We start from the raw sequence: 144,179 nt of genomic DNA, 5'->3' as shown, positions 1-144,179 counted from the left end.
GAGATTCGCTGGAATGGCATCCGTGAATGTCATTTATAAACGTTACTAGGCAAACAGTAGTGGGAACACCCACTAGCGACTTCACCGCCAGCCACTGGCGACCTGCAGCGATAAAGTCGCTGGCAGTGTGTACGCACCTTAACTATTCAGATCTTTATTGTAAAGCGTTTAAACATTGTTTTTTATGCTTATTCAATGAACTATAAACTGTTAAATGCACCTGTGGAACAGTCGTTAAGACACTAACAGCTTACAGACGGTAGGCATTTAAGGTCAAGTTTATAAAAACTTAGGACACTAATGAGACCTTTCTACTGACACTGAAAAACACAAAAAGAAAGATGCCCAGGGTCCCTGCTCATCTGCGTGAACGTGAATTGGGCATGCTGCATAGAGGCATGAGGACTGCAGATGTGGCCAGGGCAATAAATTGCAATGTCCGTACTGTGAGACACCTAAGACAGCACTACAGGGAGACAGGAAGGACAGCTGATCGTCCTCACAGTGGCAGACTACGTGTAACAACACCTGCACAGTATCGGTACATCCGATTATCACACCTGCAGGACAGGTACAGGATTGCAACAACAACTGCCTGAGTTACACCGGGAATGCACAATCCCTCCATCAGTGGTCAGACTTTTCCACAATAGGCTAAGAGAGGCTGGACTTGTAGGCCTGTTGTAAGGGAGGTCCTTAACAGAGATCACTGGCAACAACGTCGCCTGTGGGCACAAACCCACCTTCACTGGACCAGACAGGACTGACAAAAAGTGCTCTTCACTGATGAGCCGTGGTTTTGTCTCACCAGGGGTGATGGTCGGACTCCCGTTTATCGTCGAAGGAATGAGCATTACATCAAGGCCTGTTCTCTGGAGCGGGATTGATTTGGAGGTGGAGGGTCCATCAATGTCTGGGGCGGTGTGTCACAGCATCATCGTACTGAGCTTGTTGTCAATGCAGTGCGTTACAGGGAAGACATCCTACTCCCTCATGTGGTACCCTTCCTGCAGGCTCATTCTGACATGACCCTCCAGCATGACAATGTCACCAGCCATACTGCTCATTCTTTGCATGATTTCCTAGAAGACAGTAATGTCAGTGTTCTGCCATGGCCAGCAAAGAGCCCGGCTCTCGATCCTATTGTGCACGTCTGGGTCCTGTTGGATCGGAGGGTGAGGGCTAGGGCCATTCCCCCCTGAAATGTCTGGGAACTTGCAAGTGCATTATAGCAAGAACTGGCAAATCTGGTGCAATCCATGAGGAGGGTGGGTGGCTTCCTTAGCTCTTAAAATGATTTAGAAGAGAATGATATATCTTACAGAGATACATGACATTTTCATATAAAAAGGCTCTGACAGCATAAAGTCATTCAGTATGGTTTTAAAGGAATAGCTCATCCAACAATTATAATTTACTCTTCATTTACTTTTAAGTGGTCCCTTAAGTGGTCTCAAACTTGTATGACTTTCTTCCATGGAGCACAAATAAAATATTTTAGAGATATGATCTGTTTATCTCCATACATTGCAAGACATAAAGGTGGCAAAAAGGTTATGAGTAAGACTAATAGCTTTTTGATTAGAACAGATAAAAACAAAACAATTTTACTCCTTTTTCAATATAAATCTTGACATAAGCAGTCTCCTAACCCTAGATTTCATCCTCAGGTCTCCAAGATTTCAAGTTTGATTACACTTCAGGGCACCATCTAGCATTCTGGCATGAATTAAGCACTATGAATGGTTACTGAGCTTGAAATCATGATTGGCTAGGAGATTACTGATGTCAAGCTAGATAGCGAAAAAGGGGTTACACAGTTTGGTCTGTTCTCACACAAAACTGATTGGATCGCTTCAGAAGACAGTCATATGTATTACCTTAATGCTGCCTTTATTTGGTCACCATTCACCTACATTGTGTGAACAAACAGATGTCATATTTCCATTAAAATATCTTTATTTGAATTCTGTGGAAGAAAGTCATGGGAGTTTGAGATGACATAAGGGTGAGGAAATGATGAGAGAATTACTAAAGATTATAATTTTTGGGTGAACTATTCCTGTAATTCAATGCATGATAGTGAGTATACTACTATAGTCTAAATTGAATATTTCCAATTAAAACACTAAGCAGAATAAAATAACTTGTCTTAAGATAAATGTTTTTGTGAAGCACCTAATGTGCCTAAGACTTTTGACCAGCACTGAATAAAAATACTGTATAGCTCTGCTCAAAGTTTAAATACTCCTTGTAGAATCTTCAAGTTTTTCTTTAAAATTGGCAAAAACAAAAATGTTTTTTTTTTATTCAGTACTGTACAACATGTACACTCTATTAGAAAATAATAATTAATTATTTTAAAAACTTTGTTATTATTATTTGCCTCTTTAAGCATAAATGATCATTTGTAAACTTTTGTAATAGTTGAGTATGAGCCCCTCAGTTGTCGTGAGTGACAAAGTTGGATCAACCACTATAGTTGAGAGATCAAATTAGAAGTGCTATGCACAAACTTCACAAAAGGCTAGTCATTGAAGGAGGACACATGATATTAAAAACCAAGGGCTTGCAAACTTTTTAAAAGGATCATTTGTAAATGTATTTGTGAAATGTATGTACTTAGCTCTGGATTTGTAAAATGTATTTACATATCTGTAATATCAAATAGCTACATTAATGCATTACTAAAAAAAGCTACTTTTATGCATCATTAAAAAACATCTTTACATCAAATTATGTAAATTTACAAGCAGAACTATATTTATTATTAAGATGAATTTACCTTGTAGGTTCTTAAATTTTTCCCACTTTTTGACAGGGGTTACCACACCAAGCAACCCCATCTCTTTCAGTACAGTTCTTTAGTGCATGTAATGTAATGATTTAAATATTACTAATTACACATATCAAATGAAACTGAACTCTACTCATTTCTGAGGAAAAGTAATCTACAAACTCACTCCCATCCAAGCTGAGCTTCGTTCCTGCGCCCAGAGAAGAGACGCCCATTGGCCATCCTGCTCATTATGAGACACGTTACGTCTTCATCCATCCCTAAAACAATACATTATTTTCTAAGGCATATGTGAATACAGTAGTTACATGTGATAAATAATATATGTGAACAATCCAACAACTTATCATTTGCTGCATGAAATCTCGACTGTAGAAATTACCCTTGATAGTTTCGAGTCAAAAATTGAATTTAAGCTGAGTAAGTGGCCGATCATAAATTAACCCATTAATATGTATAATTTTACTTGGTTATATCTTGCTACAGATTTATTTGCATTAATAAAATATGTTACTTACATTTGTAAAAGTTGCAACCTCCGGTGTTTGCGTCCACCATTTGCAATTTTATTTTGCACTCTGCCGCCGTCTCCGCGTTGGATTTTGGGAAATAGGGGTCGGAGAGTGTACATTGTGTGTACCCTCGAAATCAGATTGCATTGTGGGTAAGAATGAGTGAACAAATGTAGTGAACGAGATGTAGGGAATGAATTAGGACACCACTACAAAATGGCCGACACCTGAAACTGTGCACTATTTAGTGGATAGGGGGTTGTTTCGGACACAGCTACAGGCTGCACACTCACACATGACCTTCGTCATCACTGACAAATGAATGAATACAGTTGCAGGTTTTGTTTGAATGATTTGTAAGTATATATCCACTTTATTGAGCGTTGTTTTTGTTCTCTGTCTTCTAAAGCATTCCGTTACTGCTTTATTTCATGACAAAGCGTTTCAAACGATTCAGCCTTCACGTTAGACAAATTCATAGAGAAGAACTGACTCAAGAGTGATTTTACGCATCGGGCATTCCTCCCATTTAGGAGCCCTGTGCTTGTGTCTATGACCATGTTCACAATGGCATACTATTCATACTTCTCTCACAGTTTTTGCCAAACACAGATATAACAGAAACAGTGAGCGTAGTATGGTAGTAAGGCATTCAGGACACGGAGAGGGCCACAACATGTTATAGGAACGCACAGGGTGCATTTTGTTTGACGCAAATTGGACACATGCTGAAATTGGCTTGGTAGATCGGCGCCCCTGAAGCGATGGCACCCTAGGTGACCTGCCTATGTTGCCTAATGGGTTGACTGGCCCTGCAAGCATCACTATTGCTAATGTTCAAACTTACAGTTAGGGATTTGAACATGGCTTTAAGTATTAAACTTGGTATGTTACTCGTTTTTTGCTACATGCATAAATGTTACCTCAAATTTTGTGGCTTATTGAGGAGGGGAGTGCAATTAAAAATTATATAAAAAAAATCTAGTTTGAACTTAACATGCAGTTTTAATTTCATAAGATTTGGTACAATAGCCAAATATATCCATCTGATGCATTTTTACATAAAACCAACAATAGTACTCAAACCAACCTACAAAAAAAAAAAAAGAAAAGTGCAGGAATGTGGACACATTAGTCTAGAGTCCAGGGGGAGGTAGTATATTGAAATATATGTGTGTGTCTCAGGGTTGTCTCCCGCCTCCCCGCTCATCTTCGTCTCCATGTCAGGACATCCCGCTGGTATCTGGGCTGTGTAAGCGCACAGAGACTCAGAGTGCAGACAGTGAGTCTTGGCTGGAGCTCAGCTCAGAGGACGACCCCATCCTCAGAATATTGGAGTTCAAAGGAGATGACAGTGAGTGACTGCTGAAATAAGAAGCTTTATCCCTATGAGTGCTCTTATACTGTATATAAGAAAAATAGTTTTTATACAAGGCAAACATTTTCTCTGTAGTGTAAACGTATATTCTGTAGTTCAGGGCACAGCATTAGAGAGCTTTGGGCCAGTTTATGGAACTGTCGCTTGTCCAATATATCTGTGACATTCTCAGTTGACTTTTTGTTTGTGTACTTTTATTTTGAAATTTCCTGTTTAGTTGCTGTTTTCTAGTCCTTGTCAATTCCTGTTTTCCCTTCTTGTTAATGTGTCCGGTTTTCATTGGTTCATTGTTTTATTACATTGATTCTGTTCTTGTTTGTCATTGGTTTTAGTTAATTGTCTTGTTATCTTGTTTGAAAGTTCTGTTTGTTTATTGGCCTTTGTCACCCATGTCTTGTGCATTTAAATCCTCATGTTTTCCTTTTGTAAGTTGTCAGGTATTGCACTTGTAAACTTGTTGTTCTAGCCTAGCCTAGCCTAGCCTAGCCTAGCCTAGCCTAGCCTAGCCTAGCCTAGCCTAGCCTAGCCTAGCCTAGCCTAGCCTTTGTGTTACCTTGTTGTTTAGCCATAGTTTAGTCTTACCTGTGTACTTGTAACCTTGTTGTCCTGCTATAGTTTAGTCTTGCCTGTGTACATGTGACCTAGTTTTCAAGCCATAGTTTAGTCCAGTTTGTATACATGTACCTTGTAGTGTTGTTCCAGTCCTGTCCAGCCTTAGCCTTAGCCTTTGCCTTAGTTATTTCATGTCGTGTCTTGTTTTGTCATTATTAGTTTGGTCCTTGGTTTCTTGTTTTGTTTTCTTTCACTTTCATAGTTAGGGATACTGTTTCACATTATAAGAATAAACTGCACTTGGGTTCATCTTTACTTTATCATCATTGTTTCTGCCTGTTTTGTCAACACCATTACAATATCTTATGTTAATTAGTCAAATACATCTTTTTATGTCTTGCCAACTTAAACATTTGTTTTTCTGGCATGTATTGAAAATTGCTACTGAATTGTGCTTATTTACAACACTATATAGCTGGCTAACATATCAAGATTGTTAATCTTGGAATCATCAGTCAGAATGGGTACACATAACTAAATCACTGTATTTCATCACTTTCCAGTATGATTGAATTTATAGCTGTTATGGAGTTACAATTATAGCTGTGTAATTTTCAGCTATTGAAAAATAAAACTCCAGTAATTTGTTGTAACTTTGTAAAGAACTTTAGTTTAATGGAAAATTTAAAAAATATTATTTTTAAAATATATAAAAATGTCTCTAATATCAAATGTATAATATTTTGTGGTGGGCAAGTGAAAATATTGTCAGGTTAAGTAAAAATCTGAAATAATGTCCCAACAAGGCCAACTGATTAATAAAACTAATGAAAATCTTCAGAAGTCATTGAAAAGTCATGGAAATCTCAAATTTTTATAATTTTGTTGGGCTCTAAGACATTTCTTCAGGTAGAAATTCCTTTTTGGAGTGCAACCTCTAAAATATTATTATTATTTTGAATCAACTTGAAAAGGCATGCTGCAATTCATAGGTCAAAAGGTGTGTGAATCCTACAAATCTGTTACGTAAAGAGTTTTTTCATATTGTTTAATTAGGCCCACCTTCTGATGAGATGGAGATGCTGTATCTTCACCTCAAACACGCAAGTTTATCTCCCACAGGAGCTCTGCAGCCAATTACCAAACGCGACTTCAGATCCTCTTTCATCAGACGCTGTAAAGACGAGAGCATTAACGACAAGCTGCACCTCATCCGAACTCTTAACAGCACTCTAAAGGTGAGATCAACCCTATAAAGATAATTTAATGCCAAAAAGATTTGCATGTGCAGAGTAAGATTTGTGAAAGTGTAAATAAAATTGCAAGCATAAAGTTGTTTGCATGCGCACAGAACATTATGTAAAGGCGTAAATTAGAGTTCTGCGTGGGATGGATTTTTCAGTCCTGCTCCCTAGAGATTCTGTCCTGCTCCTGCAAAAATATTTAATGTTTTGTCCTGCTCCAGCCCTCAACTTTCAAGTTTTGTTCCACTTCTGCCCACAGGTAGAGGTTCACGTGAATATTGCAGTTATGCTCCCATAATATTCTGTCCCGTTCCGGTGTAAAAAAGAAAAGAGGGGGAAAAAAACAGTTTTGTTAGCACTGTAATATTGAAAAACATATGTTTTACCTTTGGTTGGTTTCAAAGTTTTCTTTAATAAAGCATTAACAGAGGTTTGGATTTGGGAAAGGCGAGCTCTGCGCACTTTGCTAGTTTTAACACTATTAATGTCATAAACTGGTGAGATTTGATACGGTCTGTTCCATGACTGTTCTAGGATGACAATATGTCAAAGAATTCAAAATCCTCAGGCTCTGGAGACATTAAAAGACACTTATGTGCTCAAGCTGATGCCCCACCGGAAGCCTGAGAGATTTGGCCGGAGAAGTGAGGGAAATTCAGCAAGAATTGTTGAACATATTGGCAATACTGACAAAAGTCATTGCTGATTTGGATGATCTTGCTGTAATACATGCAATACAATGCCATGGAGACAAAATTCTCCGAGGTGGTTACAAGAGTGGGGGATGTCGAGAAATGGATAGATTATTTGGAGTCATCGGAGAGGGAATTATCTGCTAATCTGCTAGTGACTAAGGTGGATTTGGAGCAAGTCTGAGAGAAGTTGGAGCACTTGGAGAACCGTAGTCGGCGGAATAACGTCTGAATTGTTGGAATTCCAGAGGCCGAAGAGGGACAAGGTATGGTGAAATTCCTGGACAGGCTCAGAGTCTGGACAGGCTCAGAGTTCAGAGTCTGCTCAAAATAACAGGCTATAAAATGGAACTCGAGCGAGCTCACAGGGTTCCGATTCAAGGAATGCAAGAAACTCTTACATCAACAGAAGGTCGCTTTTGCAATGATGTTCCCGACCAAACTGAGAATAGATCCTAAGGATGGCTGCAAAATATTTACATGTCCCCAGCAAGTGATGTCCTTCATTAAGTCAATGGAGCGAGTAAGTGATTTTATAGTACTCATATTGCTGGCATATGTCACTGACTCACTGAACATTCACTTGATTGTCCAAGGAAACTGAGAGCCTTTTTTTTTCTTTTTGGGCTGGTTCCACCTAGCAGCTGGAGTTTGTTTTGTGAAGTAACACTCCTTTGGGACAGTATGTTTTGTGGAGTATATCTTGCAAGACATTAGAGTGATTGGTTCATTTGTTGCACACATGTAGCAGCAAAATGTGCCAGCTCACTGAACATTAGTTTGGAAAATTAGTGCCTTTTTTTTTTGCTGGTTCCGTCTAGTAGCTGGAGTTTGTTTTGTGGAGTAAGGCGCGGTTAATGCGCAGGTTAATGCGCATGTTTTTTCTGTTTGTTTGGTTCGGGGGAAGTTTGGGGCTTGATTGTTGCACTAATGTTGGAATGTGGTCTTTATCTAGTTTTTCTCATATTTCAAAATGTCAAATGTTAATATGAGCGGATAGTCTCTCTCCACGTGGAATGTGAATGGGTTGAGGCACCCCCAAAAAAGAAGGAAGGTTATTTATCTTCTTAAGCCTAAGAAATATGATAGTGTTTCTTCAAGAAACACACCTTTCCCTGCAGGAAGCTGAAAATTTGGGAAGATATGGGGTGGAAATATTTTCTTTAGTGCTGGCTCAAGTAAGATCATTACACTGGTATGAAAGTGTCTTCAATTTAAATATCTTAAACAGACTAAAGATAAATTAGTAAGAGTCATTATAGTTTAAGCAGAAATTCAGGGGCAAAGTCTTATTTTGGCTAATATTTAAGCACCTAACGTTGATGATCAGGGCTTTTTTTTTTTATCTTGAAGGGATGCTGCAAGCTGCTGGCATCCCTCAAAAATAATATTGGGTGAAGACTTTAATCTTTTGATGGACTTAGTCCTTGATCTTAGCAGCCCTATATGGCACCCCAGAGCTGTCTGCTAAATTGCGCCATTGCACAAATAAGCATGCCGCCAGTGATTGCAGCTCCATGCAATGCCCCAGCTCAAGTGGGCATGATAAAAAAATCACATACAAGCCTGGCACACTGTGTCAGTTCCCGAGTGGGTGATCCAGACAGTTATGTAGGGCTACAGACTTCAGTTTGCCACAAAAACCCCCACGTTTCGGCAGTGTAATTTTCTCACAGACAAACAAGAGCTCTGCTCATTTTCTGGAAGAGGAAATTTCTCCTCTTCTAGAGAAAGGGGCAATTCAGGTAGTTCCCCCAGGCCAATGTCAACAGGGGTTTTATTCCCATTATTTTCTAGTTCCAAAGAAGGGTGGCTCACTGCACCCTATTTTGGATCTCAGGGTGTTAAATGGACATTTGAGAAAATATAATTTCAAGATGTTAACATTCTCTCATTCAATACATCAGAACGATTGGTTCACATCAGTTCCCCACACAGAAAATGGTTCACATCAGTTCCCCACACAGAAAATGTCTTGGTTTTGTCATTTGTTAAGAATTTATGGTCCTGCCGTTCAAGTCTCCCCCGAGCCTGTGCTTATTTTGTCTGTGTGTGGAAGCAGGATTCGCACCGTTATGCTTAGCAGGTCTGAAAATCCTGACATATACACTGGCGGCCAAAGGTTTGGAATAATGTACAGATTTTGATCTTATGGAAAGAAATTGGTACTTTAATTCACCAAAGTGGCATTCAACTGATCACAAAGTATAGTCAGGACATTACTGATGTAAAAAACAGCACCATCACTTTTTGAAAAAAGTAATTTTTGATCTAATCTAGACAGGCCCCATTTCCACCAGCCATCACTCCAACACCTTATCCTTAAGTAATCATGCTAAATTGCTATTTGGCTCGTTAAATGAAGCTTAACTTTGTGTTTGTTTTTGAGTTGCCAAAGTATGCAGTAGACTGGCATGTCTTAAGGTCAATATTAGGCCAAATGGCAAAAAAAAGAAATGGCTTTCTCTAGAAACTTGTCAGTCAATCATTGTTTTGAGGAATGAAGGATATACGATGCTTGAAATTGCTAAATAAACTTAAGAGTTTCATACAAAGGTGTTGTGGGGATGGAGCGTGGTCATGTGTCAGTCTGCCGGAGAGAGAGCGGTGAGGTTTGTCACCTGGGTTGTATCTCTAACACCTGTCTCATTATAGTAATAGTAGAGCGAGACCTGATAAGGCACACCAGCACAGTACTCTCATCTGATAAGTCTCTCATTTGAGAAATAGACGCAACATGTCCTCAGCTGACACCTTTAATGAATTCTACCCACTCAATACCAGTTTCATGTACAACAGTAAAGAGAGGATTTAGGGGTGCGAGCCTTATGGGAAGAATTGCAAAGAAAAAGCAGCTTTTGAAACAGAAAAACAAAAAGAAAAGGTTAGAGTGGGTAAAGAAACACAGACATTGAACAACTGATAATTGGAAAAGAGTGTAATGGATCATAACCCCATTGAGCTTTTGTGGGAGACTGTAAGAAAACAGGACACAAGACAGCCACATATATGGCAAGTGCTACAGGAAGCATTGGGGTGAAACATCACCTGACTACCTGGTCAAACTGACAGCTGGAATGCCAAGGATCTGCAAAGCTGTCATTGCTGCACGTGGATGATTTTTTTATGATAATTCTTTGAAGTTGAAGAAGTTCTGAAAGAAAAATTCATATTGTAATAGTCATTTTTCATTTTATGAATGTCCTGACTATACATTGTGATCAGTTGTATGCCACTTTGGAGAATTGAAGTACCAATTTCTTTCCATAAGAGCAAAATTTGTACATTATACCAAACTTTTGGCCATCAGTGTATAGATGATTAGTTAATCATAGCCAATTCAAGGGAGAAAGTAAACACATCTGTGTTTCAGAATAAATCTGAGCAAGAGAAATTTCACTCATCCCAGAATGTAACTTTTCTGGTAATGGAGCTGAATTCCACTGCGTGCTCATCTCTCAGAAGAGCACATTATATCTCTAATGAATTGTCTTTCGCTGTTCAAAGAGCGTGCTGTATTGCATTTGTCTCTGACCACAGGGCCTTATGTCATCAGCCATCCGCTTTCATGAAATGGATTTTGTCTCTTCGTCTCAGCCCCTACGCGATCTTCCTCGAAACATTACAGTGACCCAAGCTGTTAAATCAGCATTGTGCCACTGGACGACCACAGAATTTTATGTACACGGATGCCTCTAGGGGTCGTCACATTATGAAAAGTCATAATGACAGATGCTTCCCTGACCGAGTGTGGTGCCACCCAGGGAATGGAACGTGGCTGACCAAACTATGGTGGTTCGGCCCATTGTTCTATGTACTTCTCGCAAAAGGACAAGAATGCTCCCCTTGGTGTAGACACACTGCCACACCCATGGCCAAATGTGCTGCTCCCCCACTTTTGATTTTTCCCACTCTAGTCAGATTGAGAAAGCAGAGCTTGGCACCAATTCTCATTGCGCCTAGATCACCCAAAGCACCGTGGCTGGCGGAGATAAATCCTCTCCTTTACATCCAGCCATGCCCTCTCCTATTGCACACGGACCTCTTGTTGCACGGCATCTTTTGGGCTGTATGACTAAACCTCCCACTACACCGTAAACAGTGCATCACCCTGTCCAAGCGCTGCAACTGTGGCATCTTTTCAGGCATGCAACAAACTTCCACTACACTGCAAACAGCGCACACGCTTTCCAATCGCCGCACACGCTTTCCAATCGCCGCAAATGGTCACGTGCCACAACCGCAGCACATCTTTCAGACCATGCGTCTCTGCCTTCATTGCTCTGAAACCCATATTATGCCACTCATAACAAACGAACCACCACCCACCTAGCAACTGACAACAATCTGGTCAGGTCAGGTCTTACATAAACAGCTCACCATAAGCCTGCATCTTCGCATCAATCAATTTCCTAGCCTAGCATACACCCTCACGTCAAATGCCGTGCTCAACCCATTTGTACCGCAGAGTGAGTTTGCTTATATGCAGCATAAACTTTTCACATGAAAGCAAGGGCTCTTCCTGTCAAACGCTGCACTCGAGCATTCTTCCCATTCATCCTACCATCGTACGCCATGCAGGTCACATGTGTAGATCAAGCATAATCATAATTAAACTTTCTAGTCTCAAAAAAACTTTTTGCTGACTCTTTATCGTTTTCCTTCAGTGATCCAGAGCCTTGGCCCTTGAAGCAGACAAGACAACAACCACAGTTCCCCCCTTCAGAACTGAAATTCCTAGAAATCACCCTCCCAGACTTCTCCACACCCCCCAGGACTCTTCAAGCCCTAACCCCAAACCCTACAAACATATCGGACAGCTTTGAAATGCTTCAAAGATTTCCACCTAATTTACAATCTGCCATTTCTAGATTATTCTCTCCTCTCTGTATTAGGGTTGCAACGGTGCACTATTACTATTATCAAAGAAAACAGAAGGGTTATTTTATTTATTTATTTTTTAGCTAACACTTTATTATAATTGAAACTTGAAACCATTTATTTTATTGAAGTATGTGTAAAAAAAAGTATCCCTTTTGAAAATAAATAAATAGAAAAAACAAGAAAGCTAACAGAATTATAATACACAGAATTATAAACATGATAAAAAATTGCATGTAACTATAACATGTAATATAACTAAAGCATTTTTGTTATCATGGCATGTTAAATTAACTACTAAATGAAAAATAACATCAGCTGTGTGAGCTTTTAAAGTAATGTCCTATGATTATTAACAGTTAACATATACTGTAGGTGCACGACAGCACAGCCAGACTGCTCCTGTCTGTACCTTTATCTCAGTGGTTCTCAACTTGTTTTGCTTCAGTACAGATTTTACATCGGAAATCATGTGTCGACCTGCAGTAGATTAAACATAACTTGTATTTAAAGTGTTCTGGGTTGCATTTCCTTTTATGTTGCATAGTTTTGTTCATGGTTTTCCAGTACAAGGACATGCATCAAGTGACATTATTTTTGTTGATGGTATCAACAACAAAATCTCCACCCTTTTAAAAATTGAAGAGCATATTTACTTATATGAGCCCATTATTATTCGTTTGTTACCCAATATTAGATATTTATACACATATTACACAGAAGGAAAGGCTCGTTGTTACCATGGTTAGGTCAGTGTGCTAGTCTTAAATAATGGTCATAATAATTATAAATTAATGTCCATCCATCCATCCATCCATCCATCCATCTTCAACCGCTTATCCGAAGTCGGGTCGCGGGGGCAGCTGCTCCAGCAGGGGGCCCCAAACTTCCCTATCACGAGCCACATTAACCACCTCTGACTGGGGGACCCCGAGGCGTTCCCAGGCCAGTGTGGAGATGTAATCTCTCCACCTAGTCCTGGGTCTTCCCCGAGGCCTCCTCCCAGCTGGACGTGCCTGAAACACCTCCCTAGGGAGGCGGCCAGGGGGCATTCTTACCAGATGCCCAAACCACCTCAACTGACTCCTTTCAACGCAAAGGAGCAGTGGCTCTACTCCGAGCTCCTCACGGATGACTGAGCTCCTCACCCTATCTCTAAGGGAGAAGCCCGCCACCCTTCTGAGGAAGCCCATTTCGGCCGCTTGTACTCGCGACCTAGTTCTTTCGGTCATGACATAACCGAAATACATAAATTAATGTATTTATGAAAAATAAATACTAGCTGAAACACAGCTTGAAACTTTAACTACAACTGACACTGTTGATATAAAATGAGGTCTAATAGATTCTACCTTTAGATTATTTAATATGAAACTATAACATTTTGTATAAATATAACAGTTTCTTTTACTTATGTAAAATCCTGAAACAAATTGGTAAAGGTGATGTGTGTAATTATTAATATTTGTAACTATTTTGGTAAAGGGGCCACATTGGGCTTTAAGTAGTGCATAGGGGGCCACATTGTATTACTTTTGAGATACAATGTTCTGAATTGATTTGGTTTTTGTATCTTTTAAGCCCAGAAATAGTTGTGTACTCAATTTTATGTGTATCTGTGACTAGTGAGACTATTCTGCAATTGCCTAAATTATTGTATTGCTCTACAAAGGTAGATCATTTTCTATCAGGACTTAAAAAACTAAATAAAGGCGGAGATTATAAATTAATTTTGTCATCTCTACTTCCCTGTTAATTTATTATTCCGTTTTAATAAAAATAAATATATATATATTTATAGAACATTTAATGTTTGTCGCAAAGCGGGCGAGTTTACTTTTTTTTACATGTTAAAAGGGTCATGATGCGTGTCTCCTCAATGGATTGACTTTCAGCACACAACTGAATAACCGGCTGCATGACTATGATAAATGATTACTGCAAGAGTTAGATTAACATACAGGTGCAAAGGGACTTCTAAATAATAGAAACTACATATACATATTCGTCTCTGGTTTGCTTTTGCTCGCATGTCAATGATTACCCCTCTGTATGTCAATGATGCCGAGATCTACTTTTATTTTTAATTTAATCACTGAGAAGGTTTACCTGCAAAATTAGTAGCACCAAACATCACAAGCAGCCTCAAGAATGGACACAGAGTAGCCGTATAACACTTTTCTTTGAGCAGAATATTGCATTACAGATCGCTAAGTTTGTTCAAAGGAGAAAGCGAGACGTGCATGGTTGCCAGATTGCACAAAATAAGTATAACGTTAGGCTGAATATTTCCAATTTCCATAAGTATATATCTGAAACTGGGGATGTTGCGTCTCTTATCTGGCAACCCTGCGCATGTTAAACGCTTGTGGAGATGCGTTAGGTCTTAATGCAAGTTAACTGAAATATCCAATGAAAAATACAATAAATTAGCCACGGACCACATTAAACAATGTGGAGGGCCTGATCCAGCCCGCGGGCCATAAATTGCCCATGTCTGTTTTAGCTGTTTGCGAGATTATCATTAAATCTGCGTCGGCAGTCCTAAATAGTCTATCACTTGGGCGGCTGCCGAAATATCTTCAATGGGAGAACCATGGCATTGCTCTTTCCCTGCTGTCTACCCAGTCTGAATAGACCAGTTGAGAAACACTTCTTTAACTCACATACACACACACTCATGTCAGACCCCCTCGCCTCGCTTCTCTCTGACATTTTCTCTGCTGCATGCGTGCGCATAGATATACCGTGAAACCGGTATACCGCTGCAACCCTACTCTGTATCCTCCTTCACCTCACATCCCAAAACCCCCCCCCCAAAACTACGTAGAATCGATCTACTAACTCATTGCTTAAACACACTTTGTCAGGGCTACATTTCTCTAAGCGCCTCAAATTATACTCAAGCCATTCCTTTTGCATTGGCGCCTCAACCATAGAAGCCCACAAAGGCCTGCCCAAACACCAAACACAATGGGACACCGGCCATCCGATGCATATCTCTGCATCATCCGCGTCAACCGTCTTTATACCAGGAAGGCACATCAAGCCCTGATTAACAAGTCACAAGTTCTCATCCGAGGTCAGGGGGATGCTTGCTTCATCCTCGACTTCCCAACAGGCCAGCCCCACCGTTTGGAGGGTCCACCCCGGCCAGTCCGGAAGCCCTCCGTACCACAACGCAGGACGGGCCTACTTAAGGGCTCTCCCGTTCGAACCGCTGCGGGGGTTCTCCCACTCGAATGCTGTGTGAGCTAACCTATGTTTATTTGTATTGTGGTCTCCCCCATTTGTAGCGCAGTGAGGGCCCCTCATTGCCAGGAGGAGAGGCTGAGGTCATCCTGAGTACCTAGGATCCACTCCTATACTCGGGGTGACCTGCCCTATTGGCTAAGATTCACACCTCCACTCGGGCGAGCCTGGCTCCCACAGTGCAATCCACAAGGGCTCTCCCATTCAAACCGCAGCAGGGGTCCTCCCATTCCGAACGCTGTGTGAGCTATTCACATTTATTTCTATTGTGGGCTCTCCCGTTCGAGGATCTGAGGAATGCAGCAAGATACCACATTCGATTGCAGGTTGTGCTCGCCTGCTCAAGCAGAGCAGTGCTCCGTCCCTTGGGATTTGCCCGCTCGCTACATGTGCCCATCCATTGAACACACAAACCCTGGAGGGAGACTTAATATTAGGTCGGGGCAGCTAGGATTCTCGCTTCTATCAAGGGCAACCTGGCCCTAATTCAGGTGTGGCCCCTGCGGTCAGGCATAACGATCCCTTTAGCACATTTCAGCTCTCACAGATCTCATTTCTATGTTGTCGCAACCGCCACTGTCTCTTCAGTACTTCCGCCTAATTTCCATTCTCCACCATCTCCCAGTTTCCAATCCCCGAGCGGACCCTAGTGTGAGGCTAACTCCACTAGAATTCTATCTTCTATTCTATACTTTGGCACCCCTGCCAACCTCCCACAGGGCTCCGCAAGCGCCTTCCCCAAACACATTTCATTGCTCCATGCTCCTTTGTGGGGTGTACAAGAGGAATCATAAAACTTTGTCTAGCCTCAAAAACAAGACAACAGCTCGCTGTCCCATTTTCTGGCATCTTTTGTGGGGTATTTGTGCTCTGGTCAAGCCTTGAGCCTCAAGCCCTTCACCCAGGACAGCGAGCCAAAAAATTTACATTAAACATTACTCTAAGCAGGATTACATTAACTTGTGAACTACTGAACAATATTCTCTATATGTGCACACTTTTGGCCTGGCTAAAGATTCTTTTGGATGTAGTTTAATAAAGCCTGCTAAAGACAAATCACTGGGAGTTTACAAAATTGAACAGGTATGTGAGTCTTTATTATGTTTTAATTTTCATATCTTTCGTTTTGACAGGGTTCGTACAAGATGCTTGAAGTGCCTGAATTTGGCTTTTTAAAATTTAAGCTCTGGAAAACCCTTGAAAATAGAATTTTTTTTACAAAGAGGTGCTTAAAATGTGCTTGAATTATAGAAAATCATTAAATACTTTGGTTAAATAGTTTAATAAATTAAATGTATTTTCATAAAAACACGACAGAAATAATCTGACATACAATGTTCCATATTCCCATTTGTTCTGCTCACCCTTTTAGAATGACTTTCTCACTTACATGAGTTTTGCAAACCCAAGGAGAATGGCTGTTTTTGTGTGGGCTTTATTTTAAAGATAGATAAATAGTTATATAATGTTGTTTCCTAGGATGAGTTCTATAATACCAGCAAATTCCATCCATCCAAATGCCATGCCAATGATAATTAAATGTACGGTGTGACTATTTTCACAAGGTGCAAATAGCACCTGCCCCACAATGGGGCTTTTTGCACTCCAATAGTCTGGTCGAAACACAGAAATAAAAGTCAAACTGTTCCCCCAAGCGTCGCAGTATTAGTGTAGTGCTACTCAACGCTTGGCCCACATGCATGATTTCATCATTAAAAATACTGTATATTTATTTAGCCTTTCTCTCAGTTCGAACCACTCTGGCCATTCTCTGTAGACCTCACTCATAAATAAGGCATTACTGTCCGCAGAACTGCCACTCACTGGATGTTTTTGGCACCATTCTGAGTAAATTCTAGAGCAGGGGTCACCAACCTTTTTGATACTGAGAGCTACTTCATGGGTACTGAGTCATACGAAGGGCTACCAGTTTGATACACTCTTCTGAACTAACAAATTTGCTTAGTTTGCCTTATACATTATTAATAATGTAAAGACTCGCGTGTGATCACGTTAATGATTTCTCACAATAATTACCAACAATGACAAGGTGGGAAACAGATATCAATATTCAGCACTTTATTTCTATTTATCTCAGTAATTGTAAAATGTTCAGATGATCACTTACATTACATTTCTTAGGAAAAATGTCCCATTTTCACTAGCCACTGACAAACCTTTTAAACAAATCATGAACTATGTTGCACCATGTTTCAAAAAGTTATCAATTATGTACATTGTAATGTCTGTAATGTAGTGAAAAATCTTAAATATTTTTAAATAAATCTTGTCACATTTTGAACTAATGACCAAATCTGCTGTATTTTTAATAAAATAATAACTGTTACATGTCATGAACACACATTTTAAATTGAACAATTCTTCAATATTTTAATTAAACTTTGCCATGGCACTGACATGTTGCCACTGACATCTGGTATAATTTTCTTTGTTAGTGGGAAGACTGGCATTGCATACTGTTTACCATTGTATTGTAATCTGGTGTGTAACTTGACACTGCAACTGTGAGTAACTCTTTCAGATGTGCATCAGTGAGGCGTGTTCTGTGTTTGTTCTTGATGAAGTTCATGTCAGAAAATGCTGATTCACATAGATAGATAGAACCAAACAGGCTGGCAACCTTCATAGCTGCTGTACACACACACACCACTGTACTTCTCTGTGTCAACAAGGCACCAAAAGTTTGGTGCAGCCTGGTAGGCTTTGAGGTGGAGGTCATTTTGCAATGTTATGATTTCAATCTCCACCTGTCCAGCATCCAAGTTGAACGTTGTACTTAGTTGCTCAGCAAAGCTTGTTGTGTCCACATTCATGAAAGGATTGGAAATGAATGATACACATGGCTCAAGCTGATCTAGGTCACAAAACCTATTCTCAAACTCTTGCCCAAGTCTGTTTATGACTTCATAGTACTTGTCTGCAACTTTGTCAAATGTATCAGATGCAGAAGCATTGTCTTTCAGCACTGACTGCACAGTGGGAATGTGCAGCACCTTTTTTCTCTGTAGATCCACAGAGAAAATGTTCATTTTGGCTTTAAATGCATTTAAAGCACTTATCATATTAACAACAGTCTTGCCTTTACCTTGCAGCTCGCAGTTTAATTGGTTTAGTTTCCCAGTAATGTCCGTCAAAAATGCAATGTCAAGTGTCCACTCTGTGTCCTCTAGCAGTGAGACGTCTTTGCCTTTGGACTGCATGAACTCTTTGATTTCACCGAAAAGTGAAATCTGCTCCTCTGCTGAGCCATCTGATTTCTGTGTGTAGTAGCAGGTCACCATATTCAGCTGCCATCTCCTCCAATAGCACTTTGAAAATCCTGTGCTGTTTTGCTTTGGAGCGGATATTGTTTATGATTTTCACAACGGGAGTCATCACGTGCCCAGAGCCGATCACTTTGGCACACAATGCCTGCTGGTGAATGATGCAGTGGTAATGCAGAAATTTTGGGAAGTCTGGGTCACCTTTACAATGAGCGATTAAACCTGCATGTCGGCCAATCATAGCAGGAGCCCTATATGTGGTCACCGCTACCAGCTTTTCCAATGGTAACCTTTTCTGCACAAAAAACTCCTTCACTGTGTTATAAATGTCAACTCCCCTCGTAGTTGTCTTTATGGGCAGTAGTGTCAGGAGTTCTTCTCTTGTGGAGAAATCTTCAAACACCATCCGGATAAAAACCATCAGCTGCGCTGTACTACTGCTGTCCACGGACTCGTCGCACTGGATGCTAAACCACCTGCACCTCGCCAGATCCCGGTCCAGCTGATCGACCAAGTTACTGGACAAAGCTCGTCTAGCCATCGTAGATGCCCCCAGTTGGACGTCGGAGAGAGTGGCGATTACATCACTTCCATATTTCTCGTCTTTAAGTACAGTGTTAGCAATTATCATCATTGCTTCTTTGACAACTTCTCCATCTGAAAATGCCTTCTTCTTCTTGATCAGGAAATGCGTAGCTCTAAAAGTAGTTGCTTACCCAAAGCTGTCTTTAGCTCAAGGGCTTTTTCTGCCCATAGTGCGCTTCCCGGTGGGTAGTTAGTAGTTTTTGTGATTTGTAGTAAAGTGTCTCTCCACATTGTGCCGCTTTGCCGTTGCCACAGTCGCTCCGCATATAAGACACACGCAGGTTTCTTTCACAGTCGTAAAAAAGAACTCCCGACTCCCATTCGTTGTGAAAGTGATACGTTTTCTTTCTTTTTTCTGCCAAGTTTTTGGGGTAAGAAACTACGTTCAGCGCCAATCTTCGCTGCGCCCTCTAGCTTAGCCTACTCTCCACGAGCACTGTATTGTCACACGCACAATACTGACCGAACTGGAGTACGTCAGAGTTCACCTAAACTCATCTAAACTTCATGTATAAGAAACATATTTTTAAGATATTTTCATTTTTTAAATCTATATAAATGCAATTGTGATTAAAAAAAAATGAATAGCAACAGAATAAAATAAAATTTTATACGCAGCTGAGTTGTGCTATTTTTAGAACAGGCCTGCGGGCGACTCATGTGGTCTTTGGGGCGACCTGGTGCCCACGGGCACCGTGTTGGTGACCCCTGTTCTAGAGACTGTTGTGTCCCAGGAGATCGGCAGTTACATAAATACTAAAACCAGCCTGTCTGGCACCAACAATCATCCATGTGATGATCTAATCAGCCAGTTGTGTTTCTGCAGTGCATAAAATCATGCAGATACGGGCCAGGAGCTTGAGTTAATGTTCACATCAAACATTAGAATGGGGAAAAAAATTTGATATCAGTGATCTGGAGCGTAGCATGAATGTTGGTGCCAGATGGGCTGGTTTGAGTATTTCTGTAACTCCTGGGATTTTCATTCACAACAGTCTCTAGAATTTATTTATGGTGCCAAAAGCAAAAAACTTCCAGTGAGTGGCAGTTCTGTTGACGAAAATGCCTTGTTGATGCCATTGTCGCTGTTTTGGCATACACAATATTAGTCAGGTGGTTTTTATGTTTTGGCTGATTGGAGTATATATTTGTGGCAGGGCGGAGGACGGGGCCGGGTCTTGATTCTACACACCCGGTCCCTTATCAGGCTAATCAAGCCTCCGAGAGGGATAAAGGCCTATTGCGGATGGTGCGGGAGAGAGAGATCATTTACAGACATGTCCGTCATGTGTGTGTTGTTGTCTTTTATAATATAATATAATTTATGTCGCCAAGTCAGTTCTCTTTCTATCGAACTACTTTACACTGGTGCTGAAACCCGGGAAGGAGGAGGGATACGCCGTAGTAGAGCTCTTGCCACTACCGTCCACCCCAATGGAGCAGCCGCAGCCATTTGCCGGGGGACAAGGAGCCCGGCCGCCTGGAAGCGGAGGAACGGCCACCGACCGCGAGGGGAGAAGGGGCTCCTAACCAACCGCCAGGAGCGGTCAGGGCCACTGCCAGGGGCGGAGAAGTCCCCTACCAGCTGCTGAAACATGGCGGGGTCTGAGACTGCCGACCACGAGTGGGGAGGGGCTCGCTGTCGTCCGCCTGGAGCGGGAGAACCGCTGCTAGGGGCGGGGGAGACCCCTTCTGTTCCCCGAGAACGCGGCAGGGTGTTCCGTCCGCCAGGGGCTGGAGGACTGCCTCCAATCCGCCTCGAGAGGCACGGCTGTCGTCCGTTAGAGGGTGGAGGAGTGGCCAAGGAACAAGCTACGGTGTATCGGAGAACTGGCAAGTTTTTTTTTCATCTCTCTCTCCCCTCTCTCTCTCACTGCCGCTCCGCGTTGGCCTTTTCCCTCTCGTTTAAATTTTACAGTGTTTTTTTGGGGGCTACTACACTGTTACAGGAAGTACCCCCCATTTTTATTCATTTTATTTCTGTTTCCCTCCCCTTGTCCCCTCCCTCATCCAGGTAGACGGGGATGACCTGCTGGCAGACAGGGTGAAAGGCACGCCCCTCCCCAGTATGTCATGCCGGGGGCTCCCCAGCCCGAGAGAACGAGGGAGGAATGTGGCAGGGCGGAGGGCGGGGTCGGGTCGTGATTCTACACACCCGGTCCCTTATCAGGCTAATCAAGCCTCCGAGAGGGATGCAGAGGATGGTGCGGGAGAGAGAGATCGTTTACGGACATATCCATCATGTGTGTGTTGTCTTTTGTTTTGTTTATAATTAAAATATAATTTATATTGCCAAGCCGGTTCTTGTCTCCTCCTTTCCATCGAACTATGTTACAATACTGTATAAGAATTACAATAAAAATTAAGAGTGCGGCCCTCGAGGCTACACATATCCAGCTTTGCAGCCCCTAAACTATACAAAGTTGAGTAGCCCTTGTGTAGTGTGTAAAGATGGTGTGGATGAGTTTTTATCAAGTGGACATCCAGGGTTCGATTCCCCCATTTGTCTCACTTTTTCCCCATCTTGTCTCCACTCTTAATATTTCCTTCAATACTACTGATAGCTGCAAGCGGCAATCATCAAGTTCCAAGCAGATGTGGAGAAATTTCCAAAATAATCAGAATTGATGGAAATTATCCAGTGGATGACAAATACAAAATGGCAATAGATCCTGCCTAAACTAAAAAAAATTTAATTGGGAAAATTTTTATTTGTTATTTGGTTGCTAGGGTAACCCCATCTGGTTGCTAGGCAGTTTCCAAGGTGTTACTCAAAAGGCTCTTTACTACCCTGAGTCAAATGAATGAAACCGGAATTCTCTACGTTATTCTGGTGCAGAGATATGTGAATTTTACTTGGTTGCTTGGGTAAACCCATCTGGTTGCTAGGCAGTTTCAAGGTGACACTCAAAAGGTTCCATGCTATCCTGAATCAAATGATTGAAACCGGAAGTCTCTATGATGTTCTGGTGCAGAGATATGCGATTTGTTACTTGGTTGCTTGGGTAACCCCATCTGGTTGCTAGGTAGTTACCAAGATGATACTAAATAGGCTCCTTACTACCCTGAGTCAAATGAATGAAGCCGGAAGTCTCTATGATGTTCTGTTGCAGAGATATGTGAATTTTTACTTGGTTGCTTGGGTAACCCCATCTGGTTGCTAGGTAGTTACCAAAGTGATACTATAAAGGCTCCTTGCTACCCTGAGTCCAATTAACAAAACCAGAAGGCTCTACGACGTTCTGATCCTGAGATCACCATCTAAGCATTTTGAATGGAAGTCAATAGGGCTTGGTTGCTCTAAATGGTTGCTAGAGCATGGCTAAGTCATTTCCATGATGATACCTGAAGTCTGATAGCTCACCCAAGTAAAACAATCAACTGTCATTTCTCTAGGACATTCTGATCCAAAGATATCACTCTCAGCCAGTTTGAATGGAAGTAAATGGGGTTTGCTTGCTAGGTTGCTCTAAATGGTTGCTAGGGCATGGCTAAAAGTTTCTATGATGATACCTGAAGTCTGATAGCTCACCCAAGTAAAACAATCAACTGTCATTTCTCTAGGACATTCTGATCCAAAGATATCACACTCAGCCATTTTTAACGGAAGTCAATTGGACTGGTTTCTAGGATGCTCTAAATGGTTGTTAGGGCATGGCCAAGTTGTTTCAAAATTAATTGTCTTGTCATAGTAGGAAATATTTGTTTTCATGGGCAAAAGCCTTGCCATAGTATGCCTATGGTGCACTTTTGGGCTGATTTTAATACAGCATTTTACAGTTTTCGGATGCAGCCATGCAGAAATGACACGAGACAGAAATAGGGATAATGGAAAAATAAACACATAATACAATTCCAGACATATGTAAACATATGCCTAAAACAATGTGACAGTTAATCATGTCTGGCAACTTGACAAATATGTTTTCAATATTTTTAGGATATGTAAAAATTAAGGTGATATTTGAATATCTATAATCATTTTGGAAATCACAGATTTATTTGAAAAATAATATTATAAAATTCAGAAGACATTGTCAGTATACGTTTCTTCAAATAAATTTACATCCATTCATATACTCATTAAAGCCTTAGACTTAAAAGGATTTCTTATTCTTTTTTATGGCACCTTGGACAATGGTTCCATAGTTAGAGCCATTTTTTGTTTTTTTATTATTATAGCATCACCAAGAGGCAAATGTGTCACCATCCATCCATCCATCCATCGTCAACCGCTTATCCTGTGTACAGGGTCGCGGGGGGCTGGAGCCTATCCCAGCTAACATTGGGCGAAAGGCGGGGGACACCCTGGACAGGTCGCCAGTCCATCGCAGGCAAATGTGTCACCAAGAGGCAAAAATTGTTTGACCTCAGCATGAGCCCATACATATGTTAACCAAATTTGGTGATAATGCCTCAATCCATTCAAAAGTTATAACCATTTTAGTAAAATGGACAAACCCACTACGAACGTTTTGGCGTACCGTTTGAAGATAAATCTATTTAAAAATTCCTTTGATATCATTTCATATTGGGACTGCTGAATCATTCTGCACTGGTTTGTTTCCGATTGGGCAAACGGCCTAGGACGAGATTTTTTCAAAACAATCCACAATAGCGGGAAAGCAAAGCAAAATTCTGTCAAGGGACAAAACTCTTCGGCATGACACAAGGAATCAGAAACACTTTTTGTTTTGATTCTAGCCCTTACAATTCAAGCTTTATGGCCCAAAATGTGATTTTTATGTTTGTTTGGTTCACAATAGCGCCACCTAGTCTCTGAAGGATGTGTGCACCTTCAGTGCTTGGACCCCTAATAATACATAAACATTAATATAATAGTTTTTGTTGTTGTTGTTTTTGGATATGGTGGGGAGTTGAGAGAAAGGTTTGATGCAGGTAAAATGAACCATGTTTTGGTTAATATAGAAATATTGTAGTATCCATGATTTTTGGCCATTATTTTAATGCAATTAATCATTGTGTTATTACGGTAATATATTGTTTAATTTCGTGGTTTACTATGATTTTACTTCAAAATACCATGGTGATTCTATGGTTACCGTAGTAAAACCATGGGTTAATTTTTGTAAGGGTTAGGTAGCTTCAATTTAACTTTGTGAAACTTCAAATGTTAATTGTTCTTAACTCTCTGTGTATGTTATTTCAGGCTAAGGAGGCCGATCTGCAGGCCATAGAGCAAGTTTTGAGTGAACCCTCTCTGAACGTTTCCAAATACAGACATTGGCGAGATGCTAATGTCCTCTTACTGCAGGAAATCAGTGAGAAACACAAAACAGCTGTGGAGCCACAGGTCCAGAAACAACCCTAGCGCCTGCCTTTGGCTCAAATGCTCCATTCCCTGCCATCTCCATATACACAGATGGCAGCCTGTGAACATGAGGCTGATTACAGAGGTTTAACATGGAGGAAAAACACTCAGAAACCGATTGTGCCTTGTGTGAAGATGTCCAAAGAACTGAATGACATTGACAGGACAGGAGCATGAAATGTCAAGGGCTGGTTTCAGAAACACAGATAGTTTTACACTGAAATATATAACTACTGAACAGTTTTTTTTTTTCTTCAGATGTGTACCATTTCTGTGAGTTTGTAGATATGCTGTAATGCATAAATCTCATAAATGAGATTTAGTTTGATCAATGAATTTGATCACTGTGGACTAAGATTGGAATGATGTGTTTTATAGTTTAACTTATTTTAAACAGTCTAAATGTTAATTTCACCAAATTGTGGATTTTAGACAGGACAAACATTGTAATGTTTACACACCTCATGTTCAGCCCTTGCGTTACCCAATCACACCATTCTGCACACACACACACAAACGCGCACATCTGTGTTCAATCCCTCCATTCTAAAGCTTGTTTATATTTGATCTTAATAGGAGTGTAAAAGCCTTCTGTTTATATATTGTATATATTGTGTTTATAACATGAAGAGTCACTTAAGATGTACATATGTAAGCATTTTTCTACATTTCTAATTTTTCTAATTATTTCTTAATACTTAATAAATAATTTCTTTCAAAAATTGACAAATTTGTCTACTTGTGTATTTGAATAATTGTTAGATTGCAGTGGCCCCAAAACGTATTGTGACACTTCTGGTAGTCAAATGTTGGTGGAACATGTTCATTAATGTGATGAACGACACACTATGGTTACTACAGTGGGTACGGAAAGTATTCAGACCCCCTTAAATTTTTCACTCTTTGTTATATTGCAGCCATTTGCTAAAATCATTTAAGTTCATTTTTTTCCTCATTATTGTACACACAGCACCCCATATTGACAGAAAAACACAGAATTGTTGACATTTTTGCACATTTATTAAAAAAGAAAAACTGAAATATCACATGGTCCTAAGTATTCAGACCCTTTGTTCAGTATTTAGTAGAAGCACCCTTTTGATCTAATACAGTCTTTTTGGGAACCATGAGTCTTTTTGGGAAAGATGCAACAAGTTTTTCACATCTGGATTTGGGTATCCTCTGCCATTCCTCCTTGCAGATCCTCTCCAGTTCTGTCAGGTTGGATGGTAAACGTTGGTGGACAGCCATTTTCAGGTCTCTCCAGAGATGCTCAACTGGGTTTAAGTCAGGGCTCTGGCTGGGCCATTCAAGAACAGTCACGGAGTTGTTGTGAAGCCACTCCTTCATTATTTTAGCGGTGTGCCTAGGGTCATTGTCTTGTTGGAAGGTGAACCTTCGGCCCAGTCTGAGGTCCAGAGCACTCTGGAGAAGGTTTTCGTCCAGGATATCCCTGTACTTGGCCGCATTCATCTTTCCCTCGATTGCAACCAGTCGTCCTGTCCCTGCAGCTGAAAAACACCCCCACAGCATGATGCTGCCACCACCATGCTTCACTGTTGAGACTGTATTGGACAGGTGATGAGCAGTGCCTGGTTTTCTCCACTCATACCGCTTAGAATTAAGGCCAAAAAGTTCTATCTTGGTCTCATCAGACCAGAGAATCTTATTTATCACCATCTTGGAATCCTTCAGGTGTTTTTTAGCAAACTCCATGAGGGCTTTCACGTGTCTTGCACTGAGGAGAGGCTTCCGTCGGGCCACTCTGCCATAAAGCCCCGACTGGTGGATGGCTGCATGGTTGACTTACTACAACTTTCTCCCATCTCCCGACTGCATCTCTGGAGCTCAGCCACAGTGATCTTTGGGTTCTTCTTTACCTCTCTCACCAAGGCTCTTCTCCCCCGATAGCTCAGTTTGGCCAGACGGCCAGCTCTAGGAAGGGTTCTGGTCGTCCCAAACGTCTTCCATTTAAGGATTATGGAGGCCACTGTGCTCTTATGAACCTTAAGGGCAGCAGACATTTTTTGTAACCTTGGCCAGATCTGTGCCTTGCCACAATTCTGTCTCTGAGCTCTTCAGGCAGTTCCTTTGACCTCATGATTCTCATTTGCTCTGACATGCACTGTGAGCTGTAAGGTCTTATATAGACAGGTGTGTGGCTTTCCTAATCAAGTCCAATCAGTATAATCAAACACAGCTGGACTCAATTGAAGGTGTAGAACCATCTCAAGGATGATCAGAAGAAATGGACAGCACCTGAGTTAAATATATGAGTGTCACAGCAAAGGGTCTGAATACTTAGGACCATGTGATATTTCAGTTTTTCTTTTTTAATAAATGTGCAAAAATGTCAACAATTCTGTGTTTTTCTGTCAATATGGGGTGCTGTGTGTACAATAATGAGGAAAAAAAATTAACTTAAATGATTTTAGCAAATGGCTGCAATATAACTAAGAGTGAAAAATTTAAGGGGGTCTGAATACTTTCCGTACCCACTGTATGTTAAGACACCTGTGTCAACTTGAGGAGAACTTCGGTGTTCTTTTTTACTTCATACAAAAAAAACAAAAAAAAAACCACCTTGAAACCAGTGCTTATAATGCATTGCATAAAAGTCTGTTAGTTCTGGGAAGAGCTCTAACATTGCTTTTTGCACGTTTTGTAATCTATGAGAATAATCTTGAGATTGAGTAGGCCTACCATTTAGATAACTGTGGCCAGTGTTACCTTGACGTTTGACATATAACTTTGTCATATTTTTCCCCATCAACTGTCAGTTTTCCATGAAACAAGACTGGAATGACAGGACTGTTAAATCTAAAGGGGGTCGCACACCGAACGAGAAGCGCCACGCCGCGCCACGTCTAGAACAACTCACAGGTATCGCACACCGGACGCGCACATTCTATTCGCGCGAGCTCAATTTTGAATCAACTCCTGGTAGAAGTCTAGAAGAGCTGCACGATGGGTGAGATTTAACTTGATGTATTATTTATTTTTTATGTTAATTTAATAGCTGATGTTTGATCGTTAATCGAGTAAAAGTGTCTATCACGTTGTTAAGTCTGTTATTTTGTTGTAACGTTATCCGTTGTCTTGGCAACTATGTTACATACAATAGTATTTATTTAGCTAGCGTTTAGCTAACCCGAGTGACAACGTTAACCAAACAAGTTATTTGATATATTCTTTTTTATTATATACGTAACTGACGATATGTTATTTCTTTGTAACATAATGTTATAATGGCAGTTACGTACAAGTTACGTATCAAGCTCTGGTGCTATTTATTTAGGGGTTACTCCTCTCTGTCAAAAGCAACGTTTTTCTTTCAGTGAATGATGAATGTACTATATTTTAGTTTAATAATATTTAATAAAAAAGAGTGTATGGTTAGTATGGTAGAGTATTGAAAAATGGCACAACAGGGGAAAATGAAAGATTTAAAAGGGCTATGTTTGTTATATATTTTTTCCAATATGACTTTATTCAAGCTGTTAAATTAGGAATGTTAAACTAAATGTATATTGCAGCACAGGGTGAAGTCAGTATGTATATTAACGACGATTTGAGACAAATAAATGTACATTTAATATACAACTATGTAAATGGCGCTCTGTGGCGCGGCAGGGTTTTGAATGAGGTCCTGAGCCGTAGCTGGGCGCCGCGGACAGACGCCGAATGGCGCCGCCGGTGTGTGTACACTCATAAAGAATAATGTGTTAGAATTTTAAAGACATGGCGCTGCGCGTTCGGTGTGCGACCCCCTTAAGGCAACTTTAAATTTTTTTTTTAAAAAACAGTTTTGCAGTCCATAACACTAAGCTGCTGTCCTCTATCATGCCATCAGTGAGGGATGAGTAAATTCATGTTTATACAAAACTCTTCTATTTTCATTAACAGGGAGTTTGAGAAAAGACCAACATAGATCATAATCAGCCATCTGCTGCCAGCTTTTGTACCCCAGTCCAAAGAGTGTTAATCCGGCTGCTGTCTGGTACTCCCTCATACCCACACTGATTTGCGTGACAATAGAAGAGACTGGATATGTTCAGTCAACTGCAGACCTCACCATCGATTTTGATGTCTAATTTGATAGCTCACAAGTTTTAACGTCATTTCACATATTCCTAGCATGATCCTTATGTTTCTTGCTAACAGAGCGCAACAGTCGGTTTCAGAAGTAAACATCTCTTTCTTTTTTCCATAGAGAAATTGAATTTTATGATCACATAAAAACTTTTCCAGAACAGACCTAAAGTATGCTTCTTTAGAAGTCACTATTCAGTGTGATTTCAACTTCCATTTTTTTGTTTTGAATAGCCACATTTTCTGTTAAGTCAATAGGCTGATTTGAGATGACAAATTCCTTGAAAGTAGACAAGAGTAGGTGGCTGCAGTCAGGGTTGGAGTGAAATAAGTTTCAAGTCAAGTCGTACAGTTCTCACTTCTCCTAGTGGATCAGCCACCTATGAGATCAACGGCAGATATCTCGTGATCCAAAAATGTGCTTTGTTGCTGATAAGTGTATATAATTTAAATTGTTGCTTTTAAATGAAAATAAATTAGAACAAAAACAAGATTACCTTCTTAGAAAAAAAATAGCACTGATGCAAAAAATGCATATCATATCACAATTGAATGTCTTAGTGGACATATTTCTGGGGAATATGTGGACGCTAACGGCAGCCCTATAATAAGAAAACTGATAAATACACAAAATGACATGTGCTTCAATGTAACCGGAGTGATTCATAAGGGTACATTAGGGCTGCACGATAATGGGTAAAATGATAATCACAATTATTTTGCTAAAAATTGTAATCACGATTTTTAATCATGATTATTCTGCCCTTTGAAGTTTTATTAATTGTATTTGTTTTATTGCAGGGCTGTTCAGTTTGGGGGGAAAAAATACTGTTGCCACAGCTTTGATTTGTTTTTTTTTTTCTGAAATAAACAATAAAATTACATTAAAAAGCAGCTCTCATGTTGAATAAGGTTTTAAAACTACACAGAAGTACATAATTTTTTTGACCAAAATTAAGTCTTGATTTGCCCATACTTTTCTTCCAATTTAAAAGGTTTTTACTCTCAAGTTCTCTCTTTTATTATTATTATTATTATTAATATTATTATTGCAATAAACAGTAGTACTATATTTCTGTAATAATTTAGCAGGTGGCAATGCTAAGCTGTCTGAAGCTTTCACTTTGATGTAAAAAATAAATAAATAATTGAAGTGTGTGTGTTGTTTCTTTTGACAACAGTTTTGGGAGGCTCTGATGCTCCATCAAAACATGGTGAAATGCTCTTATCTCCTCTTCGACCCACAAAACCCTGGTGCCATGTGTTTACTTAAGATTTTTTAGACACTTGTAATGGCCAAACATACCTGAAATTATGCAAATGTCAATGTGCAACACGTTAGCGACGTGCACGAACCGATCCGAACTCCGAGCACAGCTGCTGGTGTTTAATATATAATGAGAGCATGAGATGAAATTCATCACTATTGAGCACAGAACAACTCTAAAACCGCTGTAACACTGCACTGCAACCAATGTTTATTCAGCTGAGTTTCTGCGTAATGGCTGAACAGACAGAGTTGTTTAATGACTCGTCTCAGAACAGATAGATGGCACACACCACATGCTCGTCAAGCAGGTCTGCTGCTATCTGTTCAGCCCTTGGACCGACCTAGCATTCCTACGGGCAGAAGTTCCCCTAGGCCAGGTCTCCAGGCACGTTGTGTTATGATGTACTCCACCAAGAATGGCTGGGGCGCCACATGCAATGGGCACACAGCCGCTGGTCCTTGGACTGGCCCACGACTGTGTTGGCACATCAACTGCCTCAAGTTGCTGGCAGTATTGCTTGCCCTGCAGACGCTCTTGCCGTTGATCCAAGCACGTGTTGTTCCAGATGGACAGCACAGCTTCGATTGAATAAATCAGCCACCAAGAGAGCCTACACTCTTGTCGAATGTCGCAACTTGCCTGCAGTCTCCTACTCTGGAGTCACCAGCGACTCAATTCATTACAGGCCATTCATATGCCAGGCCACCTCAACAGCACAGCGGACGCGCTGTTGCGGCAGGTCACACTCAAGGGAAAGGGGAGACTCCACCCTCAGGTGGTCCAGCTGAGTCAACTCGATAAAGCACAGGTGGACCTGTTCGCTTCCCGGGAATCCTAGCAGTGGGAATCTGGGCAGTGGGAATCCTCCCACATGAATTCCCCTGAGGAAGGACCTTCTTTCTCAGAGACGGTGCACCATCTGGCACCTGCGTCCAGGCCTCTGGAATCTCCACGTCTGGCCCTTGGACAGGACTTAGAAGACTTAAGTGGCCTACCACCTGCAGTGGTAGACACAATCAATCAGGCCAGGGCTCCCTCCACGAGGTGCCTGTATGACCTAAAGTGGCGCCTGTTCGCTAAATGGTGTTCTTCCTGACGCGATAAATCTTCCTTAGGCAGAGGCAAGGGGAACGTCTCGGTTACTGTCATAAACTCCGTTCCCTGATGGAGGGAACGAGAAGATGTGTCCCTCCTGCTACAACACCGAACTACCCGCTGAATCGGCTGGGACCTTGTCTCGGCTCCTCAGTGCGAAACCTGAATGAGTGTATGCATTCCAGCTCCTTAACCCTCAGAGCCCGACGGTATCGTCCACGACGTCACACGGCACCTCTGATAAATATTTATATAATTTGATGAAAGTTTTATCGATTTTCTTACCGTTTTTTCCAGCAGAAAGCTAACGAGCTAGCCATCACGGGGGTGTCTTTGGTGTCTTTGTAGCCTTTACAGAAGGTTTTCTATCCAGCCCGGAACTTGTGCCTCTTTTCGGAGTTTTTCAGCAATAAATCCAAACACTTACATCCAAGATTTATCCACTTGATGTCCATAATTTATCAATTCTCCATCATTTTTGCCGCTAGCTCGATGCTAGCTGCCATTTTGGATATCACATGATGCTTTGCATGAGGTTGTTGACCAATGACAGGCTGATCCGTCTTCCACGTTGGTGTGCGTCATTACGCATGAACCAAGCTCTGATATTGTGGAGAGAGAAACGCACGGCAAAGTAGTTTTGAGGAGAGAGAGAAAGAGACTCGCGGCAAAGTAGTTTTGAGGAGAGAGAGAAAGAGACTCGCGGCAAAGTAGTTTTGAGGAGAGAGAGAGAGACGCACGGCAAAGCAGTTTTGAGGAGAGAGAGAGAGAGAGAGAGAGAGAGAGAGAGAGAGACGCGCGTGAGGCAAAAAACGCCTGGACTTTTTTTGGAAAAATGTAAATAGTTTTGGTTCTGTAGAAGTTACGATGTTTATTCCTGTGCTCCAGGACTCCAAAGACATGAACAAACTGTTTTCCAGAGGAAATTTGCTTAGCTTTTATTTATTTGTGTGTGATTTCAATAAATATTTGAGTGATTCAATTTCCGTTTTATTTTTTCATTTGTCTTTATGGTCCCATAACTTATTTTACATTCAGGTGACATCAATGCAACACAAATATGCTGAAAGTCCAATTTGTCTTGAAAAAAAAGAGGTGTGTCAATTGTCTGTGCACAACAGGGTTGATGTTTTACAAGCTTTTTTAGTAAATAAAACCAGACGGAAAATGAATTGTAAAAATGCCCTTAGGTCTTAAAGGGTTAAATGGAATTTATCATATGTCAGGGGGAACCGGATGAAAATTCCACTCAGCAATTTTCATTGGCCTTTTCTCAAAGATCAGAGATGTCTGGGGCTCCCAGGAGCGACTTCTAGTGTCACTTCATAGACACAATGTCTGGTTTTCTATATCAGGGAACGGAAGTTACGACAGTAACCGAGAAAATTTTAATCCTAACTCCACATACAGTCTCCGAATGCAGCATGTTCCAGCTTTCTGATGCAAGCCTGGTATCAAACTGAAGCATTTAAGAAAAATATCTGCGGCTCTGTATGTCAGCGTGTGCTCAAAGCTGAAAAAGTGATTGGTCAGTGGCAAACTTCTGAAGAGAACATGATTGGTCAGGAGAGGTGAAAATAGACTTCAAAAGCACTTGTGATTTGACCTATCATCTGTAGACACAGCCTATTATAAAAATTAGCAAAAATTTGAAACTTTACCTGGCTGAAAATTTCTGTTTGTTAATTCACTAATATTGCAGACAATTATGCTTAATTAACTGTAAGAGGCAGAAATCGTTATCGCGATTAAAATACAATTAACTGTGCAGCCCTAGCGTTTGCGTAGCTGCAGCTTCTGCCAGCAATTTATCGTAAGAGACTCTTGTCATACAGTGGAGCATGCTAGGGTGGACAAAGGCCTCACGGCTCAGGGCAACAGCAAAACCTTTAGGACCTGGAATGAAGTTAATGTCAAACTTGTATGGCGCCAGTTTAGCAACCCATATGTGCTCGCAAGCATCCAGTTTTGCTTTATACATTATATACATTAATAGGATATTGTCCATCCATACAATATATTCCTGATCCCTGAACCAGTGATGGAACTTGTCACAAATAGCCCATTTTATGACAAAGAACTTTAACCTATGCGCAGGATACCTCGTACCTGTAGTGTATTTTACCACCCTAATATGTAGGGTAATTTGCACGCATGCTAAATTTAGGAGGGAATTTAGGGTCTCGAAATATGTGAGCTATGAACTAACACGCAGGTGTACCCTTGCACACGGCGCCCCAACCCAATTTGGAAGCGTCGGTTGTGACCAGAACACGTCGGGACACCTGCTGCAAGGGTACACCTGCCCTTAGAAAGCAGAGGTCTGTCCAGGGTTTGAAGGTTTAGCGGCAGGCAGAAGTAACTTTTACGTTGTGCGTGCCGCGGCACCATGCTCGCCTCGGGACTCGAGTCCGGAGCCAGTGCTGAAGTGGTCTCATATGCATCAACCCCAGCGGTGCGGCCGCCGCGGAGGATGCCATAGGCCCCAGGAGCTGTTGGAAACGTTTTAGCGGGACCACGGCGCCTGGCTTGAAGGAAGCGAGGCATTTCAGCACTGACTGAGCACGCTCGTTGGAGAGACGTGCTGTCATTGAGACTGAGTCTAACTCCAGACCGAGAAAAGAGATGCTCTGGACCGGGTTTGCGACAGGACAGGATGCTTTTTTTGCTTGAAAATAGCCTTCGTCTGTTTCTTCACCACTGAGGACTGCTGGGCGAAGTCGTCAAGTGATGTCGCTGAATGGACGGAGCTGGGAGACGGGGGCGTTTGAGAAAGCGTGCTTTGTCTGCCTCCCATACTGCCTGTCCATCGTTGCGTTTCTGGACCACGGAGTGGCCATCGCCTGTTCGAGTGCAGTTCCTGCAGCACGTCAAGAACAGGACTACCCAAGTGCAGATTTTGAAGTGCCCTGGCCCGGTGGACTTGCAGGAGGGGGCCATGGCATGCAGGGGGGAGCGGTCTGGGACCGTTCTACCACCGAGGGTAGCAAGAGCGGAGGAGCGAGGAAGCTGGGCTTGCTCAGCTCGTCATGCATGTCCGGGAAGGAATCCAGGGGGGGCACGGCTGTGAGCGGCGCACATGCCCGCGGAACCAATTAAGCCCGGGGAAGCATAGCGGACCTTCTTGCGTCAGGCTCAGACTGGGCGGAGACCCGAAGGTGGCGGCCCAGGCGAGTTATCCGCATCCGACGCCACTGTTACGCTCTCCGATGCAGCAGTGATGTCATCATCCAATGCTGGGGAGCTCCAGGGACCGGACGGTAGGCCGTTAAGCGGACCACACTAATCCCGAGCTCGAGGGAAGCAGGCAAGCGTGCCGGGGAGGTGGGAGGTTTTCGGGGGGATTTACCCGGCGAAAGCGTCCCGTTATTTTCCCCAGATCGTTCTCCTGCCTCAATCCCATAGGAAGGAGGCGAGGTGCGGGTGGCGGCTGAGATGGCTCTCTCTCACTACAAGAGAAAGCAGAGATCGCAACGCTGCCGCGGCTATGTTCTCACACTGAAAACATAACCCATTGGAGAGAATGCTCATCCCGAGCTCGGACAGAAACAAGCAAGCGGGCCGGGGAGGCGGGGGTTTCGAGGGGTTCACCTGGCTAAACGGAGCCCGTCATTGTCCCCAGATCGTTTTCATCGCCACGCGCCTGCCTCAATCCCGTGGGAAGGAGGCGAGGCGCGGGGGGCGGCTGATGCGGCTTTCTCTCACTACAAGAGAAAGCCTACGACCGCAATGCTGTCATGGCTATGTTCTCGCACTGAAAACATAGATCATTCATAAAAATGCTGCCTGCGTGTGATCGCAACCCAGGAATGCAAGGCAGTTTTTATGACCATCAGAGGTGGGGAGACATCAACCACATCCAGACACTACACAGGGGCGGAAATATCGTCTTTAAAAAGACGCGTCCTGAGAAGGACGTTCAACGCCGCTGTGTTTTGCTCTTTAGAGCGAAATTACTCTTTTAGAATAACTCTTTCGAGTTGTCTGTACTGTGAGGTGAATATCGGCGCTCAAGAGAGACCCCTAGTGTCGCTTCTCTGACACAACGTGGAGAGAGCGACAGAAGGGGAACTTCATATTTTGATGTCTGCAAATCCATAATATTGTCTTCTGGTGTTATGATTGTTCATTGTAAAAGATACAACCATGCTTTATTTCCCTGATCGTTTATGTATGTATACATCTGCAATAAAAAAAAAAAAAAAATCTATAGCTGACTCTTCACATATATCTAGAGACTTGCGTGACATAAGAATGAAGTCGATATCCACGCATCAAATGACTATGTTTCATTTAGAGTAGTGGTGCTTATTGATGTTTTAGGAGAGCTGTATGCTGGTATGAATGTTGTAGCACATCCTGGATTGTTAAACTCTCTGCAAAACGTTTCCCTGCATATTCAAAATCTGTGTGAGTCAAAGGGTGCTAAGGTGACATCCATCTACTTCCGATAAGTACTATTGAGCTCTCAAACAATGATGCACTGGAGCTACGCAAGGACTGCCTCCCTCATTTCCATGTTGCACACAGAAAAGTACAAATAAATAAATATATATGGGAATATATAAATATAGAAATAAATATATGTGGGAATAAATAAATATAAAAAATAAATTAACACATAAATAAAAAAATATGCAAAATAAATGAATAAATAATTAAAAGCTAAAAAGAATAAAAATAAAGTTAAAAATAAATATAGAAAATAATAAAGGAATAAAGTCATACAATCATAAATTCAGGAATACATTTAATTAAAAACTAATTATATTTGTTTTATCAAGAGATTTATTCCTTTATTTATTTTTTTATTATTACATTTATTAATTTATTATTTATGCAGGTTTGGGCCTCCATATTAGTCACGTTCGACAACCATTATAAATTGGATAAATGACAAATAACTAGATTATTTGTCTTAATAAATTCTCCACCATTGAAAACATAATACAATGTCTAATTCTATCAGCTCACAATTTCCACTGTAAGGAATTAGCCTTAATAAGTGAATTATGATTAATTCACTTATTGGAGTGATATTATTCCATGGCTTATTGAGAATAATATCACATGTATTTAGGTACAGCGTTGAAGCGAAATCTTTGAGAAACAGGGATGAGATTATCTGTCAAAATATACCACAGTCAAGTCGTCTTTGAACACAGACAAACTTTATTACTATTCTAAACATAAATCGAATCTAACATATATATACATGAGACAGGTTGGTGAAAAGTGACAGAATGTGAAATAACTGATCAGTACAGTGAAGATGAACTCTATGTAGTCTGTTGACAATACCTTAAGAACCATTTCATCCTTCTTTGAGTCTGCATCGATTTGCTATCGGATTACCCAAATTATTTGATTAATACACCAGCACTTTAAGCACAATATTGAGGTGCACTTGCTGTCTTTGTGGTGTTTCCTTGCGTTCTTGGTGTGGCTTGGTTCTTGGTCGAAAGTTTGTTCCGTCGATGCTTTGATCTCGTTGTGACCGAATTTAATGTCTGTATGAATGATGTTAGCTGTGAAGCGAGGCCTTCTCATGGGTTTGTGAACCGTAGAGAGTGATGAGCTTTCTCGGGACCTCGAGTCCCTTGGATCTCACATGGCGTGTGCAGGCAGAAGAGCGAAGAGCCGAAGAAGAGTGAAGAGAGGCGATGAAGCTGAAGAAGGACCTAATGCTGATAACAGCTTGGATGGCCCTTTTCCTCTTTGGCCCGGATAACACAACAGCTTTGTTTTTCAAAAACGATTTGAAATGTGGACACTTCTGACCAAAAAACAAAACAAAAAACATAGCACCATTGTTCTACTTTCCATCTAAGATGAGACTGAGCCCAAATAAGTTGGCAGAGCTTCTGGACAGTGTTGATATAGGGCTTTTGCTTTGCACAGTATAGTCTTAACTTGCATCTGTGGATGCAGTGGCAAGTGGTGTTGTTGGCAAGTTATCCCAAGCCCATGTTCATGATATCCATTACAGTGGAATTATATTTTTTTAAGTCAGTGAAGTCTGAGGGATCAGAGATCACACACATTCAGAAGTGGTTTTCGTTTTGCCCTTTACGCACTGAGATTGAACCATATACCTTGAATCTATTAACTCTGTGCACTGTAGAGGGTGAAATGCTCAAAATCCGTCCAATTTGTCTTTGGGGAACATTGTTTGTTTTTGATTCATTGATTCTTCTTTGCAGAAATATCTGTTGGCAAATTGATATCTCAAATGATCCTTGCTCTTGAAAGACTAGGCTGTTTTTGGAGGCTCCTTGTATACTATGGCATGATTGTCTCACCTATTTAATATCCTAGTTTTCACATCACCTTGTTATTTTAACTCATCAACTTTTATTTGTCTTAAATTGCCCCTGTCTCAACTTTTTTGGAGCATGTTGCAATCATCTGATTTGAAATTACTGTACATTTTCAAAAACAATGAATTTCATTGTTAAAGTCCAATTCAATAATCTCTCAATAAATTACACATTAACAAAAATTATACACAGTAATGTAAGGACAGGAACGCTGCCCATTGTAAAGAAGTAAAAGTAATTTTAAAATAAATTTACTTGAGTGAAAGTAAAAAGTACCCACTTTTATATGTACTCTAAATGTTTTTTTTTCCTTCAAAAAGTTACTCAAGTAAAAGTAATGGAGTACATGTAGCGCGTTACTACCCACCTTTGCATCCATGCAATGGAAAGACGGCAAAAGTGATGAATAAAATTGAAGATTTAAATAGAACCGCTCCGATGAGCGTCTGAATTGTATTGGTAGATCATGATCAGCTGAGTGTCAGCTGATTGCAAGCTGACTAACATGACCTTCCTGAATTGACGCTAAACTTAATTTCAGTTAGGAACACTTCTGTCAAATGAATACTAACTTGAATACTGTATTAATACTTTATTGATAGTGCATAATTTAAGCATCCAGTGCTGCCATATGCAGAAGCATAAACAAGCTTGTTTTCTTAAGCTTGTTTAAGATTCTGCATATGGCAGCACTGGATGCTTAAATTCTGCACCAGATATGACTAGCTTCAAGCAACACGTGTGTTACTATTACCTGGAAAGGAATCTAAAGGAGTGGTACAGTATGTTCCTGTTATGAATGCTGAAAAACCTACTGCAGCAGAAACATATGCAACCTTATCTTACAGGGGGAAGCATACACCTTATGCTGCAGTGGAGAAATGCACTAGCTTAAAGCAACAGCATATTGCCATAACCTGGGAAGGTTCCTGTTATGAACGCTGAGAAACCATCTGGGGGACACATACACCACATGCTGCTGTAGTGACACACACTAGCTAAAAGCACAGCATGCTGCCATTACCTGAATGTTAATAAAATCGAGCAGCATATTCCTATAATGATGCGTTGGAATTTACTAGGGGAAGCATACACCCGTGCAACAGCAGATATATATATATATATATATATATATATATATATATATATATATATATATATATATATATATATATACACTAGCTTAGCAATGATAAGTTGCTATTACCTGGTAAATAAAAGTCATCTCCTATTACCCGGTATGCTGGACTATTAAAACCCATAACAATCTGACTATTCACTTGATATGTAATAGGAGCTGATTGATGAATGAAAATACATTGAATACATTAAAATTCTTATAGTATGGGCCAAAGCATGTCTTTGATAGCTACTCATCCAATTCTGTTCCTTTTAGCAGCATGTGCAATACTATATTCATTTAAAAAAATACAGAAGCAAGCAATCTGTGATTGCAGCTGTAACAGAATACTGTATTACACTTAGAAGGTTAATGTGGCAACTGCAACGTGCTTAATATACAGTGCAGCCCTAAATGAGTGTGAAATTAGCATGATACTATTAATCCAATGATTCTATTCAAAGTTGTATAGTGCTCAATGCATGTAGTCTAGGTTGCATAAAAGACTAGTGACCAACAAACTCCCCTTGAGCTAGCAGACTCACTTGGGATATATGAGGGACTAGAAGTGATTCTTGAGAAATCTGAGGCCCAATTGGTAATGCCGAGTTTACACTACACGATTTTAAGCCCGATTTTCATTCACCAACAGTTTTGTGGAGATCGCTGACAAAAGCCTGAAATCAGATCTCGCTCCCGTAAAAGACGATCGCAATGTATCAGGGTGTCTGCAGCGTTGACATACAGCCAATGAGAGAGCAAGAAACAGGGCATAGGAAGTTTCAGTGGGAGGAGTCCTGATGTACTCGCAACAGAACATCAACTAGAAAGGCTGCGGTATCAAGAAAGTCTCATTGGACTGAAGAAATGGAGGAATATTAGTGGAGCATTGGCAGGATATGATGTTTTATCTGAACTGTACCACAACCAGGTGGAGAAAGAGAAGGATTGAAGAGAAATTGCCAATTCACTTGGACGTCTTTGAAAGTCATGTAGTGTGTAGGAGGCATAATTGGTAAAGGCAGCTGTGTTGTGGCAAGAGCATGTTGCTAAAGAGTACTGATAATATACATTTGATCAGGAAGCATGCATCCTTGCAGCAAGGTGCCAAGCAGATAAATTGTCTGAATATGAGTAATAGGAATAGGTAGAGCATTTATAGCAACTAACAAATCTCCTCCTGGAGGGCCACCCCTCAAGAGTCCTGTTAAAGTAATTCTGAAGAACTTGATTAGCTTATTTAGTTGTCAATAGAACCAAAGTCAGTGTCCACAGAGTTCCATACATGATTCAAAATTGAGCTATTAAATCATATCCTGAGGGGGAGGATAGCCAAGCCAAAGTCAGATTCCCCTTTTTGAGTGACTACATGTCCTTCATTCCAGAATGAACATAACTTGAAAGTTTTCTGATGTGCAACAAAAGTCTGTCAGCCGAGAGCTTGAAGCCATTATAACGGCAGTTGCTGCTGTTGTCTCTGCTCCAATGCAACAGAGTAAGCATGTCATAAACTCTGTTATCAGGACTGGCAAACAGCAGCGAAGGGCAGCAACCAGGATCCAGACCTCTGCCAGCACTTCTCCATGTGGAGTATCATCAGGGCATGCATACGTTTGAATACTCATCGACATGGAACCAAAAAACATAATCAGTATTAGTAGAGCAACACACATTTAGTTCACAATACATGTTATCTACCCACATTTACATTTATTAATTTGGCAGATGCTTTTATCCAAAGTGACTTACAAAAGAGGAAAAATGCAACATAAGTGATTCATCTTAAGGAGACAGTAGTATGAAAAGTGCATTGCAAAGTTTCAATCTGAAGAATATTAATGCAATTGAAACCCACACACATTTAGTATGGCATTTAGTCTACCATAAATGTCCAAAGGAGATGTCTGACAAAGTGAGGTTTACTTGATCATATAAAAGCATTCAAATGAAAAAGTATAAATTCCAGATCTAAAAACCTTAGGTGTGCAAAGACAGCTACATATTAGAGCCCACAAGAGAATGAAAACACCCAATTGAATGGGAGTCTATTGGGAAGCCAATTGCCTTGCTGTAGACACATTCTAGACACAAACAGTTGATGACAGGCATACTTCCGACGGATGATCCAAGCATTTTAAAGACTGAATGCCTGACCTGACTTAATGGAGAAAGTCTGCATTAAATGGGATAATAAAATGAAATTACAGCAAACACAAATGCAAAATAGAGCAAAATTTGAGCAAAGTTATTGTAACACAGTTAAAGGATGGGCAAGGACTCCTCCTAAAGACTTTCTCCATTAAGTCAGGTCAGGCACACATTTCGAGAACCGGCTTTTCAATATAAATAATAGTTTTAATGATAAACTCAAAAGACCACATAAACACACACATGACGGACATGTCCGCTAACGATCTCTCTCTCCCACACGATACTCTGCAGTTGGCCTTTAAACCTCAGGGCTTGAATAGCCTAATACGGGACTGGGTGTGTATGATCACGACCCGGCCCCGCCCTCCCACATTCCTCCCTCGTTCTCTCAGGCTGGGGAGCCCCCGGGGGAGGGCGCGCCTTCCGCGTTGACTGCCAGCAGGTCATCCCCATCTACCTGGACGAGGGAGGGGACACGGGGGAGGGAAACAGAAATAATTAAAATGGGGGGTACTTCCTGTAACAGTGTAGTACCCCCCCAAAAACTGTAAAATTAAAAAAGAGGGAAAAGGCCAACGCAGAGCGACAGTGAGAGAGAGAGAGGAGAGAGAGATGAAAAAAAAAAAAGAAACTCTTATCGCCAGTTCTCCGATACGCAACAGCTTGTTCCTCGGCCACTCCTCCACCCTCTATCGGAGGACAGCCGCGCCTCTCCGGGCGGATCCGAGGCAGTCCTCCAGCCAATGGCGGACGGAACACCCCGCCGCGTTCTCGGGGAACAGAAGGGGTCTCCCCCGCCCCTGGCAGCGGTTCTCTCTATCAGTAATGACAAATTAAGACTTGACTTGATCATTCTAAAAAAGGAAATGCTATATTATCCAAGCATGTTGACATGAAAAACAAACTAAACACCATTAAGTCGCTTGGATCTTTGCCCGTTTTAAGAATCAGACTGATCCAGACTTGTGTCATGATCTGTATAAACCCCTGACAAAAGTGGAGCCAGTTCTGTAGCATAAGATCTAAAAAATTCAGCGGCAAAGCCGTCTGGCCCCTCTTTAAAAGCATTATTAATATTATTGTCCGAGGTAACTATTTTATCACCAGCATATTTGGTAGAGAGAATGGTAGAAAAAGACTCTCTGTGCTTTATATATCTAGCTAAAAGCTTCCCTGCTTTGTCCCCCAACTCAAAGTATGTCTGTCTTGCCCTGAATAGCCAAAACTCCACCTTCTGCGACAAAATAGTATAATACCTGTATTTCAATTGGGTCAATTCTCTGAGGCCATCAGATGACATTCGGTGCTTCAGCTCTGCCTCTGCACTTTTAATATTCCCTTTCAACTCCACGATTTTTCGTGCTTTGTATTTTTTGGTGAATGAGGCATACTCTATAATCTGACCCCTAAGAACTACCTTAATTGCCTCCCAAGCCATGCCCACAGAGCACCAGAGTGTTAATTCAATAACTACAACAGTTATCAGACAATAGATTATTTATTAGATCTTCTGATCCGTTTTGACTGCCAAGATATAGGTGAAAATTTTCCATTTTCCCCCATGAGCATGATGAAATGACCACCCTGTGTGCCACCGTCTGGAAGATTTCCCATTGAGGAATCACTGTACACCACCAATTTAACCGAACTGTTTTCCCCTAAGTACTGGAACCTCAAGATGACCTCTTCTGATTTTAGTTTTCGGATAAGTTTATTTGCACAATGCAGGGTCTGAACAGTAGCATGCTTTGTGTTAGATGCCAACATGGATATGTCATATATAATGTCAGGTCGACTTTGCCTGGCAACCCACAATATTTGTCCAATCTTTGATTTTAGCATGTCCATCTCAACATCTGTCAATGACGCCTCACGTTGTGTTGCTCTGGTGGGATCCACTGAGATGGGTTGCAGATTTTTATGTACGTTCCTTGTTGTACTTGTATTTCATCGTCCGTAGAATGTACTTCTATTCCAATGTAGCTTAAACTGTCATGTTCTTCCCGTCCAACTTGAAAGGTGGCTTTCAACTGAGGAATGATATTTATGGAGAATGCATCTGTACCACCCCAAATAAAGTCATCCACATGTGACGCAAGAATCCCTGTCACCTTGCAGGTATCATCCACCCAGTAGAATACTGCTGGATCTACCTTTGACATGGTAGCTCCCAATTGTTGCATGGTGTCTTTTACTCTATTATACCAGAATAAAGAAGCATCTGTTAGGCCATAAACACATTTTTTCAACTTCCATATGGTTCCTTTGTTCTGCACTTCTTGTGGTGGGCGAATGTAAATATCTCTGTTTAACTCTTTACCTTGTAAAAAGGCTGCTTTAATGTCCATGGAGTTTAGCTGCCATTTATTTTGACATATTACTGCCATGATCATTTTAAGAGACTCTGAGGCACATGTAGGTGAGTCTTTGGGAAGGTCTTGAGTGTTCATTTCTTCAAAGCCTCTAGCCACTAGTATAGCCTTACGTACAACTCCAGCAGTTGTTTCTTCTGGCCTTCATCTTTCACTTCTTCAAAGACGTTATTTCTCTTCCAGGTGCTAAGTTCTGTACTTTTCATGTATGAAGAGATCATCATGTACTATCAATATATCATCTTCATTATAGTCAGTGCTCAACTTAGCATGTTCGGATGGAATCACCTGAACATTGTCCATTTGTCCTAGATTGACTGATGCAGTTGTGCCAGCAGTTTCCTCAGGCTCACTGAACTGCAATTTGTACCAGTTTTTGTGTTTGCCGGTTGCCTTTCCTGCTCGGCCGAGGATTTTCCCAGTATGGATTTGTCCACTTTGATTATCTGTGTATTTAACTATTTGATCTATTTTTAGGCTTAGACCTTCGCAGTTCGTGGATGAGCAGGTTTGTGGCGTGTGGGATTGATAAAGACTATCACCTCCAGGTAGCACTGATGCAGAAAGTTCACTGACATCTTCAGCATTAAGGGGTTCATCATTTTCTGGTGTCATTTCCTCATTTTCACTTTCAGTGTCATTAAGATCTGCTGCTGGTGTTATTGTGGGATTGTCATATTTTTTATTTGTTCCCTTTCTGTCTCCTCCAGGTTTGTTTGTGGGTCATCCACCTTTCTTAGTCTAGACTGATGCACCCGAACATAGGTTCCACCATGCCTGACAAATACAACCACACTATCTTGGCCTATGACCACACCTGGACCTTTCCACTCATTACAATCTACTCGCTTATAATACACTTTGTCCCCCGTTTCATATCTGTCATCAACGGGACGCAGTTGCTTACGAAGGTGAATGCTGTTCTCATTGCATGTAGTGTGGTGATTTGTTTAGCTATCCAACTACTCATACTTGTTTCTAGAGCTGGGGGCTTATTGGTGAGGACTGAGGGAAGATTCGGGTTCTGCCCAAACACTAACTGGTAGGGACTATAACCATGCACATTGTGCATGGAGTTCTTTGCCATTAGTGCCCAATCTAGAGCTGTCTTCCAGTCACAGTTGTTGTCCCTCTTCAGTGTCAGCAAAATTTCAGTTAGAGTCAGATTGTGCCTTTCAACAAGGCCATTGCTCCATGGACTGTACGCTGCCGTTGTTTTGATTTCAATGTTAAACTTTTCAGCCATGTCCTTCATTTCGTCATTATTAAATTCACCTCCATTATCACTAAACAATCTGCATGGGGGACCATGAACACTTATCCAGCAGTGAATAAAGTGCTTCACTATCTCTTTTGGGTTCTTTGTGGTGACGATACTCCCTGCACTGAAGCGTGTGAAATGGTCAATAGCATGCAAATACCATACTCCAGGCTCAAGCTCATGTAAGTCCACAGCCACAGTCTCATTATAGGCTGATGCCATAGGCAAACCCACTACAGGCTTATGTTTTGGCTTGCTGTATCTGTTACATGTATCACAGTTTTTAACAATGTTCTTGAGAATTGTGTTGCTTTCATCATTGTGATTACTTGAGCAGGCCAGTAATTTTTGCAATCTATCAGCTGAAGCATGTCCAAATTGTCCCTGTAGTTTCAATAGGACTGTCTCTTTTTCTTTTGTTGTCATGTTTTCTGTCACAGCAAGAATTTCATTTTCATTTTGTGTCTTGTTCTCACTTGTCTCCTTTTCATCTGGATGACTGTCTTCTCTCAAATTCACACAGTAATGTCCTGAAGATGTTAGTTCAAGTTTAACAGGTTGTTTAAACATCGTTGCTTTGTCACGTGCAATGTCCAGAACGGCACTTGCTCTTTTCAATGAAGTCTTGCTTAAATGCATTGGTATTTCTGCAGGAACAACTTCCGTCTCTATTTTGCACCGGGTATGTCCTATCCTTGCTGGAATGGTAACTTTCATTGTGGAATAAACAACCTTGCCATCACCAAATCTGAAACGCACTTTGTTTGTCATCTATTTTTAGTAACTCACTCTGTGGCAGCCCACTTGTGTAATCTTCAAGCCATTTTTCTCCACACACAGTTCTTGTACAGGCTGTGTCAATCACAGCTGATCCTAAAGCCTCCACCATGAAAATTTCTGTGTTAGACAAAGATTCATTTGAAAACAAAGTGATGTTACATTCTTCAACGTCATCTTTTAGTCCTTCATCTTTTGTCAGTCTTACATTTTCCTTTTTATTTGGACAGTCCTTTGCCCAGTGATACGTGCTTTGGCAAATTGCACATTTCGTTCTTCTTCCATATTTATCAAGAGGGTTTGTGCCTTGAGCTATGGTTTGGGGTTGTTGTGTAATGTTAGACTTGTGTCCCCGTTTTCCTGAATATCTTGTGTAATAGGCAGTGTCACCATCTGTGTTTTGCAGTACACTGCCGCCCTCTCGTGGTGAAGTAACTTTATCTCCAAAAATTCTTTTCAAGGCTGATTTCATATCAGTGAAAGAAACGCTAGAGCAAGCTGTAAGTGCTAACTGTTTATCTTTAACAGTAAGTGTTTGCATTCCAGTGTCATTATTCAAATCCTCAGCGGAAATATCCAGAGCACTGTCCCTTGCTCTCCCCGTTAGTGACAGAGTAACTGCCAAGGCTTGCTTTTTCTTTTCCAGGTCAGTAACACGTCTCCAAATTTCAATCTCAGTTTTCCAACTTTCATAAGCCGTCTTCTCGTCAAACGGTGGAGGATTTTTGTAACTCCCAGCAGCAGCCATCCTCTGCTACCAATGTTAATTCAATAACTACAACAGTTATCAGACAATAGATTATTTATTGTTTCATCACATAACACAGCTGCTCTACCTCTCATAGAATGCCAGACTGAACTCTGCAAAAAAACGTGCTCCCCCATAAAAGGTGCTCTTCACACATGCGCAGTAAAAGAAACATAACTTAACACAGAGGACCAGTTGGTCTCCATATAAACATTGATTTTAGCCTTTAACATTTGTTGGAATTCAGGATTTTGCAAAAGGGATACGTTAAAGTGCCAGCTATATGAATAATTTTTCTCAACATCTCTAAACTCACAAGGGACTGATCTGAGATTATGTTTCCAACTGAGCAATCAACAACAGATGAAATGAGGATTTTTTTTATAATTTAGATTATAAAAAATCTGTTCTAGAATAAATCTTATGGACTGATGAAAACATTTATAGTCCCTAGAAGAATCTGTTTGAGATATTTGTACTGTAAATGCTTACTTATCAGTGTAATGAGTCCCCTGCTCTTACTTGAGCCAGCACTAAAGAAAACATGTCCACCCCATATCTTCCCAAATTTTTCAGCTTACTGTGGGGAAATATGCATTTTTGAAGAAACACTATATCATATTTCTTACGTTTAAGAAGAGAAATAACTTTCCTTCTTTTTATGGGGTGCCCCAACCCATTCACATTTCACGTGGAGAGAGACAATCCACTCATATTTACATTTGACATTTTGACATATTAGAAAATATACTGTAGATTGTGTGTCAAAAATACAATTATAAAGACCACATTCCACATTAGTGCAACAATCAAACCCCAAACTTGAATATGTAGATTTATCCATATAACTGTCCCGAAGGTGTGTTACTCCACAAAACAAACTTCAGCTTCTAGTGGTTCAGCACACACACACACACACACACACACACACACACACACACACACACACACACACACACACACACACACACATACAACAGCTCGATGAGTGCAACAAATAACCCAACCACTCCAATGTCCTGCAAGAAATACTCAACAAAATAAACTCCAGCCAATAGGAGGCATAAGCACAAAGAACATGCAGATTCAACCACAACACTGTCCCGAAGAAGTATTACTACACAAAACAAACTCCATCCAGTAGGCGGAGCACAAAAAGAAACAAAAAAGGCACTCTATTTCCTCGGACGGTCAAGTTAATGTTCAGTGAGTCAGCAACGTGAGTACCACAAAATAACTTATTCAGTCCATTGACATTGTGAAGGACATGGCTTGCTGTGGGAATGTAAATATTTTGCGGCCATCCTTAGCATCTATTCTCAATTTGGCCAGGAACATCAGTACATCAGAACAAAAGTGACCTTCCACTGATTTTAGAGTTTCTTGCATTCCTTGAATCGATCATGTTTCTCTCGTCGAAATTTGCAAAGTTTGGAAACAAGAAAATGCTGTGGTTCTTTCAAGAAAGCGTTCCTTTACTCCTCGCATTGCGTAACATGAGATATTTATGAGATGATCTCAGATATTTGGCTAGAATTGATCAGGGCCTGTCTCCCTCAGCGGATCGCCGAGCCAGGACCCTGTGAGCTTGCTCGATTTCCAGCTTATGGCTTGTTATGCCGTGCAGATTCGGAAAGAGCCCATCCAGGAATTCCACCATATTCTGACCCTCTGCTCCTTCAGGAATTCCAACAATTCTGACATTATTCCACAATTTATGATTCTCCATGTCCTCCAGCTTCTCCCAGATGTCCCCCAAATCTGCCTTGGTTGTTAGCGGATTAGCAGCTAACTCCCTCTCTGATGACTCCAGATAATCGATCTGTTATTCGACATCCGGCACTCTTGTAACCACCTCAGTGAATTTAGTCTCCAGGGCCATTATCGATCGACATATTGCAGCAAGATCCTCCAAGTCGGCAACGACCTTCGTCAGCATTGCCGACACGTTCAACAATTCTCAACGAATTTCTTTCACTTCTCCAGCCAAATAGCTCGGGGCCTCCGGAGGGGCATCAGCTTGAGCACGTTTAATGTCTCCAGATCCCGAGGATTTTGAATTCTTTGACATATTGTCATACTCAGAGTGATGAGGCAGGCAAAGAATGAGGATCTAAGTACAGCTTTATTAAACTAAACAAGAATTCTCTGAGTAAAGAAAAACACAGGGAACCTAGCACAGAGCATAACAAAACATGCAAGAACTGACAAATAAATTGGGGGAAACAAGGGCTTAAATACACAAGGGAAAACAAGGAACACCTGGGGAAACAATCAGGGAATGAGAAACAATCAGGGGAAACCAAACATAAAATGAAACTACAAGGATCTACAAAAACCTAACAGGAAACAGGAACTAAACAAGAACTTCAACATAAAAGCACAAAAACAAAAGACAACAGGGAATATGTGACAATGTTTGCTTTATTGATTTTGCTTTAAAAATTGTATTAATTTATTGAAACACAAAAAACTAAATCAAAAGACATTTCTAAATTCAAATTGCACTTTAAATTAAACGAAAAAAGCAATTAAAATAATGAAGTAAATAAAAAAAAATCTTATATATAACCACCTCCCTAAATCCGAAGATTTACCATCTCCAACGACCCCATTTGCCATCACGCAAGTATCACAACAGGTGAAAAATTTCTTATAGCCTATAACTAAAGACAATTATAAATGTAAAGATAATTATAATAATCATTATAAATAAGCCTAATAAATTCCCTTTTGTTCCGAAAAAGTGATACCAAATGTGTGCTCTTATCGAATGAGTTTGTGTTACGTTTGGTAATACAATTTATGCTGCAATAAGAAAAGAAAATAGAACTACATTTTAGGTTCAAGGTGAACGTGTCTTGTATTACTTTAATATTTAATCACTTTCGTCTTTATTTCTTTAATACAAAGATATATATTACTGAACCTGCAGAGTTGCGTTCACAATGCATGCTAAACAAGTGGAAATAACGTGACTAATGTTAATGTGACTAAACTCACAGCACCTCTGAGATGTTTGGAGATCATTTGTAGCATTCTTACAGATGACAGTATTCCTGCAAACAGTTCAGACGAATGAAACAGGAAAATTAAAGAGTGAAAACTCTTTACATGTGCTTAGTCCACGAGACAGGCTTGTGCTACACACCTCTGAACAAACAGTGAAGTACTGACGGCTTTTCTTTTGTCTGATCTTAAAAATATAATAAAGTGTGTTTCTTCAAGCATGTGTCTGTATGACTAACAGCATTTCTTGTCATGTCCAAGATGTCTTACAGATCACCCACAATGAGCAAAATGAGTATGAGTAGATGAGCAAAATGACTCGCGCATGAAATACATTGGATGAGGAGCTGGTGAACTGGATTGAGCCTCGTCGCATTTTGAGGGTGGTGGGTGCTATTTCACACCCTGAGTGCACATTAAAAAAAAAAGAACGTTCATAAAATCGCTTGTAGAATATGCTCTTAACAGCTAAGCTCAATAGTTATTGGGAAACTCCAAAAAATCTCAAAATGAAAATCTGCATTTGGCAGGAAAATTATCTCTAGAAAGTTTTAAACGATCACGTGAATTTAGCAACACCCAGCAAGCCACTTGATTTTTAACAAAGAGCCACTTGTGGCTCATGATTTAGCCTATACAATGTATTTTCTGTTACAAGTATATAATTGTTAGATAATTTTGTCATCCAATGTATTTAATTTATTTGTTGATCTGCAATCCCCGTCTCGATACGGCTCAGCTGAGGGAAGAAAGAAATGACACAGACTCAATGGTATCAAATCCCTTCTTCAACGTTTATTGTGTCAGCATTCTGCTATATGGTCCAGAAAACCACATTCCACTGGACCCTCACCAATGAAATAGTTCTTTACCTTATATGGGGGTGACATACATGTTTGAGGCTACGTGCGAAACTTGAGAACAGAGATAAAAACACTTTCCTTAGAACATCCTTAGAACAGGAAACAGCTGCTTCTACCCCCAACAAAATAAGTTTAAAAGAGGCCTTCATTATTCCACATTACATCACCAGAGAAGTTGTTGAGAAGCATTAATTATTCCACAATGCCCACTTTGATCCTGGAAGGATCACATAGCCTTCACAACCAACTTCAGTATTAGGTACACGCATATAATGAAGCATGGCGATATTATGCCTGTTTATCATCACATTCAACTTTTGCATTAGCAATTGTAGCAAACATGGGCCAAATAATAACATAATGTGGAGCGGAGGGGGGGCGCGGCCGATCAGAATATCGCGCGCCCGGTCCCCAATCGGCCTGATGAGGCGCGCGAGGGATAAAGGCGGCCGGTGACGATGGTTCGAGAGAGAGAGAATTATGGGCATGTCCGTCGTGTGTGTTTGTTTATGTGTTTTGGTTTAAGTTTTCATTAAATTATCATTTATATTGACAAGCAGGTTCTCGCCTCCTCCTTGCCCATCCTTGAGCTATTTTACACATAAGTATAATGGATACACCAATCGATATAATGGAAGACATCCAGGGTGCGAACCACCCAAACATATTGAAAAAGTTTCCCCATATTCCCTGATGATCGGCGTTATCTGCTAACTCTATTCAACCTATCCATTTCCTTTAACACTTTCGTGAATTCTCCATCATCATCAGTGTGACCCGGGATGTATGTACAGCATTTGTCACCAAACATTTTACATACTCCTCCATCTTTAGCCAAGAGGTAATCCAAAGCTATACGATTTTGTTTAGTCATTTCACTTGCTGCATGTAATTGTTCTTTCACCAAATCAAAGGCCCGTTTAGTTTTAATAAAGAAACGCTGCTGATTATAATAGAGGTAATTGATCCATTCAGTGTTTTATTTGGGGTTATCCATAAAAAGATTTCAATTTCCTAGCAATTTCGTTTCGGGCTTTGTACTGGTTTGGAATACCTCTAGGCTGTCCAGCACTGTCTAAATATACTTCAGGGTCACTTGAGGCATCACCTTCTAGGTACCTTCGTATCCGGGTGTTCACCCGTACCTTCATAACAGAAACATCTTCCTGTAACATTACCATAAAACACAAACCATCAAATGGTGTAGGAGGTGCGACAAGAAGTTCTGAATCATTACCAGAACATACCCACCACATATCTGCAACCCCCCTCATGTTATGAAATATTTTTGTGGGTAAACCGATGCTTTGATGTGAATATGTTTCTACAGCCTCAATCCACCTCACCTGGGAACAGTATTTGATCCGAAACCATTTCTTATGTAATGAAGTTCTGTTACCCGGGAAACTAGCTTGGGTGGATTGGCACCTGGCACTGGCCAGTTTGTACATCGGGATTTGTTCAACATAGTTTCGTTAACACGTCCACTGGCCCTGTAAATTAAACAGTTAAAAGGACACATTGACTCCTTCTGGAGCACGGCTATGGCATTAGGGTCAGTGCAAGTTCGAGATGTTTTGTTAGTCCCGGCTATTGGCAGATTGATTGTATAGTTCAAACATGGAGGCCTTTTCTTAACCAGCTCCTCCTGATGAGTTAAACATGTTGATGTATTCATTGGTACAGGGATGACATAAGAAATTGATGCTGGCGATCTAGAGCACACTATACATTGTTTACCACCAGCAGTGTAGTTCATCCATAACCACCATACATTGTTTCTGGGAATTGGAATTACACTTGTGACTCCCTGCTGTTGTGTTAACACTGAATGGGTAAAGGCAAGCATAACCGCCTGACATATGCAGAGCGTCAGTAGGAATATTTTCATGTTGACTATTCCGGGTCCCTCCTCAGGTCCTCCTAATTCAAAGATTCCCGGTTGGGCACTGGCGCTGCGTGTTCAGCTCCTCCAGTGCTTTCACCATTCACCCTGAATCAGTAAGGCCCTCCTCTGAAGCAAGCTTCACGTGGCTTACGTGGATCCACTGCGGTTGAAGGTCAGTCAGCACCCCTGTTCTTGTCACTGCCAGTACAGTAGTTGGGCCCAAATACTTTGGTTCTCCTAACTTCGTTGGTCTCAGACACTTCACAAGAACCTGCTGGTTTGGAACAAATGGATGAGTAGGACTTTCTGCAGACAGAGGGAGAGAGAGAGAGAGACATCACCATTTATGCCATTTAATGTCTTAATGAGGGAATCCACATATTCTGCAATCACCACCTCCGTGTCACCTGTGGAGAGAAAGCCAGCGCGGCCTTTGACCCAAGGGGTCGGGAAAGGCCTACCCATTAGTATTTCAAATGGAGAGAATTTAACAACAGAAGATGGTGACATTCTGAGTTCAGTCAACACAGCCGGTAGAACATCAACCCATGTTCTCCCGGTTTCGGTGCAGGCTTTGTTCAATCGTTCTTTTAATGTGCGATTCGTTCGTTCAATGACGCCTGCCGACTGTGGGTGGTAGGGTATGTTGAAATGCCAATTTATGTTCAATTCCTTTGCGAGTAGTTGCGTAACTTTGGACGTGAACGGAGTGCCATTGTCACTCTCAATAACGGTTGGAATGCCAAATCTCTGTATTATTTCTTTTGCCAGAATTTTTACCACTGTTTTAGCATTTTCCCTCACACACGGGAAAGCTTCTGTCCACTTAGAAACACGGTCCATGATTACGAGTAATAATTTGTTATTCTTACATGGCGGCATATGTGTAAAATGTATTTGCAGGTGTTGGAACGGCAATTCCGGGTGAGGTAATGAGTCGTGCTTTGTAGACTTGTGTCTGTTATTCTGTGCGCACGTTAGACATGAGTCTAGGATTAATTTTACCGCACTTCGTACCCCACTTATGCAATATGTTTTGATTTATTGAGTGTATAACTTTTTCTTTTGAAACGTGCGAGATACCGTGATAATTACTATTGTGGTTTTGGGCAGAGCCAGACGCCCTTGTTCATCCCTTAACAAATTATTCCGGTCTGGTTTCACCTCATTTGAGGCCCAATGTTGAATATCAGATTCAGATGGATTTGCCTGCAAAAGTTTTATGTCAATGTCTCTTACCAGGGTTGATTGTATCATGGAAACTCTCTCTTCAGCTTGATTCAGATCTGGGCTTACCACAACTTCCTTCGCAGCCCACTTTGCTACCTCATCAGCTAATTTATTTCCCCTCGCCTCTTCCAGTTCCCCTGTCATGTGCCCCGCAACTTTTATTATGGCCAATTTGGCAGGCAACTGTGCTGCTCTCACTAATTCTGAAACCAACCGAGCAAAATCATGTATCACCCCATAAGCATACTTCGAGTCTGTGTATATATTGATTGATTTAGCTTTAGTCAATTGGCATGCTCTGATCAACACAAACAACTCAGCAGCTTGTGCAGATTTATATGGGAGCGAATAGGCTTCAATAATTCGATTCGGAAGTTCTGTTACAGCATAACCACACCAGTATACTGAATCATTTGGCTTGGAACAGGACCCATCAATGTACCAATGGTCCCCCTCCTCCAGGGCGGATAATGAAACATCCGGCCTGCAGGAAGTATATGTTTTTAGGCGATCAAAGCAATCATGTGTGTAATTGGAAAATTCTCCTTGAGTCAGCAATTTGTGTAACGATAATGTTGGGCCGTGTACAGTGGAAGTTGGTTTAATGGTCAGATTAGCAGTAGCCAATAAAATAGCTTCATACCCCAATCGACGTTGTGCTGTCATGTGTTGTGTTGTAATGTTGTGCATGATAGTTCCCACCTGGTGGGAGGTGTGGACAACTAACGGATGTGAGAGTACAATGCGTTCTGCATGTTGTACCATCAATGCTGCAGCAGCCACTGCTCGCAAACATGCAGGAAGGCCTCTGGCAACTGCATCTAAAGTTCTTGACAAGTACGCCACTGGTCTATATGTTCCACCATGGGACTGAGCGAGGATCGCTGCTGCTGTGCCTGCCGCCTTGTGCACGTACAGATGAAATGGTTCATCATAGTTCGGTAACAGTATTGTAGCGAATGAGAAACAGCTGCAGCGAATGAGTTACCCTTTACTTGTGTTAAATCGGGACACAACAGTGCGCATGGCGTCGCTGGAGGTTAGGGGTTAAAGCTTTGTTCACGACAATATCATATTTAGGCGGTTGTTCCGACACAGAGACCGCTGCGTGCACTTGATTAGCTTCCTTTCGTTCAGGACCTTTGTCCCAAAAATTTTTCATCTTCTTCCATACCTCGTATGACTCTTTCATGTATTTATAATCCCACTGAGGGTCCCCCCACCCTTTTTTAACCATAGATTTTGATTCGCTCATGAATCGATCAATAAATGAGCCATCTCTAGGATATGGATCTAATTGTGTTTTTCCTTCTGACCATCCGGCCAGATTACTAATATAAGGTTCAGTATTGAAACCCTGATTATTGCGAAACATCCTCTGTTTCGTTCGATAACGGGCGACTTATTTCCTGTCCCATAATGTCACCCTTTTAATAATAATAATAATAATAATACAATTATTGATTCCTATTCAATAATTGTATTATTGTATTATATTGACATCCTGAGCAGCTGCATCACTGCCTGGTTTGGGACTTGCACCGTTTCGGACCGCAAAGCCCTGCAGAGGATAGTGAGGACAGCTGAGAAGATCATTGGGGTCTCTCTTCCCTCCATCAAAGACATTTACAAAAAACACTGTATCCGCAAAGCAACCAGCATTGTGGACGACCCCACACACCCCTCACACAAACTCTTTACCCTCCTCCCGTCTGGCAAGAGGTACCGAAGCATTCGGGCCCTCACGGCCAGACTGTGTAACAGCTTCTTCCCCAAAGCCATCAGACTCCTCAATACTCAGAGACTGGTTTGACACACACGTCTCCTCAGTTGCACTTTAATTACTGTCACTTTATAACTGTCTGCTACCTCAATAACTGCTATGTGCATAGAACATTATCTCATAGTATGTTATGTTTACATTTTTAGAAACTGTCATCTTTTTGCACTACTGAGTACTGGTCGGCGCTGCACTGTCTATTGTCCTGTTCATTGTCAGTAATTTGTTGTACTGTCTTGTACTTTTTGCACATGTTTGCACGTGCACTTTATATAGGTATATATAGGTAGTTTATATAGGTATTTTATTTCGTTGTGTAGTCTCATGTGGTCCTATGTTGGTCCTTTGTTGTTTTTATGTAGCACCATGGTTGAAACGACAATAAAAACCACTTGACTTGACTACATGACTAGCATGGGATCAAGCCCGGCAGCCGCGCCTTTTCTCTCACTATGTCTCTCACATAGGACGTGATGCGGCTGGGGCTATCTTAACGCTATGAAATGCGTCGGGGAATTCAGTCTTTCATGGTCCTATTCTTTCAGAGGGAAAATACCCTGCAGAGGCCACATCCTGCCCAGTCTAGGGAGAGGTAACATGGCAAATACACCACGAGGGTTGTGAAGCCGTACGTGGGAAATGGCGCGGTGGTAGGTCCAGCCTAATGAGGGGGGACTCTACAAGTTCGGCAACTGGGGCAGCGGGGCTGCCCATGGGAAATGTAGGTCCGCCGACAGGGGGACCGTACCGCAGGAGATACCTATCGGGGTAGTTTGCCTGAAAAGAGAACTAAGCCCGTGGAGCCCAACCCCAATACAGAGCACCTGTGACTCGTAGTGGGTCTGGCCGCGAATTGCTCCCCTGAATTCGCTGGCCAGAAGGCTAGGGAGGAGAACATCCAGGGAGCGACGCTTAGTGGCTTACCTGGGATAGAAGGCGCACTGGATCAACTTGGTGAAGGACGCTGTGTGCAAGTACCCGGTCGGTTGTGCCGCGTTACCGAGTTCTAACGCAGCTTGCTTGCAGGCTCACGACCTGGTCCCTGTAGGGGGTCATAGGAACCTTGGGCACATGATAATGAAGTCATGCTTACCTAGGGACTTGCCATCTACTGCATCGTGTTGGGCTGCAATAGCAGCTACATGCACCTTCAAGGTGGAGGGGGCCAGCTGTGTGCCAGCATGTCTGTCCCGAGAGGAGCTCCTGTCAGGGAGTACCAGAGCGGGCAGTGGGACTTGTCTTGGGAGGCAATCTATCTGTGCCTTGCCGAATTGGTCCCATATCAGCTGAACCATCAGGTGGTGGAGCCTCCACTCGCCGCTGGGTGAAAACTGACTCCAAAGGAGGAGATGGCAGGCGAGTTGTGACATATGACGAGCGCGCACGCCGCCGTGGCGATTTATGTACGCTACCGTCGCGGTGCTGTCTGAACGGTTCAAGACGTGCTTGCTCCGGATTAGTGGGAGAAACCTCCGTAGGGCAAGAGATACAGCCAACAACTCTAGGCAGTTGATGGCAAGCCGCACTCATCCCGAGCTCGGACAGAAACAAGCAAGCGTGCCGGGGGGCGGGTGATTCGTGGGGATTTAACCATCCCCAAATCGCCTTCATCGCCAGCCGGGTCGTCCTCAAACCCATGGGAAAAATGAATGATGCGGGGGGGCTTACTCTCGTGAGAAAAGAAAGCCGCGACCGCGATGTTGTCATGGCTATGTTCTCGCACTGAGAACATGAACCATTGATAAAACGCTGCCTGCGTGTGATCACAGCCCAGGCATGCAAGGCAGCTTTTATGACCGTCAGAAGTGGTGAGAAATCAACCGCATCCAGGAGCTACACAGAGGCGGAAAGACATCTTTAAAAAGACGCGTCCTGAAAAGGACGTTCAACGCCTGCTGTGTATTGCTCTTTTATGAGTGGGAACACAAACTCTTTTAGAGGAAAAAACTCTTTTTAGGAGGAGAAACACTCATTCAGGCAATGAAAGCACTGTCGAAGCGCCCAGGGGCATAAACTGCACAGCGTGCAGAGAGAGAGAGAACGCCAGCTGGAAATGCGCCGTAGATCCAACAGCAGTGCTTATCACCAGTACAGGTGAGTGAAACAGTGGTGAACTCAGCTTGCTGTTGCACAACCGTTCGGCTCCGAAGAAAAATTCTGACTGGCACTCGCTGCCCGCTTCCCTTTATACCCGTATGTCCGGGGCAGGGCATGCAAATTCTGTCTGCCAACTTGGCCTTTTCTCAGGTTCAGAGGTACGTTTGGTATCCCAGGAAGACCCCTTATGTCACTTCATTCGACACAACGTCGATTGAGTGACAGGAAGGGAACTAAAAAATCACATGTACATAAGTATTCACAGCCTTTGCCATGACACTCAAAATTGAGCTCAGGTGCATCCTGTTTTTACTTTCCGCTGTGATTACTTGCACTGTATATATAGATATATAATTGGCCCCAAGAGTGTTTCCAATTCCTTTATAGGTCTTTATCCAACAGTTAGCCTCAGTTTACAATCTGGTCACAATCTGGCTAATCACCAAACCATCATTGAAGTTTGAATGGGTTCAGTGTTGAAAGAATTGCAAGTTTTCTTCTGTCTAGATAATAATATATGCCCACATTTCTTTTTTATACATTAAAATTTCCATATTGAATGTGGCATTGGTTCAGCATTTCCCCTCTTTGATGTATCCTCCTTATTTGCCGGTTTTATGGATAACCATTCATTCTTTGCCTCCTCTTTTACTAGTTAAATACAAGTTAATTTCTTTTAACATTATTTGTTACTATGTCGGTAACCACAAACATTTCCTTCAGTTTAAAAAAATTGCTGTAACAGTAAGGCACTAACAATAGAAGAAAACAGAGCAATGCATTAAACATTAAAATATTTTTTGAAGGTATATTCACAATACTTTAACTTGATGCATGTTAATGTGAGAATAGTGTTATAAAGTCACTTACTAACCTTGTCTGTGCAAACTCCTTTCATGACCATGTAAAACTATTCCTCCACGTAGAACAATAGTCCCACAGCTAAAATGCTGATTTAAACAGCTCAAATTACCTTTTATCATAATGTGCACATGTTTTATCAATTATATGAGCTTCACATTTCTGTTTTTTAAAGCCTTGAAGGATTTTGCCCTGTTTCTTTCATTGTAAGTTGCATTCATATTTTTTTGTTTTTAAAACTGGGGGTTAAGGTGAAATTGTTTTCTGTGATAACTGACATTATTGCAAACAACTCTATCGATAGATATATAGCTTACCTGGAACATTCCTTTAAAGTTCTACCTCCATATATACAAGGAGAGAAAGCTTACTATTTAATGGAAGAATTTTTATTTAGAAACTGCCACAGCCTAACTAATAAGAATACAATTCAGGCAAACATTTTTTTGAATAAAATAAAATACATTTTATTAAACAATTGTGCCCTTAAGAAGTTTAATCTTTAGATTCGGTGTCTATGTTTGCGACTGCAGTACTAAGCATTCATTTAAGACACAAGCCTGTTTTATTAATTTTGTCCTACAGTTGCATGTTAATGCTATTCACAGGTGTCAGGGTAAAAAAATGCTTTCTCACTTCCCTCTAATAAAACAGTCATGTTCAGCAGCTCACAAACTGAAGAAACTATATATTTGCTTTGTCTCTTTGTAGGACTCATTTCACAAGACATCACCAGGCGGCATCACCAGAAATGGTCACTGAATGAATCATTAAATGGATCTGAACGAATTTTGGTGATCATAGTTTATCAAAGACAACAATACTAGTCTTATATAATAATGAGTTTCAATAATGTCCGTACGTTTTCATGTATAAAAAGAGTGTCTACTTATCTAGTGACTAAAAAGTGTTCTAAGAACACAGCAGATTTATCTTTTTCTTACAATTTGTCGACTGCACAAAAAACAGGTATGGGTTTAGCTTGGAAAAGTACTGAATCACATTTTGTAAAGAGTGCAGGGGATGTGTCCCCCACGTCCCCCTGGCTGCTACGCCCTTGACTTTGGACATCTGGGCATCTCTCTGGGGTGAGGGGATGCCGTGCATCCCACCCTGCCCTGATGATTAAGACTGAACCATGTGTAATTTCAGCATGACCCAGAACTGTCATTATTTCTCAGCAAACCTCAAGGTTATTTATGCTGGGATCTAGTACCAGAATAGTATCAAAGCAGGTGCCTCAATATGGATACTTTCTGATTAAGGCAAGAGTATAGAAACATTGTGCTTTTTTCAGTTTGTGCACTGCTCTTTTTATTTTATCATGTGCATTTAATATTTCTGTATGCATGTTTTTGATACAGGTATTTGATGGATATTCTTCTGGATCATTTGGTCATCCTTTCACGTAAAGCAGCTCAGAGGTAATACATTTTTTTTTAAATGACCCTGACAATGTCTCATTCCACAGAATATAACTGGTTAGTAGTTACTAATACGTCTTAATAGGTGTGGTACAATAAAGCAACAAGCAATGTCTTCCATGTTGATTTGAGTTTTGTCTTAACCAGTTCTGACTGTGACTGCAACAAGACATTTTGGCAGTTGTTTCTATTTTTGTCATGTTGCACTGGGCTCACAGTGAAATGTATTTGTTTCAAAATCCTGCTCCACATACTGTATAATAGAGTGCAACAGTCAAGTTCTAGAAGTAAAAATCCCATTTATTTTCTCCACACAGAATGTGTGGTTGAGATTAAGCAATGGTGTATGCTTTTGTAGAAGTCAGAGTGATTTCAATTTCAATTGTAAACATACTTATTACTACCCAAAATCTTTCAACGAATATTCCAGGTTCAATGCAAATTAAGCATAACAAAGTAACAGCATAAACCCTAAAATGACCATAACATTTTTTATTTAAACAACTCTTCGGCTCAAATAATACATGAGTTTTAACAGAGGAATTAATGTAAGTGCTTTTATAAAATTATAAGCTTCACATTTCTGCCTTTCAACCCTCCAAAAAAGTGGCTCCATTTACTTCCATTGTAATACCCTTACTGTAACCTTGATTTTTCCTTTGTTTTAGGGTACTTTCACACTAGCACTTTTGGTGTGCACCCAGGGTTGTATGAAGTCAAAGTTCGGTTTGTTTGGACAATGTTCTCACCCGCGAACTGCACAAAGGTCTGCTTGAAATTTGGTCTGGGGTAAAGTTCCTGTGAACTCCTGTACGTCTTGCTACTGAAATGGACTTAATCGTACCAAATCACAGAAGTGAACCGCTTGTGATGACATAGAATTTGTTTAATATAATTCATTTCTCCTACCTACTTGTATCCAAATACTCTGCCTTCAGAGAGTGGCTCACATTCTTCACATCTCTTCAAACGCATCCGAATGCTCACGGCAGACAAACGCTAATATTCATCACATCATTGCACATTCAATGCATCCGCGGCGGGAGACATACACAAGTGTTCTTCTGTGCATGGCAAGTTTTATGGTAAATCCAAAGCAAAACACAGTGACGTCTTCTCGAGTCGTTACCTAGTTAGTTTGGTAAACAGCTGCCGCTTGTAGTCACGTTGATGCCTAAATAAACGTTGGACCCAAATAAATATGATGTGATCAGAGACCAGCGCTGGCAGGAGGGAGGGGGAGGAAATTAACTCTGGTTCGGTCTAAGCAATCGAACAAGGAACCAGGAAAGGAGGTACAAGTCAAAATTATTTTTTGTGGTAATTGATATTATGCCACAAATGCGGTGGCATAGCTCCCCACCTCAATCCGGGTGGCGGAGGAGGAATCTCAGTTACCTCTGCATCTGAGACATTTTATCACGTGGCTTGTTGAGCACGTTACCACAGAGACCTAGTGCGTGTGGAGGCTTCACGATTTTCTCCTCGGCATCCATGCACAACTCACCATGCGCCCCACCAAGAGCGAGAACTACATTGTAGTGACCACGAGCAGGGTAACCCAGTGTGACTCTACCCACCCTAGCAAACCAGGCCAATTGTTTGCTTAGGAAACCTGACTGGAGTCACTCAGCATGTCCTGGATTCGAACTTGCAACTCCAGGTGTGGTAGTCAGCATCTTTACTTGCTGAGCTAACCAGGCCCCCTTCCCCCATAGTCAGTTATTGATCAAAAATAACTAAAGAAACATCTAATTCTAATCACACATAGCAGGGATGCTGTCAAGAAGCCATTCAAACAAAACAAACATATCTGTCAAATTCCCTAATGCTGGTCTTAAAGAGACAGTACCGTTTTAGCACTTGCTAAACATATCAATTTAAATAGTACAAATTAGGCAAATTGTTAAACTTCAAACATGTAACTATATTGTTACTTTGTACATTTTTTAAACTAAGATGTGACCAAAATGATGAAAAAAACATAATAAAATTAATATTTCCATAATTTAACAAGTTAAAACATCCTTTTGTAATTAATAAAAGCATTAGCTGAAAGATCATTTATTCCATACTGCATGTAAGCAAAGTGGACATTATAACTGAAATACACCCAAATTAATTAGAACTGAAAGCTTGTGAATCTCCGATCATCGACTCATGATATCGTTATATCGAATCGTGATGTATCGCAATGCCGTCATATCGTGAGGTGGCTGGTGATACCCAGCCCTTGTATTTTTGTGACCTATAATCAATGACTAAGTAAATAGTTTTATATTTGAACATCGCTTTTGATTCGATTACATCATTCACAATGCTTTATAATAATGTAGTGCAACATATCATTTTAAATCAGAGGATGAAGGAGTTGGATATTTTCAAAAATTTTGATATGTGATTCATCTCAGAGCTGGTTGATATGGTTTATGGTTTACAACACATTATTAAGGATTTTTTAGAAATGCTAGAACCAAGGCCACTGAAAATTTAAGTGGTCCATTTTTTGTTCTGTAAACTAAAAATATGTTCCGATCGGTTGTGTTTTTACTGCTTCTTGCAGTATTTCATAGATCTTTTTTCACACTGGAAACTTGTCTCATGCCTGGTTAAGACATAGTACGAGATTTACAGATGTTTTTCATCTGGCAAAATGTGAGGAAGAATTCACGCCTTGAAATTTGGTCTCTGCCCTTGTTCTGAGCTGTTGTGCTAGGTCAAAACCCAGGTGCTAGCAGTCTGAGATGGATCTCTAGGCCACTTCTTATCCTGTGAGAGGACGTTCCCTTATCAAAGGTCTCACACGGCTGTCAAACTGCAAATCTGCTGACATTATGCAGTGCAAACAGGCCAAAGAGAGGGTGTGGAAATCCTAGAAGGGGAAGTGTCTTCATTTCAGTTTAATTCTATTTTCCTTCCATTCCAGTTTTAATATGGGGAATTGACAATTGACAAGCTGTCATAAACAATTTTTTTTTTCAATGTAGTTTGCTTTGCAGATGTACTGAGACAGTATAGATTTGAAATGAGAAAATGTACCTGTACAATTGTTCTCATTGACAATTATTATTATTATTATAGTTTTAAAATTGTGTCAAAAAAATTTGTCATGGTGTATTTTCTAAAAAAGTTACCAACTGTCCAACTTGCTTGTGTATGTGAAGTTGCCAAAACATAGTACAGACCCTTAAATCAAATGTATACTATATAATTATTTCATTAAATTACAGTCATTTACAATTCAGGAATCATGTTAGTATTATCCAAAGCTACCAAAATTATCTTAAGTGAATTATAAATGGCATATTACAGAAATCTAGATTAGATTTATATACAGAAATGAAGACTATACTATCTATACTACAACTTTATTAAATTTGGGCCCTTTTCTTTATGTCTATATTTCTCAGCAGAGGCTGGACCTCTTTGCCAAATTGCATTCCACAGCACCACCTGAAGGCCATCTATGGGACTGCAGCTTGGAGAGCTGTGTGTATGTGCTGATGCCAGACAACCATGTCATTAGTGTGCCAGTCAAACAGGACTCTGTGGTCGCTGATGTTCTCTCTCTGGCATGCAAGGCAAGTCCTCGTGAAATTAGGGCAAATGAGTGTAAATTAGCTTGAATTTGTCACAGGGTTTATTTGCTTTAAAGATGAAAGACTCCATGAAATCAAAATGTTTCATGTGCTTTTAAGTTCATGTCTGTTAGTTTTGAAGTCACCAACTAGTTTATTCTGAAAAGTTGTTTTAGCAGATAATACACATTTAAAATTTCTCTACCTGGAAAACATATTTTAGACTCCATTTACACTAACAAACGTATCCAGATTTGTGTCCAATAAAATGTGATATTCTCTCAGTGAGAATATTCCTCCCCATAATACCACCTGCCTCTGACTAGCAATAGCAAGCAACAAATCCTTTTTCAAATCATTGAACAAATTAAACTAAAGTATATTTAAAAGGGCCTAGATCTTTGAAATGCCTTGACCAAACATTCTGTTTTAATAGGAAATACATCAACACACAAAATATAACTGTGCCTGTAAACCAATTTCATGGGGTCTTTAAAATAGTTTAATAATTCCTCGCACATCGTGTTTGAAAGTGTCGCTCTCCATATGAATTTAGTGTGGCTAGTTAGAACATTGATGTCCTGTGTAGGTAAAGCAGTTGGATCCAATTCTGAACTGCCTCCACTTGAAGAGACATTTGGGTCAAAATGTGGAAAGAATCACTCCAGCGCACACGGACCTTTTGAGAAACCTGGTGAGACTAAAATACATTTAATAAAACGGAGAGTTGCTGCTGTATATAAGTCTGATTAGATTAACTGTTGTAAAAAACACACACACACACACACACACACACACACACACACTTGTGGACACACATCAATTGCATTAATGCAACAAGTTGTGTTGCTTGACTACCTTTGAAAGCCTACAGATGGCAAATTTATTACATTAACGGGTCAAAATAAATTTGTGTTATTGTGCTTTTAATTATTATTATTATCATAGCTGTTAATTGAATTACATTTTTAAGCATTTGTGTCTGTTATTATATTGCTTTTGTTACTGCTTATACATGCAGTAAACCACAAGAGTCTAGCCGCGCAAGTCATTTCACTACAGTTACATATAGTTATAAATTTGAAGCAGAACAACCTATCATCTGAACTTCCTGAGTTTCCTTAACTTCCTCAGTCTGACATTAAAGTGCACCACACAGCACAATTTAAAGAGCATAACACAACTTTCTGTGAAAGAGAACTGTTGTGTTATATTGTACTGAGCAGGTCTAAAAATACCCCTTTTAAAAACACAGGCAAGATCAGACTGTTAAAAGCTGAAATAACCATTAAAAACACTAGACCAGTTTTGGGCACATTGATGCTAGTTTTAGATGGTCACTAATTATGGCTACGCTGACCAGCACTGCCCATTTAAAAACCCATCTTAATATTAAAGTTATGCTATTAATGTTTATAAATGTTTATTTTGTGTTATAGTTGTTTACAACCTCACTGTATTGCTAATGAAGAATCAATTTATTGTTTAAAAGAAAATATGTATGCAATATTAAAATAAATTAATAGATCATTTTTAAATAATGACTTGTATTTATCCATTTAAAAGAGAAGAAATTACAGTATTACACCATTATAACAACATTAAACATGATTTATCTTAACTACCTTTTTAAGTGATTGAGTAAATAAGCATAAAAAAATTAAATGTATTTTATGTTTTCTTTTCGTTTAACAGGTCTATGATGAGCTTGAAGTTTGGCCTCTCAATGTGTTCACATTGAACATGTCACGTCCGGACACAACCGTAGACTTTGGTAAGTTACAGCAAGATCAACAAGACAACAGTTAACACCTATCCTGTATCTTTAAGGAATCTTTCATTACTCATCCTCATCTCGTTCCAAACCCATATTACTTTCTTCAGTGGAACACCAAAGTTTAGCAGAAATCTAAGCTGCTCTTTCCCATACCATGAAAATGAATGACACTTATGCTGTCAAGCTCCAACAAAAGGGAACACTTTTGTGTTCCATGGAAGAAAGAAAGTCATACAGGTTTTTGTATTGGATGAGGGTGATTAAATGATGGCAATATTTTCATTTTTGGGTGAGCTATTCCTGCAATTTTGCCAAAGTGTTGAGGAGTTGTTTCTTGTTACTGCTGTGGGATAATCTGGTGGCTCTCTGCAGGTTTTGCAGTCACGGGTCATGTGGATGGCGCTAGGAAAAGTCATGTCTATGTGAGTGAGATGAATCCTAAAGGCCTGGCGTTCACTGAGGGTAACATTTCAATATTTTCTCTGCCTCAGTAAGATTCTAAATGGTATGATAGGATGATTGAAGGTGCATTCCATTCAGAAGTAATCATCTCTATGCATTATGCCCTTTGAGGTCTTCACCCTTCACAGTGAGAACTTTGGAAGGTTGAATGGCTAAAAAATAACAAGGAACCTACTTCTGTTTGGAACGACCATACATGGCTTCATGTAGGCATCATTTATGAAGCGCACACGGAGTGTGTTAAATTTATTTGTTATATGTGATTGTGTTTGTAGGTCTCAGGACAGGAGATGAAATCTTGGTTCTTAATGGTGTAGGCATGGTTTCTCTGGACCTTGGCTGCATGCAGAGCTTCTTCTGCCAGCGGGAACTCTGTCTGGTCCTTAAACGTGAAGATAACAAAGACGACCAAATCTCTGTCTGGCCAGTCTGTGGGCTTAGTGACCCTGATAAGCCACCACCTCCTCAGTGCGTTGCCATTCACCAGGAGCAGTTAATCACAGGTATTAATTATAAATAATTTTACCATTCTACTGTTTTATATCTACTCACAGATTAACATGCATCCTGCTCTTATTCAGTAACCCTACATGTCTAACAGAGGGTGATGCATATCTCATTTGCTATTTGACTCTAATTGGGGTTCTGTGGGGTAAAGTAGTAAGACTCTCATCTAATTTATATGTGGTGGTCTACTACTTCTCATGTGTTTGAAAGCTAACTTGCCTTGCATGATAGACGTGATAGGCTATACTCCAACTTTCAAAGAGCTGCATAATATTGATACTAACACAGCTACATCGATACACACATCGGCAAGGAAAACATGTCAATGTGTCGTCGTATTTGTCTTTTGAACACTGCCCTAATATCTTGTCAAAAGTCTGGCAAATAAAATGTTTTATGTATTTGCCTATGATAATTATTTTTAACAGAAAGACTCTGAATAAATGAGAATAATCATGATATTGGAATAGAATAATTTCCTTTGGTGTTCTATGGTTCAACGCTCAGATTTTCACTCGACATATCAGATCCTGCTGGAAGACGATGACAGCAGGGGAGAGGAACTTACACCATGAACAACATGCATAACAAGCCATGAAAGACAGCTGCAAAGCTTATAAAGCAGATGCTGGATTATGATTGGATGAGATGCCTGAATTTAATGAATGGTGTAATGCTTCTACAAGTCTTCCTGACAGAACTACCACTATGCTTCCATTTCTACCTAAAAGACTCTGGTGTAAGACTGAAATAAATGAGAAAAAACGTAATATGGAGATAGAATATTTTGCTTTAGTATAAGCCCTGTCCTATGGTTTAGCGATCAGATTTTCTCTCTAATGATCAGATACTGCAGGGAGACGATAATGGCAGGGGAGAGGAATTTACCCCAAAAGGAATTTAGGCATAATTAAAATTTCAACCCTTAAAAGCCAAAAAAAACAACAACAAAACAACATCTCAGAACAACAAACTGAAAAAATGTTTTCAGAAGGTGAAGAGAAACCAATATTGTAAATATTATAATTGTTCTGTAAAAAACATTCAATGGTTATCTTACTATTTCAAAGGTCGTTGGAAAAGTCAAGGGACTGATGAATGTTGTTACAAAATGAAGGCAGCGAAGGCAGACGAGGAGAGCGGATCCAAATGCAGGCTTACTTTATTAAATCAACAAACAGGCAAAACACAAAGGGAAAAACCCTCAATAGGGAAACAAACATAAAACTAGAAAAGCACGGGTAGGGGAAACACACCAGGCTAACAACATTTCAACGATTGACAAAGACAGAACAAAAAACCAGGGTATAAATACACAAGGACAGGATGATTACAAATGATAAACAGGTGTGAACAATGACACAAAATGGCAGTGATGACGGCAGGTGGATTGTGGGAAATGTAGTTCAAAACAATAGACTGGTGAGACACAGAACACAGGGGCAGACAACAGGGGAACGTGACATAGCCCCCCCTCAAAGGAGCGGCTGCCAGACGCTCCTCAGAAAAAAAGGCAAAAAAATCATCCAAGGAGAGAGGTTGGGTGGGCAGACAGACCAAGGGGGCAACGAAGGGCAGACAGGCAGTCCAGGGGGCAACGAGGGGCAGATAGGCAGTCTGGAGGGCAAAGAGGGGCAGATAGGCAGTCCGGAGGGCAACGAGGGACAGGCAGGGAGTCCAAGGTGGCACAATGGGCAGGCAGGAAGTCCAAGGGGGCACGAAGGGCAAGGACAGGTTCAGGTGGTCTGGGAGCTGGCCACCGGGCAAGGATAGGTTCAGGAGGCCTGGGAGCTGGCCACAGGGCAGGGCCCGGTTCCGGAGGCCTGGGAGCTGGCCACAGGGCAGGGCCTGGTTCAGGAGGCCTGGGAGCTGGCCACAGGGCAAGGGCAGGTTCAGGTGGTCTGGGAGCTGGCCACAGGGCAAGGATGGGTTCAGGAGGTGTGGGAGCTAGCCACAGGACTAGGATAGGTTTGGGGGACCTGGGAGGAGGCCACTGGACGGGGACTGGGTCAGGAGGCCTGGGAGGAGGCCACAGGACTGGAACAGGGTCAGGAGGCCTGGGAGGAGGCCATAGGACGGAAACAGGGTCAGGAGGCCTGGGAGGAGGCCACAGGGCGGGAACAGGGTCAGGAGGCCTGGGAGGAGGCCACAGGGCAGGGAACAGGGTCAGGAGGCCTGGGAGGAGGCCACAGGACAGGGACGGGTCAGGAGGCCTGGGAGGAGGCCACAGGACAGGGACTGGGTCAGGAGGCCTGGGAGGAGGCCACAGGACGGGAACAGGGTCAGGAGGCCTGGGAGGAGGCCATAGGACGGAAACAGGGTCAGGAGGCCTGGGAGGAGGCCACAGGACGGGAACAGGGTCAGGAGGCCTGGGAGGAGGCCACAGGACGGGAACAGGGTCAGGAGGCCTGGGAGGAGGCCACAGGACAGGGACCGGGTCAGGAGGCCTGGGAGGAGGCCACAGGACAGGGACTGGGTCAGGAGGCCTGGGAGGAGGCCACAGGACGGGAACAGGGTCAGGAGGCCTGGGAGGAGGCCACAGGACGGGGACCGGGTCAGGAGGCCTGGGAGGAGGCCACAGGACAGGGACGAGGTCAGGGGCCCTGGGAGGAGGCCATAGGACAGGGGCCGGGTCCGGAAGCCTGGGAGGTATCGACCGGGCAAGGACAGGTTTACATGGCCTGGGGGCTGGCCATAAGGCAAGGGCCGGTTCAGGGGGCCTGGGAGGAGGAGTGGCCACTGGGGAGGCCGGCGGAGCCGCGGTAGGCGGAGCCGTAGGAGGCTTTAGGAGTGGAGACCTGGAAGGCTCGAGAGGCAGAGCCGAAGGAGGCTCGGGAGGTGGAACCACAGAAGGCCTGAGAGGAGGCCACAGGACAGGGACGATGTCAGGGGCCCTGGGAGGAGGCCACAGGACAGGGGCCGGGTCCGGAGGCCTGGGAGGTATCGACCGGGCAGGGACATGGCCCGGGGGCTGGCCATAAGGCAAGGGCCGGTTCAGGGGGCCTGGGAGGAGGAGTGGCCACTGGGGAGGCCGGCGGAGCCGCGGGAGGCAGAGCTGAGGTAGGCAGAGCCGTAGGAGGCTTTAGGAGCGGAGACCTGGAAGGCTCTGGAGTCTCTGGGGGCAGAGCCGTAGGAGGCTCTGGAGGTGGAGCCGTAAGAGGCTCAGGAGGCCCTGGGGGCGGAGCCGTAGGAGGCTCTGGAGGCAGAGCCGTAGGAGGCTCGGGAGGCGGAGCCGAGGAAGGTGGTGCCGTAGGAGGCTCTAGAGGCGGAGGCCTGGAAGGCTCCGGAGGCTTGAGAGGCGGAGCCCTGGAAGGCTCGAGAGGTTTGAGAGGCGGAGCCCTGGAAGGCTCGAGAGGCTGGAGGGGCGGAGCCGTAGAAGGCTCGGGAGACTTGAGAGGCGGAGCCCTGGAAGGCTCGAGAGGCTTGAGAGGCGGAGCCCTGGAAGACTCGAGAGGCTTGAGAGGCGGAGCCCTGTAAGGCTCGAGAGGCTGGAGGGGTGGAGCCCTGGAAGGCTCGAGAGGCTTGCGGGGCGGAGCCCTGGGAGGCTCGAGAGGCTTGCGGGGCGGAGCCCTGGGAGGCTCGAGAGGCTTGCGGGGCGGAGCCCTGGGAGGCTCGAGAGGCTTGCGGGGCGGAGCCCTGGCAGGCTCGAGCGACTTGAGGGGCTGAGCCCTGGGAGGCTCGAGAGGCTTGCGAGGCGGAGCCCTGGGAGGCTCAAGAGGTGAAGCTCTGGGAAGCTTGGAAGGCGGAGCTCTGGAAAGCTCAAGAGGCTGGAGGGCCGGAGCCCTGGAAGGCTCGAGAGGCTTGAGAGGCGGAGCCCTGGGAGGCTCGAGAGGTGAAGCTCTGGGAAGCTTGGAAGGCGGAGCTCTGGAAAGCTCGGGAGGCTCGGAAGGCGGAGCTCTAGGAAGCTCGGAAGGCGGAGCTCTGGAAAGCTCGTTAGGCGGAGCTCTGGAAGGCTCGGAAGGCGGAGCTCTAGAAAGCTCGGGAGGCTCGGAAGGTGGAGCTCTAGGAAGCTCGGAAGGCGGAGCTCTGGAAAGCTCGTGAGGCTCGGAAGGCGGAGCTCTAGGAAGCTTGGGAGGCGGAGCTCTGGAAAGCTTGGGAGGCGGAGCTCTGGAAGGCTCGGGAGGCGGAGCTCTGGAAGGCTCGTGAGGCGGAGCTCTGGAAGGCTCGGGAGGCTCGGAAGGCGGAGCTCTAGGAAGCTCGGATACTGGCACTGGCACTGGCTCTTGGACGGTCACGGCTACTGGCACTGGCTCTTGGAAGGTCATGGCTACTGGCACTGGCTCTGGAATGGTTGAAGCTACAGGTGCTGGCTCAGGGACGGTCGAGGCTACATGCGCTGGCCCACTGACCTCTGGGATGACAGGCACTGGCTCACTGACCTCTGAGGCGACAGGCACTGGCTCACTGACTTCTGAGATGACAGGCACTGGCTCACTGACCTCTGGAACGACAGGCACTGGCTCACTGACCTCTGGAATGACAGGCACTGGCTCACTGACCTCTGGAACGACAGGCACTGGCTCACTGACCTCTGGAACGACAGGCACTGGCTCACTGACCTCTGGAACGATAGGCATTGGCTCACTGACCTCTGGGACGACAGGTTCGCTCACCGTGACATGCGTGGGCTCTGGCTCCCTCACAGTGACATGTGTGGGCTCTGGCTCGCTCACAGTGACATGCGTGGGCTCTGGTTCGCTCACAGTGACATGCGTGGGCTCTGGTTCGCTCACCGTGACAGGCGTGCGCCGGAAGGCGAAAGCCTGTCTTCTCCTCCTCCTCCGGGCAGACGAAGTGGGCCATACTGGCTCGCTGGCTGTGGCAGGCATGAAGGGATGAACCACAGGCGAATGGAGTACCAACACTGTGGGAGGAGTGGCAGGGCTCTCCTCGATGACATCCACAGTGTATGGTGAAGCGCAGACCAGCAGAGTCTCCTCAACGAAGTCCTGGAGCTTCCAACCGTACGTCGTCGGTGGCAACCGTTCCCGGAGCGCACAACTCAGGTTGGCCCGGAAAAACGCCACCAGGTCGGAGTCAGGGAAGTCAGTGGCACCCGCAATCAAGAGGAAATCGCGGGTGTAGTCCTCCACCGAACGGTTTCCCTGCTGGAGGCTTAGCAGCTTGCAGCTTGCACGTAAAGCCGCTGGATCCATGTGGCGGTCAATCGTTCTGTTACAAAATGAAGGCAGCGAAGGCAGACAAGGAGAGCGGATCCAAATGCAGGATTACTTTATTAAATCAACAAACAGGCAAAACACAAAGGGAAAAACCCTCAAAAGGGAAACAAACATAAAACTAGAAAAGCACGGTGTGGCAGCGGGGGTGTGGTCAAGCGCCCGTCTGGGAGAGAAAAGCGGTAAGGGCGCTCACACCTGGGCTAAATTATGTCTAACACCTGTCTCTAATTGCAGTAGAGTGAGGAGAGCGGTTAAAAATGCCAGCAGCCACAGAGGAGGGAGAGAGAGAACCCGTCGCCAACACAGAAAAGAGATACCCACATTTAAACTGGAGAAAAGAATTAAAAGAATCTTACCTTTGAAGCCAACGCTGTTTCCCGTGTCTTCCTTGACAAGAACCCTCACACTGGTGCCGAAACCCAGGAAAATTAGACCGTCTACCCGTTATGGACCAGAGTCGCCCCATAGAGTCCTCCCAGCTGGCAGAAGTCCTCCAGTCCCTCGCGACACTCCATCAGAGCCACCAACAATCCCTGCTTGAGCTCCGGCAAGACCAGGATCGTCGGTTCTTCGAAATCATGCGGGCTCAAGCAGAGGACCGACACGCCATCCGAGCCTACTCAGCCAGGAGGCCGCTCCAGCCGCAGCCGCGACCCCGGACACCAGCGCCACGTTGCCCCCACCCACGCTGCAGAAGATGGGGCCGGCAGATGACCCTGAGGCGTTCGATCGACCTCTTTGAGCGGACAGCAGAAATTTGGGGGTGGCCCCAAGACCAATGGGCGGCCCGTCTAGTCCCTCTTCTGTCCGGGAAGCACAACTCGCGGCCCAACAACTGCCGGCAACAAGCCTCCTGGCCTACCACGACCTGAGGAAAGCCATCCTGCAACGGGTTGGTCGGAGCCCGGAGGAAAGTCGCCAGCTCTTCCGGGCCCTGAAGCTCGAAAAGTCCGACCGCCCGTTTGCGTTAAGCTCAGCGGCTCCGTGATGCCTGTCGGAGGTGGCTGCTCTCGCGGGACCGCGGCGTCGAGGAACTAATCGACCAGGTGGTACTGGAGCAGTTTGTTCAGCGTCTGCCCCGGAAGACGGCCGAGTGGGTCCAGTGCCACCGCCCGGCGTCGCTGGAGGAAGCCGTCCAACTTGCGGAGGACCACATGGCGGCGATTCCCAGGGCGGATGAGCCCTCTCTGTCTGTCTCCCCTTCCCTGTGTCTTCCCCTGTTTTTTTCCCTCCCCTCTTCCCTCTCGCTCTGCTCTCTCCCCAGGGTCCGTTCCTGCCCCCGCAGGCGCTGAGCGCTTGCGCCCAGCTCCCCGGCCTTGGGAACACCCGCCAAGCCCTTCCCCATCCTTCAGCCGCTCTCCTCCTCAGGTGGGGGCACCCGCCAGCACGGGTGCGGCCGCAGCGCCTGGGCCGGTCTGCTGGAGGTGCGGAGACCGGACCACTTCCGGGATCAGTGTCCGCTGATGGAAATAGGGGCAGTGGTGCGGGTCTCCGATGTTCCGCAGGCTGCCCCGATCGGGCTGGAGCGTGCACGGATTCGGTAAGAATCCAGGGGTACATACCAAGCTTTGTTGGATACCGGCTGTAACCAGACCACCATCCACCAACGCTTGGTTCAACCCGGGCTTTGGGCTCAGCTAAACTGGTGAGGGTAAGGTGTGTGCACGGGATGTTCACAAATATCCCGTGGTGTCTCTGGCGATCAAATTCAGGGGAGAAAAACATAGTGTAGAGGCAGCGGTTAGTCCTCGCCTCACCCATCCGCTAATTTTGGGTACGGATTGGCCGAATTTTAGAAAATTATTGGAGGGGTTTGTGCGGATGGGTCCTGCATGGAAGTGAAGGGGTGTGTGATGTGCGATGCTTTGGCGGGGAGGCGGAGCCGGGGCTATCCTCGGCTGCTCGAATGACGTGGGAAGGGGCGAGGTGGACGCTCCTCCTCTCCGGGAATTCTCGGAGGGGACTTCCCCTTGGAGCAGTCGCGAGATGAAACCCTTAAGCACGCTTTTGACCAAGTGAGAGTAATCGATGGTCAACAACTCCGGCCGGTGTCGCCGTTTCATATCCGTATTTTTCGCTTATTAAAGATCGCTATACAGGGTGACGCAGGACGCCCAAACAAAGGAGGAAGTAACGCAATTATTGATTCCACGGAGCCGCCGGAAATGGTTTTCCAGGCGGCTCACTATAATCCTATGGCCGGTCACCTAGGGGAACGGAAAACACTTCTCCGTCTAATAGCCCGTTTCTATTGGCCGGGCATTGGCGGTGACGTCCGCAGGTGGTGTGCGGCGTGCCGTGAATGTCAGCTGGTAAACCCACCGGCCACCCCAAAAGCGCCATTGCGCCCTCTACCATTAATCGAGGTCCCCTTCGAAAGAATTGGGATGGACCTCGTCGGGCCATTAGAACGGTCAGCACGCGGACATCGCCGTGTTAGTCCTAGTGGATTACGCGACGCGATATCCGGAAGCAGTGCCTCTGAGCAACATCTCCGCGACGCAGTGTTGCAGGGGCACTCTTCAAGATAATCTCCGGGTGGGGATTCGAAAGAAATCCTCACCGATCAAGGCACAACTTTTGTCACGAACACTTCGCGAACTTTACGAGCTCTTGGGCATCAAATCGATTCAGCACTAGCGTTTACCATCCTCAGACAGATGGCCTAGTGGAGCGGTTTAATAGAACGCTCAAGAACATGATTCAGTAAATTTGTACACGATGACGCTAGAAATTGGGATAAGTGGCTAGACCCCTGTTGTTTGCGGTACGAGAGGTCCCGCAAGCCTCCACCGGGTTCTCCCCGTTTGAGCTGCTGTACGGGCGACGCTCGCGGTGTCCTTGACGTCATCCGCGAAGCATGGGAGGAGGGACCTTCTAACAGTAAAAATGAAATTCAATTCGTTCTTGATCTTAGAGCAAAACTCCACACACTGGGGCTGACTAACACAGGAGAATTTGCTCCAAGCTCAAGAACGCCAACGCCGGCTGTATGACAGGGGTGCTCGGCTACGGGAATTTGCACCGGGAGACAAGGTACTCGTATTACTCCCAACATCGAAGCTCTAAATTACTCGCCAAGTGGCAAGGACCCTTTGAGGTCACACGACAAGTGGGGATCTCGATTATGAGGTTGTACGTACCGATAGAGGGGCGCCGTCAAATTTATCACCTCAACCTCCTGAAATTATGGAGGGAGGAGGCGGCCTCTGTGACGTTGGCCACGGTAGTGCCGGAGAGGGCGGAGCTCGGACCGGAGATAAACAAAGACTACAATCTCAACACTTCGGTCACTTGTGGAGACCAACTCTCACGCGGCAGCTCACAGAGGTTTCTGAGTTACAAAAAGAGTTTGCGGACGTGTTTTCCCTCTCCGGGCCGTACAAACCTCATACAGCACCACATCGAGACCGAGCCGGCGCGGTGGTGCGTTGCCGCCCCTATCGCTTACCCGAACATAGAAAGAAAATCGTTCGGGAAGAATTAGATGTAATGCTTGATATGGGCGTAATAGAGGAATCCCACAGTGATTGGTCCAGCCCGGTTGTTCTTGTTCCCAAGAGTGATGGGTCTGTTCGGTTCTGTGTGGATTACAGAAAAGTCAACGCGGTCTCTAAATTTGACGCGTACCCAATGCCCCGTGTTGATGAACTGCTCGATCGGTTAGGTACTGCTCGATTTTACTCGACCCTGGATTTAACAAAGGGTTATTGGCAGATCCCTTGACACCAATGTCCCGCGAGAAAACAGCCTTCACCACGCCGTTTGGATTACACCAATTTGTAACACTTCCTTTCGGTTTGTTTGGGGCACCAGCCACGTTTCAGCGACTCATGGATCGGATCCTCAGACCGCACACCGCGTACGCCGCTGCCTATTTAGATGACATCATCATTTATAGCAATGATTGGCAGCGGCACATGCAACATCTGAGGGCCGTCCTGAGATCGCTGCGGCGAGCGGGGCTCACAGCAAACCCTAAGAAGTGCGCGGTTGGGCGCGTGGAGGTACGGTATCTGGGGTTCCACTTGGGTCATGGCCAGGTGCATCCCCAAATTGATAAGACCGCGGCGATTGCGACTTGCCCTAGACCCAAGACCAAAAGGGGGTGAGGCAGTTCCTGGGGCTGGCTGGCTATTACAGAAGATTTGTACCTAATTATTCGGACGTCACCAGCCCGCTGACTGACCTCACTAAAAAGGGGGCTCCAGATCCGGTCCAATGGTCGGAGCAGTGCCAACAGGCGTTCACGCAGATTAAAGCTGCACTTTGTGGGGGCCGCTTTGCATGCACCTGACTTCTCTCTCCCTTTGTATTGCAGACGGACGCTTCAGACAGAGGGCTGGGGGCCGTACTCTCGCAGCTGGTGGAGGGAGGAGCCCGGTGCTGTACATTAGCCGGAAGCTCTCCTTAAGGGAGACTAAGTACAGCACCGTGGAGAAGGAGTGTCTGGCCATCAAGTGGGCGGTCCTCACCCTCCGATACTACCTGCTGGGGCGGGCCTTCACCCTCTGTTCGGACCATGCCCCACTCCAGTGGCTCCACCGCATGAAGGATACTAACGCCCGGATCACCCGTTGGTATCTGGCCCTCCAGCCTTTTAAGTTCAAGGTGGTCCACAGACCGGGGTGCAGATGGCTGCCGCCGACTTCCTCTCCAGAAATGGGGGAGTGGTAGGCAGGCCGGATGACGCCCCGGCCTGAGTCGGGCGGTGGGGGTATGTGGCAGCGGGGGCGTGGTCAAGCGCCCGTCCGGGAGAGAAAAGCGGTAAGGGCGCTCACACCTGGGCTAAATTATGTCTAACACCTGTCTCTAATTGCAGTAGAGTGAGGAGAGCGGTTAAAAATGCCAGCAGCCACAGAGGAGGGAGAGAGAGAACCCGTCGCCAACACAGAAAAGAGATACCCACATTTAAACTGGAGAAAAGAATTAAAAGAATCTTACCTTTGAAGCCAACGCTGTTTCCCGTGTCTTCCTTGACAAGAACCCTCACACACGGGTAGGGGAAACACACCAGGCTAAAACATTTCAACGATTGACAAAGACAGAACAAAAAACCAGGGTATAAATACACAAGGACAGGATGATTACAAATGATAAACAGGTGTGAACAATGACACAAAATGGCAGTGATGACGGCAGGTGGATTGTGGGAAATGTAGTTCTAAACAATAGACTGGTGAGACACAGAACACAGGGGCAGACAACAGGGGAACGTGACAAATGTCAAGTAAAGTCAATTTGAGTTGTATAGTGCCTTTCACAACACACATAGTTTCAAAGCAGCTTTACAGAAGATCAGCATTAACAGACGATAAAACTGTAATGTCTATAATGTCGATGAATCATCATTGTGTAATTAGATAAAATACGATTGTTAATCACGTTTAAAAGTAATGAAATAATAATTGTATTATTAACAGTGAGCAAGCTGAAGGCGACTGTGGCAAGGAACACAAAACTCCATAAGATGTTGATTAATTTAGAAAAATAACCTTGGGAGAAACCAGACTCACTGTGGAGGCCAGTTCCCCTCTGGCTTACATCATGAATATAATGTAAATATCACTTATGTATAGTTGAAGTCATGGTTTAAAATGATTAAACTAAGTAAGTGTTAAGGGTCAGTGTTTAAACATCGATTTTGTTTGAACTGTAAGATTAATGACCAATGTCTTTGATGTCCATCCTGGATTAACTGCAGAAGTTCACATAGATGCAACTGTCCTTGTTAATTGGCTGATGAAGGCTTTTGTTGGCAATTGTTAGTCTATGCATTCCATTTCAAGATCGTAGTCCATCAATAGATCAGGGATGTGAAACGCAGTTCAACCTGGCCGGTAATTTTGGTGAGGTTCAGTGTGGTCCATCCTAATTCCAAGGTTCAAACAATGGCATATGAAGTATCCCATGTCTTATGGTTGGAGTTGGCACCAGTTCATCATCTGAAGTCCATCATAATAGACTTTGTGTTGGCTGGCACCGGCTGCATTTAGTCATCATCATTCAGTGACACGTAGCAGTGGAGTCCAACACAAAGCAGGAATGGTGCTGGATCCAGCCAGTTCTGGTGACCTCAGGATAGGAGTCTCGAGGTTGAGACAAGGAAACAAATAAAATAATATAAGCATAGATGCCATTCAATTTATTGCAGAGTTATAAATCATGATCAGTGTTTCTGGTTCTGGCAGACCCAACTAAAGCAGCATAATTGTGGGTTGGAGGATAAATTTGTTGTATGCCTGGCTAAACAGATGAGTCTTTAGTCTAGACTTGAACTGAGGGAGTGTGTCTGAATCTCGAACAGTGTTAAGGAGACTATTCCATAGTTTAGGAGCCAAATATGAAAAGGATCTACCTCCTTTTGTGGATTTTGATATTCTAGGAACTATTAACAGGCCAGAATTTTGCGATCGTAATGAACATGATGGATTATAGCGTGGTAGAAGGTCACTTAAGTACTGCAGAGCTAGACCATTCAAAGCTTTGTCCGTAGTTAACAGAATTAAAAAATTAATACGGAATTTAACAGGTAGCCAATGTAACGATAAAATGGGGCTAATATGATCATAATTCTTGGTTCTCGTTAGTACTCTGGCTGCTGCATTTTGAACCAATTGAAGTTTATTTATTGATCTTGTGGACATCCTCCCAGTAATGCATTACAATAATCTAGTCTTGAGGTCATGAACGCATTCATTAGTTTTTCGGCATCAGCAACAGAGAGCATGTGCCTTAATTTAGCATTATTTCTTGGGTGGAAGAATGCTGTTCTTCAAACTTTGGTAATTTAATTTTCAAAGGAAAGATTGGTATCAAATATAACACCTAAGTTCTTCGCTGTTGAAGATGATGTAACAGTACATCCATCGAGAGTAAAATTATATTGTAGTGGTTTATTTTATTTTTAGAGTTTTTTGGTCCAATAATTAGTACCTCTCTTTTGTCAGAATTGAGTAGAAGGAAATTTCTGGCATCCAATCTTTTATTTCATTGATACACTCTGCTAATTTCGAGAATTGTGAAATCTCATCAGGTTTTGAAGAAATATAAAGTTGTGTATTGTCGGCATAGCAGTGGAAACTTATTCCACGATTCCTGATAATATCTCCCAGGGGAAGCATATACATGGAGAAAAGCAGAGGCCCTAAAACTGATCCCTATGGCACTCCATATTTTACATTTGTTTGATTTGACAATTCCTCATTTACATAGACAAAGTGGTAGCGGTCTGCTAAATATGACCTAAACCATGCTAATGCACTCACAAATGCCAACATAATTCTCTAGCCTATTCAAGAGAATGTCGTGATCTATCGTGTTAAATGCAGCACTAAGATCTAAAAGCACTAGAAGAGAAATGCAGCCACGGTCAGATGATAAGAGCAAGTAATTTGTTACTCTGATAAGTGCAGTCTCTGTACTGTGATGAGGCCTAAATCCTAACTGAAATTCTTCGTATAAACTATTTCTCTGTAGAAATGAACATATTTGGGAGGATACTACCTTTTCTAGTATTTTTGACATAAACGGGAGATTTGAAATCGGTCTATAATTAGCCAGTTCTCTACGATCAAGTGGCTTCTTAATAAGCGGTTTGATAACTGCCATTTTAAAGTTTCTTGGGACATGTCCTAAGCATAGCGAGGAGTTAATAATATTAAGAAGAGGTTCTGAAATTACAGGAGATACCTCTTTTAAGAACAGTTTTTATAGGAACTAACAAACATGTTGTGGCTTTTGATGTTTCGATGTTTTTGTTAGCTCTTCATGACCTATGACAGACTGTTTTCTGAGGTGCTATGACAGATGATTGCATAATTCCAATTTTATTTCTTTGGGGTTTATTGAGAGTATGAGATAGATATGGAAGATTATTAGTGAAGCTATCTTTAGTGGTCGAAAGAATAGTTCTACCTGAACGATAGCTTGGTGTAGATTGAGTAACATTAGCTGATTGCAGTATACAAGAGACAAGGTAATGATCCGAGATGTCATCGGTCTGCTGCAGAATTTCTATATTATCAACATCAACTCCATATGACAGAATTAAATCTAGCATATGATTATGGTGATGCGTTGGTCCTGTTACATTTTGTCTGACTCCAAGAGAGTTGAGAATATCGACAAATGCTAATCCCAATGTATCATTTTCATTATCTATGTGAATGTTGAAGTCACCAACAATTAAAGCTCTATCTACAGTAACTAAAAGATCTGATAAAATTTTTTTAAATTCACCAAGGAAATCAGACGTTTTACATGAAATATAGGACATGACACGCATTCACTGAATCAGCATTTGTGAATATTTAACAGGCATATTTACTGAAAACAATTGAATGCAGGACCAATAGAGCAACCCAGCCTGTTCTAAACAGAATTCACCAAGTAAACGTTATTTAACATAGATAGTTGAAAATAATTAACAGGTAGGCTAAGCCAAATCTACGAGAGAAAAAATTGTTCGGATTTCACGATGTGCAGTAATGCATTAGCCATTGATCTAAAACGACACTGTTCAGTAAAGAGCGTTAACAATAACAGTTGCAATGTAAAAAAAATTCAAATGAGCTATAGGATAAAACAAAATAGGCTTGTGATGTAGCCTACCATAAACCTAATGTATTCTAAACATGACTTGCACACAGAATAAAAGATAGTTTAACCTGTTGAGGTTTCGGCACCTCTTTGGAAATAGCCTTCTTAATCAGAAGTTCCCCTTCTGTCGCTCTCTCCATGTTGTGTCGGAGAAGCGACACTAGGGGTCTCTCTTGAGCCACCGAATATACCTCTGATCTATGAAAAAAGGCCAATGAGAAGTTGGCAGCTAGTATTTGCATACCCCGCCCCCGGACATACGGGTACAAAGGCGAGGCAAATACTAGAGTTCATTCAGAAATTTTCTTTGGAGCCGATGGTCTTGTATGCTGTCTGCTACGAGTTACACACACCCGTGTATTCCTCTGACGATCTGCATGCTGTTGGATTTGACGCCGCATAACAGCGGCTTTCTCCTATCCTGTGCACGGCTGTGCATTGTTGCCCCTGGGCGCTTCGACAGCACAGATAAAAACTCGAAAGTGTTTCTTAAAAGAGTGATTTTATTTTAAAGAGTAATTTCCTCTAAAAGAGCAAACACAGCGAGCGTTGAACGTCCTTTTCAGGACGCGTCTTTATAAAGATGACGTTCCGCCGCTGTGTAGTTCCTGGATGCGGTAGAGTGCTCTCCATTTCAGACGGCCACAGGCGTTGTCTTGTGTGTCTGGGTAGCGATCACACTGAGGCTGCGTTTGTGGATGGTTCATGTTCTCACTGCGAGAACATGACCATGACAACGTTGCGGTCGCGACTTGTTTTCAACCGAGAACAAGCCACTCCAGCCGACCTCGCCCTCACAGCCACACAAGGTCACAGCATAGTCACTCGGGCAGGCAATGGCCACCCTCGTGGTCCAGGAACGACACCTGTGGCTGAACTTGGTCGAGATGCGTGAGACCGACAAGACTCGCTTTCTCGACGCCCCAGTCTACGAGTTCGGCCTCTTCGGCGACACCGTCGAGGACGTTACTCAGCAGTTCTCCGCGGTGAAGAAACAGACGGAGGCGATCTCCCAGATCCTGCCCCGCCGCAAGTCTGCCACCTCGGGCCATGCCCCGTCTGCTCGCCGAGGGCGTCCCCCTGCGAAGAAACAACAGGCTGCTCCGCCTCAACCTGGGCCCAGCTCTCAGCCCACGCGTCGAGCGCCCCGCAGGAAGCCGACGCCCCCCGTCTCATGGACCCCTTCGAGGACCCGGAAGGCTCCCAGGCGCTCCTGAGACGGACGACCCAGAGCCCAAGATGTTAGCTCCGGAGATGGTAAGACCGCTCTGTCCCCCAGTGGAGGGCCGGGAGGAGAATTTTGTTTTGAATACATTTCATTTGCTGCTCCCCTTAACCGGGGCAGCGGTACCCAAATTCTCAATAAAAGAGCTATTTCCTTTGCCTCTGGGTCATCTGGCCCGCAAATGCCATTCTCACGGCACTCTGCCCCTAGATCTCAACAGTCCCGGCATGGTGGATGCGGCCACAGGTCCACCTTCAGCCCCACGACTGACCCCCGGCCGGCCGGTTCTGACGAGTCCAGAGGACGCCACCATAAGACCTCCTCCTCAGTCACTAACCCGCCCCCTGCCGGGTGCACGGAGCAAAGTAAGTGCTTCGAGTCTTTTCTCAGCACCCTCGCCTCGGGATGCACCCTCGCCTCCCAACGGCACATTACCTGCTTCGCCCTGCTGCGAAGCCCCGCCGGGTACGTCGAAAATACTTGTCCCCTTGGTGCCCCTAGCACGGAGATTGGATGCGTGGCTTTCACTTCCCAACCCGTCACGCTGGCTGGCCCGGACCATCCGACTTGGTTAAGCAATTAAGTTTGCCAGGCCCCCGCCCCCCTTCGCGGGCGTCCGCTTCACCGCAGTGCACGGAGAACATGTCCAATCCCTGCGCGCGGAGATCGCTACTCTTCTACTAAAAGATGCGATAGAGCCTGTCCCTCCAACCGAAATGAAGAAGGGTTTCTACAGCCCTTACTTCGTTGTACCCAAGAAAGGCAGCGTCTTACGACCAATCTTGGACCTACGAGTTTTAAACCGAGCACTGCTCAAACTCCCGTTCAAAATGCTCACGCTAAAGTGTATCTTAACAGGCGTCCGGCACCTAGATTGGTTCACAGCGGTAGACCTAAAGGATGCGTACTTCCACGTCTCAATTCTGCCGTGACACCGACCCTTCCTACGGTTCACGTTCGACGGCCAGGCGTTCCAGTACAAAGTCCTCCCCTTCGGCATGTCTCTGTCCCCTCGCGTCTTCACGAAAGTCGTAGAGGCAGCTCTTGCCCCGCTCCGAGAAGCCGGCATCCGCATACTCAACTACCTCGACGACTGGCTCATACTGGCCCACTCCCCGAGAGTTACTATGCACTCACAGAGACCAGGTGCTCAAGCACCTCAGCCGCTTGGGGATTCAGGTCAACCGAGAAAAGAGCAAGCTCACTCCGGTTCAGAGCATCTCCTTTCTCGGCATGGAGTTGGACTCAGTCTCAATGTCCGCACGTCTCACCAACGAGCGTGCACAGTCGGTGCTGAAATGCCTCACAAAGTTCAAGCCAGGCACAACGGTCCCTCTAAAACTTTTCCAGAGGCTCCTGGGGCATATAGCATCCTCCGCCGCAGTCATGCCGCTGGGGTTGATGTATATGAGACCGCTTCAGCACTGGCTTCAGACTTGAGTCCCGAGACCAGCATGGTGCCACGGCACGCACCGTGTGATAATCACCCCTGCATGCCGCCAAACACTCAAACCCTGGACAGACCTCTGCTTTTTACAGGCAGGAGTGCCCCTGCAGCAGGTGTCCCGACGCATCCTGGTCACTACCGACGTATCCAAATCGGGTTGGGGCGCCATTTGCAACGGGCACGCAGCTGCGGGCCTTTGGAGAGGGGCCCCGCTGCGCTGGCATATAAATTGCCTAGAGTTGTTGACTGTTTTCTTTGCCCTGCGACAGTTCCTCCCGTTAATTCGAGACAAACATGTCCAAATCAGGTCAGACAGCACCACTGCGGTAGCGTACATAAATCGCCATGGCGGCGTATGCTTCCACCACGTCACGACTCGCCCGTCGTCTCCTCCTTTGGAGCCAGACTCAGGTCGCTGCATGCCACTCACATCCCCGGCAAACTCAATGTGGTAGCGGATGCGCTGTCACGACAACGCTTGCCCAGTGGAGAGTGGAGGCTTCACCCCCAGTCGGTTCAGCTGATTTGGGAACGATTCGGCAAGGCCCAGGAAGACCTGCTTGCCTCCCGAGAGACCTTCCACTGCCCGCTCTGGTATGGCCAGACAGAGGCTCCCCTCGGGGCAGACGCGCTGGCACACAGACCTCGTACTCCTCGCTACTCCCTGGCGAATTCCCCTGAGGAAGTACCTTCTTTCTCAGGGGCAGGGCATGCTCTGGCATCCACATCCAGACCTCTGGAAACTCCACGTCTGGTCCCTGGACAGGACGCGGAAGATCTAGCTGGCCTACCAAGATCTAGCTGGCCTGAAGTGGCGCTTGTTCGCAAATTGGTGTTCTTCCCAGGCTGAAGACCCACAGAGGTGCGCAGTTAGGTCAGTGCTCCTATTCCTGCAGGAGAGGTTGGAGGGGAGGCTGTCCCCGTCCACCTTGAAGGTGTATGTTGCTGCTATCGCGGCCCACCACGACGCAGTAGATGGCAAGTCCCTTGGTAAGCACGACTTAATCATCAGGTTCCTAAGAGGCGCCCGGAGGTTAAATCCCTCCCGGCCAAGCCTGTTCCCCTCCTGGGACCTCTCGGTAGTCCTCGAGGGCCTCCAGAGACCTCCCTTTGAGCCGCTAGAATCAGTTGGACTCAGGGCCCTTTCTCTTAAGACTGCCCTGCTGATCACGCTCGCCTCCATCAAGAGGGTCGGGGACCTGCAAGCGTTCTCTGTCAGCGACACTTGCCTGGAGTTCGGTCCGGCAGACACTCATGTGATCCTAAGACCGCGACCGGGATATGTGCCCAAGGTTCCTACCACGCCCTTCAGAAACCAGGTAGTGAACCTGCAAGCGCTGCCCCGGGAGGAGGCAGACCCAGCCCCATCGTTGCTGTGTCCGGTACGTGCTTTGCGTACCTATCTGGACCACGCGCAGAGCTTTAGACACTCTGAGCAGCTCTTTGTATGCTTTGGGGGACAGAAGAAAGGAAACGCTGTCTCCAAACAGAGGCTTTCCCACTGGGTAGTAGATGCCATTTCACTGGCTTATCACAATCAGGCCGTGCCCCCCCCTTTGCGGGTCTGAGCTCACTCGACAAGGAGTGTTGCGTCCTCGTGGGCACTGGCCAGGGGTACCTCCCTGGCAGACATTTGTAGAGCAGCGGGTTGGGCGACACCCAACACCTTTACAAGATACTATAATCTCAGGGTTGAGTCAGTTTCATCCCGTGTTTTCTCAGGTACGAGCCAGTAGAACTCGGTAACACGCTGATGGGCTGACCGGGTGAATCGCTTGCATATACGCCCTTTCCCTCGCTTGAGGTAAAACTGTGCGTCTTTTTTCCCAGGTACTGGAATAGGTGCTCCAGAGGGTGAGGACTCCTACGCGGACTCCCCCTGTGTGTATTTTCCGCGATACGGTCCCCTTACGAGTGGACCCGCGTTTTACTTGGGTAAGTTCCAGCTGCCCTTTGGTCGCCATGTGTAGCAACTCCCCCCTCGCTGAGGATGGATCTACCACCGCGCCACTTCCACGTGTCGCCTAAAAACACATGTGATGTATTCACCACCTTACCTCCCCAGCTGGGTAGGGGTGGTCTCCGCAGGGTCTTTCCCCTTGAAAGAATAGGAAATTGGGCAAGACCCCTTCCCTCAGTGCGTGTAAGGGCCCTGGCTGTCTATTGCTCTATGCGAGAAACATAGAGAGAAAAGAGGCCCAGCCAGGCTTGGCCCGTTCCCAGGTTGGCAAGCATCGCCTTGTTCCCCTGTCAGGGTAACCAAAAGGATTCCGACGACTTTTGTGGGGCATTGGGGAAGGGTACGTGTAGTCTGATACAGCTGGTCATCTGGCACGTAAAAAACACCTGCCCACTCCTGTGTCAGACCACGTACACGGCTCAGCGCATGGCGTAATTTAAATTGGACCCCTAGTGTCACTTCTCCGACACAACGTGGAGAGATGTAACCTCGAATGTACGAATGTAACCTCCGTTCCCCGATGGAGGGAACGAGACGTTGTGTCCTTCCTGGCCACGTCACTGAGCCGAGCCGCTGTAGTGAACCTGAATGAACTCTAGTATTTGCCTCGCCTTTGTACCCGTATGTCCGTGGGCGGGGTATGCAAATACTAGCTGCCAACTTCTCATTGGCCTTTTTTCATAGATCAGAGGTATACTCGGTGGCTCAAGAGAGACCCTTAGTGTCGCTTCTCTGACACAACGTCTCGTTCCCTCCATCGGGGAACGGAGGTTACATTCGTAACCTAGACAATTTTCTAGGCTACTTACTCAAAAGCATAAATTTTTTGATGAGCAATATTAACAAGTCGGCATGGTCTGGTGAAAGAAGGGACTTGACTCACCTGAGACGGCTATTCTGCACTTGTAAAAGGCTGCACGGAAAAATAACTAGCAAGCATGCACAGATTTAAAGAAGACTCAAATGTGAAAACATCTACTGGTACCTTCAAATGTTTGGAAATCTGATTCCCTCACCACCACCGAAGTGATTTCTAGATACTTTTCTGAGTTTGCTTGTCTATAGCGAGAGGACATTTTCCTGTGTGCGCCTTGAGTGAGAGAGAGAAGAAGCACCTGCAGCCTGAGGTGAAATGTATCTTCTCCAGATATCCTCTTTTTTTAAATAATATTTGTAGTATTTTTATATTAATTCTATTTAAAATATGTAACATTATTATGATTATAATTTAAGCGCAGCCTCTTTAAAAATATAAAGCCAAATGTAAATGTGTAAAAATGTTGATTACAAATGACATGCAATCAGTAACGTTATCTCATAGATTACATTTTTGAGGTAATCTAATCAGATAACTTTTGGATTACTTTCAACCAAATTCTATTTTATTCTATTTTTATGTCACATGCATTTGAGTAGAATAAACATTTTAACATAATAGTACAAAGAGGGAAAAAAAATCTTTTTTTTCAACAAACAAAAAGAGCTTCTTATGACATTGTTTAAACATGCATTACACATTAAATTAATGGAATAAATGTTAACTATAACAGCAATGACAGTGCCAAAGTTTATAATTCAAAACACTGAGACATCAAGTTAATTTTAAGTGCATAAAATAATTGCAGCATTACAAAGATTATTGACCATAAAATCAACAGCAACGATGTTGCCTGGGTCAAAGCTTTCATATAAAAACACTTTTAACCCTTACTGTTTACTGATAGTCCATTGTCTATTCCAAAGTTGAGATGCAATATATTATCTTTTGAACAGCAAGAATATTCTAAAAGAGCTAAATATTTTTAAACATCAGAGTTCATCCGAGTCACACAAGGAACAAGTTTCATCAAGTTTCATGCAGTGGACTCCACTGCATCAGCAGCAACAGTAGAGCGATGGGCTTTGTACCATATTGCTGCATATTTTGCAGTTGAACTATTGTGTAACCTCCGGGCATGACACTTAGATATGACATCCTTTAGATCCTTTGAAGCAATTAAGTTCAATGTGTGAGCTGCATACCTTTAGTGAGGTAATAAGACATTTTTTTTAAAACATATTTAATTAATTTTAAGTGCATAAAACAACAGAAACATAACATGAACAAACAGCAATGAACCTGAAATCAACAGCAATGACATTGCTAGGCCAAAGCTAACTGCTCAAAACTCTGACACTTACTTTTAACCCTTACTTTAATTGTCCATCACCTATTCCTTAGCTGAGGTGCATACAGTATGTTTCTGTCACACCATGAAATGAGCACATGCTCAAAATATTAATCTGAGATCAATTTAATGCCATTGCCTTGTTATTATGTAATCATGTAATTTATAAAAAGTAACTGTAGTCTAATTATGAGTATTTTAAAATTGTATTTATCCAATTACAAGTACTTGATTATAATCTGATTATGTAATGCAGATTACATGTAATCTGTTACTACCCAGCACTGTTGAGGGTTGCTAAGAGACTTTTATCACACTTATTGTGGATGATGCAACACGCAAAAAATACATAATACCTTTGAAGGGTGAGGGTCAAAATCCCTTGGCTCTTCAGATATAGCAATACATATATATATATCCTTTTATATCAATATCTATCTATATTCTGTTGCTTAACTTCTTTAATAAAGTGATGAATTAACTATATTCATGATCACATAATCAATTCTATTTTCTTATGCATAACTGAAACATACTTTGAATCATATGTGTGTTGGAATGTTGACTAGTGTCTTTTAAGGAACATTCCAGAGTCTCTCTCTCTGTCCTGCCCGTAGTCTGAAGGTCCTTTGGGGATAAGCTTAGCTGTGATGAGAGGGGGCAGGGAGAATGTTAAACATATGTTCTGTGTTTGATCGTTACTTTTCTATGATTAAGTATATGGTTTAAAGTCCTATGCAATACTACCTGAATAGTAGAACTGTGATTTTCTCTTATTATTTCTTTAGGGAAGAAAGGTATGTTATTTCTACCCCTCTCCTCTGCCTGAGGAGTGAAAATTTTATCTCTCTTGTTTTGGCTTAAATGACCTGATAATGTGTGCTCTGGCTCTCCTGTGCCCAGAGAAAAACTGTTGTTCGTCAGTGTTTTGTGTGTGCGTTTGACCTTCTACCTAGGTTTTGCACCCAGGGAGGCACACCAGGCCGACTCGAAGACGCTCGCGATCATCTGCGAGGTCACTTCAGACGTAAATCTCGGGCCCCAGGACGACAATTGCGCTGATTAATGTTGATAGGGCATAGCAATCTATATGTTGTGACTATGTTCTTGTAGCCAATCAGGAGTGAAATAATAGAATGTACTCCTTGCAAATGGTATAATTGATGTAAAATTTTGTGTAAGGTATGAGTTAGCTTTCGATCTCCTCGTGAGACTTTGCCGCTGGCTGTACCAATTTCACTGCAAACTATTCTTCAGTAAATTTTGGATTCTTTAATTGAACTTCTTGACTCCTGGTTTTTCTTTCTCCTTATCTGATCCGGGTCATACCTGTTATACCCCTAACAGTTATACCCCTAACAGTTTGGTGGAGGATGCGGGCAATCACTCCGTGGTGACATCTCTGGCAAATCAGCAAACAAGGTAGGAAGCTTTTTATTAATTGTTAGGGCTGTCTGACTGGAAGAGATTTTGAAGGGGAGCGGGAGAGCTTCACTCCGACGAGGCGTGTAAAGAGTAATTTAATTATACTATTGAGAGTATAAGAAGTCACTGAGAGAGCTGTTTAAGGGGCAACAGCAAACAGCGCAAGTGAAACGTGCTCTGTGAGGGGGCCCAGGTGGGCATGGGTGAAGCACCACCCCGGCATAGTGCGTCCCTGGACGAGAGGTCCAGTGGCACCGTAAACCTGCTCAGTCTCTTCCAACTCAGATAGGGGTACCCCGAGCTTAGTGAATCAGGCAGTTAGGGATTCAGATATTAGTTATAAAATAAAATAAAATACAATAGGGATTGTTTTACCAGGGATGCATCAGGAGCTGTCCCAAGTAAGTAAATAAATTGTGACCCTAATTGGTATGGATCAGTATATGTGACCAGGATGTTTGTGAAGAATACTTTGTGGTGAAATTGGTAGAAATCCAGTATTGTTGCTGCTATAGTTAATTTATCCACGTCAAATACTTGCTGCTAAAATCTTTTCGGTAGTGATTTTCAACTGTGACCAAGAAAAATGTCTGATAAAGGGAATTTTATGAGTAGTTCTGACCAAAACGAGCAGGGCACACGCTGTAAACAGCTCTGCTCTGACGAGCTCAAATCAAAGAAATGTGCACAACTCATTAAGAAAATGGTCAGTCAGGGGTTTGATTCTGATTGGAACGTCATGCAGCAGACTGACTGGCTGCAGAACGAAAAAGACGCTGATAGGGCCAAATATCTATCCGTGTTTGCCTATTCATGGATTTGTAAACTGGGTGGTATACCGTTAAACCATGAAAAGGCAATTCCAAATATGATGGACGGATGGTCTAGGTTGATTGCCCAGCGTGATAGAGTGGCAAAAATTATTGGGCAGGAAGTCGGCTGTGATTTGTGTAGTTTGAGTAAGGGTTTTGAGGCTGTTTGTGAAAAAGCAGAAAGTGCTGTGAAAGATGAGACAGTTCTCCGTCCTCCCTTGGCCCCCACCTTCCCTTCTCAGACTGCTCAGGCAGCGGCTGCTTTCAGCGCTGTTGATCATACTGATAATCAGAACGATGGGCCATATGCTGAGGCGGGCAGATTGTTGAATGTGGCTGTTTCGCGCCCCCCACCTTATAACATTTCAGAGATCCCTGCCGTGCAAGCAAAGCAGATTAAGCAAAAACCGGGGGCCATAAATCTTAACTTGTCCCCCAGAGAAATGTCTAAACCCATTGAGATGGCATTCGCCGCCCCAATCCGACATCAGGATAGGGGAGGATTGAATGCAGAGATGGGGGCTGGCTGTGAGGATGGTCAATGGGTCAGACTCACGGCTGCTGAGAAAAACAGTTTGCTTGCAGGGTTGGAACCGTTTAAGTTGTATAACCCAAACAAAATTCTATGGGACAGGCTAGAGGCCGTTGCTAGGCAACAGAATCTGGGGATGGCAGATATACAGTCTTTGGTTGAGGGTTTGGTTCCCCCCAGCAAATTAAGGGCGGTTCAGATTGCTCCTTTCCACCCCAGAGTCCCCACAGATTGGCCTGAGTTTTGTGAAGCTTACTCAGATTACAAGATACTGCGTGAAAGATATTTTGGGTCGGGGTCTTTTCCCTGGACCAGTGTAACACAGATTAAACAGAGGGCTGGCGAAAACCCCTTAGAATACATTGAGCTTTCAAGCATAGCCTATGAAACGTACTGTGCTGCAAACAACAACATAGAAGATCTTGATTCTGCCATAGTGATAGTATCCGCTACAGGCGGATTGAATAAACAATACCGAGACATGTTGTTGAACAGTGCCATTGACATTAGATATTGGGAGGATTTGCTTCGTTGGTGCTCTGTAAGCTGGAGCCGTTTGCAAACACGTGAGGATGATGTTAATGTGGGTAAAGTATCTGCTGTGTCAGTTGAAGTGGAAATGAGCCCCCGCCATAACATAACCTGCTATAATTGTGACGAAAAAGGTCATACCTCTAGAGATTGTACCAAGCCTGTTGACAGATGCAGGAATTGTAACAGAGAGGGCCACATTGCTAGACACTGTCGAAGTGGTAAACAAAAAAAAATCACAGAAATGAGAAAAAGGAAGGTCTTAAAAATGATGTTTTTGTCAACAGTGATGCTCCGAAGTTTAACTCTCTGACTACAGCTGAACTCAAAAAGCTGAGACAGCTGATAGGTGACGAATAGGGGTCAGCGGCCTCCGGTTCATGTAATTATGCAGACACCTGCCCATTCATACATGCGTTGTTAGGAGGCCGGCAATGCCTTATTTTGATTGACACGGGCGCGACTGTATCAATTACAGATCTCGATCTTGAGATCACTTCTGAAACTTTGTATATAGAAGGTTTAAATGGCACAAATGTATTTCATAAATCTGTTCCTGTCCCTCTAACCCTTTCTAACTCTGAAACTGTATATTGGACTGAATTTTGGGTGGGAGAAAATACTGTGGGTACTTTAATCAGTGTTGACATTCTGAAAGAACTCGAGGCTGATGTTTTGCTTTCTCAAGATAAGCTAGTGCTTGGCTGCAATGAAACAATTCGCTTATCTCAGAGTAGCCCCCACCATGAGCAGAAATGTGCAGTGGCAGAATCTGTTAGTCTAGCTGAGACGCGCTCTGAGTGGAAGTTTATAATTTCCAAATTCCCTGATGTATGGGCCAAAGATAAATATGATTGTGGTTTAGCACAGATTCAGCCACTGAGCATCCCAGGTCCTTTGCATGAAGCCAAAAGACAATATCCTTTGAAAAATGAGGCCCGAGAAGGGGCTGACACGGTTGTTGATGAACTATGCAAACGGGGGATTGTGATTCCCTGTGCCTCTCCCACTAACTCTCCTATGTGGCCTGTCAAAAAGCCAGATGGGAGCTGGCGTTTGACCATTGATTACACTTCTCTGAATGCAGTGTCTGAGAAAATGCACCCTCTGGTGGCCAACCCTGCAACTATCCTACACGAGATAGGATCTGAACATTGTCTTTTTACTGCTTTAGAAATTTCTAATGGTTTTTGGACTTGTCCCCTAGCCAAGGAGGATCAAGGCAGATTTGCTTTCACCAGCAGGGGTCGCCAATGGACATGGAGTCGTTTGCCACAAGGTTTCTGCAACTCACCCACACTGTTTCACCATGTACTAGCATCCTTCATCGATCCGGTAAGAAAAAAAATTGAGTGTGACGGATCTGTTGTCCTACAATATGTGGATGACATTTTAATTGCTAGTCCAACCAAGTTCAAACATTTGTCTGCTGTACAGACTGTTTTGAATGCCCTCCAAAACGGGGGATTCAAGGTTAACTTGAAGAAAGCACAGCTAGCACTGCCTGAAGTGACTTATTTGGGGCAAATTGTGGGTGTGCACGGCAGACGCATCACTCCTGAACGAGTTAAAGCTATCATTGAACTTCCAAAACCAAACACGGTTACTGGTCTAAGGCAAGTAATGGGTCTTTTGAATTATTGCCGCCAGTATGTTTCTGAATACACTGAACTTTCTAAACCACTCACAGAGGCTGAAAGGAGGAAAACCTGGATCGGAGCTGATCGACTGGACTGAAGAGATGGAGGAGGCGTTTGTGAGTATCAAAGAAACTCTTGCTTCCTCCCCAGCATTACGTCATGCCGATGCCAGCAGGCCGTTCCATCTATGGACATGGGTGGGAACTTCGATCCTATTCAGCGGCCCTGGGTCAAAGGGTTCCAGGAAGAAACTCCTATGGGATGGTAGGATATTATTCGGCTCCTATTCCTGTTTCAATGGCAGGACAGCATCCGTGCCTGTTGATATGCGACTGTGCAGAGTGGGCTGTAAAGGTTACAGAGGACATTGTGACTCATCAGAAGGTGATACTGCACACTAGACACCAGATTCTGAAACTGTTAACAAACACTTGTTTAGGCTCTATCTCTAATCAAAGACGAGCTAAATGGGAGGCCACTCTCTTGAGTAAAAATGTGGATATAAATATTGACATTGAATCTGCTATCAACCCTGCCTCCTTACTTCCAGAAGAAGGAACTGCACACAACTGTGCCCGACTGATCGAGACCACTTGAACCACTCAATCTGAACCACTTTCTGATGCCATGACGTTGTTCGTGGATGGTTCCAGCTTTCATGAACAGGGAAAATGCTTCACTGGCTGGGCTGTTGTAAATGAACATGGTGAAACTGTTGACTGTGGTTCTCTTTCAGGAGGAGGGGCTCAAGTGGCCGAGCTGGTCGCATTGACATGAGCATTGCAGTATGGCCAGGGGAAACGAGTCAATGTTTACACTGACAGCCGTTATGCATATGGTGCTGTTCATGACTTCGGCCCTGTGTGGAGACGCAGAGGATTTCTAACCACTGCCGGTCTGCCGATCTCTCATCAACAGCAGGTAAAAGAACTTATGAATGCCTGTGATCTTCCTGCAACAGGAGCAGTTATCAAAGTCACTGGACATGCAACGGACAATTCTCCTGAGGCCACAGGAAACCGAGCTGCTGACACAGCTGCCAGAGAGGCTGCAACACGGACTGAGACTTGCGTGAGTGTTATGGCTCTTGCTCCTCAGGAGAGTGAGACCCCCAGAGACATTTTTAAACTCTATGATAAAGACGACTCGGAAGAGATAGAACAATGGACGAAATTAGGAGCTCAGAAAAATGCAGAAGGACTGTGGAAATTTCATGAGCGTTTTGTTTGTCCTGTTTCTGCTAGAACTGAACTAATGTCTTTGTATCATGGTTTGGCACATGCAGGTCCTGAAAAACTACATGCAATGATTTCCAAAACCTGGTGGTGGCCACGACTGAGGGCTTCTTGCAATGATTTTTGTAAGAGATGTCTAGTATGCCTTAAGGTTAATTCTTCTTCTAAGATGAAAATGTGTGTTGGAATGTTAACTAGTGTCTTTTAAGGAACATTCCAGAGTCTCTCTCTCTGTCCTGCCCGTAGTCTGAAGGTCCTTTGGGGATAAGCTTAGCTGTGATGAGAGGGGGCAGGGAGAATGTTAAACATATGTTCTGTGTTTGATCGTTACTTTTCTATGATTAAGTATATGGTTTAAAGTCCTATGCAATACTACCTGAATAGTAGAAGTGTGATTTTCTCTTATTATTTCTTTAGGGAAGAAAGGTATGTTATTTCTACCCCTCTCCTCTGCCTGAGGAGTGAAAATTTTATCTCTCTTGTTTTGGCTTAAATGACCTGATAAATGTTTGCTCTGGTTCCCTTGTGCGCAGAGAAACACTGTCGATTCGATCAGTGTTTCGTGTGTGCGTATTGACCTTCTACCCAGGTTTTGAACCCAGGGAGACACAGCAGGCAGACTTCGAAGACGCCCGAGACCATCTGCGAGGTCACTTCAGATGTAAATCTCGGGCCAGGAGGACAATTGCGCTGATTAATGTTGATGTGCTATAGCTATCTATATGTTGTGACTTTATGCTCTGTTAGCCAATCAGGAGTGAAATAATAGAATGTACTCCTTGCAAATGGTATAATTGATGTAAGATTTTGTGTAATGTATGAGTTAGCTTTCGATCTCCTCGTGAGACTTTGCCGCTGGCTGTACCAATTTCACTGCAAACTATTCTTCAGTAAATTTTGGATTCTTTAATTGAACTTCTTGACTCCTAGTTTTTCTTTCTCCTTATCTGATCCGGGTCATAACTGTTATACCCCTAACAGTTTGGTGGACATTGAAGGATGGAGTAAATATAGAACACCATAGCATTGATGCAGCAAGTTTTGCACAGGAAAACACTGGGCAATAATCACATTTTTGGCACAGTAATTATGCACTTTTTGTATTTTGTAATAAATCGACATTGGAGCAAAGATAGCACTTTGGTTTTGCTTTTTCATAAGACGATAAACTTTATAAAATAATATAAAAAGACAATTAACCATCTAAATCAGCCCTGCATGCAGAGCTGTTAGTGATTTTAGATCAATGGTGGTTAATAAAGGTCAAATACATTCAAGGTCGGCATATGGCGGGCCGTGTCCCCAGAGACTGCACTAAATAAATTAGTCTTAAGTGTGTTTATTTCACCATGCCTATCCATGTCTCACTTGAATAAAAAGCTCACTCTTTAAATAACATATTTCAATGTGTTTCTCTCCCTCAGATCCTCCTCAAGTGCAGGAGGCTCCAGAGAGCTCTGTGGCGCCTGCTGTAGAGGAGCTGAATGATAAGGCAGAGCGGGGCAGAAAGGTAAGCCAAGGGTATGCATGGTTCTGCTGTGATTTAGGAGGTGTGAGCTGCCTGTGTTGAGAGAGTGAATGGTGTGATCAGGATTATGGAAGGTGTTGTGAGATCTGATGGAGAGAGAGACGTGCTCAACAAAATACCAGCGCTCTTACAATGCACTTGGCAGCTGCAGACAGCAATATTTGACTTTAATTGCTTTATTTAAAAATCTTTGGAAAAAAATTCAGATTTCATGGCAAGTAGGGTAGTATATTATATTTACATCGTATTTAATATTATTATTACAGCTCCCTGCAGTACATGGCTTTGATTTGTCAATCTTGGTCAAACATTTTTGTACAATGACTGCTTAACTGTATAATTATAAAATGTTACTATAATAAAACAATATAACGTAAAATGATTTTAGATACTTATTTAAATATATGATCATTTATATGCATTTGATACAATTATTTTATATCATTAAATAAATTATACATTTATTGTAAAATCTTATCAAAATATCATCATATAAAAATTATTAATTTGGTTAGTAGCTGTGTAATAAAACTAGATTTTAAAAAACTAGATTCAACTAGATTTGTACTTCCATTTAAACATTTAGTATATATTTATCAACAATAGATTAGTTGAAATGATTGTTCTTCTCTTTATCTTCTACCTTCTCTCTTTGATATTTTGCATAAAAAGCATTTTTTTTTTTTAAAGCAACATTACAGTGACCAAATCTTTCACTCCTGATTTTTTTCTGTGGTCATAATCTAGCTGTTTTTTTGTAACAGCTCAGCATGTCGTCAATTCTGGCACTTTTCCTCTGCGCATTCCTCTACTCAACTCGACCCTACTCGCTTTACTTTTCTGAGCTTGCTTTTCCACTGCAGTTTAGTGTCCCCTCAATGTGGGTGGGATTATAGGCTGATCGTCATAGTTTCACCGCCTCTACTGACGTGCCATCATCTTAAATGCGACACAAACATTACTGACCATAAACAATAACACGACCACTAGCTGTTAGCTACTAGCTCATTGTGCTGCATAAAGCAGTTGTTGCATGGTGATTTTACACAAGTTTAACAGTTAAATTGTTCTGGTTGTTTTAGAAGCAAGCTTTCCAGTAGCCGGTCAACTAAATATAGTGAAGCTTTCAAGCAGAATATAGAGTTAACGTAATTAAACGTACCATCCTCCATCGTGGACTCCAACAACACCATGGGCGAATTCAGGGCACTCTCCCTCACATTGCTTGTTGGTCTATCGCCATAGATAGCGTCCATTTGGTCGAACCACTTCCACTTACTTTTGTTTAAACTACTCTGGCTGTTGTGGTCCTTGATGGTTTTGTAGTCACTTTTAAGTTTTGTTTAACTTTTCCCTACACTGTTGGAAGGTCCGGTGGTAGCCGTGTGCGGCCAAAAGCTGAGATTTTTTCAGAATCCAGCTGATTCCATGGCATTTGTATTACATTTACATTTACATTTATGCATTTGGCAGACGCTTTTATCCAAATCGACTTACAGTGCACTTATTACAGGGACAATCCCCCCGGAGCAACCTGGAGTTAAGTGCCTTGCTCAAGGACACAGTGGTGGTAGCCGTAGGGATAGAACCAGCGACCTTCTGATTAACAGTTATGTTTTAGCCCATGCTTTAGCCCACTACGCCACCAAAAATAAATGAACTCATCTCTTTCTGCATGCAGCTGTTGCACCCCCTGAAGTCATAGTTATAGCCAGAGTTTGTTTCACCATGTTAAGCAAACACACACACACATACGCACGCACACAGTCACACTCATCAGTGAAACAGTAGGCTAAGCTTAAATGCTACCATGGAGACTACTGTTTAACATCGATTACCAAGGTGGCTGGCATGACGAAAACATAAAGACAGGTATGAAGCCAATGTACAAGAAACTAGGCAGTTTCGCACGGCACGGGACCTGACAACTGGTAAAATAGCACATGCCATTTGGGCAGCCAAAAATGTGCTTGTATTGTGTATTGTTTCATGGTGGTTAAGAACTTCAAATCAATAACAGTTTACTAAAAACAAAATTTTTAAATCAAAATTCAGAAAAATAGTTTTAATATTGGTCTATTAAGTCTGTTTAGGTATAATGTATCCACACATGTAGGTTTCTGTAGTCTCTTGTGGTCCACGCAGTGTTGTCAGCTTGAAATGGTGCATAATAGCTCAATGAATTAACTGTGTTAACTTAAGTTGTTGAAAAAAAATCTTTATTGCTAAAGCAGACAGCAACTCTAAACAGATAAACAGCACCTAATTATTATTGATTACTTCATGTAACGAGTTGAAATTACTTGGTAATTACATTTTTATTTTAATTTTAACACCAGGTAACTTATGCACTTATTGAATTTAGACTATATCTCTGACACTATTGAAGAACAGTTCAGGGTTTTTTTTGTTTTTGTTTTTTGGGAATAAAGAGGTCAATGCGCTTTAAGACCTGAGACCGTCAATCCACGCATCTTATCACGTGGCTTGTTGAGGGCGTTACCGTGGAGACTTAGCATATGGAGGACCACGCTATTCTCTGCGGCATCCATGAACAACTCACCGTGCGCCACACCGTGAAAACCACACATTATAGCAACCATGAGGAGGTTACCCCCTGTGACTCTACCCTCCCTAGCAACTGGGCCAATTTGGTTGCTTAGGTGACCTGGATGGAGTCACTCAGCATGCCCTGGATTTGAACTTGTGACTCCAGGGGTGGTAGTCAGCGTCAATACTCGCTGAGCTACCCAGGCCCCCTAAGGACAATTCTGTTAAATTTAAGACTCAATATCATTATTTTTCATGTTTTTGCAGTTAAAGAAGTCCTCAGCTGCTACTAGTTGGACGCATCGGGGTTTTAGGTGCACCAGCAGCACGCAGAATTGTTTTCCGCTAATTAACTGTCTGTGTTAAATGGCCCTAATATTAGCAGTGGGCTTTTACAGTGTTTTTGGATGTAACATTTGTAACTTCTCAGCGAGTGCTAATAATGTTGACTAATTTGTATATGTTTTCCCAAACCAGTCGGCAGATAGAGACTCAGAAAGACATCTCAGTATAGACTATTATTTATTTAATTTTACAGCAGATCTTAATTTTTTATAATGCATATGAATAATCATGTGTGGCCTTCTAAAAAGCATTAGATTAAATCTATGGAAAATTACCACAACTGTGGGGGATCCAACAATTGAAAAATGGTCCACCGTCAGCAACTGTGGGAAATGGAAGATGATATGAGGCTAAGTTTTTAGAAACCCAAGTGTTAAACTGGGTACATCAAATGGTATTAAAAATAAAAGAATTATAAAGAGTATGCATAACATACAATAAAAAAAAGCATGCAAAGTATATGGTAAAATACCAGTAAAATTAACGTTAAAATTTATAAAAATCTTCCAACTCTTCCAAACCCTGGAAATGTGTCTCTGTGGCATGGTAAAGAGGAGAGCTGTCCCCTCTGCAAGGCCCCAAGACCAAATCTGCAGCGCATGAGTTCTGGGTGCAAGACCGCCTTGGCACAAGTACGGTACATGTGGCGGCATGATCAGGTTCTGCGAAAGCAGGCAGAGATCCTTGAGTTGTGTAGAATAAAGGCCAACAAAGGACATCATGCTCCTCAGAGGAAGAACATTGAGTTTGTTAAAAAAAGGGAGGTGCTGCACAAGGCATGGCATGGAGGGAAGAAAGGTCAATCCTGGCACATGGAAGTGATTGGTCAATGGTGGTCAACCTTGGCCAGCAGCTAAAATTTACTTTTGAGTTGGCATTGCCTCCTTGAGGCCAGACATAGCGTTATGGTCGGCATCAGCTAGGAAAGTCATATTGATTAAACTTACTGTACAATGGAAAGAGAGACTGGAGGCAGCCTATGAGAGGAAATATGCTAAAATATGCGGATTTGGCCTCTGAGTGCAGGAAAAATGGATGGAGGGCTTCCACTTACCCTGTGGAGGTTGGGTGTCGAGGATTTATTGGAACATTAGTGCAGCATCTGTTGAAAAACATTGGTATCTTTGGATCAGCATTGAGGAAGTCTCTGAAGGAAATGGCAGAGGAAGCAGAAAAGGGGAGTTTTGGTTAAGAAGGAAGGATCAAAATTTGGGTATGCAGAAGTGAGAAAGTAGGAATAGGGAACAATTGTGATATGTGGTGAGGTTGCATTTAGAAGAGGAAAGGGGCGGGGAGGAATTATTTCCACTGACCCACCTGGTCCTTATCCAGGGGTTTCTAGAGGGGGATTGAGTGGGGGAGCAAAACCAGGCCAAGCTAGGCATTGGCGTAGATTGAACCCTGGTTGTGTGGTATGTCTCGATGGGAAAGGAGGAATGTCTTGATGGGAAAGCAAGAAAGATAGGCAATCGAAATGATCCAGTGTCCAGCTGCGGTGGGAGCAGGGAGGCCAGTACCCCACTACCAGGAGATGCTCCGGGATTAATGGGGCGAAACATCCGTGGTAAGTGGCTCCCGGCTGATGACCCTGTAGCTGGACAACTGAAGGCACCGGCAGAGGTGTGGTGGGCAGTAATACCCAGCAGGTTTAGACATGAACCTGTTCATCTGATTAATAATGTTAATATCATATGAATGTTAACTGCCTACCTATTATGAAGTTTAGTGCAAACAAATAACAACGGTCAGCCTATTGAACAATATGGGCGAGAGAGGTATAATATAAATATTGAATTATGCTTTTACAAGTATGGTAAAACTTTATGAATTTAAAAACTCACGCATTGATTCAGTATGTTTTCTGTCAAGCAATCTATGAAGTGAAGACAACTTTATAATGCTCTCAGCGTCTGTTTCCATGGTGACTTGTGGATTCGGCGCTCTGCTGAGAATGCCTTTCAGAGTTCACTGTGAATGCACATAGTCTCTGAGTTTCAAACTCAGGGTTAATTGAGTGAATCTACCCAGAACTGGTAGTCTGGAACTAAAAAAAAAAAAAAAAAAAAAAAGGGGCAAAAAAACAAAGGTGTCTCAGCGGTTGAGGCTCAGGGTTACTGACCAGAAGGTCGGGGTTTCAAGCCCCAGCACCACCAAGATGCGACTGTTGGGCCCTTGAGCAAGGCCCTTAACCCTATCTGCTCCAGGGGCCATGTATCATGGCTGACCGTGCACTCAGACTCCTTCACTCTGTGAAAACTAATACATTTCACTGTATATATGCAAAAAACTGTGTGTATAATGTGTGACCAAAATAAAGGATTCTATTCTATTCTATTCTAATGACCGTGAGTAAGCAATGCTTGGTTTGTGAGAGTTGCTTAACTCAGATTTCTAGATAAAATACCTCTCTTGTATTTACTGTTTGTTTGAAGTTGTGTAGTGATTGTGTGCATGTATATTTATAATACATTTTATTAAAAAATTTAATTGGTGTAATGTATAGGTTACATGTCCTCAAACTTTAATACATTTTTTTTTGTATACATATTCATATTTGAATGTACATTAACTATTAATCTGTCAAGCATTATACTGATGAATCCCTCGAAACCTGTTACAGGGTTCCCATGGTCATGAAAAACCTAAAAAGATCAGGGACTTTTATAATAATTATTTCCAGGCCTGGAAAAGTAATGGAAATTAGTTCAATCTTAAAAACCTTGGAAGAGTATAATGGAAATTTCTATAATAAATATAAATGTTTCTTGGTAGGTTCTGCCATTATATATTTGGTAACACTTTCTATGAATGCATTGTAAAGGCATTATATATCCATTATAATGCATATGTAATATATTATAATACACCTTATTACATGTTATCTATGATAAATAATTTTAACGACAATTATAATACATTAAAATATTTGCCTAGTCATTGTTATACCTTAGAGCAGGGGTTTTCAAACTTGGGTCTGGGGACCCCTAGGGGGCCGCCAGGAGGTGATAAGGGGTCCGCAGAAGAAAAAAAGAAGAAGAAAAAAAAAGACCCAATTTAACAATATTATTCTTTCATTCTACTTTTTAAAGAAATGGGAATTTATATCTAAAATATAAAGCAATTCATTTTTGAAAAGGGGTCCCTCGCAAGAGGATCATCGTGTTTGGGGGTCCTTGGTATCAAAAAGTTTGAAAACCCCTGCCTTAGAGTACAGTATATGTATTATATAACATGACAAATATAAAAATTTGCAGAGGTACTAATGTATTATACATATTTAATGTGTATTATATATATTAGGTATGCTTTATGTAAAGTGACAAAAGCAGTGTATTTATGTATTTGTAAAAATACATAAGATATTTGAAGTGGTTATAAGACATTGCAAGGCAAGCTTGTAAAATTATTTATATTTTCCTATATTTGCAAGCTTTATTATATATTTTTATTAGGCCTTTGGCCTATGTTCCACTTGAATAACAACCTATTGGAAAAATTAAATGGATATTCTTTGCATTTTACTTTAGGTGTTCTCAATTCTAAGAATACAGAGAACCAACTTGAGTTCTTATGACGACCAGTCTTGCCAAGCTACCTTGTAAGAACAAACTGGAGGACATAGTACGCATCTATTGCAAGCTTTGAGATGTGCTGTGTTCTTCCTGTTATGCAATTGCCCAAACCAGCACATTTGTATCTCTCTCCAATGTTAAAAACACAATATTCCTTGACATTCAGCCAGATCAAGAACACATCCATTTTATGCACTCTCTGTACTTGAACGTTGAAGAACTACGTTGAAGTTTTATAATATATTAAAACTGTAGTTAAAATTATTTATGAGAATTTGTGACATTATGTAAGATGTATAAGGAGATATATAATGAATGCATTATAATACCTTTACAATGCCCAGTTATAAATATGAGCTCCATAAAAAAGTGTTACCATAAGCAGTTAATGTCCCAGTCATATTTTACCCCACAATATCTTTGTATATATATATATATATATATATATATATATATATATATATATATATATATATATATATATATACAAAATATTATTAGTATATTTGCAATATATATATATATTGCTTAAAGAGAAATATGCTTATGTTTCATGACCGGCCAAACAAAAACTGTTTAGGCATATGGTGGCATGTGGGCTTCATGACCCAGCCAACGCAACCTTGCCTGCCGGAGGAGCTCACCGATGGGACTTTGTCCACATCTTTCAAAGATTTGTGAGCTCCTCACACAATCCAGCCTGGTTAAACCCAGGATGGATCTTAGGCAGGCCAGCATAAATGTTTCTAACCGGTGAAGATTTTCCATTAGGGGGGGTCCACGTTTCGCAAGCATAGAGAAGGGAGGGAATGACCGTGGCTGAGAATACCTGAAGCTTCGTGCGGAGCGACAACCCGGGTAGCTTCCACACAGCATTACGCAGCCGATGAAAAGATAATGCCGCTCGACTGATTCGGACTGAGACCTCAAACCGGAGCTGGTCATAAGCACACTGCCCAGGTATGGAAAACACTCCACTCTCTCCACAACTGCCCCATCACCAATTGGGAGATGTGGGGGTGGAGTGTCTGATGGTACATAATACCCAGGCAGGTGCTTGGTTTTGGTTGGGCTGATGGTAAGGCCCCATCTCTTAGTGGCAAGCTCCAGGTTCATCAGCAGCGCCCCAACTCCTCCTCTGAGTGAGCAGCAATCACCAGATCATCAGCATACATAATGTGGTTGACCAATAGGGAGCCATCCCTTGACCGCACCCGGGCATCGATCATTGACTCCGAAAGCACGAAGAACAACCCAGAGCCCAGGCCTACTGATGGTATCATATGTCAATGAAGCAGAGATTTAGGTCTTGCTGGAATTCCCTACACCTCTGCTGTAGCAGACAGACAGAAAATATGGCATCTGTGCAAGACCGCCCTTTCCTGAAACCACACTGGGGCCCGCAAGCCTCTCCTCAGCGTGCCTGGCAAGGCGATGTTGAATAATCCTTGCCAGGACCTTTCCCGGCACACTGAGGAGCGAGATGCCCCTATAGTTGTTACAGTTTTTGCGGTCCCCCTTTTTAAAGAGAGGGATTAAAACACGTAATTAAAACATGTACACACACACACACACGTACACACACACACACAAACACACACTCTTATATGGGCTTAAAATGCTCTCAATTGCACTTCATTATGATTGTAAACATAACGATTATATTTGGGAGGTTTTTATATATTTTTTCCCATCCTCTCTGTGTTGAGAGCAGCTCTGCAGAAATGCCCAGAGGGATTTATCAGTTTGTCAGCACTTTATTACTTTGTGACAGCACAGATTACGATGACAAATTATTTGAAATTGTTTTATGCACCATGCTAAAGGCGCACCACATGTGCTCTGGAGATAAAGCCTTCAGAAGACCATTTGCATTTCTACAGCCCAGCACCATATATTTTTCACCCTCTGGCAATGCAGCCTCTTGATTCTACTGGTTCAATAGTTTTACCTTGTAGTGGTGTTTTGAGAACACATTGACTGAAAGCAGGTCTGTGATACAGAGTTCAGAGAGGGTGGAGAAAGTGTTTGGGTGATGGCACAGTAACTTGCTTCATTTGATTCCAGTACACTACAATATAGTATATAAAGCCTCACTATATAAAGACACATTTAGCTGAGTATTTAACCCTTTAAGCTCTGAAGGTGTTTTTAAAGATTCCCTGTGTCAGTGGCATGCCCAAAATTAAAGGTTTATAACTCTACAAAAAAAAAAAAAAAAAAAGGAAGAAAGAAAGAAAGAAAAAAAACGATTGTTTGGTATAATTAAAAAAAATAATTTTTTTTAAATAATATAGATTACAATAAATGATGAGACTCTCAGCATAAGAAAAATTATGTAAAATCAGAAAAACACTTGTTTTTCTGATTTCACGTTACATATCAGGGTGTAAATAAGAACTTAAAAACTGCTTTTATTTTGTTCCCAATCTGTAACTGAGTAAAATTGTGTGTTGATACGATAAAGCAATCAACAGTTATTGTCACAATCATAAGGCGGAAGCAAGAATGCAAGTAACTCCTTTTAATGAGAGGTCAGAATACACAAAACAGTTCAGAAATACGGGGGGGCTGGTGAAGAGTGAAGGAGTGAATCCTGTGCAGGTGAATATCCAGACGAGACGAACCACGAAGACACCGAACAGGAACACGAACCAGAATAGATAGCGGACAGGCATACGAAGGACAAACACTGAGGGCACCAAACCAACGATCTGACAAAGAGAGGAGATTGTGATGAGTATATATACATATGAGTGAATAGGCAGCAGCTGGTGCAGGGAATGAGATCAGCTGGCACGCTGATCAATGGAACGAGCGGTAACGCCCACTAACACGCTCACACACACAGAACAACAATAAAACGGGACATGAAGGAAACAGCGAATTCATGAATCGTGACAGTTATAGCAACCACAAATATAATCTATCCTTGTGTCAAAAAATTTCTTCAAAAGCAAATTAAACATAATAACTGTACTTAAGAACTAGTTACACATGCAATTACAACATTGAGTAAAGGTATGTTCTCTCTCCAAATCATGCAGGCATGAGTAACGAGATCTCATTTAGTTCCATTCTCTATCATTTGAGCCATATGTCATGTACTTGGTGCCATCTCCTGGTGGTCATATGCAATTAGAGTGAACAATCCTCTCTGCTCATATCTGGATGACTTCCACCTGTGGTTGCAGCGATCTGAATCCTAATACCATTTGCTTAGCATTCCATAATGCTGGACAACATAATATACTCTAATTTCGGATGAAGTCATCTTATCCAAGAAAGCTAACTTGTTTTTAGCCAAATAGCACATTATGTGCTGTGTGCACATTGTGCTTTATGTGGATTATCTAATGAGCTATGCATCCTATTATGTTGTGTGTGGGCTCATTTTAACAGGAATCCCTGTATAAGTTATGATATTTGAGATTTTATGTTCCGTTTATGTTTCGTGAAGTTATAAGCAAAAACGCTGCTCATCAGCAATACATGTTTACATGTAACATGTCAAAGACATGTACTTAGCTATTACTCGCTATATTTTTGTCTATGAGTAAAACAAATAGCCTGGTTGTATTTTACTATTTGAGAGCTTTCCGGCGACATATGACACATGGCTATTTGATCAGTTTGATGTTTTTACACATAACAATAATATGTATTAATAAATTATTAATAAATTATCAAAACGGAACACTTCTGATTTGGTCATAATGCATTGAAAAGTACATCTAAGCTTTAAACAATATCTATTTTGTGTAGGTCAAGATTGTAGTTATTAATATTTTAATAACTATTTTTTTCTCGGTGTTTGTCAAATGATATTTGTAAGCTATGGCAGAAGGTAAGTCTTTGAGTAAATAATTACTTTTATGGTGCTTTTGTCCTTTTTGGAGCTTGACAGCCCTTGGCCAATATATGCTTTCAATGCATGGAAAAGAGCAGCATGAATGTTTTTCAAAGGGATCTCATTTTGTGTTCTACAGAGGGGAAAAAAGTAATATGTATTTGGAACAACATGAGGGTGAGTAAATGTTGACAGAATAAAAATTTGGTGTAAACTATCCCTTAAGGCACACCCAACAGTAGCAGGATGGATTAGACTAATTAAAATATGAGCCCTTTAAAGATTCTGTGGACGGATTCATTGTAATTTAGTCTGATATGACCTCAAAAGTCTAAAATGACATTTTAGCCATGGAACAAACAATTTTTGCCACTCAAATCTCTTAATATGCAGCATTAAGTAATGAAAAAGCTTGATTAAACTTTACATACAAGAATATTCTTCTTTCTTTTTCCTTGCAGAGTACAGAGGTGGTGTGTAACATCTACCAGATGTTCCCTGAAGGGTCTACCCACGTGGCGGAGGGCCACAGGAACCCTTACTCCACTGACAGTCCCCTTGCCAGATCCTCCCCACGTCACATATCTGTTACAGAGCGACTACACATGGTTATTCAAGAACTGGTGGACACAGAGAAATCCTACATAAAAGTACAAAATCCCAGCTTTGGTCTTTTATATGGAAAAAATTTTGCATGCACATTTATGATTTAATGCACAATACATTATTGTGTACTGTCATGGAGTCAAACTTCCAAACAGAGTGTGATGATGCACAGCTCATTTATTATGAGAGATCTCAGGGAAGCAATGAAATGGAAATTTAACCAGCTCACAGTCCATGGAAGCAACTCTGTACCAGCAAACCTTGGTACCAGAAGAAATTAAACCTTAAAAACATTGTGCTTGTAACGACATTAAAGCATATAGAAGGCAAAACAAATAGAACTGTAAAATGTCAATATAAGTTTAAGTAGAAATGAAATTTAATCAAATGTATAATGTATATAAAGAATATATTAAAAGATATACAAGAAAAAGATTTGAATATGTTATATATTATATTATTTTATTAATGGATAGGTTGTATAAAACAAGTAGATATGATTGATAAAAAATTAAGATTTTGTAACACTAAATTGAATAGAATATAACACAGTTGTGTCTTTGCTGTCTGGAAGTAAGGCTAAATTATCACTGCTCAGTTCTGCTCTCTTTGCAAGAGCTCCCCTCAAATATGATACACACAGGTGGCTTTAGAGACCAGTTACAGTATATACAGCAAGATTCCTCCAAAATTTCCTCCAACAATAGAGCTTAAAGTGATAGTTCACAAAAAAGGAAACTTTCGGCAGCACTTACTCACCCTCATGTTGTTTAATTCAAACTCGTATGACTTTCTTTCTTCCTAAGAACACAAAAGGTGATGTTAGGTACAATGTTACCTTCAGTTACCATTCACTTTTATTGCTTCTTTTTTTACATGTGGAATACTGTCACGTTCCTGTGTTGTCTGCCCCGTGTTTTCTGTTTCACTCAGCACGTCACATTCCATGTCAGTTTCCTTGTGGTCCGGTCCGTGTTTTCACCAGTCATTGTCTAGAAAACTACACTTCTCAACTCTCCTTGCCCTCACCACCTGCCAGCACTCATTGTATTCACCTGCATATCGTTTAGTTCCATCACCTCTGTGTATATAACCCTGTTTATTTCTCCATTCCCCTGTCGGTCTTTGATGTATGTGGACGCCTGTTACCCGTGCTGTCTTTGCTTATTCCCTTTTTTTAACTTTTTCCCATCGTGGATGTTTTCCTTTGTTCGTGTTTTCGTGTTACCCTTTTATTAAATAAACCTCCGCTGCAAGTAGATCCTCGTCCTGTGTCTGCCTTCACCTACAATCGTGACAGAAAGACCGACCACATATGGATCTAGCAGCGGTTTTCACCGAACTGGCCCAGGCAAAGTTGACCGTTCGCGAGTACTCACGACTCTTCTCCACTGTCGCCATCCACGACGACGCTTCCCTGAAAACCATCTACATGGTCGGGTTACCATCATGCCGGCGGAGGGAAGCGCCGGAACCCGGAGAGCACACGTGGAGGGAGTACGTGAGTCTCGTTCTAAAGAAACTCGCGGCCGACTAACCACCCCTCGAGATTCCGGCTTTCGAGCCTGAGCCCATGCCTACCCAGATCGATGAGCCAGCGCTGCCAACTTCGTCCGCCCGGAGGAGGAGGAGAAGGAAAGCCTCCGCTCTCCAGCCCACGCCTGCCACGGTCAGCGAGCCAGCGCCCACGCCTGCCACGGTCAGCGAGCCTGAGCCCACGTCAGCCATGGTCAGCGATCCAGCGCCTGCAGCCTCGACCGTCCCAGAGCCAGCGCCTGTAGCCTCGACCGTCCCAGAGCCAGCGCCTGTAGCCTCGACCGTCCCAGAGCCAGTGCCTGTAGCCTCGACCGTCCCAGAGCCAGCGCCTGTAGCCTCGACCGTCCCTGAGCCAGCGCCTGTAGCCTCGACCGTCCCTGAGCCAGCGCCAGTAGCCTCGACCGTCCCTGAGCCAGCGCTAGTAGCCTCGACCGTCCCTGAGCCAGCGCCAGTAGCCTCGACCGTCCAAGAGCCAGCGCCAGTAGCCTCGACCGTCCAAGAGCCAGCGCCAGTAGCCATGACCGAGCCAGAACCCCTTGAGCCTTACAAGGCTCCACCTCTCGAGCCTCCCGAGCCTTCTAGGGCTCCGCCTCCCGAGCCTCCCAGGGCTCCGCCTCCCAAGTCTCTCGAGTCTTCCAGGGCTCCTCCTCCTGAGCCTCCCAGGGCTCCGCCTCTCAAGTCTCTCGAGTCTTCCAGGGCTCCAGCTCCCAAGTCTCTCGAGTCTTCCAGGGCTCCTCCTCCCGAGCCTCCCAGGGCTCCGCCTCTCAAGTCTCTCGAGTCTTCCAGGGCTCCTCCTCCCGAGCCTCCCAGGGCTCCGCCCCTCGAGCCTCCCGAGCCTCCCAGGGCTCCGCCCCTGAAGCCTCTCGAGCCTTCCAGGGCTCCGCCTCAAGCATCTCGAGCCTTCCAGGGCTCCACCTCTCAAGCATCTCGTGCCTCCCAGGGCTCCGCCCCTCAAGCCTTCCAGGGCTCCGCCTCTCAAGCATCTCGAGCCTCCCAGGGCTCCGCCTCTCAAGCATCTCGAGCCTCCCAGGGCTCCGCCCCTCAATTCACTCGAGTCTTCCAGGGCTCTGCCTCTCAAGCCTCTCGAGCCTTACAGGGCTCCGCCTCTCAAGCCTCTCGAGCCTTACAGGGCTCTGCCTCTCAAGCCTCTCGGGCCTTCCAGGGCTCCGCCTCTAAAGCCTCTCGAGTCTTCCACGGCCCTTCTCCCCGAGCCTCCTATGGCTCCACCTCCTGAGCCTCCTACGGCTCTGCTCCCAGAGACTCCAGAGCTTTCTAGGGCTCCGCCTCCCGAGCCTCCTTCGGCTCCGCCTCCAGAGCCTCCTACGGCTCTGCTCCCAGAGACTCCAGAGCCTTCTAGGGCTCCGCCTCTAGAGCACCCTATGGCTCCGCCTCCCAAGCCTCCGCCTCCCAAGCCTCCTTTGGCCCCGCCTCCCGAGCCTCCTACTGCTCCGCCTCCCGAGCCTCCTACGGCTCCGCCTCCCAAGCCTCCTACGGCTCCGCCTCCCAAGCCTCCTTCGGCCACGCCTCCCGAGCCTCCTACTGCTCTGCCTCCCGAGCCTCCTACGGCTCTGCTCCCAGAGACTCCAGAGCCTTCTAGGGCTCCGCCTCTAGAGCGTCCTATGGCTCTTCTCCCCGAGCCTCCTATGGCTCCGCCTCCCGAGCCTCCTACGGCTCCACCTCCCGAGCCTCCCTCGGCTCCGCCTCCAGAGCCTTCCTGGTCTCCGCCCCTAAAGCCTCCTTCGGCGTCCTCTTCCTCGGCTCCGCCTCCTGAGCCTCCCTTGGCTCCGCCTCCCGAGCCTTCCAGGTCTCTGCCCCTAAAGCCTCCTACGGCTCCACCTCCTGAGCCTTCCAGGCCTCCGCCTCTAGAGCTGCCTACGGTGCCACCGCCCTCGGCTCCACCTTCTGAGACATCCTCGGCTCTGCCTCCTAGGCCTTCCTCGGCTCCGCCTCCTGAGCCTCCAGAGCCTCCCTCAGCTTCGTCTCCAGAGCCCCTCTCAGCTCCGCCTCCGGGACCTGTCCCTGTCCCGAGGCCGCCTCCTGGACCTGTCCCTTTCCTGAGGCCGCCCCCAAGGCCTCCTGGACCTGTCCCTGTCTTGTGGCCGCCCCCCAGGCCTCCTGGACCTGTCCCTGTCTTGTGGCCACCCCCCAGGCCTCCTGGATCTGTCCCTTCCCCTTGGACTGCCCCCTTGCCCTCTGCGCCCCCCGGACTTCCTGTCTGCCCCGTGTGCTCCCCCTGGACTGCCTCCTTGCCCATGTGGCCTCCGTGGACTTCCTGATTGCCCCTTGTGCCTCCTTGGTCTGTCTGTTCTCCCCCTCGTCTAGCCCCCCTCTCCTTGAACTTTTATTAGTTTTTTCTATTTTTTTGTTGTTGTTTAGGACCGTCTGGAATCCGGTCCTTTTGAGGGGGGATTATGTCACGTTCCTGTGTTGTCTGCCCCGTGTTTTCTGTTTCACTCAGCACGTCACATTCCATGTCACGTTCCTTCTGGTCCAGTCTGTGTTTTCACCAGTCATTGTCTAGAAAACTACACTTCCTAACTCTCCTTGCCCTCACCACCTGCCAGAACTCACTCATTGTTTTCACCTGCGTATCGTTTAGTTCCATCACCTCTGTGTATATAACCCTGTTTATTTCTCCATTCCCCTGTTGGTCTTTGATGTATGTGGACGCCTGTTACCCGTGCTGTCTTTGCTTATTCCCTTTTGTATGCCTTTTCGTGTTTTGTTTTACTTTTTCCCATCGTGGATGTTTTCCTTTGTTCGTGTTTTCGTGTTACCCTTTTATTAAATAAACCGCTGCAAGTAGATCCTCGTCCTGTGTCTGCCTTCACCTACAATCGTGACAAATACAACATTCATTTTGTATTATATCTACTTTTGTGTTTCACGGAAGACAGTCATACATGTTTGGAAGGACATGATGGCATAATTTAATATTTGGGTAAACTATCACTTTAAATATAAGAATTGTTAATAAAAAATGTATGTAAATGTAAACTTCTCTTTTTTGTTTGTTTGTTTGTTTTTTTCTTAAAATGACCACACATGTACAATGCTCTGTGTCTCACAGTCTAATAATTGTTCTCACATCACTGACACTCTCTTGTTTAGGATCTTGGTTCTCTGGTTGAAATCTACCTGAAGCCATTACAATGAGTAACTTGCCTCAGTCACGATGAGGTATGGTTTAAATTTATAAAATCATGTGTACTTTGTTTTTATTTTTGTTTTAGAGACGTTTTCTTATACTGTTACATTACATTGCCAGTAAAAGGTTTGGACAAACTTTCTAGACAAATTTAAATTGTGCCTATGCATGACGTTCTTTACTAGACTAACATCTTAAGAACCATCATGGATGAGTTGGACCAGATAATAAAGGAAAAGCAACCATTAAATTTACAGCACACATGGAAACGCCTTCAATACTGTTTAAAATTCATCTCAGGATGCACCTCATGCTGTAATCTAGACAATGAGTAAATACTATGAAGAAGCTCAAATATAAGATAGATTTGATTTTTTGTTCACCAAATAATTCCCATATCATTTGCTATTTCTATGCCTAGGGTTACCCTCTGCTATTTTTATTTGAAGTGTGGAAAATAGTCATAATAAAGTCTATGTGTGTACCTTTTGGCTAGTAGTGTAAACTGAAGCATTGCAGAAAATTAGCTCTTTGTATGCACATGTCTGTAATTGTAGTTCTCTTCCTGATCCCGTAGATGGAGTCTCTGTTCGGCAGTCTTCCCAAGATGTTGGAATTCCAAAGGGTTTTCCTGCAAACTCTAGAGGAGAGGGAAACCTCCTCACCAGACTACCATGCACTGGAAACCCCTGAGAAACTCAAGGTGAGATATGGTGTTGAAATTAAACCAGATTTCAATTATTCATTTCATTTGCATTTGATCTTTTCAGTTTGAGGCCCATTTTAAGTATTTCATTTCAATCTCACTTCCAGAACCTGCTCTTCTCCCTGGGCGGATCATTCTTGTACTATGCAGATCACTTTAAGCTTTACAGCGGTTTCTGTGCCAACCACATCAAGGTGCAGAAAGTTCTAAAACGAGGTAAGTCATAATCATAAACAACCTCATGATGTGTCTCTTGACAGAAGAGAAGCTGAAATATGTTTGAGAAGTCCTGCGGTGTAACTATGCTATACTCTATCTAAAACTATAATAGATAGCATTTAGCTAATTATTTTATAATTATATTTACATACAGCTCATAGAAATTGAGAGACTACATGGATTATTTATACCTTCTAAAATTCACAAGTCACACAAGAAATGGGGACCAGTTAGATATCCACAAGATATTCAAGATATACATTTTTACGTATACATTAATTTAAATTAAATCTTAATGTTGATCATAAAAGCCCATTTAACTTTTATGCATAACCTACCCAGAAATATTTCGACTGGCATGTTGACTCAGAAGAATATCCACCTGTGTTCCCGTAGCTCAACTAAAATGTTTGTTAGGTAACACTGATTAAAATGTAAAGCTTGAATGATCTGTAAGTCGCATTGGACAAAAGTGTGTGCCAAATGTATGTGAAATGGACATTGTCTGATGGTGTAAATTCTTTGATTTGTCTACTCTGCTGACGGCAGCTAAAACAGACCGGTCTTTCAAAGAGTTCCTGGAGGCGAGAAACCCCACCAAACAGCACTCATCCACGCTGGAGTCGTACCTCATTAAACCCGTGCAGAGAGTTCTGAAATACCCTTTGCTGCTGAGAGAACTGGTGTCTCTCACTGACCCCGACAGCGAAGAACACAACCACCTAAATGGTGTGTGACCTTACTCTACCCTCATGTTAGACACTGAGTATTAACAGATTGCTGAAATGAAAATTCTGTCATCATTTACTCACAATGTCATTAAAACATGTATGACATTCTTTCTTCCGTAAACACAAAAGGAGAGGTTGACTCTGATTTTTTTACATGCCATGATAGTTGATTGTGACCAGGGGCTGTCAAGCTTGACAAAGCCATAAAAGTACCAAAAGAGTAGTCCTTGTGACGTGTGCCATGTAATTAATAATCCATACGATAGCTTTGTGTGATAAAAAGATTGTTTTTCCACCCGTCGTAACACTCAGATCTCATTCACACTTGCATTCGATTAAAAACATTAAAACGCAAGTCTCGATTGAACACAAGACACGCTATGGACCTCATACTTTTCACAATGTGACGTGAGGTGTTACATCTGAATATGTGCAAATCTTGTCATTTCCTCACATAAAGCTATAGTATGTCTTCAGAAGTCTTGGAATATAGCGCACACGCCGTATGGTCTGCTTTTTTTCCCTCTGGTGCTTGACAGATAATTGTCTCTATCTGCTTTCATTTGAGAAAGCCAAGAAAGTCAAATTTATATTTTTGGAAGAACTATTCCTTTGTTACTTTGTCCCTATTGTAGAAAAGAAAGTTCTATCACATTAACCCTTGTTTGTGTGACAGATGATTGAATTATCCTTTGTTGAGTCAGATACTGGCCTGATGTAAACTGTTTCTTTTGTGTTGTGTCAGGTACAGAGGCGTTAAAGGCCATGGAGACGGTGGCCAGTCACATTAATGAAATGCAGAAGATCTATGAGGATTATGGGACAGTTTTCGACCTGCTAGTGGCAGAGCAGAGGGGTGCTGAAAAGGAGGTGCGTAAAATTCTAGATCTGCTTTGAAATGCTTTAAGGGACAATATTCTGCCATTTTGTAGTATTGAATTTTTTCATGAAATCTATCTGTGACAGGATATTTTGTCCTTCACTTTTTTTTTAATAGAGGTTTTTATAGAGCGCAACAGTCTAGTTCCAGAAGTTAAAATCCCATTAAGTGGGCGGGCACTGTTGTGCTCCATTACTGAGGGAATGTGCAGGGTATATCTGCCCACAGTAAAACCTCAGTTCAAATCCTGCTCAACATTAGCCATCAAATATGTTCTAATTGGCCATTTTTTGCATGGAAATGTGGGCTGTTTAAAAAATCAATCTTCCTTTCCATTATATGTTCCCTTTAAAAATTAAATAATGTGAGTTCAATATCTCTGCAAGCATGTAATGATTAGGAAGTGAGTGACAGTCAAATGAAACCTGTGTTTTCTGTGTGTCAGGTCACAGAGATTTCCATGGGAGAGTTCATCATTCACAGCTCGGCACTCTGGCTAAACCCACTGCCCTCATTAGGCCGCATGAGAAAAGACCCTGAACTCACCCTATTCCGTAAGTCACATCAGATTTAACTGTAGAAAAGCTTGCCATTTATGCAAAGTGTTTCCAAAAAGGCAGTGCTAGTAACATTTTTCTGCTCCTCCAGTCTTCAAAAGAGCGCTCATTGTGGTGTATCGGGAGAGCAAGCTAAAGAGAAGGATGGTAAGTCCTAGGATAAGATCAGCATCCTAACATGCAACATACTGTACACACACTCACAATGCCATACACTCAACTTGGCCTTTAATTTCCAGTGTAAATAGTGAACTCTTTAATACATTTATCATGGAATAATTTCAGTTCATATTTTTGAAAAAAAAATTGGAAAGGCGTTATAAATAGTAAGTAACCAGTTATTATTTAGTTCCAGCTAGTTTTCAATTACAAACATAGCCATAAAACAGATGCAGCAGATATGGTGTTTTCTATGTTTTGCTTGTGTTGATTGCTTATATAGGCATTTATGTTTTTTATATTTATTTGTTATTAATAGACTGCGTCACGGCCCAAGGATCTCGATTCTTTTAAATTCCGCTGGCTCATTCCCATATCATCCCTACAGGTCCGACCTGGAAATTCAACAGGTTTGTGTGTGAAACGTGTAAATAAAGTGCTATCTCTGAATATATGGATGACATGGATTAAACAGTGGAGCTCAATTTCTGGTAGACTGCAGATCTGAGACCCTGTTTACACCTGGTAATAAGATGCGTCTCAGGGGATCCGATCACATGTGGTTAAGGTGAAACACATTGCTGGTTGCTAAATGCGTCTCCTGTGACCACTTGTGTTCAGATTGAAGGCGAGGGTCTCTGATTTCATGACGACATACATCAGTCAATGTGTTTGTCTGTTACCGTATGATATCAAAGCAAAAAAAAAAAAAGACAAAGAAATTGCAAAAAAAACTGTGTGCTGTTTCTCCCAAATGCAGCTTAAATGCAACATTTCGAGCAGAATTAACAGAAATTTAGTATATTTCCTATATTAACCTGAGTATCAGATGTGTGTAATTCTCATCTGTCCCGCTGATGGTTGATATCAGACAGACTGAAGAAGATCCCCGAAGTTCTTATGCATGTGTATGTATCCGCTTTTTAAGTTTTCTATTGGACGGTTATTTCCTTTTTAAAGCCACTCATAATCTATATAAAAAGTTTAAACTCTTGTTTTAGCCTAGCGATTGATTGGCAGGTTAGGGGTTGCCCTTCACAGCTGCCAGGACGCATACAGGAAAGATTAACGTTTACACCTCAAAAGTGACGTGGATCTGACCAGTTGTGATCAGATCACCGAAACGCATCTTAATACCAGGTGTAAACGGAGCCAGAGAGAAATATGGTTTTCAAAGGGAGGTTTTCAATAACAACTTGGAAGTCATATCAGAGCTCATAATCTAAAATTGTATGTTATAAAAGTTTTAGACTCTTTTAAAAGACTTACTTGTACATTGTCAAAATTGTAAATCCTTTCCATAACTTGCTTAAACTCACACCTTTTGTTTCTTTTAGGGTCAGAAAACCCTTGTATTTGGGAAGTGGTTCACACTAAGTCTGAAGTGGAGGGAAGACCAGAGATGCTTTTTCAGCTCTGCAGCAGGTAACAGAATTGAATATGTAAATAAAATTGCATAAAATAATAAATTGAAGGAAACAATAAAGTTACGACTGTAACCACGGTTCCCTAAAAGGAGGGAATGAAATGCTGTCATCTTTTTGCTGTTGATAGGGGTTATCTCCACATGTGTAGTCAATATCTGAAACTCTTTAAAATCGTACAAATTTTTATTGGCAGATAGCACTTTGTGCTCTTCCTCCTGCACGCGTGTCATTGGGCGTCCAAACGGCAACATTCAGTGCAAGCAATGCAAGTATCTCAGTATGGGATAGTTTTTCCCTTTGATTTCCTTAAATGTTTAAGCCTTATGGGTAAACTTGCGGACAGCTTTTTACAGAAAGAAGAGTCAAGAAGTGTTCCACTCAATGTTGATGGCTTCAAACAGTTGATGAGCAGTTGAATTTTCCCATTCATATTTGGACTCTGACCAGGTCAAAACATGAGCCGATGGACTTCTAAAGCCACTTCTTGGTGGTCTTTGCAGTGTGGGCAGGAGAATTGTCTTGTTGATAAAAATAAAATAAAAATGTCTGATCATTCCTCTTTAGAAAAAAACTACTTTTCAATTGTGGGAAGCAAGCCTTTCTGCAATATTCTCCTGTACTCCAAAGCATTAATTGACTTTTCACAGTGAAGCAGCTCACCAGTACCAGCAGCTGAAAAGACTCTCCACTTCATGACGCACCTTCCTCCATGCTTCACTGTGATAGAGATGCACCCATTATTGTATTTCTCACCAGAGCTTCAAAGACACCTCTCTGGAGCATCACAAAGCAACTCAAATTGTGATTCATCACTCCACATAAATCTGCCGAATCACTCTGATTCAAACTTTCCACATTCTGCCAAAATATCTGTCTTTGATATTTTTCTGAGACGAGACAGCAATGGCTTTTTAACACATGTTCTAGACACAAATCCTGCATTAGATAACCTTCTCAAAAGAGTCTTGAATTCTGCTGACTTTTCTTTTCTCATCTTTGAGAACTGTAAATTTCAGCTGGTGGTCATTCCTACATGAAGAGGTTTTGGGCCTTCCAGATCCTTTCTTTCTGGCAACATCACCTGTTGTTTCAAAACGTTGATCTATTCCTTTATTAGCTGATAGAGAAATAGGGATCTTTTCTGCCTTTAGTCTCTTGTAAACTTCAGAATAGCTATAGTTGGCCTGACTCAGACCAGCTATGTGGTTTCTGACAGCATGCTTTTTTGGAGCAGATATCTCACTCCTTTACCGTGGGATTTACAACACTGCATATTTTAGATCTCTCCCTACTCTATCACCCCTGGTTTCATTTATGAGCTTGTTATCAGGGCTGCATGTATGGCTGAACACCAACTAATAATAAAAAAAATAAATCCCAGAAGATATTTTTGGAAAATATTATTCACCCAGACATGTGTTAGTGTGAATTTTATATCAAATATTTTTTATCTTTACATACAAGAAGACTGTGATATATGTGAAGTTCCCTGTTTCCAGCTTTTCCCAAACAGTTCACTGCAGCAAATGTTAATGAGCAAATGATGGCATGGAAGTGGACCTGGAGTGCATTTGTTTAATTCTTGCTAATTTCCTGACCAATGATTTGTTGTGGAGATCTTAATGTTTTGCCATTTTTGGCTTGGCCAATTTGTTTTTATCCAGGAGTGTACATGGCGATGACACTAACCGATTCGGGTAGTGCAGCATTGCAGGATGATTTAAATCACTGAAATGTGTGAATATGTATATAACAGGCACTAACCGAATGGGTAGTGAAAATTTATAGAAGGTGACCGCTGGCTGCGGCTTATGGAATGACCATGTATAAATAAGCTGATATTAAGCAGCAGAATACACAGTCTATCCCTCTCTTTCACAGTAAGCACCTGGGAAGAGAGAGAGGAGACATTCAAGTTGTAAAACCTAGTGAATGTACTTGGGGAACCCCAACCTGCAGCTAGGCAGATGGGAAACACCATTAGATAATGTCCATTAAGAGGCCATGCCTCTAGTGTAGTGAACTTTAACTCAAATTGGGCACTGTATGCCTTGCGAGTCATATGCGGGTACAGTGGCATGTATGATCCAATGTGAAAGTCTTTGTTTGGAAATGGCTTAACACTTAAAGTGGCCTGTGACGCAGACAAAGAGCTGATTTGACAGCCTCAAAGACCTGTATAATGGATGATTGGGGGAAATTCCACTTTTTAAACTTAGAGTTGTGTCTTCAGTGCCTAAATGCTTACAGTGGTAAACTCTCAACTGTCTCAACTTTTCTGGAGTGTGTTGCAATCATCTGATTTGATATTACTGTGCATTAAAACTATGAAATTCACAAGGTAAAAACATCATATAATGTTTAGTTTTAGTGCTTTCAATATAGCAAAGGGTGAATATAATTTACAAATCACTCCTTTTTGTTTTTATTAGCATTTTTCATACTGTCCCAACGTTTTCGGAATTGGGGTTGTACTCACAAATGCAATCAGGCTGTAGCGCTTATGTTACCCTACAGAAAAGTCAATTTACATTCCAATAATTCAAAGGATACCTTCCATTGAAGACCACTGGCTGTAGAATCATTGCTTCATGCTGTTAAACAGTGAAAACGGCAAAGATGTTTATCTGTCCACTGTCACACAGGAGCAAATTCAACACACTGTCATTCAAAAGAGAGCAGTAGTAATAGCGATGGTCGGAGCACCACAGGGAGTAGAAGAAAAAACTCTGATCCACCTGCTGTGAGGGGTGCGCTTAATCTTGAGATCTTAAAGATCTTGACAGCAATTCTAGTAGAGAAGTCCAGTGACACGCACAGAATGAGAGAGTTATCGCTACCCTGAAGGTAGAAAATTCTAAGGAGATAACGCTGTGTGTCGCGTTATCTGCCCATTAAAACTGCCGATATTTTAAAGAGTTTCAGAGATTGGTTACACCTGCAGAGACAACCCCTAGCATCAGTTAAAAATGACGCAGCATTGAAATGACAGACTTGAAAGGGAACCTATTAACCATGAGTTTTCTTACAGTTAATATAATACTACATAATTGTAAAACTCTCACTTCTTATTATCTATGTTTTACAAATGTATCTATCTATATATTTATCTATACAAATTTAGTTTGAAAAAGAAAATAAACTTGTCATAAAGAACAACAAAGTTTGTTTTACTTTAAACCTGTTCTGTAATGCAATACTGTATCACAATGATTTCGTATAATGCGATAAAAGCTTCAACAATTATCACAATATGAAATTTTTATACTGTCACATGCTTACTTGTGGCTTATTGCTTTTTGGTGTGCAAATTAATTTGTTCTCTCATTTTGTGTTTGTCTTATTGTATGCAGCAATCTGGAGAACAAAGCCAATGTATTGAGGGCCATCCGCATTCTCTTGAGCGAGAATGCCAAGCAGACTGCTCCAGTTAAGAGACGATTCGAAGATTCAAGTTCTAACTTCACCTTTCCCAGAAAGAGCCACCAAGGAGCACTAAGAACGAACTCCTGGCAGAGGATTCCACCACAGTCAAATGGGCCAAAAATGGGTTCATTAGACTCAGATGAGAGTAAACTGCTTGATGATACTCATTCTGAACCTGCACTACCGAGCCATTAACACAGACCCTTTAGAGAGGTGAACTCCACTTTAACCAAGAGATCCACATTGTGTTCCTTGACCAGTGCTTTGGATGCCCAACTTCAGAGACTAAACTTTGTAGAAGAACCACAAGGAATGAGCAAGAGAAGTGCCAGCTGCCTTCAAGGCAGTCAGGTGATGTTGCTGGACGAAACTCCGGTTCTGGACCTCAACACCCTGCTGTCCAGGGACTACAGGGTGCAGAGCCTGGGTTCGGTAGTTAACGAGGCTTGTTTTTACGACACGGTAATGGGCACCCAAAAAGCCACTATCACCACCCTCTAGAGGAACTGGTGGTATAAACATTAGAATGTACTACAACATGACTATTGTGCCTTGGATTGGAAAACTCTCACAGTCTGTTTTATCTCTGTGTCTCTGTCCAAAACCTAGTGAGCTGCTAGCTAGACATAATTTTAACAGGTGTATTCCGGACGAAAAAACTGTGCCAACTTAAGCAGCTCGTCAGGACAATTTCAGCAGCTTGTGCTTTTACACCTGCAGCATTTCTGCTGTAGAAACTGCGGCATTTCATACATACTTAAAAAATTTAGTTATAAAATTGCTATCTGGAGTGAGCTATTGATAGGTATTACAAACTTGATCGTCATGAAATGTTATTTACATGATGCTGGTTTAACCTTATGTAGTCTCTTTAACAATTCTTTCATGTAGTGACAGCCAACACAATAAGCTCTTCAAACATCATCATTCAGTGAAATGGGAGGACGATGAGACCTGTAATGTTGTTTTGTACAACAGGATGGTTAGATCACTCAGATTGGCTCAATCACTCCTAATAATATAGCTTAATAATATAGTTAGAAATAAGTAATTGTGTACAACTGTTAAACAGCGATATTATTCTTATTTGATGTTGAGTAAAAAGTGTGTTGACTTACCATCTGCACCAACAACCATGGTAACTGCATCCCATTCTTTTTCCTTTTTTAATTAATTCTTGTAAAAAGTAAGTTGGGGGTCATAGAGCACTTTGTTTCTCCACAATCATTCTTATGTCATCCATCACCAAGAATGATGTAAGTTCTGAAATTTCCGACGATTTGCGTGTATTTGTCTACCATAGCTGTTAGCACTCGACTGTGTATGGGTATTGATGTTAAGCTAATAGATTTGCTCTCTATTTAAAATGATATAATAGGCAGTTATATTTTGTTTAAGCCTGTGACTTGAACTACTATACTTTTAAATAATAAAAGCGCATGTCTGCTTAATGTTAAAAAATTTTATAAAATAATTTCATTTTGTTTTGTCATTATATTTTTACACATTTATTATAATTTTCCCCTACATGCTCTTATTCAGTTAGACTACAAATATATGCTTAGTCTGTGAAATTTCTACTTGGTTCTCTCAACTCATATTCATGATCTCCATCAGCAGTGCATTGTCACTTTATTTCAGCATAACAGGGCAGCACAAATAGTCAAAACTCTCGCTGCACTGCTTCTGCTTCCAATGTGAATACTCTTAGATTGCTTTCACACTTGGTTCGATTCCTTGGACCTACCCCAGATTTGTTTCCTCCCCCTCCCCATGCTGATCTCTATTCACATCATATTTATTTGGGTCCAAACCGCGGTCCTATTATGTCATGAATGTGAGTACAAGCTGCAGTAGTTTACCAACATAATTAGGTAACAACTCAAGAAGGCATCAGCTTCACTTTTATTGAAGTATTAGTCTCTTTGATTTACCACCTAAACACACACTTACAGTATGTCTCCCATGGATGCATTTAATGTGCAGTGATGTGATAGATGTTAGTGTTTGTCTGCCACGAGCCCAAGAACGCATTACAAGAGATGTGAAGAATGTGAGCTGCTCTCTGAAGGCGATGTATTTGGACACAAGCAGGTAGGAGAAATGCATAATACCATAAAAATTGCGATTGCTGTGGCTCAGGTGGTAGAGCGGGTCGACCACTAATCGCAGGGTTGATGGTTTGATTCCCGGCCCACATGACTCCACATTTCATTTGAGTTAGGATGATACATTAGGGGCAGTTCAAACAGGACGCATTCTCGCAGCTGCCTATAAATACGCTTTAGTATTTAAAGTATATTCCATTTCATTCCATCTTGCTATTTTTAAATGCAAGAACTCATCCAGTGTGAATGGCCTCTTTGACGATAGTTGCCTTTGTAGTCATTAAGAAGCAAGGCAGCTCACTACTAGGGTTTGGAAAAGGGCTGCTATATGGATATAGAACAACAAAACATTCTGAAACAGTTTGTCTAACCAGAACATTCCATATGGACTGACACAAATACTGTCAGTACATGAGCAAAGACTGTTTTACTGTATGTGAATACTGTAGCTTTATGTTTGTATTGCTTATTTGGCAAAGGCTTCTCTCTGCTCAGTACTGAAATGGTGTAATTTCACTAAACTGGGCAAGTTTTTATATACCTGAAGTCTGAAAACAAATATTTTGCACTGTATGTCTGTATTGTGATTTGTGTAAAAATGTTCAATACACTGCATGTATGATTATAATTTTTTTTAAATTCAAAGACATGTTTTACATTCAGTAAGCTAAAAATTTAAGTTTTTTTTTTTTTTTTAATATAGTTTAAGCTATTGAAAATACTGTTATTACCATTAAGATATAAGTTTTGGCTGTTGTAATTTATTTGTAAAACCATATTAAGCACACATTGTAAAAATGACTTTGTTTTAATATTTAATAAAGACTGTCTTCTATGATACTCCTGTTAGCAATAAACTCTTGCATATCTCTATATCTTATTGCATATGTTCTACATCTAATACTGTGTCCTAACCAGACACGACGCAACAAGTTTGGAATAGAAAACAAGAGACAAAATGTCTGGGCAATTTGTGCTGTTACTATTAATTAGGAGGAAAACTAGTAGGGAAGCGATGTGATTTTCACTTATCACATATTCCATTGTGTCTGGTTAGAACACCATTTAAGAGTATTACTGGAAAGAATGGAGCTTCAAAGGTTGATTGAGCACATTGTACACTGTCATGTTTTTAGAGATGTTTAGAGATTCTTTCTTCTGACATAAGAGAAAAGCACATCTACACATATTCCTGTGAATTATTAGGGTTTTTCCTCTCAATCCCTTAGCAACCATGACCTTGTTGGAAAGACCTAGAGAGAAAAATTTTAAAAATATATATTCAGAGTCATAATTACAACACTTTATCTCTAGTTCAAGCATGCTTTGTTCAAGCTTTTTGTATGCGATTTGTACATTGGATTTGAGAGGAGATTTCTTTGTCTCTTAGATTGAAGACATGGACTAGGGGTGTTATCTCTTGCATGTTTCTTTTTCTTTTAGTAAAAAAACTTTCTTTACAATGGTAAATCTGATAATGAACCTTAATGCAAACATTCATCTCTTTTTAGATAAATGAGTGTCATTTGAGAGTGCAGGGCTAAAAAGAAAACAAGATGTTTACATTTTCTCCAGAAAAATATGAGTGGTGCTTGTCCTTGCAAAACCCACCATCATGATTCTAGGATGCTTATTGTCAGAGCGCTGCTGAGGTCTTCTGGGTGATTGCTAGGTGGTTCCTTATTGGCTCAAGTCAAAAGAGCCAACCCCCAGGTCTCAACATTATTCTATCCACTAGATATGGCTTGAGTCCCTCCTTCAAAGTTTATTTCCCCTTCTGTCGCTCTCTCCACGTTGTGTCGGAGAAGCGACACTAGGGGTCTCTCTTGAGCGCCGATATCCACCTCTGATCTATGAAAAAAGGCCAATGAGAGTTGGCAGCCGGTATTTGCATGTCCCGCCCCCGGACATACGGGTATTTAAGCGGCGCAAATACGGGAGTTCATTCAGAAAATTTCTTCGGAGCCGATGGTCTGTCTGCAGTTTGCTGCGACTTACACACCACTTTAAACGTTCCTGTTTCCTCTGACGATCTGCATGCTGTTGGATCTTTGACGGCACACAACAGCGGCTTTCTCCTTCACATTGCACGGCGTGCATTGTTGCCCCTGAGCGCTTCGACAGCGCAGACACACACACACACACTGTGTATTAAAAGAGTAAATTCCTATTAAAAGAGTAATTTCTCTAAAAGAGCAAAACACAGCGGCGTTGAACGTCCTTTTCAGGACGCGTCTTTTTCAAGATGCCCTTCCGCCCGTGTTGTTCCTGGATGCGGTAGAGTGCTCTCCGCTTCAGACGGCCACAGGCGCTGTCTCGTGTGTTTGGGCCGCGATCACACCGAGGCGGCGTTTGTGGATGGCTCATGTTCTCACTGCGAGAACATGACCATGACCACGTTGGCAACGTGGTCATGGTCATGGGCTTTCAACAGAAAGCAAGCCACCCCAGCTGCACCCCGCATTGCTCCTTCTTCCCACAGGATTGAGGACGATGCGGTTGGCGCTGGGGGCGGCAGCGGGTGCAGCTTCGCCGGGTAGCCCCCCGCGAACCTCCCGTTCCCCGACACGCTTGCTGGTCCCCGTCTACGCTTGCGGCAATAGCGGCTCGCCTCACGGCCCGGCTGTCTATCCTCCCGAGCCCGAAGCAGATGAGCTCGCCGCTGCATCGGAGAGTGTGATGTCTGATGCCGAGGACTCCCCTGGACTGCCGCCTTCGGGCCAGAAGGCCCAGGCTGAGGCCGACTCTCAGATGTCTGACATGCTTTCCCGGGCCATCGTGAGCGTGGGGTTGGATTGGAACCCTCCATCCTCCCCACAGCCTTCACGGTTGGATGACTGGTTCCTGGGGGCAGCGTGCCGTTCACGGCCTCGCATCCCCCGGTCCCGTTTTTCCCGGAGGTGCATGACGAGCTGATGTCTACGTGGAGAGCCCCGCTCTCTGCCCGTCTAGGTGCCACCCGCTCCACTCTCACCACCCTCGACGGCGGAGAGCGCCACGGATACGGGGGCGATTCCCCAGGTCGATAGGGCAGTTGCGTACCATCTATGCCCCGGTAGCCCTACCTCCTGGCGTGGCCGCCCCGTACTCCCATCCAAGCCCTGTAGGACAACATCCTCGCTCAACTCGAAGGCCTACAGTGCGGCTGGACGCGCTGCCTCCGCCCTGCATGCGATGGCCCTCCTGCAAGTCCACCAGGCCAAAGCACTCAGAAACATGCACGGGGGTGGACCTGATCCTGAGAGCGACGAAGGCCACAGCGTAGGCACTCGGACAGGTGATGGCCACCCTAGTGGTCCAGGAACGCCATCTGTGGCTCAATCTGGTCGAGATGCGTGAGGCCGACAAGAACCGCTTCCTGGATGCACCTGTCTCTCAGATTGGCCTTTTCAGTGACACCGTCGAGGACTTCGACCAACATTTCTCCGTGGTGAAGAAGCAGACGGAGGCCATCTCTCACTTCATGCCCCGCCGCAGACCTGCCGCTACGGGCCCTGCCCCGTCTGCCTGCCAAGGGCGTCCCCCTGCGAAGAAACCAGCTCCTGCTCTGCCTCAACCCGGGCCCAGCTCTCAGCCCCAGCGTCGAGCACCCTGCAGGCGGCGCATGCCCCCTGTCTCACGAACCCCCTCTAGGACCCGGAAGGCTCCCAAGCATTCCTGAGACAGCCGACCCAGAGCCGAAGACGTTAGCTCTGGAGGTGGTAAGACCGCTCCGTCCCCCAGTGGAGGGCCGGGAGGAGAATCCTTTGTTTTTTCATTTGCCACACCCTCTGACGGGGGCTGTGGTACCCACATTCTCAATAAAAGAGCTATTTCCTTTGCCTCTGGGTCACCTGGCCCGCAAATGCCGTTCTCACGGCAATCTGCTTTCAGATTACGACAGTCCCGGTACACCGGACGCGGCGATCCCACCTTCCACCTGCCCACGACTGTCCCCCGGCCGGCCGGTTCAGACGAGTCCAGAGGACGCCAGCATCAGACCTCCTCCTCAGTCACGAAACCGCCCCCTGCCGGGTGCGCGGAGCAAGGTAAGTGCTTTGAGTCTATTCTCAGCACCTCAGGCTCAGGCCGCAACAAAGCCGTCCGACGCTGCACTACCTGTTCCGCCCCGCTGCGAGGCCCCGGTGGGTACATCAAAAATACTCGTCCCTTTGGTGCCCCTAGCGCAGAGCTGGGAAGCGTGGCTTTCGCTTCCCAACGCATCACGATGGCTGCACCGGACCATTCGACTCGGTTATGCAATTTAGTTTGCCCGGCTCCTGCCCCCCTTCAGGGGCGTCCGCTTTTCCGACGTACAGGGTGAGCATATCAGTTCCCTGCGCACGGAAATCGCGACCCTCTTAGCCAAGGGCGTGGTAGAGCCCGTCCCTCCAACTGAAATGAGGAAGGGTTTCTACAGCCCTTACTTAATTGTACCCAAGAAAGGCGGCGGCTTACGACCAATCCTGGACCTGCGAGTTTTCAATTGGGCCTTGTTAAAACTCCCGTTCAAAATGCTCACGCAGAGAAATATTCTGGCTGGTGTTCAGCATCTAGATTGGTTCGCAGCGGTAGACCTGAAGGACGCGTACTTCCACGTCTCAATTCTGCCACGACACCGACCCTTCTTACGGTTTATGCTCGACGGCCAGGCGTTTCAGTACAAAGTCCTCCCCTTCGGCCTGTCTCTGTCCCCTCGCGTCTTCACGAAGGTCGCAGAGGCGGCCCTTGCCCCGCTACGAGTAGCCGACATCCACACAGAGACCAGGTGCTTCGGCACCTCAGCCGCTTGGGGCTTCAGGTCAACTGGGAAAAGAGCAAGCTCACTCCGGTTCAGAGCATCTCTTTTCTCGGGTTGGAGTTAGACTCAGTCTCAATGACAGCACGTCTCACGAGCGAAGCGTGCTCAGTCGGTGCTGGACTGCCTCGCTTCCTTCAAGCCAGGCACAGTGGTCCCTCTAAAACTTTTCCAGAGGCTCCTGTGGCATATGGCGTCCTCGGCGCCGGTCGCGCCGCTGGGGTTGATGCATATGAGACCACTCCAGCACTGGCTCCAGACTCGAGTCCCGAGACAAGCATGGCACCACGGCACGCATCGGGTAAGGATCACCCCCGCCTGCCTCAAAACACTCCGACCCTGGACACACCTCTGCTTTTTACGGGCAGGAGTGCCCCTGCAGCAGGTGTCCCGACGCGTTCTGGTCACATCCGACGCCTCCCTGTCCGGGTGGGGTGCCGTGTGCAGCGGGCACGCAGCAGCGGGCCGTTGGAAAAGGGCCCCGCTGCGTTGGCACATCAATTGCCTGGAGTTGCTGACCGTCCTTCTTGCTCTCAGGAAGTTCCTCCCGTTAGTTCGGGACAAACATGTCCTCGTGAGATTGAACAGCACCACGGTGGTGGCATAAATAAATCGCCAAGGTGGCGTACGCTCCCGCCACATGTCACAACTCGCCCGCCGTCTCCTCCTATGGAGCCAGCAGCGACTCAAGTCGCTGCGTGCCACTCACATCCCGGCAAGCTCAACGTCGTAGCGGACGCGCTATCACGACAACGCCTGCCCGGCGGGGAGTGGAGGCTTCACCCCAGTCGGTCCAGCTGATTTGGGAACGGTTTGGCAAGGCCCAGGTAGACCTGTTTGCCTCCCAGGAAACCTCCCACTGCCCGCTCTGGTACGCCCTAACAGAGGCTCCCCTCGGACAGATGCGCTGGCACACAGCTGGCCCTCGGGGCTGCGCAAGTACGCATTTCCCCAGTGAGCCTTCTTGCACTGGTGCTGTGCAAGGTCAGGGAGGACGAGGAGCAAGTCACGTTAGTGGCCCCCTACTGGCCCACTCAGACTTGGTTCTCGGAACTCAGATTCTCGCGACAGCTCCTCCCTGGAAAATTCCCCTGAGAAAGGACCTCCTCTCTCAGGGACGGGGCACGCTCTGGCACCCGCGCCCAGACCTCTGGAACCTCCACGTTTGGTCCCTGGACGGGATGCGGAAGAGCTAGCCGCCTTACCGGTGACCGTTGTGAATACAATCAACCAAGCCAGAGCCCCATCTACCAGGCACCTTTACGCCCTAAAGTGGCGCTTGTTCACAGATTGGTGTTCTTCCCGAACTGAAGACCCGCAGAGATGCGCGATCAAGTCAGTGCTCCTGTTCCTACAGGAGAGGCTGGATAGGAGGCTGTCCCCGTCCACCCTCAAGGTGTATGTTGCCGCCATTGCCGCCCACCACGATCCTGTAAATGGCAAGTCTTTGAGTAAGCACGACCTGATCCTCAGGTTCCTGAGAGGCGCCCGGAGGTTGAATCCCTCCCGGCCAGGCCTAGTTCCCTCCTGGGATTACTCGGTAGTCTTGGCAGGACTCCAGAGACCTCTCTTCGAGCCGCTTGAATCAATTGGACTCAGGGCCCTCTCTCTTAAGATGGCCCTGCTGATCGCGCTCGTCTCTATCAAGAGGGTCAGGGACCTGCAAGCGTTCTCTGTCAGCGACACTTGCCTGGAGTTCGGTCCAGCGGATACGTCTGTGATCCTAAGCTATGTGCCCAAGGTTCCTACCACACCCTTCCGAGATCAGGTAGTGAACCTGCAAGCGCTGCCCCGGGAGGAGGCAGACCCAGCCCTTTCGTTGCTATGTCCAGTGCGCACCCTGCGCATTTACCTGGACCGCACACAGAGCACCAGACGCTCTGAGCAGCTCTTTGTCTGCTTTGGGGGACGGCAGAAAGGGAATGCCGTCTCCAAACAGAGGCTCGCCCACTGGGTTGTCGACGCCATCACACTGGCTTATCACACCCAGGCCGTACCCCTACCCTTGCGGGTCCGAGCTCACTCAATAAGGGGTGTTGCGTCCTCGTGGGCACTGGCCAAGGGCACCTCCCTAGCAGACATCTGTAGAGCCACGGGTTGGGCAACACCCAACACCTTCGCGAGGTTTTACAACCTCCGCGTTGAGTCGGTTGCGTCTCGTGTTTTGTCAGGTCCGAGCCCGTAGAACTCAGTAACACGTAGACCGACCGGCCAGGTGGATCACTTGCGCCCAGCGCCCTTTTCCTGACGTCAAGGTAAAGTAGTGCGCCTTCTTCCCAGGGCGCCCCACTCAGAGTCGGGACCCTGGTCGATTCCTCCCCAGCCCTCCGGGTCCGCGGTTCAGCGGAGGAACTCGCCGACCCAAGCCACTGCGGGTACCCTGATGGCTATCCTGTACTGGTATAGGTGCTCCGCAGGTAAGGCCTCCTGCTCGGACTCCCCTGTGTGTAATTCCACGGTTCTATCCCATTACGAGCGGACCCCCGTGTCTCCCTTAGGCAGTTACAGCTGACCCGGTCGCTGTGCTGTAGCAACTCCCCCCTTTCGAGGCTGGATCTACCACCACACCATACTTTCCACATGAGCCCTAAGACGGCCGTGTGACGTGTCTACCACTTTTCCTCCCCAAGAAAAAGGGCAGGTGTGGTCTCCGCAGGGCCTGGGTAAGACCCCCTTCCCTATATGCGTGTAAGGGCCCCGGCCGTGATTGCTCTATGCGAGAAACATAGAGAGAAAAGAGGCCCAGCCAGGCTGGCATGTTCCCATGTTGGCAAACATCGCCTTGTTCCCCTCCCAGGGCAACTAGAAGGATTCCAATGTTCTTATGGGGCATTGGGGAAGGGTACGTGCAGCCAGGTACAGACGATGCGCGGCACTGGATGAAATCCCTGCCCGCCTCTGTATCGGCGGTTCACGTACACGGTTCAGCGCATGGCCAGATTGGAATGGGTCCCCTAGTGTCACTTCTCCGACACAACGTGGAGAGAGTGACAGAAGGGGAACGTTTGGTTACGTATGTAACCTCCGTTCCCCGAGGGAGGAACGACACGCTGTGTCTTTCCTCCGCCATGTCGCTGAACCGAGCCACTGTTGTGGCCGGACCATTTCCGGCTCCTCAGAAAAATCCTGAATGAACTCCCGTATTTGCGCCGCTTAAATACCCGTATGTCCGGGGGCGGGACATGCAAATACCGGCTGCCAACTCTCATTGGCCTTTTTTCATCAGAGGTGGAAATCGGCGCTCAAGAGAGACCCCTAGTGTCGCTTCTCTGACACAACGTGTCGTTCCCTCCCTCGGGGAACGGAGGTTACATACATAACCAAACGTTTTTGTTTGCCCAGGTGAAAATCATGTCATGAATTCTCTCTTTAAAAAGCCTATGCAAGTATCACTAATTATTGGTGTGGAAATGACAAAGCAGCCCAATCTATCTGTTGCCACAGTAACACCTGTTTGAAGGACCATAAAGACGGCCCACCTCCCCAGCACATAAACTGTGAATGAGACTCCAGCCTTATAGCTTTGCAACAAGCAGGCAGAAGAAGGGAAAAAATGCTTCTCTGGGGACAGATCTTTACAAGCATGAGTGTCACTGATGGAGGAGCGTGGGAAATGAAGAGAGCCATATCTCAAAGTACGCCCACTGGAACCCAATGCTGGGCTTCCCCTGCCCTCTCTCTGCTCTGAACTGAACTGACACAGTGTTGAAGTAATCAGGGACCAGACCAGGCACTGCTTAGTCCCTCCTCCCCTCTCTCCAAACGCTCCGAGAGCCTGCCTTTGGATTCCTCTGCCAGGCTCCTGCCTCACCATTCTCTGAATCAGCCGATTTGGAACTCCAGTTCAGTTCTTTTGGCTGACTGCACTTGAGGAACAAATACATGACAAATGGATCCAGAATTGGGGATATCTTAGGGAGAGTGTTAGTCCAGAGTTTGGCTTTGGCATAGTATTGACAAGGTCTGAAATAGTGGTGGGAACATGTCAAGCCGGGCATTGTGGGAGTGGACGCTGCTGACTGTCCAACTGAAGCTCGTGGAATGTGCTGTGCTCAGCGCTACGTCCACACTCTGTCACGTATAGGGTGCCCGTGTTTCTCTCTACCTGGATGTCACATACTTTGTGAGTGTTCTTGCTGACCAAGTGTGTAGTATGTGTGTGCGCTCATGGGCATCTACCATGCACAATATCAGGATAAGTTCTGGGTTTAGCTATCAAGGATGTACAACATAAAGGTTAGTGGAGATATATATACTGTTACCATTTCTTTCCATTTTTTTTTATAGTGATCAATGAAATTTGCTGCATATAGACAATCATTTTTGGAAGCTTTATGGTACATTATGAACAGTATTTTAGCTGAAGCGAAACTGATTTAACCATTATTGGAGTCATACATTAGTTAGTGGTGTCTGCTAAGTCAAGCTACGATCACTATTACTGTTGCTCAAACTTAAGGATCTGAATTAACTCCTATAGGAATAATAATAGTGATAGCTTAACTTAGCGGACAGCACTAACTAATATACGACTTCAGTAATGATTAAATCAGTTTCGCTTCAGCTAAAATAGAACTACATTATAATTACATATGTAATATAATATTATAATAAAAGTATTGTAATGTATATTTAAATAATAAAAATTATTATTAAATATTTAAGTTTGGCTCATAAATTGTTCTGAGTGTTTGACATGAATGATGCCTCAAATTAAGTGGCTCATTGAAAAGAGGTGTACTATTACATTTCTAAGCTTAAACTTTTTCACAAGGCAGATTAATAATAATAATAAAAAAAAAACTTACATTAAAGGGGAGAATTGAGTCATATCTAGAGACCACAGTGACCTGGACAAGTAAGTAACCAATCAGAATACACTATAAACCACATAGCAATGCTCTAAAAACCCCATTGCAACTATAAAGCAAAACGCTCTGAGAAAAATATTCAAAACACACGTTAAGATAATTTTTAAATCTAGTTAATATTATTATTCATTATCATTATCACCATTTCATTCAAATACATTTTAAGATCACAATTACTTTACCCAAAAATGAAAATTCATATAATCATTTACACACCCTCAACATTTCCAGATCAATCAGAATTTTGTCTGTGTAACAGGAAATATTAGCCTCAGTTACCATTCACTTTCATTGTATGGAAAAAAAAGACGCATTCAAAGTGAATGGTGACAATTCATGCAGGTTTGGAACAACGAGTGAGAAAATTAATTGACAGGATTTTCATTTTTGCTTGAAATATAGATTTTACGGTCAAAAGGCAAAGGACTGTTGTTTCTTATATGATGGATGACAGTGTGGGCAGCGTTTGACAGTTTTAGTAAATGAGTTGTTTCTACTCAGATGTGATTGTGGCTGTAGATAAACAGTGATGGTGCAGGTTTGTGCAAATGTCTTTTCCGCCACAGGCTGGAACAAGCAGTGCTCATTGTTTAATGACAGATATACAGTCTCTGTCTGTACTGCTGCTCTGTGGACTGCTATTGTGTGGACCCTCTTTCATTACTGACCTCGTTCACTTACATTTCAAGATGTTTGAAAAGTTCTCAAAAATATAGCTAAGATTTATCTCAGTATAAAATAAGAACCATATTGAGAGCAAAATTATAGAGCTCTGTTAAATTCATTTAACAACAAAAACAACAATTAATTATCTATATGTATCTGCCTACAAACTAAGTCAAAGTACCCAAATAATCCATGACTTTATTTCTTAATAAACATTTCCCAACTCCACCACCATCAAACAGCTGTTTCTTTAATAAAAGTCTTAAACTAGTAAGTGTTATCCTATAGTATACTGTAGAGGCTATATGATGACCATAAACAGAACGGAAGCATTTATGAGCACTGAGAAGAGAGTTGTGGTTTAAAACTACTCTCTCTCTCTCTCTCTCTCTCTCTCTCTCTCTCTCTCTCTCTCTCTCTCTCTCTCTCTCTCTCTCTCTCTCTCTCTCTCTCTCTCTCTCTCTCTCTCTCTCTGAGAAAGGCAAATTTCCATTTCTCTTCCCACGCCCTGCATATAGCTAGGGGCTAAACACACTGCTCAATCCTGTGACTCAAGCCCCTCCATATGAAAGAGAGTCAAACTTTCTGTGCATGTGTTTAGACACTCTAAACAGACACTCAAAATGTGCAACATTTCTAAACTAAAATACAAGAATTTTACAAATACATTTAATCTAATAGTGTCACCTACAATATTTTATTAAAGTTTTTAAATAAGATGCTTTTTTTTTGCATTCCACAAAATTTTTATAGCCCACTGCTTTTTGTGAAACTTTGGTTTGCATGCAACATTGTACCAGTACTTTGAAGAACATTTTAACATTATGATGAGGTTCTAATGGAGATTATCTAAGATATGTTCAGATTGTCAATCCAAATCCAATTTTTTGGATCGGAATTCGATCTTCATGATTGATTGTCCGCAATGTGTTATGCAACTCATCAGATCCGATTTGTGTGTCCCGTGAATTTTCTGGCATATCAGCATTGGTTGCTATAGCACTGTATGCAAATAAAAAACAACATGGAAAGGAACTGAATAGAGATTTTAGCTTATAACATGGCAATGTGTAGTTGGGGCGCTGGTATACGCACTTATGAGGCAGTGGCTGAGATGGAGGAGGCTGGCATGCACCGATTTAATTCGTGCTGCTGCCTCCACCAGTTTCATTGTTCAATACGGTGTGTGGCCCAGGCAGACTAGCAGTGACTGGTAGCCACATTTGATGAAACGAAATAGATGTCGAACTTCAGAATGCGTGCAAAAAGATTCCATTACAGTTTTTCTCGATTGCTTAAACACGTTTCTTGAAACTATGCCTCGTATTCTCAAAACAGTAAACACAAATCCATAACGTCTCACCCAATTTCCCAAACAACCTATTTTCAGGTCAAAATGAAGCTCTACACTCAAAACCATTCACTCTTGTTGAAAAACCAAACTTTGCCCTCAGACAGGACACACAAGCCCTCAAAATATCACACACTACAACATAGTCTAACACACTGGTACAATAAATTCAAAACAACATTTCCAAAACTGGTAAGTTATGTTACTTGTGGTTCCCCTCCTCACAAACCTTTTCACATGATGAACAAAAGACACAACCAATGGATACATTGGCACATTTTTATTCATTCATGTACTACACAGTACAACACACAAAAAAAGAAGATTATTCTGCCTCAGCCTCCTGTCTTTGGTATGGGTCAGGCCAGAGAATCTCATCCACATCACAGGCTATATTAGCCCTAGCCAGGCAGCCGGGGTAAAATCCTCTTGCATGCCTGATCCACCCCTGGTACGCATCTACTGATACATCTAGGCAGGCTTCTTCCATGGCCTGGAGGAGGTGAACACGCATATAAGGTTCTCGATCATACACTTTCCACCGCCATGCCGAAAAAAACTCCTCTATTGGGTTTAGAAAGGGAGAGTATGCAGGCAGAAAGATGTTTGAAAATCTCGGGTTATTGGTAAACCAGTCTCGAACCAGAGCAGCTCGATGGAAGCTGACATTATCCCAAACAACAACGTAGTGAGGGTGGTCTGGTTGTGCTGGTTCCCTGTGGTCCAACTGGAACATATGCTCTCTTAGACTGTCAAGGAAAGCAAGGAGGAGCATAGTGTTATAGGGTCCTAAAATGGCATGGCGGTGGAGTACCCCTCGTTGGCTGATGGCTGCGCACATATTGACATTCCCTCCGCGCTGACCAGGGACATTAACAATAGCCCGATAGCCAATTATGTTCCTCCCCCTTCTCCTTCTTTTGGTCAGGTTGAAACCAGCCTCATCCACAAAGATAATTTCATGGGGAACAGGCCAGCCTTCAATCTCAAAGATTCTCTGCAAAACACATGAAACACAGTAGAGTAAATCACTATGCTGAAGCACAGTTCAAGAGGGCACAAATGGCAGCATAAACTGCCATACTCTGATGGTACACAATACTTCATGCGATATCAAAATTCATACATGAACATATTCCACTCGTTGGTCTTTCACTCTGTCAGAGTTTCGTTCAAAAGGGACCTTTTGGTAAAAGGTATACCTGTTTCATCCGGAACTGGTGCTTTCGGAGGATGCGGTCAATTGTGGAGAGGCTGATGGCATTTATTCCTCGAAAATGATTATTATCCTCAATCTTTGAATCTCTCGCAGGCAGATTACATTATTGGCAATGACCATGTTTACAAGCTCCCTCTCTTGCTCCTCCGACAAAAGCCTTAGCCTGCCTCCACCAGGTGGTCGTCTCTTTGTCCTAAAAAAATAGAAGCACTCATTACTGTAACTCTCACGCATCCTTTTTACAGGAAAAAATGGAAACATACTGAAACTATCTGTATGCGAGGCAATTTGATGCATTTCTTTATTACAGTAGTACATATTACATAGTGCAACAGTAGATTAGCACAAGTTACTGTACAGAGCAGTCTTATTGTAAGTACACCTATCTGTTTTCCTCCCTGAAAGTTCTGATGATGGAGGCGACGGTGAAGCGACTCAAATTAGGCTGTACTCGTTGCCCAGCCTCCCTCATAGTCATGCCATGGACAAGGACATGATCAACTAAAGTGGCTCTAATTTCATCCGAGACTGCTTGTCTCCTTGCCTTTCCTCCTCCTCCTCCTCCACCACCACCTCCACCTTGTCTACCTCGTCCTTCACCACGTCTTCTTCCTCCTCCTTCACCACGTCCTCTTCCTCCTCCTTCACCACGTCCTCTTCCTCTCCCTCCTCCTTCACCACGTCTTCTTCCTCCTCCTTCACCACGTCCTCTTCCGCTCCCTCCTCGACCTCTTCCTTCATTTCTTTGTGGATCCATTGTTCCAAAACTCAAATGAACTGACTCTGGCACTTTTATGTATCTTGAAAGTTCTGATTGATGTGTGTTAAATTGTGACTCTTAGTGTTTTCACCTGGGTAATTGTGTGCTAATTGAGCTGAAACTATGCTGACTTGAGTGAACAATATTGAATGCTAGTGCTTTCTAAATGACCACATGGTCTAGGCAATGAAATATTAAGGGATTTGTGTGTAGAGTTTTGCAGTGACAGTTCAACAATTCTGACTCATGTGTCAAAACAGGTAATAGTGTTTATAGTTTAGTGAAATGGGTGTGCTTTTTGATAAATGGCATTATGGTTTTGCAATTGTAGTTCAAAAGCCTGGTTATAGTGTTTAAGCAATTGAGAAAAACTGTAATAAGATTCCAAACTAGACCCACTCTGCCACCCAAGGGTGTAGATTCCAGGGGTGATCTTATTGGGAGGGGGACTCCCCAATAATCAAAACAAGCAAGTACAACAACCCCCCCACAAAAGTCAAAACAAGCAAGTACAACACCCCCCAACCCCCCCCCCCCCCCCCCGATCAGAGCGGTTCTACTGAAACAGATTTCCAGAAATGTGATTTGAATAGGATTTAAAACCATATATGAATGTAACTTGTAACAGATTTTTAAAAATCATATTTCATGTGATTTTTTGCCATTCAGACTTGCTAAATATGACTTGCTAAATCCCAAAAACCGGATTTGGACTGACAGTCTGAACATTAAGGTCTCAATTTACTAAAGGTTTGCATGTATAAAAATGTGCAAACTTGATAGCATTCTAAAAAAGGTCAGAGCTGATCTACTTGTGTAGTCTTATAAAGATTGCGTCAGATGCGCAAAATAGCACGTCTTGACAATTTTTGAGTGTTTCCCCAAAATGAAAATGTAATTTAGAGGTGTTCCTCAAAATGCGTATAATAAAGGGTGGTCTAGATGCAAATGAATCAAATTGAACCTGCAAAGTGATTTATCAAGCCTGAAAATCATTTCAGAATCGGAAACTATGACAGCAAATTAATACGAATGAAAGGCAGGTATTAATCTGATTTGCACTGTGCATCATGCTGTCATTGTGACAAAAAGGACACTTTGAGAACAGATATGTAGAACACCATTTATTGACACACATTAATGTGAAATTAATATTAAAAGTTTACATAAACATAGTTTTTATCTGCCAAAATATTGCACGTTTTTTAAGTGGTGGTTCTTTCCAGTAGACAGGCTGATACAGACCTGTATGCTGAACAGGTTTAGTCTTGATCCCATCAAATGAGCAGGGAGGGCAAGTTCTGTACCATGCAATTTCACGTGTCTCTCTAGTGCGCAACTAACTTTACCACGGTCAAGATAATAGCAGTTTGAAATTTAGATTTAATTTAAGTATACGTACATCAGTGATGCAATGGCTTAACATGTACATAATATTACATTTTCTTTGTGAATTATGAACATTTCAACTGAAGAGTGTCATGTACATTCTCATCAACTACTCTCACTTGTTAAATAGCTGGGATTTTATGATGATATCACACAATCTTATAAACATATAAATGCCACATTGAATAAAAATAAAGTAGTATTTAGTGAGAGCTGTATATTTGCATTTGGTGCAAGTACCACATGCAAAAGCCTCCTTTTGGAGGGCGTTTCAAACATAGTTGCACGAGTAGTTATTTGCGTAATTTTTCTAAGTAAATCACCCGCAAAACCCCCACAACACAAACACGCAATTTCATAGACTGCACAAGCAAATTAGCACCAGTTATTTGAGATCTTAGTAAATCGGGACCTTAGAGTTTACAGGCTATATGGAGGAAACCTGAGCTGGTCTGATATACTGCGATCTTAATAAAGTTAAGGTGAGGGTTAGGGTTGGGTTAAGGTAAGAATAAAGCACAAATTATACTTCGGTTTTGATGCAAAAGCACGCGTCCGCATATAGTCATTTAGCCCGGACACCGGGGTTACACCCCTACTTTTTACGAGAAGTGCTCTTGGATCTTTAATGACCAAAGAAAGTCAGGACCTCAGTTTAACTCCTCATCCAAAAGACGGTGCCTTTTTACAGTATAGTGTCCCTGTCAAGTCCAATAAAAACCACTTGACTTGACTTGACTCAAGATGTCTTTATATTCCTGCAGTCTTGAGTTCTACAAATGCAGGTATTTCCTGACCTCCTTACACATGCGCTCTTGACATGCACATCCACTGTTGTTGTTTCCTCCTGTTGTTAAGCGGCAATTACATCTTCTAGTCAAGTCAAGTTAACCTTTAGGCCTATTTATAGAGCACATTTAAAAACAACAGAAGTTGACCTAATGTTCTTTACAGATCAAATAAACATAATGACAGAGTGATATAAAAACAACTGCTTCTAGCACTTCTTTGTGACAGCAATGGCTCAGCCGTGAGTGTAAAAACCTTTTGAACCCACCAGTAAATGCTAATAATTCCAGGCAAAGGGCATAGCAGCCATGGGGGATGTGGGGGACACGTCACTCTTTAAAAAGGTGATTTTTGTCCCCCACACTTTTCCAAGTTAAACCCATACAGAGTCCAAATGGTGAATTTGAATACATTATTCTTTGCATTTTGTTACTTTTGAATGATTGCATGACCATTCAGCCAATCACAAGTGAGTTTCATGAACCAAAACAACCCATACATAATGGGCCATCAGTCAGACAGTCTAATCAACAAGGCTTTGTTCATTTATAAAAAGTTGCTTTCAACAATGCTCATTTATCCATTTTATCGGCATTGATGTTGATCTAAATTAATAATCTAGAGATGAGGAACGTGAAATACACTGCAGAAAAAAAAACAAAGGACAATCCTTCTTTTAAGCACACATTGTAAGTGGAGTTTATATCAGTGCATGAGTCTTTATTATGTTTTTTACATTATGTTTGTGTGGTAATAGTTTGATAGGTTCCTTTTGCCAATTTAAGCAGATTACTAGATCTGTGATAAATATGTAAAGCTATTTTTAATTTCAGCTCCTGTTTTTTACCTCTGTGTTGGTGTGCATTCCACAAACTGGAGGAAAAAGAAAGATCTGCTGACATGAAAACATACAGACGTTATTGAAGCTCATTATTATTACAAGATTATTATTGTTGTCTCTTGATAAAAGTCATGATCAGCAGCTCACAAACTGTAGGGAAATTATAGATTTGCTTTGTTCATATAATGCTTAAATGCTAAAATTTTCTCTTAAAAGATTTTCTTAAACTCATTTTACATAAGACACTAATTTGTCACCACCTTCTGGCATCACCAGAAATGGTCACTGAATAACTAAATTGATCTAAATGAAGTATGGTGAAAGCAGTCAAAACGCTTGGATTTAAATCCCACAATGCACATGCATAGAGTAAAAAATGTAATTATGCATATGCACAATTGTCATTATTCTAATTGATTAAATAAGCTTGTGCTCAGTCTTTAATTGTCATGTGTGAAACAGAAGTGCTCCACAAGATGGCCTTTATTTTTGCGGCTAATTTTGCAATTATTTAGCAATACTTGAATCTTTAAAATACTACAATTATTAAAAGTAAATAATAAGTATATTATCAATACAATACTTATATCATACTTACATATTAATATTTACTGTAATATATATAAATACTGCACTGTAAGTGTTGGGTCTGTGTGAGCCATCTACTGACAGCTGTGTCCCCCCACTTTTAAAATGACTTCTACGCCCCTGAGAATATGCGCAATAATAAAAATCCTAAGAAAAGTTGCTAATCATGCTGTCACAAAAAATTGTAGTGAATACATTGGAGTACATGTGATCCGTCTTTAGTGCGATACTGCAGTCGAGTGTTAGAGTCATTAATGTTGCAGTGAGCAATTGCAGTGTTCTAAATGATTTATCCATGCCTCCATGCAGAGATATACAAAAAATAAAAAATATAAATTACACTTGGGGAGTTTCATGCATTGATAATCATTCATCTTGTTCATAATATGAAGCATTATGCACTACTAGAACACAAATGTTTTCCCCTTAAGAATTTTTGGGGGCCTGAGTAGCTCAATCCGAATCCAGTGTGTGCTGAATGACTCCACCCAGGTACCAAGGTACCAAATTGGCTCGGTTGCTAGGGAGGGTAGAGCCATATGGGGTAACCTCCTCGTGGTCACAATTAGGGGTTCTCGCTCTCAATGGGGCACATGGTAAGTTGTGTGTGGATCGCAGGAGAGTAGCATGAGCCTCCACGTGAGGAGTCTCCATGGTGTCATGCACAACGAGCCATGTGATGAGCGTGGATTGACTGTCTCAGAAGCGGAGGCAACTGAGACTTGTCCTCTGCCACCCAGATTGAGGTGAGTAACCGTGCCAACATGAGGACCTAATAAGTAGTGGGAATTGGGCATTCCAAATTGGGGAGAAATGGGGATATATTTGAAAAAAAGATTCATTTAATTTTTAGTGACAAGAAAACAAATTCATAGTCCAATTAGAATGACATCATATTTTTTACATGTTATACAGTCCATCTGTGATCAGTTTTTCAAAAGCTATGTCCAGTTGTACTGCCCACCAATAACATTAAAGTGGCCAGCAGTAGGAATGCCTGATGTGACCAACAGGGATAAAAAGCCACTCTGCAGCCTTCAGCAATAAATATAAATGAGTACGTGGATTATTTTAAAAACTGTCTGCCTATTTTATTAGATTTCAGAGAGAGAGAGAGAGAGAGAGAGAGAGAGAGAGAGAGGAGTATGTGTTTGTGTGTGTGTGTGTGTGTGTGTGTGTGTGTGAGAGAGAGAGAGAAAGAGAGAGAGAGAGAGAGAGAGAATGTGTGTGTGTGTGTGAGAGACAGTATGTGTGTGTGTGTGTGCGAGAGAGAAAGTATGTGTGTGTGTGTGTGTGTGTGAGAGAGAGAGAGAGTGTGTGTTTGAGAGAGAGAGAGAGAGAGAGAGAGAGAGTGTGTGTGTGTGAGAGACAGAGAGAGAGAGTATGTGTGTGCGTGTGTGTGTGTGTGTGAGAGAGAGAGTGAGAGAGAGAGAGAACGAGAGAGAGAGAATAAGAATATGTTTGTGTGAACCAAATTCCTTTATGCAATTTCCTCCAAACATGAATCAAATAAACACAATTTCAACTGCATTCAGCCCTACACTATATGTACACACCCTGCCTGACTGTATAATTGTGCAACCACAGATAATTGCCACCCAGGTGTAATAGGTTTTGATTTCCAGCTGCACATTTAGCTTTTTATGCAGACAAAAAGAAAATTAGCTCATTATCATCCATTTCCAGACACTCTTTTTGCTATGTATTCTCTTACTGAATGACCTTCAGGTGAGGAGTCCAGTGTTAAATGCACGAGGTGCAGTGATCACTTTGAAATATCCAATCATTCACACCAGGAACATGTGAGGTTGTTTTATAGGACATTGAAAAGCTTTGATAAATGTGCTGTGTTGACAAGGAAATGCTTTCTCAGAAGAAAGAGGCAGTTTTACACTAGTTTTGCTTTTGTTTTTTTAGTAATTCTATTTTTTTCTCTTTTCTTCAGTAGATTGCGGAAACCTTTAAGAATTGCTTGGCGTATCACTGTACAAATTGCACACTATTTCAAAGGTAAGTGGAGCTTTTGTTTGTTCAGATGACTGAAACATAATGCACTCTAACAATGCACTTGTCTTGATCTCTTCAAGAGATTCGTCACCATTTGAAAGACAAAGGATAGGAGTGATTTTTCTTGCCTTTTTCATTTCCAAGCTGTCTAGTGGTTTGGACAGATAAGAAAATAAAATCAATTAACTCTTAACAAAACAGCCATGCCTGCTCATATATAGTTGGCGAAATTTCTATTTGATAGAGGTTTTTTTTTGTTGCCATTTTTCTTGTGCCAGAGAGCGACTCTGCAGCAGTCAAAAGAGTCAAAATAATTAGCCTTTCAACAACACTACAAAGTAATTTCCTCAAATCCCAAATGTTGTAAAAATGCTGACTGGCTGGGGGTGTCCCAAAAAAGGATAGAGTGGAATAAAAAAAACTGCAGCTTTCCCTTCCAGTCATCACATCCTATGCCTCATCTGTCAGCCCGTCATGCTTGTTCGCTCAGTTAAATTCTTATTCCATTTTTTAATCGCAGCCTAGTGGAGCCAGTGCGGAGGAATTATCTGCTGTCAGGTCCTGCGCCGGGCTGATAAGGAGACGCAGAGCGCGCAGGGCCACCGCAAGGTTAGAAAAACGATCACAGGGGGAAGGGAACAAAAAGTCCAGGACCAATCATGCCGTCCTCCACCATGCAAATGTTTGCCTTCATTCTGGCATTACTGGGGGTCCTGAGTGCAACTGTGGCCACTCTGCTACCCAACTGGAAAGTGAGTGCGGACGTAGGCTCCAATATCATGACGGCGATCTCTCAGATGCAGGGACTGTGGATGGACTGCACCTGGTATAGCACAGGAGTCTTTAGCTGCTCGCTCAAGCATTCAGTCCTGGCATTGCCTGCTTACCTTCAGACAGCACGCACCACTATGGTGCTTTCCTGCATGATGGCGACAATCGGACTGTGCCTAGCAGCACTAGGGCTGAAATGTACTCGCTGGGGTGGTAGTTATCGCTCTAAGGGACACACTGCCATTTCCGCAGGGGCTTGCTTCATCATAGCCGGGGTCCTGTGCCTGGTGCCCGCATCCTGGTTCACTAATGAGGTCATCACTACTTTTATGGACTCCAAAGTGCCCAAGAGCAGCAAGTATGAGCCAGGTGCCGCAGTGTACGTAGCATTTGTGTCGGCAGGATTCCTTTTAGCTGCAGGCGTCATCTTCTGCTTATCATGCCCTGGAAAAAGAGGTGGTCCACTGGATTTGGGCTCGTCCCACCCTGGCAAGTCAAAACAGCAGCAGCTGTGCAAGGAGCAGCCGAACCGTGGCCAACAGAAACAGCAGCACAGAGAACAGCAGAGTCAGACTGAGCCACCAGAACGAGAGCAAGTACACCAGAAACAGCTTCAAGCAGATGATCGTCTGCAAGACAAGCCGGTGCTGGAGAGGCTGAACCTGGAGCAGGACAAGCAGTACCGCTCTCCATCCCGAAATCTAGATGCCAAGGCCGTCTATAGTCTTCACGACTATGTGTAAATAACTGCAGTCGACTCCAAGTGTGTTCCAGGGTATTCTTTCTGATCAGACTGCATTTCTTTGTGAGTGGCATAAAGAGGAGGAGAAAAGCAGTGAAGCAGCAGGAGAATAATGACTTTGATGGCGTTATCAACCCTTCTCATCTGTTCTTTCGCTTACAGCGAGCGTGAACATTGGAGGTATTTCCAAAGCCCGGAGCAGACAAACTGAGGACTGTTAATCCTCCGGTAAATGTTTTAATGCAACTACAAATAAAAAGGGTGTGGAATGATGACATATAATTAAAATGAAACATTTGAGGGGAATACTGAGCAGACTGGTGAAGGACAGGTTTAAAGAATATATGCTTTTGCTTACCAAAGGTTTGGAAAAATTATAGAGTTTAATTTGTCTGCTTATAACCATTACTATGTCAAAATAATTAAAGCTAATTATCTCAAGAGAACCCTTTTGTGAAATGGAACTGTGATCAATGTATAATTAGCCAGTTTTGTCAGCTTTAATTCTGAAGCTTATAGATTTATGTTTAGGCTGTATTTGCATGTTGTTTTTAGATTAATCCATTAATAGTGCATCAAAACCGAAACAGTTGTTGGGCTAATCACACTTGCACCTGAGAACGCTTCTTACAACCAGCTGTCCATTAAATGGTGCGTGTTTGAGACTCTTCACAAAGAGATTTTGAAATGTCCAGTCCATATTTTTCAAAGAATGGGGATGGGGGGAGGAACAGTAGTGCAGATCATCTGAGGTAATGATGCTCTTTGCTTTTCCATTAGGTTTTCAATGGATGGGTGCACACTGCTCATTTATTGCCAGCATGCACAGCTACACTAACACACACACATAAGCTTTCCTTCCCTTCCTCATACTCTTGATAGAAGGGTAATAGGGTCTTGCACCCAATCATATTGATGCTGTGCGTCCGTGTGTCATGCCTGCAGGAAACTGTGTTGTTGCTGTTTGAGGGCAAACAGGACGTAGTAACACGCTGTTCTGTCTCTTGTGGAAAAGTGGAACCAATGTGAGGAAAATCTTAGCAGGACTCCCCCGCTGGGAAACAATCGCACCTTTGGTCCACATCTCAATTCCGTAGAACCATTTTGCAATATTTTCTGATTGCTGTGGTATTTATGTCTACAGTCAAGCCATTGAATGTATTACTCTGAGTCTGCTTAAGAGAGATAATGTACAAAGAAATGTACAATGTTCGACTAAAAAAGCTAAAACAAGCGCTGTGCCTCACTCTTTGTGATCTTATTGCAGGACTGCCATTGTCTCCAGAGACGCCATTTGTGGGACATTTTCTGCCTTTCATTTTGCCTTACATGCAAGCACACATGCTGCTCTTTGTTTTTGATACACATGTACAGGATGCTTCAACAGAAATTAGCATAAAGACTGACAGTAAGAATGAAAGCGTCTATTTGGTTACGGAAAAAAATTATGTCAATTTCATTTAACTAAGTGTTTTCCTTTTGCTTTGTTGTGCATGTGTGCGTGATGTGTACATTAAGGTCCAAAAGTCTGAGACCACTAGAGAAAATGCTTCGGTTTGTATTCTTTTCTAATTTAATACTTTTTTCATTACAAATTATAGTGTCAGTTTAACAATTTGAGTGAAAAGTAAGAGTTTCTTAGTATTTTTAATTATAAAAATCCCAATTTTATTTAACGAGGTTTCAGACATTTGGATCCCACAGTATGTTACAGGCTACACTCACACCACAGCCCAAACCTGATTAGCTCTAACGCCCATTTCACACATACTCCGTTTGCAGTGCGGTGCATATTTTTTTCCGTACCCATGTTAACAGGTTAGAGCTTTTACACTGCGCGCGGATGCAGTCCGTCGATCCGTTGCGGTGCGTATACAGCAGTGCAGCAATGGTTTCCGCACCGAGTCTATTTTTGCTGTGCTGCACCGCACTGAATTAAAGTGGCAGCGTATTGTTCACATTAAAATAGACATAGATTGACAAGAAACTGTAATAATTTCATCATATATGCATAATTTCAGTTAATGTGTTCTACAGTTACTAAATTACAGGGTCAAGAAAAACAAAAAAGTATGATTATAGTCCCAAAAGTTGCAAAATGCCATCATATATGATTTTTTTACCCTAAAAAAGACAGAGTGAACGCAAATGCGCCTCATTCTTCTTCTTCTTAGCAACAGATATATAGCGCAATAGCTTTTTTTCTGTCAACAACTCGAACTACATGTAAAACAAAGAATCACAATGATTAAAATTAATTTTCATACTGTTTCAATGTCTTAAACAATGTCAAAGTTAACGTTTGGATTTAAAATCAAAATTACTTACACGTTTTTGATTTTGTGGCACACAGAAACTGCGGATCAGTAGCGCACTGCAAACGCAGCATATGTGAAAGCGCTATAGCGCATGCTGCTCCAGTACCGTATACGCACTGCATACGTACCGCATACGCACTGCAAACGGAGTATGTGTGAAACGGGCGTAATGAGGCAGATCTGGTTTTTGAATGTGTGAACAACAAAAATCTAAGTTAATCTGACATTTTCTTTTCTGATCTAGGCAACTTTTGGAATTTGCTGAATTTTTTGTTGACTTAGCATTCATTCAAATGTTGTGTTTGATTTACTGTTGCCATGTATTAGAAAATAATTTATGAATTGTGCTATCTGAAATATTACACAAAAAGTTATATATATATTTGTTTATAATATGTATTAATGTACAGTTATGTCACAAGGAAACTTGCCATAATAGTGTCAATACAAATTGAGAAAAGAAGTTGCTACTGAATTACAGCTACTGTAATTCATAGACATTTCAAAGTTCTTCTTTATTTGTATAATCATGTTAAATTATATTGTTATGATAAATGTGCCAGGTTAGGGTGTTTTATGCAGGTCAGTTTAGGAGCACTGTTTGCACACATAAGAGTTTGAGAGATAATAATCGACAAATATTTGCAGTCTGTTCCTAATAACTTCTCTTCTATCATGACACAGCGAATGTTGACTAATTTTTCTAATTTTTGTATAAAGGAGAAGACTTTCATGGATCATGGTTTTATTTATTTAGGATATTTATTTTAAATTCCTATGGTTCGGTCACACTAGGCTTTAGACCCAGCAACAAATAAAGGAAACAGAATACATATTTTCAAATTGGCAAGTCAGAGTTCACCAAATGTGTATGGGTAACACTTGTTCTATTTGTTAACATTAGAAAATCTATTATGTATCATGAACTTTGAACAATATCTGTACAGCATTTTATTTTTAATATATTGATTAGTCAATTTTAACAGCATAAATTGCTATTTATTGTTATATTGTTATAACTAACTTATTGTTAGTTCATACTGCATTGACTAACATATGCAACTTTAAATTTTTTAGATGTATTAGTAGCCTATTTGTTGAAATCAACATTAACCAAGATTAATAAGTCCTGTAAAATGATTGCTTATTTATTACTTCATGTTAAGGTAGTCAACAATGTTTACAAATACAACCTTTTAACTTTGGTATGCAGTGAAAGATGGAAAGTGTAAAGTCTAGTGTGACCAGACCTTTCATTTTGATTTCTCTATTTTGACATGAAAAAAATAAGGGCTCTGTTTAGTCTATTCAGTTGACAGACTAACAATGTGTGGACAGTAATCATGTAAAACTATAAAATCCTAATAAAGCACAAGCCTGTACAACAGAAAATGTATGTTTGTTCTTGTTGTCCATTGACCTCAAATTCTCTGATTTCTGCCCTTGCTTAGCTAATGCTCACATCAAGGACTTTTTGTCCAACTGGCTCTTCCATCTCATACTATTCCCCTTTTGTTGTGCATTCGTGGTCTGACTGCAAACATTTTCTTATAGTGGGGGCATGTGGTACGAGGTGTCTCTGTTGGCTGAGTGGGCCAGGAGTCAGGCCTGTCAAAATGCAAATCTGCATACTCCCTCTGTGAGTGAATCCAAGCATCAAATAAGCATCATTTACACAGCTGAGCTACATTTTCAACAAGCATTCATGATTGAGTCAGGCACACTTCACATCCCCCCTCTTCTAGTTGTCATTGGTTATAAGGTTAAATTAGCTGTCATATTCATCTGCTACTT

At 43.0% G+C, this 144,179-nt stretch overlaps 2 protein-coding genes and 1 pseudogene across 3 annotated transcripts in view; all 3 read left to right on the top strand.

Annotated features, from left to right (window-relative positions):
• LOC127621788 (interactor protein for cytohesin exchange factors 1-like) overlaps window positions 1-25,163 on the top strand; it is a 188,070-nt gene extending 162,907 nt beyond the window's left edge. Inside the window, exons 8-10 of one of the 2 annotated variants that reach the window (XM_052095516.1) lie at window positions 4,495-4,663; window positions 6,296-6,477; window positions 24,348-25,163. In XM_052095516.1, the coding sequence (XP_051951476.1) occupies window positions 4,495-4,663; window positions 6,296-6,477; window positions 24,348-24,509 (513 nt within the window). In that variant the 3' untranslated portion in view covers window positions 24,510-25,163. Of the gene's footprint in view, window positions 1-4,494; window positions 4,664-6,295; window positions 6,478-11,842; window positions 12,542-24,347 lie in introns of those variants that run through there. The other variant, XM_052095517.1, reaches the window with a different exon arrangement.
• A 32,114-nt stretch (window positions 25,164-57,277) lies between these two features.
• LOC127621726 (rho guanine nucleotide exchange factor TIAM2-like) lies at window positions 57,278-118,686 on the top strand (annotated as a pseudogene).
• Window positions 118,687-127,885: 9,199 nt separating this feature from the next.
• On the top strand, window positions 127,886-143,784 carry LOC127621791 (claudin-20-like). Its single transcript, XM_052095524.1, has 3 exons — window positions 127,886-128,309; window positions 138,493-138,557; window positions 139,075-143,784. Exon 3 carries the CDS (start codon window positions 139,214-139,216, stop codon window positions 140,066-140,068), a length of 855 nt encoding a protein of 284 aa, XP_051951484.1. The 5' UTR covers window positions 127,886-128,309; window positions 138,493-138,557; window positions 139,075-139,213; the 3' UTR covers window positions 140,069-143,784.
• Window positions 143,785-144,179: the final 395 nt, after the last annotated feature.

Source organism: Xyrauchen texanus, chromosome 28 (assembly GCF_025860055.1).
Source record: "Xyrauchen texanus isolate HMW12.3.18 chromosome 28, RBS_HiC_50CHRs, whole genome shotgun sequence".
Lineage (NCBI taxonomy): Eukaryota > Metazoa > Chordata > Actinopteri > Cypriniformes > Catostomidae > Xyrauchen > Xyrauchen texanus.
This window is presented reverse-complemented; position numbering and strand designations above follow the sequence as displayed.

What these genes read in the sequence shown, in the direction of transcription:
- LOC127621791 (XM_052095524.1), top strand. Translation starts at nt 139,214, where the DNA reads ATGCCGTCCTCCACCATGCAAATGTTTGCCTTCATTCTGGCATTACTG.